We start from the raw sequence: 144,179 nt of genomic DNA, 5'->3' as shown, positions 1-144,179 counted from the left end.
GTTTGCAAAGGGTTGACATCAGTGTGGACAAAGTTATAAGGAAGCACACTATATATGAGAATTCAAGCTGATTTGGTATTACTAGAATTTAGAGTTAAAAGAGTGGGAAGTGAGGATAAGGCAGTGGACAGAGTCAAATAAAGGTCTTACATGACTGGCAAAAAAGGTTGTTTTGTGTTGTGACACACTTTTGTTTTCCTCTAAGCAATGTAAATTCATTGGAGAATAGGTGTCCTGACAACAAATTCCCTTAATTTTTGTTTGCCTGAGAAAACTTTTATTTCTCTTTCACTTACAAAGGATAGTTCCACTGAGTAAAGAATTATAGATTGGTGGGGTTTTCTTTCAACACATTATTTCACACTGTTCTCTTCCTTACATGGCTTTTGAAGATAAAGTGAAGTTGCTCAGCCATGTCTGACTCTTTGCGACCCCATGGACTGTAGCCTACCAGGCTCCTCTGTCCATGGGATTTTTCCAGGCAATAGTACTGGAGTGGATTGCCATTTCCTTCTCCAGGGGATCTTCCTGACCCAGGGATCAAACCCGGGTCTCCCACATTGTAGACAAATGCTTTACCATCTGAGCCACCAGGGAAGTCCAGTCTGATGTAATTCCCATCTTTGATTTTCTGTAGGTAAGGTGTTTAAACTCTGGTTTCTTTCAAGATTTTTCTCTTTGTCTTTGATTTTCTGCAATTTCAATATTATGTCCCTATGTGTAGGTTTTTTGCTTATTCTATCTTGCTTGGTATTTTATGAGCTTCCTGGACCTGTGGTGTCTATCACTAATTTTGGAAAATTCCCAGTCATTGTTGCTTCAAATATTTCTTCTGTTTTTATCCTCTTTATTTTCCTTCTAATATTCTCATTACATGTATGCTACACCTTTTGTAGTTGTCCCTAAGTTCTTGGGCATTCTGTTCAGTATCATTCTGTTCTTTTTGTTCTTTTTTTCTCTGCATCTCAGTTTGGAAGTTTCTACTGATATTTCTTCAAGTTCTATAATTCCTTCTTCAGTTGTGTCCAGTCTATTGAGGAGCCCATCAAAGCATCCTTCCTTCTTGTTACAGTGTTTTTGACTTTTGGCATTTCCTTTTGTTTCTTCAAACTGTATTTTTTGTCTTTTAGTATGTCTTATAACTTTGTATTGAGAGCTAGAAATGGTGTACTTGGTAAAAGGAACTGCCATGTGTGAAGTTTTATGTTTATCATACTAGGAGTTAAAATGTATTTACTGTTTGTTGTAGCTGTAGATGTCAGAGGCTAAAATTTTCCTATGGTAGTATTACAGTTGTCTTCCTTATTGTCTTTGGGTTTCTTTAGTGATATCATTTTTTTTTAAAGTCTACTGCTTCTCAGTAGAACTACAGAGAATATGCTGATACCTCCAAGAAGAAATGGCTGATTGGTGCTCAGAAGGATAGAAAGTACAAGAAATCTCACCAAGAAAGGGTTCCATGCCCCAAATATGTGTGGCAGCAGTAGGAATCTGTTGGTATTGAAATGTTCATGTGGGAAGTATACATTTCAATGGGTATGAGTATGGCAGAAAGATTAAAGAGGAGGCAAAAGACCTGTACTACAAAAAAACATGTTGATGAAAGAAATAAAAAATTATACAAACAGATGGAAAGATATACCACTTCCTCAGATCAGAAGAATCAATATTGTCAAAAGACTATACTACCTAAGGTAATCCACAGATTCAGTGTAATACCTATCAAATTACCAATGACATTTTTTCTTTTTACAGATCTAGGACAAAAAAAAAAGCTTAAAATTTTTATGGAAATACAAAAGACCCTGAGTAGCCAAAGCAATCTTGAGAAAGAAAAATGGAGCTGAAGGAATCAGGCTCCCTGGTTTCAGACTATACTATAAAGCTACAATAGTCAAAGCAATATGGTATTCAATGTTATGTGTCAGCCTGGATGGGAGGGGAGTTTGGGGGAGAATTGATACATGCATATGTATGGCTGAGTCCCTTCGCTGTTCACTTGAAACTATCACAGCATTGTTAATCAGATAAATCCCAATATAAAGCAAAAAGTTTAAAAAAAAAAACACAAAATCCCAAAACAGTATGGTACCGGTACAAAGACAGACTTACAGATCAATGAAACAGGATAGAAAGCCCAGAAATAAATCCATGTATCAATGACACAAAGAACATACAGTAGAGAAAAAGCAGTCTCTTCGATAGCTAGTGCTGGGAAAACTGGACAGCCACATGTAAAAGAATGAAATTAGAAAATTCTCTAACACCATACACAAAAATAAACTCAAAATGGATTAAAGATATAAATGTAAGACCAGATACTATAAAACTCTAAGAGGAAAACAGGTAGAACACACTTTGACATAAATCACAGCAGTATTTTTTTGGATCCACCTCCTAGAGTAATTAAAGCAAAAATAAATAAATGGGGCCTAATTCAACTTAAAATCTTTAAGGAAATTATAAGCAAAGTGAAAAGACAACACACAGAAGAGGAGAAAATATTTGTGAAAGAAGCAACCAACAAGGGCTTAATTTCTAAGATATACAAACAGCTCATGAAGCCCAATTTAAAAAAATAAAAACTAAAAAATGAGCAGAAGATCTAGACATTTCTCAAGAAGACATACATATGGCCAAAAAGCACATGAAATGATCCTCAACAACACTAATTATTAGAGAAATGAAAATGAAAGCTACCATGAGGTATCACCTCACATTAGTCAGATTGGCCACCATCAAAAATTCTATGGGCAACAAATGCTGGAGAGGGTGTAGAGAAAAAGAAATCCTTTTGCCCTGTTGGTGGGAATGTAAGTTGATACAGCTACTATGGAGAACAGTATGGGGGTGTTCCTTTAAAAACCAAAATTAGAGCTACCATATGATCTAGCAATCCTACTTCTGGGCATATATGCAGAGAAAATCATAATTTGAAAAGATACATGCACCCCAATGTTCATTACAGCACTATTTACAATAGCCAAGACATGGAAGCAACCTAAATGTCCATCCACAGATGCATGGATAAAGATGTGGTATACATGCACAATGAAATATTATTCAGCCATTAAAAAGAATGAAGTAATGCCATGTGCAATAAAATGGACAGACCTAGAGATTATCATACTAAGTGAAATAAGTCAGACAAAGATAAATATCACATGATATTTATATGCGGAATTTAAAAAGTGATACATATGAACTTATTTACAAAACAAAAACAAATTCACAGATTTAGAAAACAAACTTATGGTTATCAAAGGGGAAGGATGGCGTGGAGGGATAAACTAGGAGGTTGAAAGTAACAAATACATGCTGCTGCTGCTGCTGCAGCTAAGTCACTTCAGTCGTGTCCGACTCTGTGTGAACCCATAGATGACACCCCACCAGGCTCCCCTGTCCCTGGGATTCTCCAGGCAAGAACACTGGAGTGGGTTGCCATTTCCTTCTCCAATGCATGAAAGTGAAAAGTGAAAGTGAAGTTGCTCAGTTGTGTCCAACTCTTAGTGACCCCATGGACTGCATGAAGCCTACCAGGCTCCTCCGTTCATGAGATTTTCCAGGCAAGAATACTGGAGTGGGTTGCTATTGCCTTCTCAGCAAATACACACTACTGTACATAAAATAGATGATCAACAGGATCTACTTATTACAGGGGACTCTACTCAATATTAAAGTATTGGGAAAAGAACCTGAAAAATAATACATCTGTGTATGTATAATTGAGTCACTTTGCTATATACCAGAAAGTAACACAATGCAGTCAATCGCCTATACTCAAATATGAAATAAAAATTAAATTAAATAATTTTTTGAAATTTACAATAAGGAAAAGGAAGTTGCAAGATTTCTTTCCAGCCTGAATTTGTAGACATATTCACATTTTTATTAGATTCCCATGCTCTTCTTTAAATCAGTGGGTACACATCTACATTCAAATGATTTCAGAAAGTTGTTTCTTAATTCTCTTTTAATAAGATTCATCTTCTAGAAAATCAATAAATGTGAAACAGAAGTTTTGAGCAAACTAGAATTTATTGTTGCATAAACCACTTTGGATTAAACCCAACCTAAATAACTCAGTAAAAAAAACTACAGAAACTCAAAAGGAATAAGATAAAATAACAAAATGACAACAAATAAGAAACTCAAAGGGTCAAACATGCTAATACTGGACAGTACGATGAGCTCCTAGGCCAGCCAGATATGACTTAAATCAAATCCCCTATGAATATGCAGTGGAGGTAATGAATAGATTCAAGGGATTAGAACTTGTAAACAGTGCGCCTAAAGAATTATGGACAAGGTCCATAATATTGTACAGAAGGCAGCGAACAAAACCATCCCAAAGAAAAAGGAAAGCAAGAAGGCTAAATGGTTGTCTGAGGAGGCCTTATAAATAGCTAAAGAAAGAAGAGAAGGGAAAAGCAAGGGAGAAAGGGAAAGATATATCCAACTAAACACAGATTTCCAAAGAGCAGCATGGAGAGACAAGAAGGCTTTCTTCAGTGAACAATGTATAAAACTAGAAAAAAAACAGAAGGGAAAAGACTAGAGATCTCTTCAGGAAAATTGGTGATATCAAGGGAACACTTTGCCCAAGGATGGGCACAATAAAGGACAGAAATGGCAGAGACCTAGTAGACACTGATGAGATAAGAAGAGATGGAAACAATACACAGAAGAACGGTACAAAAAAGATCTAAATGAACTGGATTATTATGATCTGGTGTGATCAGCCACCCAGAGCCAGACATTCTGGAGAGCAAAGTCAAGTGAGCCTTAGAAACCACTGCTGTTAATAAAACTAGTGGTTGTGATGGAATTCGAGTAGAACAATTCAAAACCACAAAGGATGATGCCATCCAAGTGTCGCATTCAACATGTCAGCAAATCTGGAATACCCAGCAGTGGCCACAGGACTGGAAAAGGTCAGTCCTCATCCCAATTCCCAAGAAGAGTCATACTAAAGAATGTATTAACCTTAGGACAATTGCACTCATTTCCCATGCTAGTAAGGTCATGCCTAAAATCTTGCGTGCTAGGCTTCAGCATTATGAGAACCAAGAACATCCAGATGTCCAAGCTGGGTTTACAAAAGAAAGAGCAACCAGAGATCAAATAGCCAACATTCACTGGATCATAAAGAAAGCTAGGGAATTTCAGAAAAAACATCTACTGTTTCATCAACTATGCCAAAGCCTTCAACTGCATGGGTCATAATAAACCATGGAAAGCTCTGAAAGAGATGGGAATACCAGACCATCTTACCTGTCTCCTGAGAAACCAGTATGTGAGTCATGAAGCAACAGATAGAACCCCGTATGGAACAACTGACTGGTTCAAGATTGAGAAAGGAGTATGACAGGGTGCTGTCACCCTGTTTGTTTAATTTATGCGCTGAGCACATCATGAGAAATGCCAGATTGGATGAGTTACAAGCTGGAATCAACATAGGTGGGAGAAATATTAACAACCTCAGATATGCAGATGATACCACTCTAATGGCAGAAAGGTAAGAGGAATTAAAGAGTCTCTTGATGAGGGTGAAGGAGGAGAGTGAAAGAGCCAGCTTAAAACTAAACATTAAAAAAATTAAGATCATGGCATCTGGTCCCATTTTTGCATGGCAAATGCAGGGGGGAAAGTTGGCAGTAGTGACAGATTTCCTCTTCTTGGGCTCTAAAATCACTGCAGATGCTGACTGCAGCCATGAAATCAGAAGACATTTGCTTCTTGACAGAAAAGCTATGACAAACCTAGACAGTGTGTTGAGAAGCAGAGAGATATTACTCTGCCAACAAAGGTCCATATAGTCAAGGCTGTGGTCTTTCCAGTGGTCACGTACTTGTGAGAGCTGGATGATAAAGAAGGCAGGGTGCTGAAGAATTGATGCTTTCAAACTATGGTGCTGGAGAAGACTCCTGAAAATGCCTTGAGCAGCAAGATCAAACCAGTCAATCTTAAGGGGAATCAACCCTGAACATTTGTTGGAAGTTCTGACGCTGAAGCTCCAGTATTTTGGTCACCTGATGAAAACAACCAACTCGTTGGAAAAGACCCTGATGCTGGGAAAGATTGAAGGCAGGAGAAGAGGGTGTCAGAAGATGAGATGGCTGGATGGTACCACCAATGCAATGTACATGAACTTGGGCAAACTTTGGGAAATAGAGATAGAGAGGCCTGGTGTGGTACAGTCCATGAGGTCACAAAAAGTCAGACACGACTGGGAACTGAACAATAACAACATGAGCTCCTATTATTAATATTAATAGTGTCACAACTTAGCCCTGTTTTACATCATTGCTACTGTAGTTCTTTCCATCCAGTTTTCTACCCATTCAAATTCTCTTGTCTGAAACATTACAGCTGCTATAGGCATCGCATAGAAAGTTCCCGCAATCATTAGCTTTTCAGTTTAATAACTACCTAAGCATTTTTTGTTTAATCATTCTGAACTCTTCTTCTCTTAAATTTCCAGTCTCCCTTGCCTCTGGATCTTGGTTTGCTCATCTGTTGATGGCCTAACCTCAGACCATCCTGATTGTTATGAGTTGAATTGTATCTCTCCGCCCCACCCAAGTTATGCTGGAGTCCTATCTCCCAGTACCTGAGACTATGACCTTATTTGGAAATAGTCTTAATAGAGGTTCCCTTGTAGCTCAGCTTGTAAAGAATCCACCTGCAATGTGGGAGACCTGGGTTTGATCCCTGGGTTGGGAAGATCCCCTGGAGAAGGGAAAGGCTACCCACTCCAGTATTCTGGCCTAGAGAATTCCATGGACTGTATAGTCCATGGGATCAAAAAAGTCAGACATGACTGAGCGACTGTCACTTTCACTTTAATAGAGGTAATTAAGTCAAAATGACTGGTGTTCACTATGACTGGTAGCCCTATGAAAGGGGAAATCTGGACACAGACAGAAACATACAGAAAGACAATGATGTGAAGAGACACAGGGAGAAGATGGCCATCTATAAGCCAAAGAGAAAGGGCTGGTACAGATTGTTCCTCACAGTCCTTAGAAGGACTCAATCCTAATGACACCTTGATTTCAGAGTTCTAGCTTCTAGAACTGTGAGATGACAAATTTCTATGGTTTAAGCCACCCAGTTGGTGGTACTTTATTATGGCAGCCCAACAAACTGATACACTGATCCTTATCTGATAGCACCTTGTGTGTGTGCTTAGTCGCTCAGTTGTGTCCAGCTTTTTGTGAACGGTACAGCATGCCAGGCTCCTCTGTCCATGGGATTCTCCAGGCAAGAATACTGGAGTGGGTTGCCATGCCCTCCTCCAGGGGATCTTCCCTACCCAGGGATCAAACCCAGGTCTCTCGCACTGCAGGTGGATTCTTTACCGACTGAGCCACCGGGGAAGCCGAAGAATACTGAGTGGGTAGCCTATCCCTTCTCCAGGGGTCTACACCTTGGGATGCAGCTCTGATCACTGTTGCTCAGCTCCAGGCACAGAAACCAAATACAGGATATCCCATCCCACAAAACACAGCAGCAAAACAGTATTCCTTATGCTCTCTATCAGGAGAAGTAAACTGGATAGCCACACTTTGGGCTTCAAGAGCATTTTTGTTTTATGCCTCTGTATGAGTAATAATTATTAATCTCTTTCAAAACATGTAATTCACCATTGCATTTACTAGTCAATATTGTTAAAGGTATTGTTTACTGTATCACCCATAATCCTACATGGAATCATGTGTGAGAAACTTCTGAAATTCAGTGTTTCATAATTTGTCAATATCTGTGAAAATTAGAAATGTAATGTTAATCTATGCCCAATAATTCCACATTCCCCTTAAGGTGGATACAAGCTTGGAGTGTTTGAAGATCAAAAAAAATAGGCCAGTCTTAGTCTTTCACCTTAATGAACAATCAAGAGTGGAGTAGAGTAAGAAATATTCTCTAAAAAATAAACTATTTTCTATTTGATCTTTTTGGATTTTGGATCCTTGGAATCTGGGGCATTTAGACTAAGAGTTTCAGTTCAACATATATCTTGCCCATGCCATGTAGGTGTGACTCTTCACTTTGTGGATCCTCAGATATAAGAGTAAGACTACTTTCTGATACTGTTATGAAATGGGTCAGAGAGTCAAGAAACCCATCAGGTGTGTCTTATAAAGTAGCTCTATAGTGTAGCCCAGACAGCACTCAAACTGACATATAGCAAGAATAGGCTGCTTATAAATTATTAATATGAAAGCTCAGAAGCCTTATATACCCAGAAGAAACAAACACTTTGCACCTGCTTCTGTAATTCTTACATAAGTGAAGGAAGAGCTGAAATTTAGACTGTTTTGTGGTTTCTTTGGCTTCTATCTGCCCCAAAGAAAACAAATACACACACAGCTGTTATAGCACTTGCTTTCTGCTCCAGAAGAGGATAAATATGGAATAGAAATCTTGAGTGCCTGCAGACGTTGCCTAATAACTAAAAAGAGACAAACACAGCAGGTCTCTCCTGGCTCCAGTAAGGAGGCAGTAATTCACTAAAGAAGGGACTCTGCACCTGCTGTGATGGCTGCTTTATGCTCATTTGTGCACCAGAGGCTGTCTGTGCATAACCATATAAGTGTAAAGTGGAGGAAGTAACATCACTACTGTGGGTCTGGAGGTAGAGAGCTGTATAAGGATCCCAAACAAAAAAAGGTAAGTGACCAGTGCTATTGAGATGAAAGCAGTTTCTCAAGCTTGGTCCCATTAAGCCAAGGGTGCCAAAGCCAAGTGTGACTCCAATTGAGAGGTAGTGACGAGAGATTAAATCAGTGCAGTTTTTTAAAAATATATATTTTATTTTTTACATTTCATACACCAAAGATTTGTGAATTCCAGATCATGTTCAATTTAAACATTTTCAAAGGGTCATGCAGTTGCAATACAATAAGGTGGTTGGCTGGGGTTGGTGATGTTAATAAATTTAACACTTGTTTTTGACTGTTATTTCCTGTTGTAGCTATCGGTGGTATTGGCCAAAGATGTTATTATTATTTTTTTTAATGCCATTGATTACAGAGAGACAGAATAGCCTTCAAAGTTTCCTTTGGAAAGCCCTTGCTTTTTCTTCTACTATAAATAATCTGGCAGTGATTTTTAATAAGAATCATTTGGCAAAATATGAAGATATCAATCACAAGTGCTATGAAACATTTCAGAAAAACTCATCCATTCATTCATCCAACCAGCTTTGATTGATTGCTGAGGTGACCTTGAAACTGACACCTGAAGGATGAGTAAAGCTAATCTGAAGCAAGGTAGGTGTGATGACCATTATAGATAAGCAAATGGCATAGGTTCTGATATATGAAGGGGGCTTGGAGGTAAAGTTACTCCAGTTAATGAAAGGAAGTATGCTTCTAAACTCTGGTAGAATAGAGGACAAATAAGGAACAGTTCCTGGCCAGTGGGAGCTTACATTCCAGTAGGGGGAACTAGACACGTGAACTAATAAAAGTAATAGAATATGATCAATTTTGTGATAAGAAGGTGAACTATGATTTAAAAGGGCCCAAAGATAACTCTACCAGGCTTTCTATAATGTTTGAGCTGAGTCATGAAATATGATCACATACTCCCCAAATCCCCATTTGTCATTTCAGAGAACAACAAATGCTCCAGACAGAGGACACTGAAATATGAAGGCAGAAGTTAAAATAGCTTGATACATTCAGACTGCTGAAGCTCACTCCATTTAGAATAAGGGTTCATTCATATACTCATTTATTAAACAAATTTCTGAGAACAGTGAACAAGATGTGTTCAGTCTATGCATGCATGAAACCTACTTTATAGTGATGGAGGCAGATTTTTAAAGTAAAATAGATAGCCAGTGGGAGTTTGATGTATGATGCAGGGAATCCAAAGCCAGTGCTCTGTGACAACCTAGAGGAATGGGAAGGGGAGGGAGATGGGAAGGGGGTTCAAGAAGGAGGGGACATATGTATACCTAGTGTGGATTCAGGTTGATGTATGGCAAAAACCATCACAATATTGTAAAGTATTTATCCTCTAATTTAAAAAATAAAATATAAAAATGAAGGGGTATAAGGCATGGCCCCCCCAAAACAAATCACTGTGTAAGTAAATATAAAATTACAAATTTTAAGTGTTCATAAAGGAAAAAAGTGAGAGCTAAGGTAGATACAGAGAAAGGAACACAAGGAGGAACAGAAATATTCTTTAAAGTCTAGGAAGTGCTCTTGTAAGAGGTGACTTTTAAAGTGACACCTAAAGAATGAACAAAAACTAATCTTAAGCAAAGTAAATGTGATGACCATTGTAAGTAAGTAAATGGCATAGATTCTGACATGTGGAGAGAAGGGTGGGAGGTAAGGTTAATTTATTAGGTAAAGGAACGAAGTGCATGCCATCACTTTACTAAGGTATTTAATCTCAGTCTTGTAGGCAATACAGAACCACAGGGTAATGTTGAAAGAGACAAATATGATCATATTTGCATTCTTTCTTGGCAGGGTAGAGAGGTATTAGCCACAAAGTAACCAGTTAGGAAACTGATGCAGAGGTCCAGTCAATGGAGAAAGGAATGATCAAGTGATGTTAAGGAAGGAAAATTGTAGGTGTATAAAACAAGCCCACATTTACTCAAAAAGCTGTGTGATTCAGAAAATTTAGGGCAAAGGGAAGATCAAAAAATGAGAGGAAAACTCAGTGGATGTTATTTTTCATGGGACTTCTTTAGGGCCTCCTTTGTGACACTAACGATTCTTTTTCCTTGGTTTTGAGTTTGCCTACTTAACATGCCATGTTTACCAGAGGTCTACATAACTTTCTAAATATTTCAGAGTTATAGTTTTAGTTATGCCTAGGGTGATATATTTTTACAAATTTAAAATTTTAATTTTCTGTTAATTGTAATTTATTTTCATACTTTTCAAAAGGAAATTTTGAGCTTTATTATCTTATGGTCAGAAAGGACCTATTTTATTTCTCCTTTCTGTGATATTCTTTATGTCATAAACTGTAGTAATAAATGGCTCTTGATTGTAATAACCACAATCAGTTCAACTCTTATTTGTTTAATCAGTCACAGAAGCCAGTCTTTGATGATCTAAGATTTATATCTGACTTCTGTTAACAGAATCTTATATGCTCATTAAGAAGTTAGTTCACTGCTGCCTGAGATACAAAAGCAATTAAATTCAAAAGGTATAATATCAGGTAACATTGTGTTTGCCTTCAAAGTGTCTATAAATTTCAGCAGGTGTCTTTTGGGTACTCAAACTAGCTAGCTTTATCCCAGCATCAAAGAGAATTGAGAATTGTAACATGACTGTATTCACACAATGATGTTCTACCATTAAACTTTATTAATCAAACGTCTTTCAGCATGGTATAGCTGAGCTTCTGCTCACATGGGGAAAGGGGGAATAGGGTCAGCTGGTCATAGGGTGAGATGCACAGGGTATCAGTGACTTAATGGATCACCAAGTCCCACCAGAAATATCCTTCCTTAGGCCTGTGCATGTATTGTACACTTCCAAATATATTCTAAATTATTCAATGTTAGTAATACCTTTTGTGAAAGTTGCTGAATTGTGTCCAACTCTTTGTGACCCCGTGGACTATACAGCCCATGGAATGCTCCAGGCCAGAATACTGGAGTGGGTAGTCTTTCCCTTCTCCAGGGGATCTTCCCAACCCAAGAATTGAACCAAGGTCTCCTGCATTGTGGGCAGATTCTGTACCAGCTGAGCCACAAGGGAAGCCATTTGATTTGTATTGATTTTAAAGATGATAAAGCAACATTATCCTACAGCCTCTGAAGTCTCTTTTTTAATTAATAAACTGTATGATAGCTCCCCACCTGATTTTCCTTCAGTCTGGGTGGCTTATTGGAATAGACTCTACATTTTAGACATTGTCCTTGGAAAATTTATGATTTATCAGTGAAAATCCTAAGAAATAATAATAATGAGAAATTTGATTGTATCTCTTGCTTAAGTTTTCCAAAAGAAAGCCAATTATAGCAATTTAATTATCTTGTTCTTTGACCCTAATATCTATAAAGTTATGTGTTCCTTCTTGGTGTTTCCACTGTAGCTTATGCGTCTAAAAAGGGATAATGTATTTTAAAACACGGTGTACTTGCATGTTATAAAACTACAAATATATAATTTATTTTAAATGTCATCAGATAAATATACATAATATGTAATAAACATTAAAATATAAACCTTTCTTTTCTATTTCCATGTAACTTTCTGTTTATTAGGAAATATCCATCTGCTGGAAATGGCAAATAGAAATGGAAAAAAAGAGTAGTTGATATTCAACTACTGACTACCAAAATGGCATTTTTGAGTCATTTTTTATGACAAGATTCTTAGAAGCTAAGCACTGTGGAAAGAGAAAATAAATCTCTAATTTTTTTTCTACTCTTCTGAAATATCAAGAAGCAGGACAGGCTGACCTGAACATCAAGTTCCCATGGGTACAGAGAATCAGAAGACATACATCCTTTCCATATAGGAAAGTGAACAAATTTTACTTCTTTCAGCATAAAAGACTGTGGGAAGAAAAATTTAAAGAGACATGGAGGAAGTTCAGTTCCTTAGGCATTCTCCCCACAAAGCCCCACCTCCTCCATTTTCCCACCAACTCCAGGGGATTTTCCTCCTACTTCTTATTTGCAACTCTTGAAAGAGATGATCTCATAGGGTACTATCTTGTATCAAAACAAAAATAAAGAGCAAACTACATAAAACCAGAAAACAATGGAAAAGTTTGGCTTGTTTATAAGACTTGAGCTAGCCCTGCAAATGCTCCATCATCTCATTTAGTGTATGAAAAAGATTCAGAAATTTGTATGCAAGAGGAGGAGCCATAAGGAAAGCAATCAAGCCATTAGACTTGTATGGGATTGCTGCAACAGTGTTCAGAGCTCTTATCAAAAGGATCCTAATCTTAGGAAGCTGAGTACAGTGGGCTGAAACTGAGAGGGTTATGCAATGCTAGACAAGAGCCACATTAGAGCTTAGTGAGCCAGGGTGGAGCACTGGGGCCTAACCAGCTAAGAGAAACAAAAGCACAGTAAAACCTGTGAGACAGAGGGGCAATAAGTCCCAACCAGCTTTGTCATAGAGGACCTAGAAATCAATGCAGGATTTATTCATGGGCCCTGGATCTTATTTGTGGATCTTAGATTCTCTCTCTCCAGCCTTTGTGAGACTTGAAACCCCTCCCTAACATTCTCAGATGCTATCCTAAGGGAAAGCCAGGGGTATGGAAAGCAAGCTGAAAGAGTGAGCATTAGAATCCTCAAGGATAAGGAATTATCTCTGAGAAACTATTCAATCCCCAAGAGTCTGTGATACCATTACTTAATGAATTTAAGTTTATTTTGGCCCTCCTGGATGAAGGACTAGCGGAATAGATCCATTTTAGAAATTAAAGAAATTACTTTTTTTTAATTTGAAAAATAAAGTGTTCAATCATCAACTCTACTACACAAATCATTTTCTAAACATGTTTACCTTCCCTTTTAGATAGCGAGTATATTGTGTAAAGACCTGAGTTTTCTGTTTGTTTGCTTGTTTGTTTTGTTTTTTAAAAATCTTCAGTGCAGTGTTCAGAACACTTATCAAAAGGATCCTAATCCTAGGAAGCTGAGTACAGTGGGCTCAGCTTTCAAAAATGGCACCTTTCAAAAGTGGTAATGGGTGTGAATATAGAGAAAAAATAATCTAAGTATCCTTTGATTTATAGGATATATAAGCATACATTTTATAATCCTTTCTTTTCCATTTTTCTACCAAGAAATCAGATTGATTATATTCTTTGCATGTGTTAAGTGAGTGAATCAGTGAATGAATGAGTATCTAGTGAAGAAAGGCCTGGGGAATCATTTTAAAAGTACACATTTTGCTGGTTAGGATCTGAGGTAAACAGACATGAAAAGTGCAATGAAGACAGACATCCTGTTGAGAAGGAAAGCTCTGGGCGAAGAGATGAATACTTCGAACCTTCCAATATAGAAAATTAAGCCTCACAAGGATTACTGTGTTGAATTATATTTGACCTTTAATCTCAAATGCCATTAAAAGCAACATAAGCAAAAAAAGAATGTTGGACTCTTCACTTCATGTGCTGTCTGACAAACTATTTATACTTTTCATTTGAAGTTCAATAAAGCTCTCTTTGTTCTCTTACGTGAGTAATGGGTTCAAGGTTTTTATGAGTCTTCTTGCTGCAGCAGGGTGCAGTAGCTGAACTTCTTCAACCTGTATGAGTACAGAGGATGTTATCTCTAGAAGGAATATATTTCTCCAACACAATTCAAGAGCAGAGTCATGATAACAAGTCTTCCCAATGGTCTAAGAACAGGAATCTGGCTCCTGGCAGCTGAAGAACATGCTGATGCCAATATGACAAAGGCATCTTTCACTGCAAGTAAAAAATGGCACCTTTCAAAAATGGTAATGGGTGTGAATACAGAGAAAAACAATCTAAGTATCCTTGGATTTATAGGATATACAAGCATACACTTTATAATCCTTTCTTTTCCATTTTTCTACCAAAAAATCAGATTGATTATATTCTTTGCAGCCAAAGATGGATCTCTATACAGTCAGCAAAAACAAGACCAGGAGCTGACTGTGGCACAGACCATGAACTCCTTATTGCTAAATTCAGACTTAAATTGAAGAAAGTAGGGAAAACCACTAGACCATTGGGGTATGACCTAAATCAAATCCCTTATGATTGATTATACAGTGGAAGTGACAAATAGATTCAAGGGATTAGATTGGATAGAGTGCTTGAAGAACTATATATGGAAGTTCATGACATTGTACAGCAGGCAGGGATCAAGACCATCCCCAAGGAAAAGAAATGCAAAAAGGCAAAATAGTTGTCTGGGGAGAACTTACAAATACCTGTGAATAGAAGAGAAGTGAAAGGAAAGATATATCCATTCGAATGCAAAGTTCCAAAGAATAGCAAGGAGAAAAAAGAAAGCCTTCCTCAGCAATCAGTACAAAGAAATAGAGGAAAGCAATAGAATGGGAAAGTCTAGAGATCTCTTCAAGAAAATCAGAGATACCAAGATAACTTTCCATGCAAAGATGGGCACAATAAAGGACAGAAATGGTATGGACCTAACAGAAGCAGAAGATATTAAGAAGAGGTGGCAAGAATATACAGAAGAACTATACAAAAAAGATCTTAATGACCCAGATAATCACAATGGTATGATCACCAACCTAGAGCCAGACATCCTGGAATGGGAAGTCAAATGAGTATACTACCCAAAGCAATCTATAGATTCAATACAATCCCTATCAAGCTACCAACAGTATTCTTCACAGAGCTAGAACAAATAATTTCACAATTTGTATGGAAATACAAAAAACCTCGAATAGCCAAAGCTATCTTGAGAAAGAAGAATGGAACTGGAGGAATCAACCTACCTGACTTCAGGCTCTACTACAAAGCCACAGTTATCAAGACAGTATGGTACTGGCACAAAGACAGAAATATAGATCAATGGAACAAAATAGAAAGCCCAGAGATTAATCCACGCACATATGGACCCCTTATCTTTGACAAAGGAGGCAAGAATATACAATGGATTAAAGACAATCTCTTTAACAAGTGGTGCTGGGAAATCTGGTCAACCACTTGAAAAAGAATGAAACTAGAACACTTTCTAACACCATACACAAAAATAAACTCAAAATGGATTAAAGATCTCAACATAAGACCAGAAACTATAAAACTCCTAGAGGAGAACATAGGCAAAACACTCTCTGACATACATCACAGCAGGATCCTCTATGACCCACCTCCCAGAATATTGGAAATAAAAGCAAAAATAAACAAATGGGACCTAATTAACCTTAAAAGCTTCTGCACATCAAAGGAAACTATTAGCAAGATGAAAAGACACCTTCAGAATGGGAGAAGATAATAGCAAATGAAGCAACTGACAAACAACTAATCTCGAGAATATACAAGCAACTCCTACAGCTCAACTCCAGAAAAATAAATGACCCAATCAAAAAATGGGCCAAAGAACTAAATAGACATTTCTCCAAAGAAGACATACAGATGGCTAACAAACACATGAAAAGATGCTCAACATCACTCATTATCAGAGAAATGCAAATCAAAACCACTATGAGGTACCATTTCACACCAGTCAGAATGGCTGCGATCCAAAAGTCTACAAGCAATAAATGCTGGAGAGGGTGTGGAGAAAAGGGAACCCTCTTACACTGTTGGTGGGAATGCAAACTAGTACAGCCACTATGGAGAACAGTGTGGAGATTCCTTAAAAAACTGGAAATAGAACTGCCTTCTGATCCAGCAATCCCACTGCTGGGCATACACACTGAGGAAACCAGAAGGGAAAGAGACACGTGTACCCCAATGTTCATCGCAGCACTGTTTATAATAGCCAGGACATGGAAGCAACCTAGATGTCCATCGGCAGATGAATGGATAAGAAAGCTGTGGTACATATACACAATGGAGTATTACTCAGCCATTAAAAAGAATACATTTGAATCAGTTCTAATGAGGTGGATGAAACTGGAGCCTATTATACAGAGTGAAGTAAGCCAGAAAGAAAAACACCAGTACAGTATACTAACACATATATATGGAATTTAGAAAGATGGTAACAATAACCCTGTGTATGAGACAGCAAAAGAGACACTGATGTATAGAACAGTCTTATGGACTCTGAGACAGAGGGAGAGGGTGGGAAGATTTGGGAGAATGGCATTGAAACATGTAAAATATCATGTATGAAACGAGTTGCCAGTCCAGGTTCGATGCACGATACTGGATGCTTGGGGCTGGTGCACTGGGACGACCCAGAGGGATGGAATGGGGAGGGAGGAGGGATGAGGGTTCAGGATGGGGAACACATGTATACCTGTGGTGGATTCATTTTGATATTTGGCAAAACTAATACAATTATGTAAAGTTTAAAAAATAAAATAAAATTTAAAAAAAAAAAAGAAGCATCATTATGAACAAAGCTAGTGGAGGTGATGGAATTCCTGGTGAGCTATTCCAAATCCTAAAAGATGATGCTGTGAAAGTGCTGCATTCAATAAGCCAGCAAATTTGGAAAACTCAGCAGTGGCCACAAGACTGGAAAAGGTCAGTTTTCATTCCAATCCCAAAGAAAGGCTATGCCAAAGAATGCTCAAACTACTGCACAAAGGCACTCATCTCACACGCTAGTAAAGTAAAGCTCAAAATTCTCCAAGTCAGGCTTCAACAGCATGTGTGCCACGAACTTCCAGATGTTCAAGCTGGATTTAGAAAAGGCAGATGATCAAATTGCCAACATCCAATGGATCATTGAAAAAGCAAGAGAGTTCCAGAAAATAATATACTTCTGCTTTATTGACTATGCCAAAGCCTTTGACTGGGTAAACCACAACAAACTGTGGAAAATTCTTCAAAAGATGGGAATACCAGACCACCTGACCTGCCTCCTGAGAAATCTGCATGCAGGTCAGGAAGCAACAATTAGAAATGGACATGGAACAACAGACTGGTTCCAAATGGGGAAAGGAGTATGTCAAGGCACTATATTGTCAGCCTGCCTATTTAACTTATATGTAGAGTACATCATGAGAAATTCTGGGCTGGATGAAGCACAAACTGGAATCAAGATTCCCAGGAGAAATATCAATAACCTCAGATATGCAGATGACACCACCCTTACAGCAGAAAGTGAAGAGGAACTAAAAAGCCTCTTGATGAAAGTGAAAGAGGAGAGTGAAAAAGTTGGCTTAAAACTCAACATTCAGAAAACTAAGATCATGGCATCTGGTCTCATGGCATCCAGTCCCATCACTTCATGGCAAATAGATGGGGAAACAGTGGTAACAGTGACAGACTTTATTTTCGGGGGGCTCCAAAATCACTGCAGGTGGTGACTTCAGCCATGAAATTTAAAGACGCTTGCTCTTTGGAAGAAAAGTTATGATTAAGCTAGACAGCTTATTAAAAAGCAGAGACATTATTTTGCCAACAAAGGTCCGTCTAGTTAAAGCTATGGTTTTTCCAGTAGTCATATATGGATGTGAGAGTGGGACTATAAAGAAAACTGAGCACCAAAGAATTGATGCTTTTGAACTGTGGTGTTGGAGAAGACTCTTGAGAGTCCCTTGTACTGTAAGGAGATCCAACCAGTCCATCCTAAAGGGGATCAGTCCTGGGTGTTCATTGGAAGGACTGATGTTGAAGCTGAAACTCCAACACTTTGACCACCTGATGCAAAGAGCTGACTCATTTGGAGATGGTTGGATGGCATCACTGACTCAATGGACATGAGTTTGAGTAAACTCTGGGAGTTGGTGATGGACAGGGAGGCCTGGCATGCTGCAGTCCATGGGGTTGCAAAGAGTCGGACATGACTAAGTGACTGAACTTAATGAACCAGGAAAAATAGTATGCCTGAATACTATGATACAACTTCTCTCTTTACTCTATCTCCAGAAAAAGAAAGCAAAGACTGAGTCCCAAACAGTCAATTGTACCCTACTTGAGAATAGGAACCCTTTGGTGAGATGAACAAAATGATTAAAATTCTGTTCCTCCTCATGATATATCTAGATTTTTCAATTGCCACTGTAGAGTAAAGTGATTCAAGAGAGTCAAGTGAGGATAAACTGGGGGTTAAAGGTAGGGAAACAGGGAATTTTGAAGCTAAATTTATACCAAATCTTACATTTACAGTTTCAAACCATTGAATTGGCATTTCTTTACATCACTGATACACACCAGCACAACACACCATTTTGCAAGGTAGTTAAGATCACATGCCTGACTGTCAGAGAGAACCAAATACTAATATGGCTGGGTAACTCTCCTGGGAAAATTACCTAACGGTAGTTTCCTTATCTGTAACAGGGGATAGTAAAACCTCCCTCCCAGGGTTATTGCAAAGATTAAATGAGATAATGGTTATAAAACACTTAGCACAGTGTTTGGCATACAGTAAATACTCACAAAATAGTAGCAATTATTACTATTATTACAGCTCCAAAGTTATGAAGTTGAGATCACCATGAACACCTGTGTAGCTAGGAGAACACTGTCATGTCCTTATATATTTCAGACATCTGTTTTCAGTGCTATAAACCTGGTATATCATTTAATCGAACACATAAAAGCATAGTTAAGGTTCTGCTAAATATCAGAAGGCAGTTTGTGAAAATGATTAATGCTTCTTAAAACAAGTGGTATTTTAAGCATTTTTTCTCATGCTTCTACTTACTCTTACAGAAATTCTCTGTGGAAGACAAGTGGTAAATGAGTGGCAGTTTCTGCAAGAAACATAATATGAGATATCTTCAGCTTTTGAAGTGGAACATGGAGGGAATCAACTTTTAAAAAAATAAATGGAACAAACAATATATGCTCTTTATGTCTGGCATTTTTATATCAACATTATCTTTGTGAGGCCCATCCATACTGTTGCATGAAGCAGCAGATACTATTTAAGTATATAAATATGTGCTAAGTTGCTTCAGTAGTGTCTGACTCTTTTTGTGCTATGGACTGTAGCCTGCTAGGCTCCTCTGTCCATGAGATTCTTCAGGCAAGAATACTGGAGTGGGTTGCCATGCCTTCCTCTAGGGGATCTTCCTGACCCAGGGATTGAACCCGTGTCTCTTGTATCTCCTGCATTACAGTCAGATTCATTACCATTAGCATCACCTGGAAAGCCCAATAACATAATTTATTTATGCATGATATTGTTGAGTATTTGGGTTATTTTCTCTTTGAGTATGTCATAAATAGTACTGTTCTATATTTTTAAAATAATTTAAAAAACCCATTTATTTGGGTATACATTTCATATGTTGAACTATCCTTGCATTCCCGTAAAAAATCCCACTTGGTCCTCATGTACAATCATTTTGATATGCTACTGAATTTGATTTGTTAGCATTTATTGAGAATTTTTATTTATGTTCATAAAACATATTGGTCTGTTTTCTCTTCTTATACTATCTTTGTTAGACTTAATTTCCTATGATTTTGTCTTTGATCCTTTGTTTAAGAGTGCATTATTTAACTTCTACAAATGTGTGAATTTTCAAGTTTTACTTCTACTGTTGATTTCATTCTGTGACAGAATATAATTTGAATCATATCTGTCTTTTTAAATCTATTGAAACTAACCTGAAAAAGGCCCCAGGTACATTTAAGGAGAATGCATATGCTGTTATAGTTAAGTAGAGTGCTCTGTATATGTTTGTCGGACCTCACTGATTTATTGTGGTAAGTTCTCTATGTCCTTTCTTATGTTCTACCTATTATTGAGAGGGGAGTATTGAAGTTTCCTCCTGTTATTGTAGAGCTGTTTTCCCCCTCAATTCTGTCAGATTTTGCCTCGTAAATTTTGCGAGTCTGCAATTAAGTATGTAAATGTTTATAATTATAACGTATTCTTGATGTACTGAAGCTTTTATCAACACATACAGTTCTTCTTTGTTTCTTTCAACTTATTTTTGATTTAAAGTCTATTTTTTCTGATATTAGTATAGCCACTCTTGCTGTCTTTTGATTACTGTTTGCATGGACTATCTTTTTCCATTCTTTCACATTCAATATGTTTGTATTTTTGAGGAAAGTGAGTCTTTTAAAGATGGCATATAGTTTGGATCACATGGTTTTATCCTTTCTGTCAGTCTGTGTCTTCTTATTAGAGTATTTAATATATTTACATTTAAAGTAGTTGCTGATAAGTAGAGGCTTACTTCTTTGTCACTTTGCTATTTGTTTTCTGTATTCCTTACAGCTCTTTTGTTCTTCATTTCCTGCATTAGTGTCTTCTTTTATGGTTATTTGATTTTTTGTAGTGAAACATTTAAATTTCTTTCTCATTTCCTTTTGTATATTCTTTGGCTATTTTCTTTGTGGTGACCATGGTGATTGTGTTTAACATCCTAAGATGATAACACTTTAATTTGAATTTATCCAACTTAACTCTGATAACATACAAAAAATTGAATCCTCTAGAGAGGATTCAACCTATTTTAGAGGGAAAGAAAGAGGAAAATCAGCTCAATTTAATCTAGGACTAAACTCTTCACAGCTCTGTCACTATCTGTTCCAGTTGCTGACATCACAAATTTACTGTTCATATTGTGTGCTCTAAGACCTAAATTAATAATTCTTTCTAGAAAATGCATTAGTCTTTTAAATCATGGATATTACATGTAGATTTACAAACTAAAATTACAATAATACTAACTTTTAGACAATAATTAAAAATGTATTAGTCTCTTAAATCATGTGTAATAGAGAGTGGAGTTACAAATCATTGTATGATAATATTGCCTTTTATAGCTGCCATGTATTTAACTATTGAGATTTTTATTTCTTCAGATGGCTTCAATTTATTGTCTGATTTCCTTTCATTTTACCTTTCCTTTGCGCATTTAACAGGGAAGTTCCAATGATAACGATGTCTCTCAATTTTTATTTATCTAGAAATGTTTTAATTTCTCCCTCACTGTGAAGGACAGTTTTGCTGTACATAGGATTCTCAGTCGACAGCTCATTTTTCCCTTTGAGCACTTTGAAGATATTGGCTCCTGGCCCCCAAAGTTTCTTACGAGAAAAATCTGATGATCTTATTGAGTATCCCTTGTATGTGATGAACTGCTTCTTGCTGCTTTCAAGATCTTCCGTTAATCTTTGATTTTCAAAAATTTTATTATAATGTGTCTTGGTGTGGATCTCTTTGAGTTCATCTTACTTGGAATTTATTGAACTTCTTAGATATTTATATTCATGTCTTTCATCAAATTTGGAAAGTTTTCTGACATTATTTCTTCAAATATCCTCTCTGCCCACTTTCTTTCTCTTCTATTTCTGGGACTCTCCCACTGAATAAGTGGTCTGTTTGATGGTGTCACTTAGGCTATGCTCAATTTTTCTTTCATCTTTTTTCTTTCTATTCCTCACTTTTAGTAATTTCCATTGTTCTATATTCAAGTTTGATGGTGTTTCTGCCTGCTCAAGTATGCCTTTGAATTCTTCTAGTGAATTTTTCATTTCAGTTATTGTACTTTTCAGCTCTGGGATTTCTTTTTGGTTTCTTTTTATATTTTCTATCTCTTTACTGGTAATTTCAATTTGTTTACGTATCAGTTTCTTGAGCATCTTTATAGTAGTTTTTAATTTCTTCACCCTGTATTTCTTCCAACAGGTATTTTAAAGGAACAATGATTTAATAGGCAATACTTTTTTGCTGCTTTGTTTGTCTTACAACATTTTTTGTTGAAAACTTGATGTTTGAATCTAATAATGTGAAAACTCTGAAAATCAGATCCTCTCCTTTCCCCAGGGTTTGCTGTTTTTCTTTCTTTCTTTCTTGTTTTATGTTTATGTTTTCTTTCTCTCTGTTCCAAGGATCAGCCTGAGGTGTAAACTTAAAATCTTCTCAGGTTTTTTCTAAGTCTTTACCTTTCCCATGCATGGCCATTTTCTCATTTTCCTCTGTATGTGCAGTTGCTTTTGAATGCCTTCAGCTTTAGTGTCTGTCTCCCAAAAGGGGAAAAACAAAAGAGAAAAACAAAGGAAGGAGAGAGGGCTCTGGCCATTTAGGTCCCTTAGAAATCACTTCAGCTTGAGGGGAAGAGCTTGAAAATGGGGGGAATACAACCGTTGCCACCCTCCTTTTTGCGCCTCTATGATCACAATCAGTGATCAAAAATTACAGCACTATTTCCTGGTATTTGGAGAGTAGGGGCTTTTTGCCTACCCTTGTTTCCACAAGCTGTGTCTAGCTCCTGCAGCAATGTGTGTATAGTTGCCTGCCATGAAGCTGAGGCTAGGCTAGGAGATGGGTAGTTACTACTGTGCTAAGAGCTAAAATTGACTCGTTAACCTCAGTTTACTGTCCATGCTTTCCACTGAAAGTTGCAAGCCTTCAATATATTCCAGAGTTTTAAATTAATTACATAAGACAGATTCTGCCAGCAAAATTGTCACAGCAGAAAGACAGATTTCTGGTGCTTTCTACTCCTCCAACTCCCTAGAATTCTCTCTACTTCTCATTATTTCTTTTCTCCACACTTCAGACGGGTTATTTTCTTCTGATCTATTTTTCAGCTCACTAATTCTCTCAAACCGTGTTAAACATCTAATTAAACCCATCTAGTCCATGGGGTCACTAACGGTCGGACGTGACTAAGTGACTTCACTTTCACTTTTCACTTTCATGCATTGGAGAAGGAAATGGCAACCCACTCCAGTGTTCTTGCCTGGAGAATCCCAGGGACAACGGAGCCTGGTGGGCTGCCGTCTATGGGGTCTCACAGAGTCGGACACGACTGAAACGACTTAGCAGCAGCAATTGTTAAAGTTCACTTGTATTTTTTATTCTATAAATTCCATTTGATTCTTACAGTTTCAGGGGCAGAATTCCTAGCCTATTAAAATGTAATTACTTTGATTATATTAATTATTGCTATTTTAAATCTGTGTCTGCTACCTCCAGTATTTGAGGACATCTTGTTTCTGCTGTGTATTTTTTCTCTTGGTCTTATTTCCTAATATAGCTTTGTTTTCCAAATGCTGGCCATTTTGTATGAAAACAATAGTGACTCTGGATGTTATATTCCTCCAGAGAGTATTCAACCTATTTTAGAAGGCAAGAAAGAGGAAAAGCAGCTCAATTTAATCCAGGACTGAGCTCAATCTTTGTAAGTTTCAGTCTTCACCTAAGTTTCTTGCATTCTTAGGCTGTAGGTTTCTATATTTCCTAACAGAGAGCCTGAAGAGTTTCCTGAGGATTCTCCTCCTTGATATGCCATGAATTTCAATTTTGGTCTTCCTGACCCTTTTGGGTTGACAAAATTGCTAATCTGCTTTTTATTCTCATTATGTTATACTGAGCCTTTTGCCTTATGCAGATAGTTAGCAACATCTTGATGGGGAAATGGTATTAATGTTGGTTTTATTTGTCTCAACCTCACTTCTCTATGAAATCTCAACAACCCCAAACTCTAATTTGTCTTTCTTCATGCTCATACAATTGCATAAAGCTCTGCTGGATTATCTGCTTCTTAGCAGGTACTTTTTCTTTTCTCTTTTTTAAAAAGTCTGTTGTTCTATTCCAAAATGTGGCAGAAAGTGGCAGTCAACCCAACAATTAAGGAGGCTTGGAGAAAGTTTGGTTTACTTCAAAAAGTATTCTTCTCTGGAAGACGATTTTCAAGTGTTAGTTGCCTTGGAAGCTCTTAGATATTCAGGGTAAGGAAGATATAAGTATTTCAGATTTTCTAGTTGCTCTTGAAAAGAGCATTGTTGGTCTGCTTTTAGCTACTACATATTAGAAAAAGGGGGAAATTTTGAACTTTTGTTGAGTATTTACTATTGCCAGGCATATAGTAAGGATCTGCCAGGAATAGATCCTTACTATGTTACATTTTTTTCAGCAGTACCTTGAGATGCTGAGACTCAGATATTAGACTCAAAGGGGCTACATAACTTGCTCAAAGTTTTTAAGAGGCAGAATCAAGAAATACAGTTCCAATGTTTTAAAATCTTTTTTCATGATACTAAACTCAACATGGAACATAATAGACTATCTGGTAATGATTACAGGTTAATGTTAAAGTCCTACTTTATGCCATTTGGCTATATATAATTGGATATCTGAAGTCCCATATAATAATTTTAATAAGGAAACTGAGATAGCCAACAGTAATGAAAATTAAAGAGGTCACTAAATTTTACCCTTCAGATTCAGGTAAATAATTCAGACTTCTGGCTTGAAGAAGAATATGCTCAAAAGAAAAATTGCAGCAAGAGGAAAAAATAAAAAGATGAGTAGAAAAGGGGAGCTATTTAAAATCATGTATGTTGGAGAGAAGTGGTTCTTGTGTATTAAATGCAGAACTGGACATCATGTTTAAGAAAAGCAAAGGTATAATTTGCATAGAAGAGGTGAATAGTAACTTAAAGTGTTGAAGTAATAGGTTCATAATCAGCGAAGTGTTGAAATAATACATTGTTTTAGACTTAAAAAAAAACAGGTTTCTAAATTCCATTATGTAAATTCTTCCTTCTTATCTGTAGTGATGAAAAGCAAGAAAAGAATGGCAGGAAAATGTGACTGGAGGAAATAATCACTGCAACTGATATACATACGCATTACCTCACAGCACCCTTTTGAGGCAGGCAAGAAAAAAAATGTGAAATTTGTTACTACTATTTACTGTAGAGCAAAATCTAAAACAAGGCAGATATAGATGTGTTCAACATAATAGATAAAAACTTTTAAAGGAGGTAAAATATATACATACCTAACCAAACCAATAAAGGACGGAAACAGTATGGACTTAACGGAAGCAGAAGGTATTAAGAAGAGGTGGCAAGAATATACAGAAGAATATAAAAAAAGATCTTAATGACCTAGGTAACCATGATGGTATGATCATTCACCTAGAGCCAGACATCCTGGAGTGCAAAGTCAAGTGGGCCTTAGGAAGCATCACCATAAACAAAGTTAGTGGAGGTGATGGAATTCCAGCTGAGCTATTTCAAATCTTAAAAGATGATGCTGTGAAAGTGCTGCACTCAGTATGCCAGCAAATTTGGAAATCTCAGCAGTGGCCACAGGTCTGGAAAAAGTCAGTTTTCATTCCAATCCCAAAGAAGGGCAATGCCAAAGAATGTTCAGACTACTACACAATTGCACTCATCTCACACACTAGCAAAGTAATGCTCAAAATTCTCCAAGCCAGGCTTCAAAAGTACGTGAACCAAGAACTTCTAGATTTTCAAGCTGGATTTAGAAAAGGCAGAGATCAAATTGCCAACATCCATTGGATCATAGAAAAAGCAAGAGAATTCCAGAAAAACATCTATTTCTGCTTCATTGACTACGCTAAAGCCTTTGAATATGTGGATCACAACGAACTGTGGAAAATTCTTCAAAAGATGGGAATACCAGACCACCTGACCTGCCTCCTGAGAAATCTCCATGCAAGTCAAGAAGCAACAGTTAGAACCGGACATGGAACAACAGACTGGCTCCAAATTGAGAAAGGAGTACGTCAAGGCTGTATATTGTCACCCTGCTCATTTAACTTATATGCAGAATACATGATGCAAAATGCTGGGCTGGATGAAGCACAAGCTGAAATCAAAATTGCCAGGAGAAATATTAATAACCTCAGATATGCAGATGACACCACCCTTATGGCAGAAAGTGAAGAGAAACTAAAGAGCCTTTTGATGAAAGTGAAAGAGGAGAGTGAAAAAGCTGGCTTAAAACTCCAACTTTCAAAAAACTAAGATCATGGCATCCAGTCCCATCACTTCATGGCAAATAGATGGGGAAACAGTGGTAACAGTGACAGACTTTATTTTGGGGGGCTCCAAAAATCACTGCAGAAAGATGACTGCAGCCATGAAATTGCTCCTTGGAAGGCAAGCTATGACAAATCTAGACATATTGAATAGCAGAGACATTACCAACAAAGGTCCGTCTTGTCAAAACTGGTTTTTCCAGTAGTCATGTAAGGATGTGAGAGTTGAACCATAAAGAAAGCTGAGCACTGAAGAATTGATGCTTTTGCACTGTGGTGTTGAGAAGACTCTTGAGAGTCCTTTGGACTGCAAGGAGATCAAACCAGTCAATCCTAAAGGAAATCAATCTTGAATATTCATTGGAAGGACTGATGCTGAAGCTGAGGCTCCAATACTTTGGCTACCTGATGAGAAGAATTGACTCACTGGAAAAGACCCTGATGCTGGGGAAGACTGAAGGCAGGAGGAGAAGGGGATGACAGAGGACGAGATGATTGGATGGCATCACCAACTTGATGGCCATGAGGTTGAGCAAGCTCCGGGAGTTGGTGATGGACAGGGTAGCCTGGCATGTTGCAGTCCATGGGGTTGCAAAGAGTCAGACATGATGGAGCGACTGAACTGAACTGCTGCTGCTGCTGCTAAGTCACTTTAGTCGTGTCCAACTCTTCACAACCCCATGGACTGCAGCCTACCAGGCTCCTCTCTTCATGGGATTTTCCAGGCAAGAGTACTGGAGTGGATTGCCATTGCTATCCCTGCTTAACTGAACTGGAATGAACCAAATGAATGGAACAGACAACAGAAGGTGCTATCAGGATGGTTGTTGATCTATGAGCTAATACTATGGGAATAGTGGAGAAATTGGGGATGAGAAGTGAAGACCTGTTTAGAAAATTAGAGATTTATAGGATTCAGGAGAGGAAAGCAGGTGGAGAATGGGTTGTGCTTGGTTCCAGATTTATGAGAACGGCAAGCCCAAGAAGGTTATCCAAAGTGGTACACCCACTGGATATGCTATAAATAAGCACTAAAGTCAGCTGAAGAGCCTTATGTTTTAAATTGGCCGATTTTACCCAGGCCTGAGGCATTTTGTACCTGTCCTATAAGAGTCTACCCCACTTTTCCTTGGCTTAGAAACAGAGCTCTAAGGGCCAATGTTTGGGAGTCTGTAGAGGCAGCAAGCCAGCCTGGGCCCTCAGCTCAGATGTGTTATTTAGGGCCAAGAATCCAGTGAGCATGCAGGTTCTCTATCAGATTGTGGTTATGAAAAAAACAAATCCACCAGGCTTGAGCCCCTCTAAACAGGACTGAAGGGTCAGCGATGGTTTCCCTGGCAGTGCAGTGTGCTGCTGCTTGCCTAGAACATTCCCAGTTTTAAGCTTCCTAGTCACAAGCATGTCCCCAGGGTTTTTCTAAAGTAAGAAGATAGCAAGAATTTAGTGTCCTATTTTTTCTTAGAGTCCAAAGGAACCTTAGCCTGGCCATCTGAGAAAGGAAATTAACAAAGCAGAGGAAGGGAATTAACATTATTTAAATGATGACTATGATAAGGCGATTCTGCTTTTGTTTTCTTCTTGTCTAATCCTCCCTATGGCTATTTGTGGTTTATCTGAATCTGCCTGTTGATTAAGACTTGATTTCCTTAGGACAGAGAAGGTATGGCACCTGTACATTCATGTTTCCTCTGAGGGCATTTGGCACATCTTCCTGACTACTGATTGTTATTATGTTTATAAATATAATGTGAATATCCTAAATATTATAGCTACATACTCACATGCAATGTTGCCTATTCATTTGCTCCAGTGTTACTTAAACATCATTTGCAATTTGACAAGCACTTATTCAACTACTTAGTGGCTCAGACAGTAAAGCATCTGCCTGCAATGCAGGAGACCTGGGTTCAATCCCTGGGTTGGGAAGATCCCCTGGAGAAGGAAATGGCAATCCACTCCAGCACTCTTGCCTGGAAAATCCCATGGACGGAGGAGCCTGATAGGCTACAGTCCATGGGGTCGCAAAGAGTCCAACACGACTGAGTGAATTCACTCACTCACTCATTTATTCGACTACTTAGTGACAGGATTGACACTAGATAAAATAGGCAGAACTGAGCGGTTACTTGGATAAGCTGGAGGTGGTGTCAAAGCGAGAGGAATTTGAGGTAACTGCTAGGTTTCCTACTGGGGAAAGAGGAGGAGCATGGGAAGATAAGGCTGAATTCAGTTTTGGACTGAATTCAGTGAGTTTAAGGTTCCCTAATACAGTGCATGGGCTTCCCTGGTGGCTCCTTAATGAAGTGCATGGGCTTCTCTGGTAAAGAATCCACCTGTCAATTCAGGAGATGTGGGTTCCATCCCCTGATTGGGAAGATCCCCTGGAGAAGGAAATGGCAACCCACTCCAGTATTCTTGCCTAGGAAATCTCATGGACAGAGGAGTCTGGTGGGCTATAGTTCATGGGGTAGCAAAGAGTCAGACAGGACTTAGTGATGAAACAACAACAAAATGAAGTGCAAGTTCATCAAGAAAATAGCTATTCTTTTTTTCAGGGTTTACTATACAGTAAGTACTATGTCAAATAACTTGCATGCATTCTCATGAATATTCGTGGTTTGTCTCATTTGGAAAGATGAGTAAACTGACGTGCAGAGAGGTAAGTCGCGTGCCCAGTTTGCCCAAGGTGACAGTGAGTAGGTGGCAAAGCTTAAGAGTTAGATGTTAGGCTCACTGACAAACCAGTGGTAACTGACCCATGAAAGTATGAGATCTTCTACCCATTTATTGGAAATGACAGAGAGGATGAGAAACAGAACTCCAATAATATGAATATTTAAGGAGTAAGCTGAGGAAAAAGAACCCTCTATGAAAGCCAAGAAGAAGTGGTTAGAGAAACAGAGAACCAGGAGAAATCTCGAAAACAGAGTGCTCAATACTGTCAGTTACTGCAAAGGCATTTAGCAAGAGAAAGTCTGAGAGTGCATTTGCCAACATGCAGGTCCCCAGTGTCTTTAGTGGCACATGCGAAGTCAGCGTCCAGTTATCTGAAGAATATATGGCTCCACTGAAGCCACATTAGGTCCCATGTGAATATGTTGGGCTTCCCAAACTGTAACAAAATGAACCTATGACCAGCTCACTACTTGGAAATGTGTTTTTAGTCCTACTTTCTTTGATTATTGCAAAATTCCCAAATAGTCTAATAGGGCTATTGGATGGAGGTGGGATGGGTAAAAAGCATTTACCAATGCATAGGAAAAATGTGTCTAAAATGCCACTTATGATAAGAACCAGAAGTGGGAGGCCAAAGGAAAGTGTTTTCCAAGTCTGGCATAAAAAAATCACCTCAGAAACACTCAAGTATGGGAATGCTGCAGAGTCTATCTTGCATTTTACTCTTTCCCCCTGGTTTTTTTTTTTTGGTTGTTGTTGTTGTTAACGAATATATATACTAGAATGTCAACCACGAGGAGGAAAGCATTTCCACCCCTACAGCATGTTATTTGCGTGAGGGTGGTATTGTCTTGTTTACATGTCATGGAACCTGTGACCTGTCACACGTGATTATCATGTCAGCTTATGAAAATGTCAGAGACTGCAACTCCTGGCTTCCACCTCAGAGGGGAAACTGCTTAGGGTCGGGGTGGGGGGGCATTCTGCTAGCCAGATGAGGCAGAGTTCTGCCAACCCCCAGTGCCAGGGAACCCCTGGGCAATAATCAATACCAAACCTAACTATGAATAGGACCACCCAAGGGCACATGGCTGGAAACCAAACCTCCTTCCTACCTTGGTCTGATCTCTTGGCAAGTTTCCTTACTAGTCCCAGACTTCCTCCCACTTACTTGGGGAGGAATCTAGAAACAGGAGTTATTTTTAAAAGGTTAGGGCAGGAGGAAGGGTTGGAAAGCCACTCTCAGATACTGGAGCATTCATGAGGAAGAGAGTTCCGGTTAATTACACAATCCAGAGCTTCACATTTTAATAATCGCTGATGGATGGACAGAAGTCAAGACAAAAGCCAAGGAAAGATGTACACATGTTTGGAGACTTTGAATTAGAAATGCTCTATTCTAACTCTTCCCCAAAGGAAGTCACATGGGAAAAACAAAGTAGTGATTAGGGAACTATACAGGCCACAGCCTTCTCTGAGGCCTTCTAAGTTCCCAGGCAAAGCCTGCTGCCTACTTGGGAGATGAACATGTGCTCAGAGCCACAGCTTCTCCTCTTCTGACATCTTTCTGCCAGATGGTTGTTCTCGCATTCTAGAGGTGCTTGGCCCTCCTGGTTCCTGCAATCTGAGCCCAGAGAACTTTGATCCACCAATTTTCCCCTCCCTCTACCCCCCTGATGATCAGGACCTGGCTCCTAGAGGAAAGGAGAGGCCAGGTGCAGAGACCCTTGGTGCTCAAAAGGCGCTCCCTCGCCTGCCTCTGTGTGCTCGAGGTACCGTGTCCCCACTGACTCCAGGGCTGACGCTGAGGGTTCCGGGTCAGCCATCTCCCGCCTGGCCAGCTGGCAGCAGGAATGGACACCTTTTACCATTTACCGGGTGAATGAGCTCCTTGCTCATGAATTTCCCTGTAGAGTTATCCCGATGGCTTTTTATTACAATCCAGAATCTCAATACATTACAAATGTTTTGTGTAAACATAATAAGGGTGTGGATCCAACCCACTAGTAATTGTTAATAGAAAAAAAAAAAAAAGGCAAAAAACCCCACAAAGACCTAAACAAGCAAAGATCAGTTCTGCAGGATCTGTACCAGAAGGATTTGCTTTCTTGGGGACCTTCCTGGAGGGTCCTCCCAACTCACCCTGCTTCCCTAGATCCCTGCGGTGAGAACTCTGGGACTTGGTCTCTGCTGTTGAGGCCTATGGATACCCTGGAAGGAGCTGCCTTCTGGAGCAGTGAGGAGTCCTGTGGACCCTTCCCACAGGATTTCAAGAAAGCATGCCTGACTGCAAGAGGTGGGGGTGGGAGTGGGGTGCCGCCTGCCTTCAAACCTGGTCCCAACCTGGCATCTCCCTTCCCTTGGACACCCAGGGAGTCTGACCCTTAGTTCCAACTTATTCTGGGATTCAAGGACACTCTGTCTACCTTCTTCCCCTCAAGTAGCTCTCAAAGGCCAACCCATTCCTGGAGCAGGCCTCCCAGGCTTCGGGACTTAAGCGCAGAGCAGACAGCCCCGCTGCGGCAGCCGGACAATCCCGGCACAGTCTGCTGGTATTTGGGCTCTCGGTCCAGAAGACATTTTGGGGAAATATTGCGCATAAAAATGTACATATACATATGTATAAATTACATATTTGGTCGACAAATGTTAAGCAAATGTATCTGGTGTTTCGTTGAAATTGTTAGCATCTTGGTATTGGCAAGATCGGTTGATATTATCCCAAGTGGATGATATTAGAGAGCACCTGGTTTCCCTGGAAAACACGGCGGAACAGTACTGGAGACGCTCAGTTACGTTTCCAACTGTTCATCTCTTCCCAGTCGCTCGCTACCTCTCGGTCACCAAGCAGGCACACGGCACACCCTGGACAAGGCAATTTTCTCCGAAGCTCAATCTCCTCTCAAATGACGGAGATCAGTGCGTCTTCGGGGTAAGTGGCAAGTCCTGTGGAGTGTCAGAGGCCTCTGGTTCCTTATCCAGACCTTTGTCACAAAGCGCAATTCGGTCGGTATCAAGGCCGAGAAGAAATAATAAAATAGAACTGTGTAATGAGGGTGGGGGAGGAGGGAAAGGCTAGGGCCTGCTCCATTTCTGGGAAGATTCGAGGAGGCTGACTCGGCTCCGGGAAAAAACCCAGCGGCTCCTCGCAGTGCGTGGAAAGAAGGGAGAAACATCCCCTCGGCCCTTTCACCCAAGCGCGTGCAGCCGGACGCCGGGTGAAAAGCTCTCTATGCGATAAAGTCGCGTCCGTTCCAGCCGGTGGCACTGACACACGTGGCGCTCGGCTTCGGCGCGCGCAAGCAGCGGTTTTGGAAATCGCGCAAGGCACCCGGCTCCAACGCTCCCACTCCTGAGGGCCCACCCGGGAGCTCGTCCGTCTCCCACCAGGCTCCCGCTAGCCCTGCTGCGCAGCTCGCCCCGGCCCAGACGCGGACAGACGTTTAGACTTGGAGCCGCGACCACTGGGGAGACGGAGCGACGGGCTCGGCGCAGTGCGCGACGCTGGCGGGGCTCTGGGGCTCCCGGTCGGGGGTGCGAGCTGGCGGGTGCGGAGGAGGGGGCGGAGGGGGTAGGAGGGCGAAGGGATGGAAAGAGGAGGGGGGAGTGGGTGGACTAATGATGAAAAAGTCTTCTCCATCCCGGCTCCTTAATTAAATGCATGGAAAGAACCGAGGCAAGCACATCTGGTTTCAATCTGCAGCCCTTTGATGGCATCAAATGTTCTTTTCCTAGATCAGGGCTGGAAGTTCTGGGCTAACGATGGCCGTTTGGAGCCCAGAAACCATTTACACACACCCGGACCCTTCTTTCTCTCCAGCCCAGCCTCTGGGCTATAGCAGGAAAAGTTTACTTATCAAGCGAGTGGGGGAATGTGTGTGTGTGTGTGTGTTTAAAGAACATAAAACGCCACAAATAAGCACTTAATATTTTACTTACTCGTCATATAGTAACTCATTTCTAATGAGACTATTAAAGCTGTTACTAAATTCCAACAGGTCATGAAAAAATCGCTCAGCACCTCTCTGTCCTCTGTCAAGTTAGGGCTCAGCAGTCGGACGACAAAGCCTTATCCGTAGATTTAGAAGCGGGTTGGTCCACCCCTCTAAGTCCTTCCTCCCCTCCCCCACCCCGCGCCAGCCGGCCTGGACCCTGAGCCTCCGCCCGCAGCTGCTCTAGGAGTGCCCTGCTTCCTCCGCATCTGGGCAGCGCGACCCTTTCGGCTTAGCGTCCTGGCCTGGGGAAGCAACCTTGGCCGCACCAAAGAGGTTACGAAATTGGCCAGGGTTGGGGGAAGGGTAGCAATTATGACAAACTCCTGGAGTCCTTTCTTCCAGCTAAATAAGTATGTAAATTTCCTACTGCCTGGCCCTGGGATTCCTAGCTGCGCGGAGAGACTCGAATCGATTCAGCGCCTTCTAGATCTTCCCCAACCTGCCTTTAGTCCACGGAAGAAGCGTGGAAGAGCCTTCCATTATGATCGCTCTTGTCATTTTATCACATTATTTAATAGACTCTTTGCAGAACCGAATGTAGCCGTAATCTCCTTGCTCTCTCCCTTGCTCTTAGGCGCTCCTTCCACCCCCACCACCCCCAAATTGTTAGAACAGCAGGAAATGTTATTTAAAAAAAAAAAAAAAAGCAGAGAGAGAAGAAAATTTGATTGAGACAGTTGTGGATTTTTTCCAACAAATTTCCCCGCAGCTGTTATCAAAACATGCAAATGAGATTTTCCAACAGGATCTTAAATCTGGAGGAGTTAATGCCGAAGCAAAATAATCAGCCCGTTTGAAGTGAATGTGGGTTTCAGTTTGTCTTTTCTCCCCGTGATACTATTGCATGGGAATGATAATTAGACCTTTACTTAAAAAATCCAAAGGGGCTCTCTTCCTTTCTTTTCCCTCCCTCTTCTCCCCCTCCTCCCTCTCTCCCTCTCTCGCTCCCTCCCTCTCTCTTTCTCTCTTGCTCAGAAGTTGGCAAAGGGGGTTTTCTTAATCAGACTGTTTTCTGGTCCGGGGGAAAGGAGGAAGAAGGAGATTGTGATGGAGAAAGGGGGTCTGTAAACCGTCAGGCACCGCACAAAGGCTTTGCCACGTAATTACAGGCTCCTATTAAGTCGAGATCTGCCCTCCCAGGGGTCTCCAATTTTCTTGTATTCCCTACAAAGCCTCCTCTGCATGCCAGTTTGTGCCTTTTGAAGTGCCAGAGAGCTTCTTGATCCAACTGAGAAGGAAAAGGGAGCTCAGCGAGAAGAGGGGGAGAAAGCGAAGGGAACGGGGGAAGCCCACTACCACCCTCCTTCGGACTCTTGGAGCCCCCCGCTTTTTTTCCCCCTCCTTACGAAAAGTAAAGTGAGACTCCTGCTCTCCAATACATCTGCAAGACATCACCCTCTCCTCCTGAAACTTTAGTCACTCCTGAGAATCCACAGGAGTGCAGAGAGGGGGAACACGTTTTCTTGAAGATGTTTTAAAGCTGGAACAAGCCTTCTTCTGTTGGTGCTTGAACTCTTGCCTGGGAATAACTTTTTTAACCTAAAAAAAAAAAAAAAAAACCTACTTTGATTCTTCTCTCCCACCCCTTCTTCTCTCTTCTTCTGTTTGCCTAACTCCCCCGCCCTGCTGGCCTCTCCTTTCCTCTCCCCCTTATTATTATTTTTAGTGCGTGCGTGTGGACGCTTTTGGAGAGCTGGAAGGGATTTTTTTTTTTTCTCTCCTGACTTGAACATAGGGTGACTTTTCATTTTATTTTTTGGTGTGGATTATCTCTTTGGACCGCGCCGGACTTGGCCTCAGGAAAGCAACCGAGGCTGTCGAAAGCTGCTGGTGCAGAACTCTCTGCTCTTACAGAAGGGGGTCCCCCGCCCTCTTTCCACTTTTTTTTGTTGTTCTTCCCCTCCTTCTCTCTCTCTCTCCCTCTCTCTCTCTCCACTCCCCCCCTCTCTCTGCCCCACTAGGCTCCTCTCCCCCCTCGCGCCCACAGCGTTTGGTGTTGATTCGAGCGGGAAAGGGGGGTGGGTGGGATCGGAGGGGAAGACCATGACCTCCAGCTACGGGCACGTTCTGGAGCGGCAACCGGCGCTGGGCGGCCGCTTGGACAGCCCGAGCAACCTCGACACCCTGCAGGCTAAAAAGAACTTCTCCGTCAGTCACCTGCTAGACCTGGAGGAAGCGGGGGACATGGTGGCGGCGCAGGCGGACGAGAGCGTGGGCGAGGCGGGCCGGAGCCTACTGGAGTCGCCGGGACTCACCAGCGGCAGCGACACCCCGCAACAGGACAGTGAGTGAGGGGGCGCGTGCCCGCGGGGTGTGTGTGTGTTTGTGTATCCCGGATCGGGGGCGGGGGCGTCCGGGCTGGGTGGCTGGAGCTCGCCGGGCGCCGGAGGGAGAAAGTCCGGAAAGAGGAGAGGTTGGTGGCAGTGGCCAGAGGAAGGGCCGATCACAGACGGAGGGAAGAGGAGGGCTCCGCTGAGAAACGAGCCTGGGCGGACGCCTGAGGGAGGCTCCGAGGCCCCGGCTGGGGTCAGGGACACTGCCCGCCGCGGACTCTCGCAGAAGCCGGCTGCGCTGCCTCTCCGTCCCGGACGAGCGCGGCTGGCGGATCTTCTCTCCAGCCGGTCCAAAGGGCTGGGCAGGAAAAGGGTCCCAGATCGGTGCAAACTCTGGGAGCCCGCCCTGTTTGAGAAGGCATCGGGTTAAGGATGCTGAGTCGGGTTCGGTCTTCTCCTGGCTGGCGTAAGCGGGTTGGAGGGCAGAAGGGACCGAAGAGGCGGAGGGCACCGCGTAAAGCGAGCTAGACCCGCGCTGCTTCCGCGGCGCAGCGCGCGCGGGCTCCGAAGGCCGGAGGTGCCAGAGGGGCGGCCCTGGAGCGCCCAGCTCGAACGCCGTATCCGCTCTCTGTCTAGGAATGTAGCCGACACCTGCCTAAGGGTTTAAGACTCGGTAGAATGAAAGGCCTGAATGACACGGGAAAACTCAGACGAAGCAAAGGGAGGGTCTTTTAGGGGTGAAACCCGAGCCGCTGCCCCGCATGGTCCCACACAGGAGAGATGCGCGACGGAGGCCCGGGCTCCAATGCCAAGCCCGGTGTTACATTGGAAGAACTCTCCCTAATAGCTCTAAGATTTCCAGAAAAGTCCATGTAGAGTCTCCTTTTGGCACTCTTCTTGATTGCTATCGCGTCCCGAAGGAACTCTCGCCTTGTTACTAGCTGTGCCTTATAAAACGTGACTTCAGGTATATCCATACGTCCTGGAAGAGTCTGTAACAGACCTGTCACCTGGCTTATCCCAGGTGAAATGGGGTTGGATATTTCCTCCTCAAGGTTGCAAGAATCAGAACTTGGCTGAAAGTTTTTAAATGAGGCTGATCCCTTTCCATGCTATTATTTGCTGACTGCTCTTTTGTCTTGGAACTCAGAGGCTGTGGAACCAGGGAACCCACTGGCAATCTATGATTTTCAAATAACGGTGCCAAGGTCAGACTCTTGGAAAACACATAGCAAAGCAAACAGGATATAGAAACAGCTGGAAGCAAGTCCTGTGCAAAGTGGTGGGAGAGCAGCGCTGAAACAGGCCGCAGGGAGAGCCCATCCCTACCGCAGGCCGCCTGCTTGTCGCCCTGCATCCCTGGTCCAGGCCTGGGCTTCCCTCAAAGTATTTTAGCCAGAAGCAAACTAGGGCCCATCCACCCTACTGTGGGCATGGGCAGAGGGTGATGGGGTATCTGACCTGGCCAGGCTCTAGGGAAAAACTGAGGAATGAAGATCCGGTGTCCCCAAGTCCTGGATAATGGCTAGGTGCAGAGGTGTCCTTGTTGAGGTTATTGGCACCTTCTGGGGAGCTGCTCGCTGGTGGCACAGGCAGGGAGCAAGTTAATAGATGGTGTAGGCACTTGTAGCTCAAGAAAATGTACTGTGAAATAATATTTAAACACTTTACTAGGGAATATTTTACCAACTGAGCTATCGGGGAAGCAAAGAGTAGGGAGAACAGTATTCTGAATTTTCACGTGCCTATCACTCAGCTTCACAGCTAATTATTAATCACAGCATTTACCATTATTCAAAGAAGGCTGGAGCCACAACAGAAATCAAGGTTGTGAAGAAACTGCAGCACAGAAGGTCAGGGTGCATTGAGGGAGACCAGCCAGGGTTGCTTTGCCCCAAGAGCAAGCAGAGGGCTGTGTAAAGCAGGCTCAGGGTAGGTGGCCAGAACAAGCCCAGGGTCCACACAGGCCAGAGCTGGAGGGATGATGATCGTTCCTGTCTTTTGACTTTATGTGGATGCAAAGAGAGGGGAGTTTGGGTCCACGGTGGCCTCCTAGTAGGTACCCAGCAAGGCTGGGTTCAAGAGACCAGCTAGGAAGCACCCCTAATCTGAGGTGAGACTGCAGGCTGCCATGGGGAGGAGACTCAGGGATGGCTTCTTCTAGACCCAGGCCTGAGGCTGGGCTGAGCACGTGGCAACTGTGGGGCGCTAGTTCGCTAGGGGACAGGCAAAGGGCAGCAGGAGAAGTTGGGCACGGTCTGTCCTGAGGAAAAGGGATGAGACCTGTGGGAACCTGCCCACTTGATACTTGAGTACATCACAGAGTTTCTAGGAGTAAGGAATGACCCAGAAAAGGAAACTGAGATTCTGGGGGAAAGCATGCTTGAAGAAGAATGGTAGACAAACAGTTCCAGCAGGAGGCCACAGAATGCAGTACGAGGTGATGGGGATGAACTTTTGGACACCTGGGGCTGAGGAAGTAGCCAAAATCACACACACACCCAAACACCGCCATAGGCCTTGCTTTCTGGGGATGACCAGGGCCCATCCTTCTAACAAATGGGTAGTTGCTTTTAGAAGCAGTATTTCCTCAACCTCCTTCCCCATCTCTGGGGTGAGAATAAGAGGGTCTGGTAAGTTGAGTGGTAGCAAGTGTTCAGGAGGACCTTTGTCCTTAGTCTTGGGCCCCAATCAGGACATGCCAAGGAAGCTGTCACAGTTACCCAGAAGTCAGGACTGGTGGAGTGCTATTGGGCTTTCAGTTTGCCATGGACAGTGAGGCTCAGACTATGAATCAGAGAAGAGAAGAGTCTCCAGGCAGAGGACAAGAGCTAGGCTTGCCAGCTGCAAGGGACAGAGAATGGCACCAAGAGTCAGGGCTTTTTGCAGCGTGCTGGGTGTCTACTCAAGTGAGAAACCATAATCTCCTTTGGAGAGATGGGGAACATTTCAAAGACCCCTTTTCTTCTCAGAGCTATATAGAAACACGTCCTCCCTAAAGTTTCTATTCAACTCAAATAAGTAAAACAGACTGTATTTACACTTGCAATGTTAGATTATTAATTTTGCAGATTTTCCAATTACAAACTGGACCCATCTTAGCAAAGAGGAGCCAAGCACTGTCCAAAGTGAAGGCTTCCCACTGATCCCCTGCAGGCCACACCACAAGTCTGTTTCCCCCCTTTTTATTCACTCCACTTTCCTCTCTGTTGAAGTATTTCTTTCTCCTTTTACTGATATTCCCAACCTAGTAAATTTCTCAAACTTCTGGGTTCAAACACTTTCAGTGATTAAAGAAACGGTTCTTTAACATCGTTAGAAATCCAGTGGCTAATGGGGGAATGTGGCGTGTGAAGGGTGGGTTGGCGGTACAACAGAGGTAGTCAGGGAGAGGAAAGAGGAACAGGGCATAAAAATAGGCAGAACTACCCCTAGGAGGAAGGTGCATCCCTCTGTCATTTCTTAATCTGAACTTCTGCAAACTCTTAAAAAAACGCCTGCCTTCCACGTTCCCAACCTCTAAATTAGTGAAACCAGATTGTCCTAATAAGACCTTTTGTTGGAAACACATGTAGTCATAAAAAGGTAGACGGAAAGTCAATTAGACACGCGCGCGCACACGCACGCATTCACAAGGCGGTGCTAAGTGTGCACCCGGAGCAGCTGGGCCCCGGGCCGCTGTGCGAGGCAAATACAGAGCAGCGGCGCGGGGAAATCGATTTGTCACAAAGGGAGAGGTGTAAACGCGGCGCGAAGGAATCACCCGCCCAACCCGCCTGCCGCACTCCCGGGGGCCCATTTCTGCCGGCTCTTCAAGGCCAGGAAAGAGCCCTCGAGAGCACCGGGCGCTTCCCTGTTGGAATTCGCATCGGAACATCGGTCCCCTCCGGAGTCTCTGTATTTGCAACACCTATGGCACCAGAAATCTTCTGCGGCAACACCCCGGGAACCTGGAGCCGGTGCCGCCACTCTGAATTTGGGCCTCAGTGATCTCGATTCAAGGGGGAGTCAACGAAATAGACCGTTTTAAGCGTAGCCTGGAAATATTTTTTCTCTTTAGAGGAGGCAGTGAAATCCAGGATCAAGGGAGGTCACCGAGTCCCCAGCGTCGAATGTCAAGTCCAGAAAAGATGTGGTGAATCTTGTTTATCTCACATGCAGGAGCAAGGGGCTGAATGGCCTCAATATTTCGAAGAAACTCACAGTCTAGTGACTTCCTCCCGCTTTGGAGCGAAGGGCGCTTGGAATTTGAAGCTTCGGGGAGGTGAGCCTCTAAAATCCGAGGCCCCGGCTGCCAATATTCCCCGGGGCTCCAGATCCCCCAAATTTAGAAGTCAGTGAGTCACTGGCTCTATCGTACAAATCACCGAGGAGGCCCTGGCGAGACTCCGGAGCGCCTTTCTCTCACCTTAGGTGTCACGCAACCCTGCTTTTTTGCTTGGCGACCTTAACCTTCCCCCGGCAAGCTCAGTTTAGAACCAGGGGCGTCGGGCGGGCAGCAACAGGTCACACGGGTCCCTGCAGTTCCTTCGTCTTCCCAGGGGCGTCATTTTAGATTTTACGACACGGGTAAATAAATCATCTCCAAATCAACAAGAGTCACCCCCCTCCCGCCCCTTGCGAAAAAAAAAACCTCAGCAATTTCAGAGCCAAAATTATGTTCCTACTTCACCGGCTCAGATCCCCTCAGATACGAATTTTGAACGTTGCTCTGGCCAGTAGCCACCTCCAGGAACATTACATTTTTTCACTTTTAAATAACATCTATAGATTTTCAACGATGAGGATCTCTAGACCAATTTGATTTTTCCTTTAAAAGATGTTTCTTTTACAGTTCCTCTCCCCTATCTTGTTTACCTGTTCCCTCTCTTTAGCAGGGCAAACCGTCTAAACAGACCTGTAGCTCCCGGAAAACCCCAGTCCTTTGCCCGAGCAAGCGCCAGGGCCTCGGGTACAAGGAAGTTGCAAATGTGTGCGCGCCTGTGCGTGCGAACCTCGCGTGCCTCCCGTTCCTGGAGGTGCGCACTTTTAATGACTCTCAGAATATGTATTTATTTTTTACCCTTTAGTAGAGATGGGTCAGTAAAAGCCATAAGAAGTACACATTTTAGGAATGGGGGAGTGGATTTGTAGAAAAGGAGATAAGGCTTGCATTGTGCTCATATTTTTCTTTGCAGAGGGTGGAAAAGCTTTGGGGGGAGGGGGTGACAATCCTTCTGAGGAACAAAAACGGAGGTTCAGCATCCTCCATATAAGTGATTTGTAAGTTCAACCAACAGGATCCTCAGCTCATTCCTCCGAGCTAGGGATCCCGACATTTACAGGAAAAAATTCGGTAAAGGTCTAATTCCCAGTTGCCACTCGGTGTCCAAACATTTACAGAACTACCTGTGATTGCGCAAGATTGTAATCTGATTGGACGGGTTGTTTTTTTTCTTTCTTTCTTTCTAATTGGGGTTTTAATTTAAGGTGGGGCGAGAGCCAGTCCCATAGGTTTGGTACCCCCTAACTTTTAAAAAATTCAAAGAAGATGCACATGTCAGCAGCATTATTATTTATACACAAGATTTTGGATTCTTGTAAAATCAAATAGTTTGATGAGCAGGTTAAAAACACTCAGTTAAAAACCAACCATCTCAAACAGTAAATAATAGTATCAACAAACCACCACGACCTCCTTTTCTCTGAATGCTGTTTGTTATAAAATCAATAAATGCGGAGATACAAGGCCGAGATGTCTGAGGGACAGTAATCGGTGTTTAGTGGTCAGAGGGTTTGATTTTCACGTATGAAAATTTTTGAGCAAGGAGTCTCCACCGAGGTCTGAATATTAGATTCTTGGCGTCGTCATTTGTCCAATTTAGTGAGGCAGCCTGAAGGAAGCAGTCGTACAGAGAATTATGGGCTATCAATTTTAGGTTTAAGACCAAAAGAAAGAAAAAAACCCCACTACATTTCACTTGTCCTGGAACCACTTTTCTTGATGAAAAAATATTTGGGAAGCCGATTATAGGGGCAATAGCCACTTTAGGGGAGGGGAAGGGGAACAAAGACACAAGTGGTGGTGGGTTAGGGAAATTTTATGAAAGAAAATAAAGAAAACATGTCAGAACAAATCAATCACAAACACAAGTGGCTTCTCAGATGAGTCTGAGGAGGAGCAGAGTCAAGGACTCTGCTGTTCCCCCTGAAGCTCTCAAATGCAGGAATTTATGTAGGTCTGAGTTGGGACCAGAATGCTGTCTTTGGGTCCTTGGGGCACCGGATGGCCCAGTCGCTTTGCTGCACCACGGTAATGAGCGAGCCCTAATTCTTAAGAACTTTGGGGCTCCTTTTTACCATTATTGGTTTTCCCCAGACTCAGCTCCAAAGGAGAAATACGTTTGAAAAAATGTGTATTAACTTAAATCCCCAGGACCCGAGTTATGAGAAAAGACAGGGACAGCTTCTCTGGTTCCTATTTGGTCTACTTTCATGCAGTTATTTGCAAGCGATTAGAAATGTTCTTAACAAGCGGATGAGAGACTGTAGTGAAACTTTCATGCAGGAATGACGATCGCACTGGCCAGAACTGCAGACTCTGACTCTTTTTGCCGGGTGGGTTGCAGGCGATGTGGCGGAAGAAATAAAGAGTAAGGGAAAATTAATTTAGTAAATCAGCGAAGATAAATAGAACCATAGTATTTTAGATTTTAAAGTTCTCCATCTCTGCTGGCCTGGACAAAGATGCAATCCCACGCCCCGCCCCACCTCAACCCTTGTCCTTCCAATTCCAAGGGCGCTGGGGCGCAGCTCTCAGCTAGATAGGTCTCTCGAGCCTTCCTAGAAGCTCCTTTCCTTGCTTTCTCTCGCCGAAAGGGGGCGCATTCCTCCCAGGTCAGGGCTGGAACTTAACCCCCGCCTTCAAAAACTCTTGGTGCCAGCAGGAGAGAGAGAAGTACTGGAAGACCCCTCTACACAAGTAGCAAGAGATGGGAGATATCACTAGCGTGCAGTCACTCCAGGGACTGCTGAACTGTATGCTCCACATGCGTTATAATGGAAACAACTTCTTTGCAATGAAAATGGTGAGGATTCCAGGGTTAGCAGGAAGAGGCAGGAGGAGAGTGGGACTAGATGACCCTGGATAAGTGGGTGATTGGGCTGATGCCTGGGTCCCATGGAGAAGGAGAAGGTTTGTCCCTGTGGAGGTGGGTGAAACTTTTCTGTAGATGAACTCCAAGTATTTAAAGAAAGAGGGGCAGATTTGAGAGACAGGGAGCTAGCCGTATCAGTGAGACACTGCAAAATGGCCACAGAAGCCCTCATAGTACCTGGAGTCCTTAGATAGGGCAGAGCTTTGGCCACCTTAGAGTTCCTTTTCCCTTCAAGGAAGAACAGTAGCTACCCCCACTGTCTTGTGTGTGCGTGCAACTTTGGCATTTCCAACCCCTGAATCTGACTCCTGGCCTCCACTGATCCTTCCTTTTGGGGCAAGGGTTTCAAGAGACTTACGGGAAAGATGAGGATATACCTTTAGCAAGTCTTGGGATTTTTCTACTTCTCTCTTGGTTTATTTCTCGCTCTTTGACCTTGGAGGGTCAATAGGACAAGTCAAAGCTGGGAAAAACAAAGTGGCAGAATGAATATTTTGTCTTCTTAGCATCCATGGTGGTTAATACATACTTTCCAAGATAATCTTGAGCTTGGGTATTCACTAGAAACAGAAGCATGAGGCCAGAACTGGAAGGGAAATTGCTTTCCCACAAACGTTTGTCTGAGAGTAAGAACATTTACCTCATTCACTTAATTTCTCACCATCAGCCATGTCATTATGTTTTAAAGGACCTCACAGGGCTGGAAGGTCTGTGTAGTTTTACAAATAAGCATAAAAACAGATGAGTGCTCTTCCAGTGCTCTGAATACATATGGGGAGGTCAAATCTTTTCAAAGACAATTGAGATATAAAACTTAAAGGCCAAGGGGCCCAACTCAATAAAAATTTGAGCCAGAATATGCTAAGTTCAATCAGCTTGACTATGGGCAAAATGAAGGGCCTAGCCAGCACTTTGGATATATACAGAGAACCATGTTTTCTCAAGTTTGCATTGTATTTATCCACACAAAGTCATGCTAGTCTGCAAAGGGTTTAGTAGAATTGGCTTGGGCCTGGTGAGTCGTAGGGAGACAGTGTCCTGCCCTTCTGAGCTTATCCATCATCCTTTTCTTTGAATTCATTCCCTGTACCCCAACTGGCTATCCACAACCTATGTGCTGCAGAAAAAACTGGTGCCAGGAGGCCACATGCTAAGTCACTTCAGTTGTGTCCGACTCTTTGTGACTCCATGGACTGTAGCCCACCAGGCCTCTCTGTCCATGGAATTCTCCAGGCAAGAGTACTGGAGTGTTTTGCCATGCCCTTCTCCAGGGGATATTTCCAACCCAGGGATCCAGAAGCCTCTTAAATCTAGAATCCTTAGAAAAGGTGAGGACTTTTGATCAATAATGTACCAGACATTTTCTCATATTTGTCCTCTCTAACAATTCATTTTGTAATGGCCTAGTTAGAGACTTCATGGGGACTGAGGTTTGGGGAACTGGTTACTAGTCTGTTTCTTTTACAAGTAGCTCATAAATACGTGAAGTTGAGCATTCCAATGGAAATAGGCATTGAATCTAAATCTTTATAACTGGGCACTGACACACATCACCATTAATCCAGACTGGGAGGTAACACTAAATAATTATGTACATTGTGACTTTTCTTTCAATTTTCTACCTGTGCTGCTTCCCTAAATGCTGAATTATGACAGTCATATACCACTGGGACAGGTGGCAAACTCTCGCCTGTGCTCAGTAAATGTTTATTAAGTCATAGAATGAGCTCCCCAAGTTTAGTGGATCCCCTTGCCAACCTAATGTAAGAACTAGGTCCCCTCCCCTCCTCTTCACGCTCTAAACCCTTTAAAGGCTTTAGTGATCTCCTCCGTGTTGGGTGCTTAGTTGCTCAGTTGTGTCCGATTCTCTCCAACCCCATGGACTGTAGCCCGCCAGGCTCCTCTGGCATTTTCCAGACAAGAATATTGGAGTGGGTTGCCATTTCCTTTTCCAGAGATTTCCCCTAGGCTCACCATTTTAGTAACCGTCTATATACAAATGACTCCCAGGATATATCTTTAAGGCCCCCCTTGGAGCTGCAGATTTGTGTATGTAGCTACCTAGACATTTCCATTTGAACAACTCAAATGCTTCAACTTCAAAATAACCAAAACATGGCATCAGTGAACTCATTTTCCCAATCTTATCCTCTCATAGCTTTTCCTATTTTCCTGTATCAAAACATGTGGTTGCAATACTCAGAAACTTTGGACTCATCCTTGACTCCTTCCTTCAAGCCTCCGTTCAATCCTACTCTAAATGTCGACAAATTTCTCTTCTCAAGTCATTTGAATTCATCTCCTTTTAAAATCTCTAAAATATCTCACTTGCTCTCTAAGCCAGCTTCCTAACTTATTGGGTCTCCCTGCGTCCATTCTTGTCCTCCTCTATGTAGATGATGACAGAGAATGGATATAATAGATCTTCAAAGAGTACTGGCTGAATGAATGAGTGAATGTTAGTGCATTTTTTTACAAACATGTATATATTTTAAAAAATCATGGCTCTCCCCTTCTTTAGAATTCACAATTGCTTTTCATTCTTTTCTAACTCAAGACCACATTTTTGTCCTGTTCTTTTTTAAAAATCACTCTTTACAGTCTATATTTTTATCTCTGCCCCAGCAATCTGCTCCTTCACACATACACATGCAGATCTGAACCATTCCTCTACTTTTCCCTGGTGTGCTAGTTAGGCTAGTCCATGTGCTCTAGTCTCTTTTCTGATTCTCTGACTTCTGGTCTGAAATGTCCCTGCTCTGTGCCTCTTTTGTCCAAACCCCCCCATGCTACCTTTCAAGGTTCTGCTCCCATGATCTACTTGTAACACCTTTGACTGCCTCTTTCAGACCAAGCAAATCCCTTTTTTCAGTGCTTACTGTAGAAATAATCAGTTCCTGTACAAATAAATCTTAATTCTTTTCTAAATATTTTGTGATTGTTAATTTACTTTGAGAAGTTTCTTAAGATTACAGACTTTTTTTTAGGAGGGGAAAAGATTTATTCCACAGTTGCAGTATGCAAATAAATAGATAATTGGGGGGAGCAATAGATAATTGCTTCCACTCCATTGGAGGCATTGAGTGGCTCTTCTGTTTATGAAATCTTTGTTGCAAGTCATTTTTAAAATATGAATAATACCTAAGTGCGATACAGGCTCATTTTAGAAAATGTATTATTTTACATTAAAAAGTTTTAGCGGGAAAGTCAAGTCACTTATATTTCACCACCCTGAGGTAGACGCAGGTAACAGTTTAATATTAAAGTATTTCTTTTTATCTTTTGCACAAAGCTTGTATTAACATTCTTGATGGCCAATTAAAAAAAAATTTTCAAAGACTGTGTTTCGCCCAAATTAAGAAAACACACACACACTGAACTCACTTGCTGTCACCGAAAAGTTAAACAAACACACAAACAACAAACAAAAGCTCTCCAAAGACGATGAGAGCTGTGACATCACAGCTATTTCCCAGCGTTCTCAAGTTCCAGTGGGTACATTTCCAGCAGTAAAGACCTTCTGAGTAAACAGTTTCTTTTTCTTTTCTGCTTGTTCTAGCTGGGAACCTTCCCTAGACATGAGCACATGTCTCCTTTAGAAATTGGAAAAGCCTGCATAATACCTAAAGGACATTCCGAGACCACAGTTGGAGAGCTACTGCTCAAAAAAATTCGTTTTTACATGATTTAGCGAGGAAAAGTGCCACAAAGCAAATTACAGAGAAAATATCTTAAGGGACTGAAAATTTTCTATTATTGTAGATCCCTGGATCTTAACTTTCTTTTATTAAATGTTTTGAGACTCATACATGTTTTTGTAGAAAAAGGAGGAGGAAAACGATATTTTTCTGTACCCTGCAGAATGATGATCAAGCTGGATAATGACCTATCCCAGCACACGGTAGTGTGTTTTGACAGAGAAAGAAGCTTAGCAAAATCAAAGATAATGCATTTATCCAGATATGAAAGTCGGCAGTCCCCCAGCCCTTACTTAAAGTGATAATTGCAGAGAAAATATAAATTGTTATTATGAAGTCTGTGTAAAAATCATTCCCAGGCAAGTTTATGTTGAAATATTTGCCTGATGAGTGCAAATATTTTCTTTAGGGTAAGTATTAGCAAGTGATATAACATCATATGGAACAAAATTTTAAAATTATTATTCGATAGAGCTAAATAATTCACCTTCTTCCTTCTCATGAGAAAGGGGGAACAGGGAGAGTAATCATCATTTTTGAGGACTAAAAACCACACTTGCCCAATAAAAGTTTCTGCAGTTTCCCACATTGCCTAGTTCTAAAGGAGGGGAAAAGGAGAACCACCCAGAGCGCTTTGCCTACAACCAGATGTGCTGCTCAGCTGCTCTAATCCTCAAGTTCGAGGGAAGACCACAGGATGAATCCTCCACACATTTAAGAAATAAAACGTAATTTGGTTCATTAATCATGAAACTGAAATCTGCAGTCTTGCTGCACATATTTCAAAGGCTGAATCTCCTCTGACAACAGAAAGAGAAAATAATATCACTGCACGTTTGACTGTTAGGAGTCTGTTCTCAGCTTCCCTCAGGGAAGAAGAGATTTTTCTATGTGTGATCATTTTTTACTCAAAATATATGAAGTGTTATTTAAATTTATAACTTTTTCCCCTTTACCCTAACATTCTCCTTTCTCAGGGTGGTGAGAATATCTGTTGTCTGCACTGTTTTGGATTTTTTTTTTTTTTTTTTTGGTTTGAAGATTCAAGGCTACCTTGAACAGCCAGGAAATTCCAGCTGTGTTCGGGTAGGCCTTAAAAGTACAATAATTTAAACTGCAGTAATATACTCAGACTGCTGGTTTACTTAATTCTTTCCTTTTATTACTTGTATAAATCGATGACCTACTTTGTATTAAAGGATTAATAACATTACTAAGAAGGATAAAGTGAGATAAAATATGAAACTACTTCACAGATTCTAAGAACATATGCCAGCGCTATTATGTTTTATAAAGGCAATTCTAAGAAATGAGTTGGGATCACATAATTCTTTTTATTTTACAGATAAGGAAACTGTGGCTTGGAGAATTTTAGTGAACTACTGTTGAATGCCTTGAATCTTTCTCTCCTGATTCCATTTTATCTTTTTTTTTCATTGTGTCCCACCACCTTTGACGTCAACAGATTCTTTTAGATACATTACTGTCTAGGGAAACAGCACTGAGTTAGGAGGGTGACGCCAGCATGCCACTTCATGGTACACAGCTGTGCTGCACAAATCTCTTTTAATTCTCTGACTCTTATTCTTTGTTATAAACTGGGCATATAACTTCCACCGTAAACTGTGCCTATCTTCCTCGTGGGAATGTAGCAGGCCAAAAAGATATTGCATTTGTGAAACTATTTGAGAAATAAAGGGCTAAATTTATGTACATTAGTGTATGATAAGGAATACTAATAGAGGCTTTTCTAAATTAACATAACAAATAAAGATCAAAAGAATGCATTTTAATACATTTAAACTCTGTTCTCAGAAACAAGAATATATAATTTAGAATTAGGGACACTAGGAGATTCAGAGCATTTTACTTTGTTTCTAGATAAATCCATGTTAATTGATGGTTCCATTATTTAGTTACTGGTAGACTTTAGACAATTCTCTGGGTCTTGGTTTTCTCATCGAAAGAATTGGCACATTAATATCTATCACTCGGGTTTATTGTTTGGAATGATGAGATAATGTAAACATAGACCCCAATGCCTTACTCCCCTTCTCCCTGAATGCTTGCCCTTTCCCTGTTCTGCACTTCAATAGCATCTCTGAGAAGTTCAAGCTCAGTTATGTGTTCAGTGTGGTTTCCCAATCCATGCTGGAGGGCATTTAATGTCACTGAAATTAGGACTATTCCCATCCTCCAAAAGTCACAGTCTTACATCATATCCCTTACCGAATGACTAGGAAACATCTGTTTTGATCTACAGTTAGGAGCTTATGCCTTACAATTTTTAGTGACACTCATAAGACCACACCATAAGTTCCTGCAGCACCAGGAGTCTGGCTCAGACATTCCTGACTAAGGTTATTTCTTTCAGGTCAACCTCCCCTTCTTTAGCATGAAACAGTATTGCGCATCTTTTTAAAGTTCGAGATGGCATCAACCTCTCATATCTCCATGTACTTCATCTATCACTGTTTTATTGTGACTGAAGAAGACAAATACCCATCCCCAATGTAGATATTGAATTTAATTATGACATATGCTTAGGATACCAGGTGTCAAGACTTCTTATCCAGATCTGACACAGCAGTGAGTTTCTAGGAGGCCAATCATGTTACAGTTTCTCTGTGGTATAATATCTGTAACGTAGCTAACTGTCTTACCACTCCTCTGAGGTTTCTGTGGGGTTTACTTAATTTTTTTGTACATGAATAATATCATGTTAACTGTGATTATACATAAAGTTGCCATTCTTTTTGCCAACTTAGACTTCCTAACCAGTTGAGTAAGATAAACATTCTGTTCTCAGTTTGATATGTGACCTGCTTTCATATGTATGGCTTTGAAATCTGATAAACTTGGAAGACATACAGACTGCATTTCTATATCATGAAGCATCCAAGACTCTTTTTTTTTTTTTCCAAGCAGTTAACGATTAACTCCCCCTGGCATTCTTCCAGAACAGAACAGCATGGCTAATGCTTGTGGTACATGAAGAGAAAATGGGTCACTGTGGGTGAAGCACTTTGATGATGGTTTACTGCAAGACTTGTGTGCTAGATGTCTAGAGAAGCAGGGTGCCATATATCTTCTGCACACGATAGATGAGAGATCATCTCCTGAACATACTCAGTAGTTATCAGTCAGAGATTAGGAGCATAGCTCTGTCAGGATTATTGGTTCTGACATATGGAAAAGTGTTTGTGTGTTTGCTAAAAATACTTTGTGCACTTTACAGTATTATGTAGTCTCTAATTGGGGGTGTAGATAACTGGCTTACTGCTTTCATTTAGGGAGCATGTAGTCCTCATCTAGGAAAATTGTCCTTTGGTCCTTGTAGTCTTCCTTTCTTTCTCCTGTATATGTCTCTCCCACGAGCAGTTCATTTTTAATGATTTGGAGAAAAAGGATGAAGAGAAATAAACAGATAATCTGATTCTTTCCCTAATGTGTTTGCCATCTAACCCTGTATGTCTTTTTAAAAATTTTATTTAATTGATTAATTTATTTTTGGTTGTGCTGGATCTTCATTGCTATACTGCTTTTTCTATACTTGTGAGTGGGGGCTACTCTCTTAGTTGTGGTGTGTGGGCTTCTCATTGTGGTGGCTTCTCTTGTTGCGGATCATAGGCTCTAGGATGTGTGGGCTTCAGTAGTTGTGACACATGGGCTCAGCAATTGTGGCTCCCAGGCTCTAGAGCCCAGGCACAGTAGTTGTGATGTACGGGCTTAGTCGCTCCATGGCCTGTGGGATCTTCCCAGATCAGGGATCGAACCTGTGTCTCCTGCATTGGGAGGCAGATTCTTCACCACTGAGCCACCAAGGAAGCCCTAATCCTGTATATCTTATAGTATGTTGCCTAACTCACCCATGTGCATCCAAAGAGAAAGTCTTAAAATGCAGATTCCAAGACCCCATCCACACCCAGTGAATCAGAATCTCACAAACATCTGCATTTTAAATATCCTGGATGGTTTTTATACATCACAAAGTTTGAAAACACTGATGTACACCACTTTCGTTCATAGTAATTGGTATCAAATGATGTGTTTCTCTGTGGCATCCACTGTGTAATGTGTTTTCCATTGTTATTTAACTCTCCCTAAGTGTCAATCTTATCTTTTTAACCAGGTGTAATATAGTTTTGAATACAAGGGCAGAGAGGCAGATATTTTATAACTTCAGAGTACTTAGCACAGTGTTTTTCATGTTGTAGATGGCTTAATAAAAAGCAGTTATTTAAAAAAATAAATGTATGAACAAAGTGGGAGATAAAAAAAAAAAATACACAGAGCACTCACTAGGTGCCTGGCACTGTTTTAAATGCTTCACATAAAACAAAGAAAAACAGTTTGAGGCAATTATTTGGAGTTGTAAAAATCCCAACTGTGATGAATTTTCAGTGATTGTTATCTCAGCTCTTCTGGGAGAAAAGCATGTGTCATAGAAGAGGCAGTCTATCACGCAGATACTAATATTTGCGATTACACTTTAGTTTTAAGTAAGTTTTCAGATGAAAGTATTGCACATTTAGAAAGTTATAATTCTGTATTTAATATCTTATTGTCTTACAAAGTTCTTCCTTTCTGACGGTGGATAAAGCACAGTTTTTCTAATATTATGCAATTTTGTGTACTTCTGCATGGTCTGAGGAGGCTAAAGTTTAATTTACCCTTTTTTCAGACATTGTGGGAAGGTTGTATTTTGAAATTTCAACACTACTTTTCCAAGTTTGCCATGCTTAGAGACAAATTTATTCCATTAGTGGGCACATACATTAGCTTGGCACATACTAAAGTTACATCTCAAATGTCTCCTTTTAAGGTGTGCGCCAGGGTTTTTGCCCTAAATGGACTTTTCTGTTAAATGTCAGGCTTTGCTTTTTTTCTAATGAAGTATATGTAAGTCATAGATTGCTGTCCAAAGAGTGTGTGGGGAGATGTGGATAGCCTTTTAAATGACAGATCATTCTGTTAAAAAGGAGTTGCATTTGGAAAAGCAGGGTAAGTGTGATTTTTAGAAAGCTTAGAGGAAGAGAACAAGAAAGGAGGGCCTTTGCAGCCATCAGAGGGGCAAAAAGCAAGGGGAAAGCTTTCCTGGAGTCATAGCTGCAGCAGAGACTACTGCTGAGTTAGAGGCCTCGAAGCCCATCTGGGATCCTTTGGTGACATAAACTTTGCTCTAGCGGTTTATGACATCACTGGAACCCCCTGAGTGGAATTACAACTCCATAATTCACAGTTAGCTGTTGTTTATTTTATATTTAATCATTTGTGGAGCATACTTGCAGCATACTCAGGGGAACTATGTGGTTATGCTCCTGCAAATCTTGTTGTTGCATAATTAAGTACGTCAGAAGTAATTCACCAGTGTCATAACATCCCATATTTCAGGTCTTGCAGATGCTGGCCTTGCTTGTGATTGTCCTGAAAATTGTCTTTGTTGACTCACCTTATCAATGAGTTTTTCTCTGAGCTGAACAGTTATGAAAGGCAGCTGGGCTTTCTGGTTTAAATGATTTTCTGAGTAGCAAGCATAATGCTTCCATAGAAAAAAATAATCCCCTATGTGATATCAATTTCTATAGTGTATCTGTAAAATGTGCTTCCATTCCTATTAACCCCAAAGAACGTAAAATGTATCAATGAGATAACAAAGAAGGTTCTTGGATTAGTAAAGTGAATTTAGATTAGTCTCTCTATTTTCTTGTGTTTGGCCCTGCGGCTCAGAGATGATCCCACTTCAATGTCTTTGGATTTTTCAATGGAGGAAGGGAGATAAAGGAAAGAAATTTAGGATCATTGAGCAATCATCATGAGCAGGTACTGTGCTGGGTGATTTATACTACTTATGCTGTTTTATTTTTCACATAATATTAAGTTGTAGATATTATCATGCCCAATTTACAGCTAGGGTTTTGAGATTCAGAGGGCGCTGAAGAACTTGCCTGAAGCCTGACAAAACCAGAACCTGCCTTGACCCCTCTGGTATCCTGTATTCCATCACCCTATCATTTATCCTCCAGTGGCTGGAAAAGTGGAAGAAGATGGTTGAGGTGAATGTGACACAGAATGTGGCTCTTCTGTGACATTTAGCGGTATGTGGTACCCCGTAACTGTGGTACTGGACTGTGTATTGGCATTACAGTTAAAAAAAGAAAATAGTCCTTTAGAAAATTGCATTCTCACAAAGAAAACCTCTCATGACACTGGATACTTCAATGACAATTAAGCAGCAATGTCCTTAGTCACTCAGGCATGTCCGATTCTTGCAACCCCATGAGCTATGGGGCTCCTCTGTCCATGGGATTGCCCAGGAAAGAATACTGGAGTGGGTTGCCATTTCCTCCTCCAGGGGACCTTCCCAACCCAGAGACTGAACCCATGTCTCTTGCATCTCCTGCATTGGCAGGCAGATTCTTTACCACTAACTTCCCTGGTGGCTCAGATGGGAAAGAATTCGCCGGAGATCCCCTGGAGAAGGGAATGGCTACCCACTCTAGTATTCTTGCCTAGATAATCCCACAGACAGAGGAGTCTGATGGGCTACAGTCCACAGGGTCACAAAAAGTTGGACACGACTGAGTGACTGCTCACTCATAGTTTCCTGCTATGGAAATGATTTTTATTTTTTGTAGTGAAAAATAAGGTTTTATTTAAAAGAATCACTCTGATTTGGTTATTTGGAATTGGAAATTCATTTTTCCAGATGCAGTGTAATAAGTAGTGATTAGGGTCCCAGGACTAAGACCCCACTAGGGGCTTCTTATTGACTCAGTCAGTGAAGAATCTGCCTGCAATGCAGGAGACCTGGGTTCAATCTCTGGGTCAGGAAGATCCCCTGGAGAAGAAAATAGCAACCCACTCTAGTATTTTTGCCCTGGAAATCCCATGGACAGAGGAGCCTGGCAAGCGCCAGTCCATAGGGTTGCAAGAGTCAAACATGACTTAGCAACTAATCCCCACCAGGTCCCAGGAAGCCTCCCTCTGACGAGTAAATGTGTGATATAGTTGAAGAGCAATGACAACAGAGGAGTTCAGAGAGTTGTGTCCTGGATGAGTGTCCCAGTGGCTCAATCGTGAGGAGGACAGGGATGTCTTTCTCTTTTTACTAGTGTAAGTGCTAGGAAAATTTAGAACTGGATGAGTTTAATCTCTGGGCAGCCGTCTTCAACTCCTACCTCCAGAACAGCCGTGTCTGACTCCACCCTCCTCTCTAAGTGCTCTCATGTCATGTGTGGCGTGGTCACATTGCCCAGTTTCTTTAAGAATGCCAGTGAGATTTCAGTGCCTCAGTCATTCTGCTTACCCCTCTTCTCTCTTAGTTCCAGGAAGAATGAAAAACACACAGAACCAGTGGTTTAATGGGAAATAATATACTGAATTGCCATTATCTAGGCAAGTACTCAACAAACCCAGGGCTGCCCAAGGCTCCATCTTCTGAGATTTGCTAATGAAAAAAAATTTGGAGACCTAGGTGGACATCTGTCATGATTGTGGAAGACTCCTATTCCATCGTCTTTCTCTTTCTGTCACTCATTTCCTCGTGTTTGACAACTATGTACTGAGTACTTGCTTGTGTGCCGATCACTATTCTAGTTGTTAGAGATACAGCAGTCGAACTGTCACAGAGATGAATTGTTTCTTCTCAGAAACCTTACATTTTCTTGGGAAATAAAGGCAATAGACATGTAAATAATGAACAATTAGATAAACGATTCAACTACACATGATGCTAAGTCCTAGAAAGGAAATGAACAGGATTATATGAGCAAGAATATAAATGAAATAAATGAGCTTACCATGATGAGCATAAAGAGCCTCTCAGGCAGTGGGCATGAACAGCAAGTGCAAAGGCCCTGTGGCAGGGACAAACTTAATGGGTCTAAGGGACAGAAAGAAGGTCAATGTGACTGGAAGATAGCAAGTGATGGATGTTTCTCAGATGAGATCATAGACATAGGGAAGGGACTGGTGATAGTGACCTTGCAGGTCAGGGTGAGAAGATGATAGCCATGGGAAGCCAGTGGAGGGATTTAAGCTATGGAATTTTAAAATCTGATTGATGTTATTTAAAAGAACAATATGATTGCTATATGGAAAATAGATATTAGAGGAGAAAGGAGAAGCAATTAGGAGGTTATTGCAATGGGCCACGTTGCAGGGTGGGGATGGCGCTATGAACCAGTGTTATGAACCGACCATATGAATACAAAGCTGAACATAGGTATAGGTGGCCGGCACCAGACTGTGGCTACTCTAGGGGCTCCAGAGGCAGCTAGGAACCTGCTGGCTTAGTAGATAAGAGAGGCCTTAACTAAAGGAGGACTGACCCCAGGTGCTTACTTTTCCTAGCCTCATCTTTTCTGTATTTCCTTACCCAGGTTTTCTCTCAAACTTACAAGCCTTTTCTCAGCAGGCTTTCTGGAGTCAGTTGACAAAGAAGCAGGAGTGGTTGGGTGCAGCGGGGTGTGAAATGAGAGCAATTTTTTTCTTGAGTTTATGATTTGAACAGTTTGAGTCTGTAATTCAGGTACTGCCTATAATTTTCCCAGAAAGGAAGGGTTCTGTTTTAAGTTATACAAAAGTGTCCTCTTTATAATTTAGCAAAACATCAGAAAGCAGTTTTGCTAAGGATCACAGTGCAGATGCATGATAACTGAAATGTCTTGAGACATTAGTTGTATTTCCTAGGTTGGAGTACCCCCCTCCCCTCCGCTTTTAGTGCATGTGCGTGAATACGCCAAAGGTCAGAAGTCAGTGAGGTCTTTTCTCCAAATGTACGCAGAGTTCAGCTGAGCTGCAATCAGCACGTTTTACCTACCACCGATCATTCAGCTAACAAGTATTTGTTGTGTTTAGCACCATGTCAAGCACTTTGGAGGATTCTAAAGATACATATGACACGGGCTTTGGTCAAAAAAGTCACTCATCTAACTGGTGAGATGAATCTAATACTGGCCTTCACATAGCTCACTTTTGGTATGATTTTAATACATCCAATCTTGAGATCACCAATCCTCTATACCTGTTCCTCCTCTTCTCCCATCACACAAGGATACCGCAGGCTACCAGGTGGAACCAGCTCCAGCTTTCAACAGAAACTGCAACCCCTATTTGTCTTCTATTCTACATGCCTGTTTCTCAGCTCAGACATTTCATCTCACAGGGGCTTGATCAGATCTTTCCTTATAGTTCTTTACAGATGGAGTTTTCTATGACCTGAAAGTGGTTCTAAACTGGAGGAAAAATTTTAAACATGTGAGAAACTACTAGTTGGAAAGAAGAAACTTTGAATAGATACATCTTGCTTCTTAAAAAATATTTTAAGAACTTTTTTATCAGCATATAATTGATCTAGAATGTGGTGTTAGTTTCAGGTATACAGCAAAGTGAATCAGTTATACATGTATACATGTCCATTCTTTTAGAGTCTTTTCCCATATGGACCTTTACAGAGTATTGCATAGAGTTCCTGTCCTTATTAATTACCTGTTTATATATAGTGGGCTTCCCTTGTGGCTCAGCTGGTAAAGAATCCACCTGCAATGTGGGAGACCTGGGTTTGATCTCTGGGTTGGGAAGATCCTCTGGAGAAAGGAAAAGCTACCCACTCCAGTATTCTGGCCTGGAGAATTCCATGGACTATATAGTCCATAGGGTCACAAAGAGTCAGACACGACTGACTTTCACTTTTCACTTTTTAATATATAGTAAATGGCAACCCACTCCAGCACTCTTGTCTGGAAAATCCCATGGATGGAGGAGCCTGGTGGGCTGCAGTCCATGGGGTCGCAAAGAATCAGACATGACTGAGCGACTTCACTTTCACTTTTCACTTTCATGCGTTGGAGAAGGAAATGGCAACCCACTCCAGTGTTCTTGCCTGGAGAATCCTGGGGACAGTGGAGCCTGGTGGGCTGCCGTCTCTGGGATCGCACAGAGTCAGATACGATTGAAGCGACTTAGCAGCAGTAGCAGCAGCAGCAGTGTGTATATAACAGTCCCAGTCTTCCAATTTACTACCCGCCCTCCCCACTTACTCCCTGGTAACCATAAATTTGTTTTCTATATCTCATCTTGCTTTTGAAGATTTCAAATTACCAGTACTTTAAGCATTGTGCAGCTTGTAGTACCGTGAGAGTTAAGAAATGCCTCATTATCTCATCTTCCCCATCATTCTAAACCTTCTAACATTTCTCATTATATTTCAAGTTATTTGGCAAATGATAAGTTATAGTCAGCATAAACATACAAGTATGCAATCGATTAAGCAGACCACGCAGAAAATTTCAGTATTTGGAAAGAAAAGCTCGACCTCGTATAAACTGAATCTTGGAACAACATTTCAGACCCCTGACTTCAAGAGTAGAATTCAGAGAGTTTATTAATTTCTTAGCACAGGGAATTTAACAATATGTTTCCTGAGACTGAAATATTGACTTTGCAACAGGGCTTATTTGAAGTTTTATTAGGCTTCTCGCTTCTTCTGAGCTTCCACTAACGTCTTTATTAATGATCTGAAAAAAGGAGCAGAGGAAATTGGGTCGGAATAAATCGTTTTACACCAATGGTAGCTAGAACAACCAGCCGTGCACATCTCCTGATTCAGGGGGACTTAAAGGATAGTGTGAGGTGGGGAAGGCCTGTAGCCTGGGATGGCTGGTCACAGGGTGATTCAAGTCCTGACTAGTAGCTGACTAGGGACCAGCTCAGCAGTTTCCAGAAGGCTGACTCCAAGCCAGGGGATTTATAGAGACAATCTGCAAGACACATTTAGAGGAAAGATGATTTGGGAATTACAGTGCTTTCGTCCAGACTCAGAAGTTTAAAAAAAATTTTATTTCAGTAGATGAAAAATAGAAGAATTTGGATTTGGAATCAGATAATCTAGATTTTAATCCTGCCTTTATTTTTGCTTATGTGTGCTATTTTTGGCCTCTATTATACCCATCTATAAAATGGAATGGTAATGCCTGTTTGATTTGTCTTTTTTTTAAAAATCATGGAGTCTTGAAGGGGGCATAACTTAGAAGAAAAGATGTATATGGTTTGAGGTCTGATCAACACTAATATAAAAGCCTAGTATCACAGGAGGGTAACAAACTGCTAGGGAATCAGAGGGTAGATTTTTCAAATGAGCAGGAAGACACGAGGAAAGGCTTCCTAGAAGAGGCAGCATTTCAGCGGGACTTGGGTATTGTAGAATTTTTTTACAAGTCAGAATATGGTGAGTTAAGAATACTATAAACACTAGGCAAGCAAATTTCCATGGACATGTACCTGTTCAATCCCACAGAGACAATTCCAAGCCTAAGGGGGAGACCTGTGAATTTCCTTGGCAATAGCTGACATTGCTTCTCTCTGTTATAGTTAAAGATACAGATCCTCTGTCTCCAGGCTGCCAATCTGGGCACTTTTCAGCAGCATTAAGCTCACTTAAAAATGATTTGACACAGCCTTACATTTTTTTAAAAAGCCTGGTTAATTTTTCATCAAAAGTACAAAAAACAAGTTGCTGTTTGTGTTCCAGATATTTTTTGAAAAATATGGTCTGGTGAGTGGAGAGTGGCAGCTTGGAAAAAAAGCTGGCTTAGAGGACTGAAAACCTAAGAGGGCAGAAGCGGGCAGCTCTGCACTTTATAACCCAGCTCTGCACTTTATAACCCAGCTTTTCTTTAAAGGAGCTATTGGCAACCCTGGAAAGGGTGGGGGAAGCAAAGGGGAAGGAGAGAAGTGGGGAAGAGAATTTCTCCTTCAAACAATCCCATGGTTTTCAGCAAGGTCAAAAGTCTGAGAGTTCTGTGGTGCCTTGGGGAGTGGGACTAAGGAAAATGTGACTTGGCAAGGTCAGCAATTTCTGACACTCATTCAAATTCTAGCCTTAGGGGGGGAGCTATTTGATGAGAACAGAGGAAGAGGTGGCATGAATAGATGACATTTAACATCGGTAGGAGACAGGCGGCTGCAGCAGCTTGTGCACTCAATTCCAGGGGAGACATTTCCAGAACAAACAGAGTCACCTCTTAATTGCCTGCATATGGATTTCCCACTTGGTGGATTCTTTGAAGGTCTACGGGTTGCCGGTTGTCGACTTTAACTTGTACACTCCAGAGGTACTTCATTTCGTTATCCCAGAGACTACATGTTGAGAACCCCAAATCAGCTGGAATCTAAACCTAGGCTAAACTTGTTAGAAATGTATGCCTCCTAGGTAAACGAAAACAAAGAAACTGTATAATATTTTTCAAGTGTGAATATAGAAGGCTTCTTGGACTACCTTTCATTTTGGGGAGTAGAACTAACATTCATTGAATACCTTGTAAATGGTCAAGTTTTTCTTCTCGCCCTTAGTTAGAACAATCAAGAATTGATTGGACCTCCCTCCCATTCACCTCTTCAAGAGGGAGGAGATCTATGTATACGTATAGCTGATTCATACGTATTCATATGTATACATATAGCTGATTCAGTTCATTGTACAGCATACACATTGTACATAACACAACATTGTAAAGCAACTATATTCTAGTAAAAAAATGAAAACTAGACATACATGTGCGATGAATACCACACACAAAAAAGAATTAATTGAACACTTCCTCATCCCCATCTCAGATGTCATTTAAGCTTTTTTTGTTAATACTAGGCTCTTTCCAGAGTAACACAAAGTTAAACAAAAAGCATAGTTTTCTATGATATTAACAGCTTTTGAAAAAAGGTCACCTTGACCATTTAGGATTTTTCTTTTTTCTTACAGGTCAGAGTATATTGTGAGTGGAGAACAATATAAATACAAAACAGGCAAATTTCAACCTCCATATGTGAAAGCTGGTTTTTAAATAATGAGAAAATGTTGATGTCGTACATTTACAGTCTTTTGATGTTTTGTTTGGTGAACAAGTTCATGGGAGGTATTCAGGGAGGTTAAACAAAAACTCTTGGTCTATAAACCCTCTCTGGCCTCTAGACTTTGGATGTTCAGGGATGCTCCACAACTTGTGAATTCTTTCCTCTCTGTCCTGTGCTAAGCCAACGGGAGAACAGCTTTGTTCTGAGAGAGCACCAGGACCCACTGGCTAGGAATGTGGACTTAGCACAGCAGCCCGTTTCGTTTCGTTGCCTCACTTCACATTCTATGATTACTCTCGGAGCCTCACCTTCCTTTTCCCCCAAATGAGGAGTACAAACCCTCCCGTTTAGAGCTGTTGTGAGCATCCAGTGACATAACGTATTGAGAATGGTTAGCAATGTGCCTGGTGTGTAGCAAATTCTTACAGAATGGGAGTTATTTTATAATAAGCACTTGCTTGTTATTTTACAATGGAACAGACACTGTGGAGTCCTTTATCACTCAGCCATAAAAACTGTGTGAATATTTCCTTGAAATATTTGTAAACATCTGGAAACAATTTAGTATGAGGACAGTTTAGGTAACTAAAGGGACTCATTCTTAAAATGAATATATAGTCTCTGGAGACTCCGGGGTCAGAGAGCAAGTGACCAAATACTTCTACTCAATCCAGAAAGCTTTGTGGGGATAGAGAGGGAAACTGAAGGAGGAAGAAAGAGAATGGGTTGGAGAGAAATAGATTTTGCTTAAAGCTAAGCTTCAAGCATATTTTGTTTGAGAAACAACATGTTGCTTACTCTGTGATTTCCAAGTCAAAGCATCTAGGTTATTTATCTATTTATTTGCTGAGTGACTTCTAAGTCCAGTGCAGTACCTCTCAAAACATTATTATTGTTATTATTAGTATTAAATCTATTAACCTAGAGCTCTCGGGAGATAAAGCCTAGAACTACCTACTGAATTTGGACCCAGTAAGCAGTATAAAATCACTGAAGGGAAACATTAGCACTTTGAGTACAATGTGGATCAAAAAATGTAATGTTTCATAGTGTTAAGAGATAGCTGTGAAATTAGGATACATGTGCAAAAATGAAAGCATTGGATTTTTTCTATTTTTCTTAGACATTGCCTTTATTTAAGCAATTCATTTGCAAAAGCAATTGGATTTTTAAATTTTGCTCTTGAAGATAATATAAGGTCAGGTATGTTTTAAGGGGTTCCAACTTTTAGCCCTTTAAAATTAACTTCAGATTCATGCTTGGGATAATGTAGACTTTAGAAATGTATTTACTTGTAAAATTTTATTTAAAAAAATTCTGGGTGCCCTTACTTATTTAGCCAAATAAGGACATTTATATAAAACTCATATTCTTTCCTGACTATATTGTTTCATAAAGTAAAGGATACTATAGCACTAAAATAATAAAATGAAAAAACACAGGGGCTTCCCCGATGGTTCAGCAGTAAAAAATTTGCCTGCAATGCAAGAGAGGCAGGAGATGCAGGTTCAATCCCTGGGTCAGGAAAATCCCCTGGAGGAGGAAAGGGCAACTCACTCCAGTATTCTTGCCTGAAAATCCCATGGACAGAGCAGCCTGGTGGGCTACAGTCCAAAGGGTCGCAAAGAGTCAGATACGACTGAACAACTGAGCATGCACTCACACAGAATAAAACATATGGGTGTATTTAACTTATTAAGAAACTCACTGTTTTATACTTATTTCCTTTCCAATTTATGTTGGAATCTTGAAAGCTTTGTCTTCATTCTGAGGACTCTTTTTTGGAAGTCTCTGACCGAGGTATTTTTTGCTTCCTATATATTCACTGCATAATTACTGATTTCATTATTGAAACTCAATGATTTCATGATGACCCAAGTTCAAGTAAAATTCATATTATTCTTTAGCTATGCATTTTCAGCTCTTAGTTCTGTGTCCAAAAGAAACATTATCATCAATATTCATTAACAACCAATTATATATTTAAAACCAGATGGGAGATAATCTGAGTTAAAAGTAGACATACATTTGCACCTCTTTTTTCAGGAATTATTGATTTTGTTGTTATTGTTCAGTCACTAAGTTGTGTCTGATTCTTTGCAATCCCATGAACTACGGCATGCCAGGCTTCCCTGTCCTTCACTATCTCCTGGTTGTATTAAATCCATCAGGATATACTTTTATCTTATCCACTAGTACCCAATCTTAGATTCCCCAACTTCTTATGAGCAATGATAGAAAACTTCTAATTTTCAGTTATTTCACAATGCCTAATGAAAATACATGTTTACTCTCTAAAGACAAAGAAAAATCTTGATTTATTGATTGGATTGATATTAATTTACTGTAATTCCATGGAGCCTTCTCTAGCTCTTAAAATACAGTATGTGCCTGTGTTAAGTTGCTTTAGTTGTGTCCAGCTCTTTGTAACTCTATGGACTGTTGCCCACCAGGCTCCTCTGTCCATGAAATTTTCCAAATAAGAATACTTGAGTGGGTTGCCATGCCCTCCTTCAGGGGATCTTCCTGACCTAGGGATCAAACCTGCATCTCTTATGTCTCTTGCATTGGCAGGTGGGTTCTTGACCACCACTGCCAGAATATAGCAAGGGGCTCATTAAAAAGCTGATTGAATGCATTATAAATGATGATATTCCTGGCTGTCACAGGCTAAATGACACCATAGACTGACAATTTTGAGTTTACTTAATGCACCATAACAAATTATAGCTTATTTTCTGGTAAAGTTTTTGCAACATGGAATCTGTGAGGGTGGGGAGGTAGTCCATGGAGATGAAAAGATGGACAGCATTCTTTTTTGTGTGTGATGATGTGAGTGGAAACAAGGTTGTGCTTTGAGGGAGTTTTGTGTATTTAATTTTAATGTTTGTGACCAGAAGTCGTGCCAAGAAGCATGTGATTTTTTTTTTTTTTCACTTTCAGTTTGATTCTAAGGTCCTGATATTCATCAGCTTAAAAAAAAAAATCTTTTTTCATTTCTTAGATATTTTTCTTGCATTTGGACACCAGGTGGCGATATGAGGTGAGATGTGGGGAGCTTGGGGCTCTGAGGTTGGATCCTGTCATAGAGTGCAAGGAAGCAGGTAATGATCTGGAGAACAAACTGATCAGATATAGTGGTGTGTGTGTTTAGAAGACAGAAAAGTTAAAAAGGAAGACGTTGTAATGATTTGGCTGTATTTTGGCTAAGAAAGACTAAGTTGGCATTCATCATCTGTATGAAAACCACTGTTCTCACCAGATTCCAGACAGTTATTTCCCATGGAAAATTCAGGAGTTACCAGAAGGTGTGTGTCTCCTGCGAGCCATTTTGATTAGTATTTCATAATATACAAGACCTACCTTCCTCCCTTCTCTCTCTACATGGAATATACAAACCTTGGGCTGAATAATGAAAGATCAGTTCAGTTCAGTTCAGTCGCTCAGTCGTGTCCAACTCTTTGCGACCCCATGAATTGCAGCACGCCAGGCCTCCCTGTGCATCACCAACTCCCGGAGTTCACCCAAACTCATGTCCATCGAGTCGCTAATCACTTAGAACAGATTGGGGGAGGGAAGTTATTATACATGATAGCACATTTTGCCACCACAAACAGTTCAAGTCTGTGTGGCTGTGTACAAGAAAAATTGGTTGAGTCTTAGCATTTAGCCATAGTCATACCCAAAAGCAAATCAGTAATTATCATTACTAGATTGGTTTTGAATTTGAAAATATGAGAGAATTCATGTTTGGCAAAACCTCCCCACCTCCTGCTATATATGAGGATTTGTGTTATAAAAGTAATTATAATATTAATTGGACTTTAAACATTCAAATGTTTTTACAGGTCAGGATGGATTAAATATGGGCCATCTAGATTTTGTGTCAGAAAGATCAGGAAGTATGATTCTGGGAAGAGTTTGAATAAAATATAGTTTAGAAGCTAATCAGAGAGATGGGAATTTCAGAAGAGTAAGAGCCAGGAGAGAGAACAGTTAAGCTGGCTTGATGCATGCACTGCCTTTGGGGTCAGAACCAGAGACTACAAGGACCGATCAGAGATAGTCCATTAGAAAAGGCTTGATGGCAGGGAGAAGGGACTAATGGTTTTGTCCTGAAAAACAAAAAGTATTTAAAGATAATGTGATTTTTTAAAAAATGGTGCTTCTTTGACAAAATTTGGGTTTTAGATTGCTGTGGAGAGACTAGAGTAATTCTTCCAAGTGAGAGACATGTTTTGTTCACCAGTACAGTGGCTCAGTGGTAAAGAATCTGCCTACTAAGGCAGGAGACATGGGTTAGATCCCTGGGTTGGGAAGATCCCCCGGAGAAGGAAATGGCAATCCACCAGTTTTCATGCCTGGGAAATCCCATAGACAGAAGACCCTGTTGGGACATGAGTTGGACTAGAATTGGACATAAGTTAACGACTAGATAACAACAGCAAACAACAATTTTTCTAGTGCCCATCACAGACCTGGAAAATTGTTCCTCAAAAAGCATTTGTTGAATAAAGGAAATAAAGCATATGGGTTGGGTGCCGGCAAGCAAACTCCAATTGGGTTAAAAAATGTTTTTTAGCCAACCTAGGTGTGAAGTATAAAGTGATGTCTTAGACACTGCTGATGGATTTAAGCAGGTCAGTCTTAATCCAAGTAGTGAGAACCAACTTGTTTTTTTAGAGTGCCACTCAAATGAATGCTGACTTCAAGAAGATATTACATTCATTTCTTCCTTCCTTCTTCCTCCCTCCCTCCCTCCCTCTTTCTTGCCCTCTTTCCTTCCTTCCTTCTTTTTTTTCTCATGTTTTTGTTATTATTTCAAGTACACTGAATTACATTGTTCCCATTTTTCCCTCCTCGCTGTCCTTCTTTTCCCCTTCCTTTTGTTTTTCTCCCCCTATTTTTTTGCATTCCCTTCCCCACCCTTCCTTTTCTCCTCACCCCTTCTTTCTTCCTCCTTCTGCTTCTTCTCCCTCTTCTTGTATGAGTGACAAATATGGAATTGAAAATAAAAAAGCTAAAGGAGCACAGTCCCAAGGGTTTAATGTAACCTTGTACTCTGGTGGCTGACAGAGATCTAACAGCAGGTTTCAGGAGACCCGATTACCTTCTATTGCGATGAGGAGAGCAATGCCTTATTACAACACTTAAACCTGCCTTTTTGCAACATTAAGAAATATTTAATGCATAATCATGTGTACATGATTCTGTGTTAACCATTCTGAGAACACAAAGTTCCTTGTCTCTCAAGAAACTTGAGTTGATAGATAGACCTAGAATCTAGATTCTAGATTAAATAAACACAAAATAATTATAATATTAAAAAGAAAGTGGCATTATAAGAGAAGAACAAATTATTTGCTATGGAAGTTATTTTTATCTTGGAAGCCCAAAACTGAAGTAGGATTTATATTTCTGGGAAAGAATATGCATTTATTTTAACAATTTTCCAGAATCAGGAAGTTCCTAAAACTGACATCCTTATGGGTTAAAAATCTAATTATTTTTCATTAGTTTTAACATTTTTGATTAAATTTTTAATTTGAAGGGCTTAACTCAAGAGAAGAACCTTGAAAATCCCAATAAATGGGTTCAGTAAGACAGTTGAAATATTCTTCCTTGTTTCACTATTGAATTATATATTAGAATGTAGATCATTTTCTAGAATGTAGTTAAAGGATAACCTTACATTGTTATAACCCTATATTATAATGAGCATTATAACCTTATTACTAAGTTCTGTATTACATTCATTTGATGAAAAATCAAAGCAGTTTTTATTTCAGGTTACTAGTATTCTCTTATTATTTTAGAATTAGATTTGTCCTAGTGTGGAATTTTTTTAAGATAAAAAATGATTGTTTATGACAAGTATTGGGAATTTACATGGGTCCCATTGAGAATCTTCATGGAAGTAAGTTAAAGAAATCTTTTACTAATTAATGTCCCATCTCTCTCTCTCTTTCTCTCTCTCTCTCACACACACACACACACACATATACACACAGCCCTGCCTCTCTTACACTTCTCTGCATCTGGGGCTTTTGGAATTTTTATATCATCAAAAGGGCTTACATTCTGCAGAAAGCCCTTGACCTTAAGGTACCTTGGGAAACTTTAGGAGCTGGCCTAATCCTATATATATTCCAGGCAAAATTTGACAGCCTTATTGCTTTTCATCATTAAGTGATCCTGGAACTTTTCCTAGATACTTGGGCATATTAACACCGGCATCTTGATTCATTTCCAACCCAACCTTCAATTTATTCCACTTAGGCTAGTCATAGCATTCTGCCCTGCTCCTTCTGTGACCTAAGCCATTCTGGGAGAATGCTATATATGCTGTTAGTATTTGTAGAGGTCTCAGGCGACAGAAGCCATAGAAAAGCCAAATAGCATGGTTTTGTTATTATTACTAATCACAGGGCTCTACCTCAAAGGAATGAGGGTGAGAAAAGATCATTTAGCTTTGATAAATGACTTGCAAAATAGAATATGCTGTAGAAAGATTCTAAATATTACTATACATAAAGAGTGGAGACAGCATGCAAATGTGATTAAGGAGGTGGGGTCAGAGGGCAAAACTGGAATATGGGTGCACTTGGGGTCAATGTGGCTGAATTGTGCTATGATGTAATTTCCTGCACATACCAATCTCAGAGTTAGGGTTTCAGGAAACAGGATATTTGATATGGCAGCACTGCCTTACTTGTGAAGGGGACCAGGAAAGAACAACAGTTGACTTTCTTGCTGGGCTGTGATCCCCCACTTCCCCTACCCCAAAGCCCAATAAACTCAACAATCACTACCATAAATAATTTGAAAATTGGTATTACTAGATAAAACTTGCTCAGCCAGACTCTAAAAAGGAGAACTTCTAGGAATGAAATGTTTGATAGCATGGTTGGTATGATGAATGCATAATGAGCCATTCATTACTTGAAATTTCTTAGAGATTGAGTTAAAAATATAAGAAGATCAGACCTTGAATTGGACTAAAGTTTGAGATGAGACAAGGGATCAGGAAAGATCTATTCTCTCAGAAATCTGACTGATTGGAGGAAAGTGAGACATCATAGGAAAGCAATCAATCTACATAGTATACATTGCAGGCAAGTTTTTGCTTATAAAACAAAATGGTTGGGGGGCAGTAATTCCATTTTATTTCAGACACTTGGTTCCTAATTTCCAGGTTCTCTGTCTGCGAGAAGTAGAAATGATATTGTTCATCATACATAGATACCACGGAGTTTTAGTTTTTGATAGTACTTCACAGTTTTTTTGGAGGAAAGTTGCTGCCACAAAGGATTTTATAACCACATTCTTTGGTTTCTAGGTGTAAGTGTGTCCAAAATCCTAGGTGCAAATGGATCCAAATTTCAGCAACACAAGGTTTTAGTTTCTCATTTGTGTTTGTTATAGTCCCTGCCAACACATAACACAGTAGAAAGGTTGGATCAATTTTTAAAGCGAATTTAGGAGAAAACAGTAACTTACAGAATCTCTGAACTCAAGGTTGAAAGAGAACTTATAAATGATTGAATCAGATCTATTCTGGGATCTGGAATTCCTTCCCTGGTATTCCTGGCAGACAGAATCCAAAGCTTGCTTAAGGATTTTCACAGCTAGGGAGTACACTCTCTAATAGAACAGATGTTTTCTTGGTAGAATGGAAAGTGTCTTTACAAAATGTATGTGAAAACTTTGTGCATGTATCTGCTTGTGTGCATGTATAATACATATGCCCATTTAGAAGAGGCATATTCCCTATATAACTTCATTTTCTTATTGGAAAGCTAGTCATATGGGCTAAGAAGTGTGAGCATGCTTATGGGGAAAATAAGAGAATTGAAATAGTGTTTAAAATCTGGGAAATGTGCCCACGGTATTTACCAGTCTTTTAAGAAAACATATTTAGGCTTTTAGTACCGAGCACATCTTTTTATTGACTCAGGACCTTCTACTATTTCACAATGAAAGCAGACTGTAAATAAAACGTTACTGATTTTCTTTTTTTCCTTTTTCCTGTAGTAACCAAATGCTTTCAGCCACTGGAGTCTAATGAGAAACAGCTGTGCCCGAAGTGTTGTTTCTATAGATGAAAAAATTTAAGTACGATAACATCTAAGGCGTTTTTTGTTGTTAGAATAACAATAGATGCAGGAACTAAGAGGTGGCTAAAGGCATCAGTTCTTTTAATTTGTCATTCAGCTTCTTCATGAAATAAATTTGGAAGTGGCAGTCTAACAATCTGGTGCACTGGGAGAGAGGCTGAGGTTCTCTGACATAGCACGCAGTTGCAAGAACTTGCAATGGGAGAGCCTAGTACACCCACTGAGATGCCTTTGGAGGCCTGATTTATAAGATATCTGATATTAGAATGGCTAAAGGCAATAACTCTACCCCCATAGACTAAGGGGCTGGAGAAGGGGTCCTTCCAAACCTCTTATTTGCAAATTCCTATTATATGAGGAATTTGAAGTAATTTGTATAAGATCAGCTCACTGATTGCAGCCAGAGCGCCTGTTAAATGCTTATTATTTTCCACCAATGGCTTTTCCAAAGCTGCCTTCTGGTTGTAACCACTCAAAATAAGATGCTAAACAAATACTGCACACCTAAACATTTAATCATTCCCCCATCCCCCCTTAGCAAAACCTTTCTGGAATGTATTTGATGCTGGTGTCGTCTCTGTGTTCATAACACTTGGTGAAGGAGTGTGTCTGTTTGGGTGGAAAGGTCATTCTTTCATGCTGCGAATACATACACGCATGAAATTCTCAGTCACAGTTAGATAGAGAAGAATATTTTCTTCTTCAGAGTCAGGATCCAAAGCCTTTATACTGCCAGCTGTGCTTGAGTTCTTTTCACTCTGGACACATCAAACCCCAGTCAATTATATTTCCTATTAGTTCTTTTCACTTGGACATATCAACTCCCAGTCAGTTGTATTTTCTACTACTTCAAATCACTTCCTATAATAATACTGTAAATTAACTATAAATTCAATTAAAAGATAAATAAAGATTAAAAACTCAAAAAGGAAAATAGAGACTATCACCACCAGCATTTTTGGATTTGAATGCTGGCAAACATCAAAGAAATTTTGCTGCAAAGCTTTTAAATTCAGTGGGCACTGGACTGTGCTAAAATAAGTGAGGAATTGAAGTGGTGCTGTTCATTATTTTGAAATATTAAATCTGCAACATGTAAGCAATGATTTGACTAATAATTGATAGTGACTAACTATGGATGTGCTTTTTTCACTCATTTCAGTGAGGAATCATTTTTAAAGTCTTTATTCATGAACCTGCAGTCTCATATTGGAATTAGATAGTTTAAGATATTCTAAAAATCAGTCATTCTAAGTTACTGATATTTCTTTTTTAATAAAAAGAAAATATAAAACTATATGTATTTGAAATCCTGAAACAATTTTATTTATTTGATCTTTATTCTTTAAAATAAAATGTGTACAGATTTAAGATAAAAAACATCACTACCTATTAGTTTCTATTATAAAGTCATGTCTCCAGTCAACAATTAATTTATAAGAGGTATGAAATCACATCTCCCCACCCCCCCTCCCAGCTATCCTAATTACATCTTCTCTTTTCACTTCTTTTCCTGGGTATACCCCTTTTTTGCTGTATTTTCTGGGACCTTTGCTGGAACTCCAGCTGAGGTAGTGTAGCACAGGATTAGAACAATTTGGGATGATTTTTCTGGGACCTTCTAGATGTTTAGTGCAGAGAGATAAAATATAGACATGCTTTCCTCTAGACTTCAGTGTAGAAGGCTTGGGCTTTTAGTTTCCCCTCCCTGTAATGGTGTGTGTGTTCAAACTCCAGTACAAGAGAGAGACAGAGAGACCCACTCTTCACACCTGTGCTGGTTACTCATGCAAGGTGCCAAGTAGTCAGGAGCAAAGGAGGGAGTGATACGTGAAAAGTCCCAGGGTCACATGACAGTAAGACAGAGCCCAGCGTGCTTGTCTAGAGCTATTTAGAAACTCAGTGGGTGTTACTCCCTAGGGTACTAAATTGTGTCATTAGTCACAACCAACAGTGACATGTCTGTATTAGAGAAAAAGAGGCAGTCTTGAATCCCAATATCATATTTTTTTGTCTTATGTTGCTTGTTCCCTAGTGTACAGTTCTCAGAGAGGAATGTGCCCCAGTATTCCAATAGTTATGAAAAGATAACAGAAATACAGCTGCTGGTCCAGAAGGGATGTGGCTAAGATTTGTTAAACCTCTTGAAGTCCCTTACAAGTAAAAATACCTCACTGATTGATTCTGATGTTTCAGTTTTCCAGTTAAAAAATAAATGGGCAAAGAACACATTTTGCCATTTGTGTTTGAGATTTGTATCTCTATTTACATGCAAATTACTTTAAAAGCTAGGAAAACCTATAAAATCGTAAATATTCCACACTGGGGACTCAAACTAAGAGTATTTGTCAAATAAAATGAATTCTTCAAGATCTGCTTTGAGCTACTTTCTTTGCATCTAAGCACAGCCTCTCTTAGAGGAAGGAAATAGTAAAGTTCTCACAGAGAGAGAGAAAACGTTTACCACTCAGTAAAAATCCAGGGCCTTGCCTTATGAAAGCTTTAATTTAGCTCGGCTCACTCTTCCGTGAGTTAATTTAGAGCACGAATAAAAGGAGATTATTTTTGGGCAGAGAATCTGCCTGGCACATTCTCTGAACCTAATAGAGCTAAATAAAGCTATCCAAATGCCTGTGATTTTTGGAGGAGGTCACCCACAAGTGATAGCCCTGTGATAGTTTTTAAGAACACAGTGGACCAAGTGAGAAGGAACTTGCCCTAATCTGAAGAGGTCAGTAGCCTCAATATATGAATGCTACTGCTGCTAAGTCGCTTCAGTCGTGTCCTACTCTGTGCGACCCCATGGACAAGCAGCCCACCAGGTTCCTGTGTCCAAGGGATTCTCCAGGCAAGAATATTGGAGTGGGTTGCCATTTTCTTCTCCACAATATATGAATAGACCCACTTAAACGCACATTAACAGGAAAAGAAATGAACATGAACATGCAAGTGTGCCTGAGTGTACACAAACACACACACACACACAGACACACCTCAGTGCAGGAGGCAGCAAGAAGAGAAAGTACATGCGCTTAGAAGCAGAGTAAGATGTGTGTCAGTTTTAGCTGTGGTACCTACCTGGTTTCCATTGGGAAAGAGATAAACTTAATCTCTTTAAGTCTCAGTTTATAGGAAAAATGGGACAACTTGGAGGGTTATCATATTGGATCTGAAAAGTATAAGCATTCACAATCACCTTACAAGCCTAATATTTTAGTTTTGATTTTCTTCCTTGCCTTTACCTTTTCTGTTTTTTCCCCCCTTATAATAAATGTAAGACAAACTCATCATTGAAACTTAGAGAAGAGTATAGAAAAGACAAAATTTTTCTATTGTCTATTATTATAACAATATATCTATTATTGCATCACTTAGAGGTGAATACTCAACATTTTGATTTATTTCCTTCTAGTCTTATTTTGTTGAATATTGTTTCACATAGTTAAGAATAAACCATATGTCTAACTTGCATGTATACATATGGACATAAATGTTCACAAGTGTTCTTTCATAACATTAAAAAGCCTTTATAAAAACATATTTTAATACTGCATATTCCTTCTCCTCATTTTTATCAACATTATTGCCAACATCACCATTATCATCATTTATGGATCACTATGTATAGTGATATATATATGCTGCTGCTGCTAAGTCGCTTCAGTCGTGTCCGACTCTGTGCGACCCCATAGACAGCAGCCCACCAGGCTCCACCATCCCTGGGATTCTCCAGGCAAGAACACTGGAGTGGGTTGCCATTTCCTTCTCCTATATATATATATACCACTATAAACAAAAATAAGTGGTTTATATATATTCTTTTATTTTATTTCATTCTTATAAAATACTGATGTTTGTATGCTGAGACAAATATAGTCAATAAAAACAAAATATTGAAGGGAATAGTTATGTTAATATGTAAGTCTCTGAGAGAAACACCAGGACCATTTAAGTTAAGTGGCAACAAGGTGATAGTAATGTTGACAATGACCTCATACTTCTCTGGAGAGTTAAATCTAATGAAGATATACACATATGTTTCTTGAGAAAGATGCTGTATCATTTATATATACACTTGAGAATAATCTTTAAAAAAATTTAAAATCTGGAAAACAAAGCATCTTTTTGTTTTTCTGTTCCTAGGAAAGAAATCATTTAAAGATGGCTTAATGCCTTAGTGAAATGCAAAAAGACTTCTTCCAAGAATACATAGGCACCATTCAGGATTTGGGAAAGTGTTTTAAAATCACAGTAGAGGCCTTTTGCATATTAAAATTCCCTATTTTTCTGACCAGTTAGCCTCTAAATGAAGCAGCTGAGAGGAATAAAACCATATTATTTCTTTAGTTTTCAGAAACCAATCATGTCATTTCCATTTTTATCAACAGAGCTCATTCAGAGCAGAATTGGAGCAAAGTTGCTGCTCACTTGATTTGGCCAGAGATTCTTAAACAAGGCCTTAAACAACCATTGCATCTTTCTGCTGGCTTGCTGGTCTACCAGCCTCTGTTAGATGAGGTGAAGGGAGAGAGAGTGCAAGAGATGGGGGAGTCAGTCTTCAAACGGGAAAAGAGTGGGCGAGGAAGGGTCCAGGTGGCTCTCTGGGGAAGGAGCTGTTGGTGTTTAATGTACTAGTCCTCCCTTCAGAGTGGCCCGCTGGCCGCCAAGGCTGGTGTTATCCTGTGTGCAATGTTGATGGTCTGTAATCCTTTGTCAGGGTAATTGACGGTGAAGTCTGCACTTTTGCAGCTAATGATAAATAGGGCTTTTAAAGGCTGTAATTTCTTGTTTAACTGATGCCAGTTGCAAATACTTTGTGCTGAGGAATAATTCCTCTCTGCCAAATAAAATACAGTGGAAGTCTGGGGCGTGTTTTTCAGCTTATTGTTAATCACAGCTTGCCTGACAGAGCACTTTCTATGTAAGAGATAAATGCTTGGGCCGTCTGGCTGCCAATTTCACTACAGAAAGGACTTTTCTTGTGGAAAAAGCTTTTCTGTTTCTCCAGCAAACATTAATAAGCCTGGTTTATTTATTTTTTTTAAATTTTTATTCTTGTATAAAACTCTTTCAGAGAGGCAAATGTTTGGTTCCTTGAAAAGAGGGATTCTTTGAGTTTCTGAATGTGTCTCACTTCTTCCTCTGTTCCATCCTGGGGCCGTGGTTTGGACATAGCTCCTCCAGATAAAGGGCAAGAAGGCAACTTTCTCAATTCACAGAAAATTGAATTATGAGCAGTGGGGTTGAGGATGAGGATCCTGAGGGTTCTGCCCATTTCAAGACTAAAGGGAAAGTTATAGTGACAAGGGCTGGAAAATGGCAAAGAGGAGAGAAATAAGGGTTCCTGGTGAGCTCAGAAAGAGACAGGCTTGCTTGGATTTGAATTGGACAAGGCAACACAAAAACATAATGAGAAATACCAGTTTGCCTTAGAGTACAAATGCATGCATTTCTGGCAGTTTCATATATATATAATTACATTTTAAATGTACAGTAGAGTTAACAATTTAAAAATATCCTGTGGTCAGTATTTTGTCATATCTGATACTATGTTTATGGAAATTTTCATTTTTTAGAATAAATAAGTTGCTTAAAGTGAGACTCCTCAGGAGCTCAGGAAGCTCACTAGTTCTCAGGTGGAGTGGTGGAGGGTGGAGGCAATTCCTGGTAGTAGAGAGCCTTTGATAGTGTTACTGCAGGTTCCTTATGGAGGGGTGCATGGTCTTTTTGGATATATATTTGGACCATTTGAACAGTCCTTCAAAGCTCTCCCATATATTAAAAAATGGTGCTTCTTCATGTCCTGAATTTGAACTTTGCATCTTCAGTAATTCAGACACACATATACTTAATAGATTGAAAGAAATATGAGCAGGAGAGTTAAACATAGGTTCACACAGGAGAGTCAGTGAGAGATAATGGACAGGGATATTAAGAATCAGGGATGCCTAAAGCATCCTAAGCATTCAGAGTAGCAGGATGGACCACATTACTAGTACCAACCTTTGGAATCTATGTAACATCGATATTTGCCACATGCCCATCCAAAACTGTCCTTTATGCAGTTACCAGGATGTTATCTGAAAGGCAAAACTGCTCCTGTCACCCACTCCCCTGCTGATTCCTGTGCACTAAAGGATGGAGTCCAAATGCATGTTTTTAAGAGGCCCTCCACTATCTGGTCTTACTTTTCCTACAGCTTCGTCTTTTTCCTCTTAGATCTCCCAGTGCTCAGCTTCAGCAACTTTTAAGAAAGTCAAGATCATGTCACTTAGCAGCTCTGCATTTTTGAGATACCTACTTTCCAGAACTTCTAAAATTAGGACAATGCATGCTCCTTCATGGGGCTGGAATGAGAAATAAGTGAAGTGAAAATCCTCTATAAGGAATGAGTAATATTGCTTGCTATCACTGCCTTTCCATTACCAGTAGTCTTTCCCCCCAGGTCAAAATATGTATTTTTCCCTTCAAAATCCAGTGCAATTAGTTTCTCCTTTTCTGTGACTCTTTTTCATCAATTTAGACACACTTGATCCTTGATTTGTTCCACAATTTTATAGTGTATGCCTCCATTACTTAGCTCATTTTTTTGAAGTTACTTGTTTATATATCTGTTTTTCTCAGTAAACTGTGAGCTCCTTGTGGGGGTGGGGGCCACTGACCTTTCATATCCATCAGCCAGTAGGTGTTCAATAAAAATATGTTACACTGAATAGAAAGAAAACACAAATAGAAAACCTGAGTTGATTCATCATTGCAATTTATTTTTAATTCCATGGTTTAAGGGCTCATATAAACTTTGGGAATGAACTCAGTTTAACTTGTTGGCTACTCATCATTCCATCTCTACTCAAGCCAAATGCTTTGCTTGCTTTGTTCAAGAACTGCACATTTGTCAGATTCCCCCCTGTGGAGTTGGCATGTGTGTGAGGTGCATGTGAGGGGAAAGCAGGCACACATTTCTGCTCACAAATGTAATTCCCATCACAAAAAACTAAAAAGAGAACTACCCAACTTAATTTCTTAGTGGGGCTAACCAGATCCTTTGATTGAGGTTCTGATGTCTATGTTCATATGTCAAATTTTGATTTTTTTCTCATGTTTTCCATTGTTCTATCACACCCTTTCTAGGATAAACACTTAATTTTTAAATTGTATTTTGATAGCACTCAAGACAAAGACAGTATAATATGGTTCTTCCATAAATGGCAATAGCAGAGTATTTCAAACAACTGGGGATTCCAGAAAGCTGAGGTTGTGGCAGTTCAGTGATTGATGATGCTGAGTGTAATGGATGGGTACTAGATCTATGCAATTATCTTGTTCCCATTGGCCTTGTACATAATTGGATTTATCCTCCCATAATTCTGGGAAGAATTTGTAACTAGTTGATCAGGAGAAGAATAGAAATATCTTGTAGGCTATAACTTCAGCATTTAATATTTTGCCAAATCAAATGCTCAGAAATATTTCTCTGAATGAAACACCTCTTATACAAATCATAGGATTGCAACCCAATCATATATATGAAGAAGTCGGTATGTTTATCTATTTCAAATTCTCAGTTAAAATTATACCCAATACATGCCCACAAATTTCTGTGCACTTCTTAAAAGGTTCTTCTGTCTTTTGATAGCTTTAGGAAGGAAGTTTCATAATCTCTGCATTCTTTGAGGAAAGAATGCCAGTTCTTTGAAAGACAAGCAGAGTAAAGCATTTTAAAACTTAGGCTCTTACCGTCTTTCTAAATTCCATATATACGCGTTAGAATACTGTATTGGTGTTTTTCTTTCTGGCTTACTTCACTCTGTATAATAGGCTCCAGTTTCATCCACCTCATTAGAAGACAGTAACAATAACCCTGTATACGAGACACCAAAAGAGACACTGATGTATAGAACAGTCTTCTGGACTCTGTGGGAGAGGGAGAGGGTGGGATGATTTGGGAGAATGGCATTGAAATACGTATAATATCATATATGGAATGAGTCGCCAGTCCAGGTTCGATGCACGATACTGGATGCTTGGGGCTGGTGCACTGGGATGACCCAGAGGGATGGTATGGGGAGGGAGGAGGGAGGAGGGTTCAGGATGGGGAACACATGTATACCTGTGGCGGATTCATTTAGATATTTTGCAAAACCAATATAATAGTGTAAAGTATATAAATAAAATAAAATTTAAAAATAAATAAATAAATAAAATTTAAAAAAAAACAAACCAACTTAGGCTCTGTAGCCAAACTGCCAAGGGTCAAGTGTCAGCTCTGTGCCCCTGGTCAAGCTGCTCAATCCCTCTCAGCCTAGGTTTCTTCATCTGCAACATGAGGATAATAATAATATGACCTCTTAATGAAATATAAAATAGTCCATATAAAGTTCTGAAGAATGATTCTTGGAAAATAGTAAGTACTCAGTAACTTTGTAATTAAGAAATTAGTTAAGTACTTGGGAAATCATCTTAATGCAACATCACAGCAGATCCTGGAAAATAGATAAGAAAGGTGCAAAACATTGTCTCTGCCTTCACAGAGTTTAAATAATAGTTGTCTTATTTATATGCATAGTATTTTAAAGATGAAAACCATCTTCTTTGAATCTCACAACAATCCATTAAGATTTTTTCATTTGTTAGTAAAGAAACTGGAGCATAGGAAGGATGTGAATTTGTTGAATGATAGTGAGGGGCAGGCAGGATGGGCACTCCAGGCTCTATCTTCCAGTTAGTGTCATTTCCAATACACGCCACTCTCTCCCTTTGAGTAACTATTGAAACAATGGTACGCTGTGTAACAATGTGTTAAATTGTGTGAACCAAGCACTTAAAGCAATTAGAGTTAAGAAAAGAGAACAATTAATGTGATCAAGAAGAGTTGGGACAAGTAAAATAAAATTTTTCATTAAAGATAAAAATCATGAATTTATCCACTGTCCATTTAAAATTCTGAATGCCAACAAACATTGGTTTCCCTTGTATATTAAATTAATGTTACTTAGTTTTGCTGAACTGTATTAAATTATTAATATATATTTTTCCTTAAAATTGTATTAAGTACTCTTCTCCTTTCTTATACCATAAAGACATTTGGAATATAAATGAAATAACATATGTGAGGTGCTTTATGATCTTTGGAAGAAAGACACCATATAAATGCAGCCTCTCAACCCTCAGAAGTTATGAACACAATTACATTGTCTCTCTCTAATGGAATTCTGTGCTCTCCAACTGCACTGAGAATAAAGTGGGAGACACAGATTTCTAGTTCTTTTCCTGAGGTTTAAAAATCTCTAGGCTGTGGTTAACTTCTGGCTTGAGACCACAAAAAACACACTCCAAATATTCATCATATCCAAAGGTTAAGTAGGGTACAAAGATGGAATTGATTTATTGGTCAATGGTCACTGCAGTCATTGTATAGGACTCTTTGCAAACTTGCCTTCTCAGCTGTTCTGTATGCTTAGAGGAACCTTGCAAAGCAAACTAGACTTGGGAGAACCAGTGACATACATCTTCCTGTCTCCTGTCATGAGCCCCCACAAGGGATGATCCTGGAGAAACTCGCCATCGTGATAGTCTTTGTTGAAACAAATAAAATGGTAGACAGATTTGCCCCAACAGATCTGCACCTTGTGTGTGACAGACTACACACCAAACTCTTCTTAATCCTAAATGTCAGAGTTATTCTCTTAGCCTGGGAAATAAATTGTTTTTTTTTGATTCTCTCCTTTTGGAAGAGGTATCAACTTGCAATGCAACTAACAGGCCTAAATTCTGTTGTTACTGGATCCATTGTAACATTATTTTTCCAGCCCTGACAAGAAACTGCTTTTCTAGAGGGACCCATAAAACCTACCTAGCTGCTTTGGTCTGGACTTTGAAACATATACTGCAAATGGTTCTAAAGGTTTGCATGTTACTTGGGTCCTGGTGGGATGGTGTCAATATATAAACTCTCCAAGTTTAATTAAAAGCCTCCTTAGTGATTCATCTTTAAACCACTCCTACTCCTTTTATGTCACTTTCCTTCCTCTGTGTCTACGTTATGCAACAATTTAAGACTATCAGATGGTAAAGAATCTGCCTGCAATGCAGGAGACCTTGGTTCAATCCCTGGGTCAGAAAGATCCTCTGGAGAAGGGAATGGCAACCCACTCCAGTATTCTCGCCTGGAGAATTCCATGGCAGATGTGGGCTACAGTCCACGGGGTTGCAAAGAGTCGGACATAACTGAGTGACTAAGCACATTGATACAGCACTTAGTTGTACCGACCAGCACAACTTGGCAATTGACTTACTTGGAGCTTTATACACTCTATCTTGGTCTATTTAAATTTTAAACATCTGAAATATCTATTTAAGATTTTGTTGTTGTTGTTTACAGCTGAGTCCAGCTGGCACTGATATTACACGAGCCATTGTCTGGGAGCTCCTACCTAGAAACTAATATGTCAAAGTGAGTTACCAGATATAGCTGGCATGAGATTAAGTAATAATGATAGGTCTTTGCAGTTTCAGTGGGCTATGTGGAAAGCCCAAACAAGTAACATCTTTCACAATGCCAAGAACTGGTCCTTTCCACTGTGGGCAATTGGATCTGCTTCTGGTTCTCATGTATATAGCACTGTTGCAGTTCAACGCAGGATTCTCTAAGTCATACACACACTTATACAGACACACGCAGGCCCACACACAGGCATATACACACAGACGTTTTATAAAATATGTCCCCCACCTCTAAATATCAGATTATTTTAAAATTTCGGAACTTTATAAAATGTTTTTTCATCTTTACTTTCTTTTCAATTGTTTGTGTATGTGTGTGTGTGTTAGTCATTCAGTCACGTCTGAATCTGAATACCTGCTAAATCTGAACATTTTCTTTAAAGTTTATCTAAAAGAAAATGAGCATCTATGCAATGTTGAAATAAAAACATCCACAAAGATCATCAGTAATGTTATTTAAAGCATCGAGAATACTACAGATTTGACCACAAAAATGTGTATCCATGGAATTATATAATTATAGATTCCCAAATTTGAGATAATTAGGAAACAAATATATTATTCTTTACTATATACCTCTCTGAGGGCACAGATTTTTTCACTGGTCAACTATTTGAAGAAGCATTTATAATTTAAAATCAGGAAAAGATATTTAAAAGTCTAATGACATGCCCTATTTGATAGCAGTAGAGATGGAAACCAAACTTGGCAAAGGTACATCCTTAAGATCACATGACTATGAAAAAAAAAATCACATGAATTTTTAGAACCAGACAGGTCAGGAACCCAGGTTATCTGACTTTTACCCACTGGCATACCTCCCCACCCCACCCCTGCCAATTATATAAAATTGTCTATATAATTAAATTCTATTAAAAGACATGAGCATTGGATTGCTAGGAAAGGGTATAAAATCACTATTGTGAAAATCTGATCTGGTGCTATGACTAATTAGAGATAAACTTTGATATACAAATAGACTCTCTCTAGTCAAAAAGTTAACTCTACTGATGCCACTTGGTGACCCCCTAGGCTTAGTGGCCAACAAAGTTAGTGCCCGTTCAGCTTTTGGGAAGTTCTGAGGCTGGTGCTAAAACTGGACATCTTCAGGAGAGAAAATCATGATAATCCTCCAGCCAAGCAGCTTTACTCCCAGATTGACAGGTCATTAGTTAAGAAAGAAATTTAATGATGTTTTCAAGGGAAGTATGACCACTAATTCTGGAAAATCTTAGTATGAAAACAACCAAATAGAATAAAGTGAAGAAGACTACCAGCGGGTCTGCAAAGCACAACTGAATAGCCAGAAAGGGACCTGATTTCCTTATAGGTAACTCCCTCTTTGGCTAGATTTCAAAAATGTCAAGCTGCAGTTTAGGACGGTCTCACCTGCAGTCCATATGCATACTTTCTTTAACCAATTTATAGCAAACATAACTTTTTTTCCCCCAAATCTCTTCTCCCACCTACATACCTAATCCATATTATGGTTTGGTTTTTGTGTGTGTGTGTATGTGTGTGAGTCACCTGAGTTCATAAAATCTTCCATTTTATTTCAGAGATACTTTGTTTTAAAAGTTCTACCTTTTGGTAAGCTAACCACATTGTCAAATCCTACACCATTTTACTTAGAATTGCAGAAGAATAGAGGGGAAAGAAGAAAGTCAGCAAATGAAAGTTCTATCAGTGACTAAAGAATGGTTTTGTAGTAGAATTCAACTCTAGTTTGTCCTGGTTTGTCTTTCTTCTTGGTTCAGCATATTGCTATGAAGTCCTTTCTTGAAAGTAACTTAAAAGCTGGGGGAAAAAAAAAAAACCTCAAGGTAGAGAAATCTTTAAAAAAAACTCAAGGATGTGGAAGGAAGAATGGCTGTATTGCATTAAAGGCACACTGGAAACAGCTGTCAAGGAAGAGAGTGATTTAGGTGGTGACTAAAAAGCCACTGTTCTTACCCTTGGTCATCCTCCATTTCTAGCTATCTTCTTTTTAATCAATAAAACTTGTTATTAGGTCTTTCCTCTCTCCTGGCTTCTTCCTGTTATTAGTTAAGCAGTATAAAGTCTTCTTGCCAACCCTCACATGATGGGGAGTTGGAAGTAGTGGCTATGACATGAGTCACAGTGACATAGAGATTACTCATAGATTTCCACTCCAGGCAGACAGAATCACCTATTAACAAGGAGTTCTTTAGGGCTGTTCAACAGCAGGGGACATGATTCAGTGGAATAAGATTATCCCTCATGGATTTTTGAGTGCTTTGCCCAAAATCTTTTTTTCTCTCAGATGACCTTAGTGCATCAGCTTCCTTACTAGTTAAAAGTCACAAATCCCTAGAGAGGAAATCACCATATAATTAAGGTTTAGGTGTGGCTGACAGACAGTAATGTTCTTGTATGTTGGAGAATGTATTAGTCATGCTTTTTCCCAAGCTCCTTTACCAGTGAAAGGGAACAGAAACACAGTGACTAGAAATGACTAACTAGAAGAGAATCCAACCTAAAGCCAAACATGTATTTTTAGAACAGATATAACTAGATCAGGTCAGAACTAAAATGTTCAATAATTCTATATGTGTCATCATCACCAAGGTCAAACATTTAATGAGTGCTATTGAGATGTATAGAGCTCTGTTCTACATACTTACCTGCCTCAAGGCTTTCTTCTAACTAAAGAGATAATTACTGATGGGGAGTCATATACAAAGAAAGTGCATGAAAGCCCCAGATAACACATGCCTCTGGAATTTACATGCCTTGTAGAGAATGCACTAACCCTTCATAACAGGAAAGTTGGTGTGCCAAGACTTTATAGAAGCTCATCCCTGAAAGGGCTGTCAGGTTTGATGGCTGAGTATGAATCAACAAGGTGTATGGAGTAGGCATTTTCACCAAGCACAGTTAACATATATTCATTCAGTCATTCAAAGAAAAGAGCCTAAAGTATATCAGGCACTAATGCTAGAGGGTGGGATACTACAGTTAAAAGTCAGAAAAGGTTCCTGCTCCCTTAAAGCTCATATTCTAGTGTGTGAGCCAACCAACAACAATAATTACAAATTGTCACATGTTACAAAGCAGATGGTTCATTCAGATGTTGGAAGGGCAATAGTTACACCAAGATTGCTTCTGCTTGATGATCAGAGAAGGTCTCTATGAAGAGCTGACAGGTTAATGGAGACATGGAGGAGAAGAAGGAGACATCAGTATAAAGAGTCAGTGGATATAGGGAAAGGCCTAGGATGTGTGGTTAGGCAAAGACATAGAAGATCAAAGAAGAACATGAATGAAAAATGAGGAAGGTGTGATTTGTCACATCAGTTGCATAGTTGGAATGGGGTGAATGGAGGGACATGTCATAATGCAGCTGAGGAAGTGTTGCTGAACTCACACATGACAGAGGGAGGCTCGTGCCAACTGTGTCTTCTCACCATCCACTTCTGTGTCTCCGTTCTCCTTCACTCGTTAATGGCTCTGATGGCCACCACATCTACTGGAATATCTTTTCTCTGTTATTACTTTATATTTCAAGTGCCTGTGGCCTCATTTCCAAAGTAAATTATAAAGTTCCTTGAAGGTGGACTATGTATAATATCACTCTATTTCTCAGAGCATCTGCTTACCTGGTGTGTAGTAGATACTTAATATTTGTTTGAATGAATGAAGATGTTGATAGTGAGAGGATGTGTAGGTCAAGAATAGGTGTGATTGTTCTCAGCGGCACCAATTTGGGGATCAGTCTGAAGTGGTTGACATAGACAGTGTTTCAGTAAGTCTGCTGTCATGCAACCCATGGTTAGGTGGTCAAAACTAGGAGAAGTAACAATAGAAATGGCGTTATTCTCATTTCTGTTTTTTTTCCCCCCTTTGCTTCAGTTGTATCTGACTCTTTGCAAACCTATACAGATGGACTGTAGCCCACCTGGCTCCTCTGTCAATGGGATTCTCCAAGTAAGAGTACTGGAGTGAGTTGCCATGGCCAGGGGATCTTCCAGACCCAGAGATTGAACCCGCATCTCTCACATCTGCTGCATTGGCAAGTGGATTCTTTACCACTAGCACCACCTGATGTTAAAATAACTGCTTCTTAGTGAAAGTCACTCAGTTGTGTCCAACTCTTTGCAACCCCAAGGAATTTTCCAGGCCAGAATATTGGAGTGGGTAGCCTTTCCCTTCTCCAGGGAATCTTTCCAACCCAGGGATCGAACCTAGGTCTCCCACATTGCAGGCAGATTCTTTACCAGCTGAGCCACAAGGGAAGCCCAGGAATACTGGAGTGGTAGCCTATCCCTTCTCCAGGGGATCTTCCTGACCCAGGAATCAAACCGGGGTCTCCTGCATTGCAGGCAGATTCAACCCATTCCCGTATTCTTGCCTGGAGAATCCCATGGACAAAGGAGCCTGGGAGGCTACTGTACATGGGGTCACAAGAGTCAGACATGACTGAGTGACTTTCACTTCTTTACCAACTGAGCTATTAGAAACCTCTTAAATTTTCTCTTTCCCTAGACTATACTTAATGGGTGAACTAATTTTTTTTTAAATAAAGATTCACGTTAATTTCAACTTGAAGACCTATCTCTGCAGAGTACTCTGAGCATGGAGGAACAGGTCAATCACCTCAGCTTCCTCTAGGAATGAGTAATTACAGAACAGTCTTCATCCAGTGCACCGTCTAGTGAAAGATTTTCCAAAACAAAGACAAGAAGAAAACCAAACCAAAAGCATAACAAAAAAAAAAGAAGACGATTCAGTCATTGCCTGAAACAGACAATTATTAAAAATTTTCTATTGGGCTAGATGCTGATAATTTGAAAGCAATTCTAAAAACCCACAATTCTGGATTTGAAAGAGATCTTTGTTACCGAGTCCAACCTATAATTTTTCCAGTAAGGACACTGAAGCCTAACATCAGAGATTTGGTCAGTAATCCTATTGAGTTAGGATCTGAGCCTCCTGATTGCTAACCTAAAGCCCCAACTGTCAATTTCCACAATTGCTTCATAACAGAATTTAAAGCAAAATAGGAGGAAATGTGTACACCTAGTTGTTATAATTTAAAAAAATGTATTGCTTATATCTTAAAGCAACTCATTTTACAGACAAAAATGTTGAAACCTAGAGATGTTATAGTGTGATAGAGTTCTCAAAAAATGTCCAACTTTAAATCACTGGTTACACTTTGGCTTTTTTAATTCTTTAGAGAGAATTTTAAATTCCCTTCTCTTAAACATTGTTTAAAAATATCAATCTTATCATGTTGACCATTTTGGCAAATTTTAGTCTTTATTCAATTTAGTTCTATTTAGTTCAATAGAGGACAGAATTGGTAGAGACCTAACAGAAGCAGAAGATATTAAGAAGAGGTGGCAAGAATACACAGAAGAACTGTACAGAAATGATCTTCATGACCCAAATAATCATGATGGTGTGATCACTCACCTAGAGCCAGACATCCTGGAATGTGAAGTCAAGTGGGCCTTAGGAAGCATCACTACAAATAAAGCTAGTGGAGGTGATGGAATTCCAGTTGAGCTATTTAAAATCCTGAAAGATGATGCTGTGAAAGTGCTGCACTCAATATGCCAGCAAATTTGGAAAACTCAGCAATGGCCACAGGACTGGAAAAGGTCAGTGTTCATTCCAATCCCAAAGAAAGGCAATGCCAAAGAATGCTCAAACTACCGCACAATTGCACTCATCTCACACGCTGGCAAAGTAATGCTCAAGATTCTTCAAGCCAGACTTCAGCAATACATGAACTGTGAACTTCCAGATGTTCAAACTGGTTTTAGAAAAGGCAGAGGAATCAGAAATCAAATTGCCAACATCCAGTGGATCATCAAAAAGCAAGAGAGTTCCAGAAAGACATCTATTTCTGCTTTATTGACTATGCCAAAGCCTTTGACTGTGTGGATCACAATAAACTGTGGACAATCCTGAAAGAGATGGGAATACCAGACCACCTGACCTGCCTCTTGAGAAACCTGTATGCAGGTCAGGAAGCAACAGTTAGAACTGGACATGGAACAACAGACTGGTTCCAAATAGGAAAAGGAGTACAGTCAAAGCTGTATATTGTCACCCTGCTTATTTAACTTATACGCAGAGTACATCGTGAGAAACGCTGGGCTGGAGGAAGCACAAGCTGGAATCAAGATTGCTGGGAGAAATATTAATAACCTCAGATATGCAGATGACACCACCCTTATGGCAGAAAGTGAAGAAGAACTAAAGAGTCTCTTGATGAAAGTGAAAGTGGAGAGTGAAAAAGTTGGCTTAAAGCCCAACATTCAGAAAACTAAGATCATGGCATCTGGTCCCATCACTTCATGGGAAATAGATGGGGAAACAGTGGAAACAGTATCAGACTTTATTTTTCTGGGCTCCAAGATCACTGCAGATGGTGACTGCAGCCATGAAATTAAAAGATGCTTACTCCTTGGAAGGTAAGTTATGACCAAGACTGATATGACTAGGTAGCATATTCAAAAGCAGAGACATTACTTTGCCAACAAAGGTCCATCTAGTCAAGGCTATGGTTTTTCCAGTGGTCACGTATGGATCTGAGAGTTGGACTATAAAGAAAGCTCAGCGCCGAAGAATTGATGCTTTTGAACTGTGGTGTTGGAGAAGACTCTTGAGAGTCCCTTGGACTGCAAGGAGATCCAACCAGCCCATCCTAAAGGAGATTAGTCCTGGGTGTTCATTGGAAGGACTGATGTTGAAGCTGAAACTCCAATACTTTGGCCACCTGATGCAAAGAGGTGACTCCTTTGAAAAGACCCTGATGCTGGGAAAGATTGAGGGCAGGAGGAGAAGGGAACGACAGAGGATGAGAAGGTTGGATGGCATCACCGACTCAATGGACATGGGTTGGGTGGACTCCGGGAGTTGGTGATGGACAGGGAGGCCTGGCGTGCTGTGGTTCATGGGGTTGCAAAGAGTAGGACACGACTGAGCGACTGAACTGAACTGAACTGAACTGAACTGAATTAGTTTGATTTCAGAGACCAGAGTAATACCTGAGAAGGGCTTTAATTTCCTCTTTAGTCGGCTTCACTTACTGTAGACAGTGTTACGGAATTATCCTTGGCTCCATCTTTATTGTGAGGAAAAACTAATTCTCTGTTCTCAGTGGCTTTCTCTGCTCTAGGCATCTGTCCTTTTAACTTGAGATGAAAAACATAAGGAAATAGAAGTCATGCTTCTATTCTTAAGTGTTCAAATGCCTCATAATTGTCTTTTGTTTTATCCAAATAAAAGAGTCTTGTTCTACCAGTACTGTCCTTTCAAGAGCTGAGCTGACTTCCTAATTATGTATATCTCCTTCATTGCTACCTGCCTCTAGCTTTATATATTTTTAAAGAAACCTATTTTTTTTTACCATATTTTCCTTCAGTACATTAAAAATTTTTACCCCCCAAAAATGAATCATTAAAAAAAAAAAATGACTCATGGCAGTTGCCTCCCATGAAGACACCAGTTTCTACAGCTAATGTCAAGATTGATGTTGTGTCTTATACAAAATGACAACAAGCCTTACTACAAAGGAAAAATGCTACCCAAAGAAGGCAGTGGCTTATGACTCCTCTGGAGCTTTGTTTGTAATACTACTCAAATGCCCCATGCTTCCAAGGGGACCACACACCTGGAATATAGCAATTTTAGAAAGCTTTTAAAATCTCAGTCAGAACTCACTCCTTTCCCAGAACTTTGCTTTCCTTGGTTTCTTTGTATCCCTTTGGAATTCATCAAGGCCCTCAGACATTCAGAAAAAAAAAAGTCACTGAATAAATATTGAGTAATATGACCCAACTTTTGTGTTTTTAGACATGTGGCAACCAAATTAGTCAACCCAAGGCAAACAGCCTGAGGAATCATTGAATTTTCATAGCCTGGGTTTAGCTCTTGGCTGTCTTCCTTTTTCCTGTCTGTTTCTCTCTTTTTTTTTTTTTTACTCATTTTCAGTGAGATGGCTTGTTAAACGAGTAGGTTGCTTACCTGTCTTTGAGTGTTGGAATCTGCCTGCTTTCTGAATGTTTCTTTTCAAAATTTGTATTGAGAAAGGAAAATTGCCTTGTTAGAGAGCCAGGAAATTGATTAGCAGTAAGCAAAGAGATCCAAATGGGGCTTTCGGGACAAACTTCAATGCATGATTTCCTTGTACAATTTTGAGTCGATGGTCATGTTTCAGTTCTTTTTAATTTACGAAGTTTTTACTCATTTTTCAGGCTCCCTAGATCTCAACAATGCTCCCCCATCAAACCTAACTAAGCCATAGCAACATATTTGAATGTTTTTCTCACCATCTCCCCCATTAGGCTGTGATAGAGCTCTTACTGAGCGCTTAGATACCAGCAAGCAGTGAATATAAGAAAAAAACAGGAGAAAAAAGAAAGAACAGCAGTGATTTTGACTAGTCCCTCTCCAAGGAAAAATCACAGCAGCCGTGGTTGCTGTAAAATCCACCACTTACAAATTGACTGCTATGTGTCAGTCTGTCTGCCTGCTCTGTGTTTGTTGAATTTTCAAATGACCCTAGGAAGTACATAGTCCTTCTTCCATTTTATTGTTTTGAAAATTGAGGCTCAGAGAAGTAAAGTGTCTTACCCAAGTCCACACAGCTGATAAAGTAGCAGGGCCTATTGGAGAACACAAGTCATTCTGATTGCCAAGCCAGTGACCTCGCTTCTCTACTCCGCTGTACTCTCCCGATTATAGTGTAGTTGCTTCTCATTAAAACACTCTCATTTCCCACTTTTCTTGACATCCAGAAGTGAATTGAGAAGTGATTCATCCATAGAGAAATTGGGAGTAGTTTACATATCTGAAGCCAGAATTTTATGTCTTTATCAAAGAGAAGGTACTGAGTTAGCCAAAAAGTTCATGCTTTCTCTAACATCAGCTGGGAAAATCTGAACGAACTTTTTGGCCAAGCCAATATTATTGTGTACTCCTAAGATAATAGTTCTAATATATGAATAATTTATATCTGATTACTACTTTGTATTCACTGAGTCCATTCTAAAGGAGATCAGTCCTGGGTGTTCTTTGGAAGGAATGGTGCTAAAGCTGAAACTCCAGTACTTTGGCCACCTGATGCGAAGAGTTGACTCATTGGAAAAGTCTCTGATGTTGGGAGGGATTGGGAGCAGAAGGAAAAGGGGACGACAGAGGATGAGATGGCTGGATGGCATCACCGACTCGATGGACATAGGTTTGGGTGAACTCCGGGAGTTGGTGATGGACAGGGAGGCCTGGCATGCTGCAATTCATGGGGTCGTAGCTGAGCAACTGAACTGAGCAACTGAACTGAACTGAACTGAACATTGGAAAGAGCTTCAATTAAATACATAAACTTTGTACTCTGAAATTACAGTCTAAAATAGACCCAGAGTAACATGGAAAATGACAGCATGGGGGAAATTATCAACATAGTCCCAGTGGGGCCACATGGGAAGGCTTGCTTTTTACCAGATATCCTCAAGATTCTGGTCAGGAGTCCTTTCAGAAAAATGTCTTAAGACAGTTAAAGTAGATAAGGTTGTGGATTGTGTTGGCATTTTTGACTCTATGGAAATGGATTTCCTACAGAGGTAAAAGCAAATATATAAGATGAAGTGAAGAGCAGTACACACTATTATGATGCCTCATATTTGCCAGTGTTTTCTATTTCAGATGAGACTTGGCTATACTCAGCTTTCAACTTTTACCTGAATCTGCATGAAATCACTATAGCTTTACACAGAGTCACTGATCCATATTTTGGGTGAAACCCGTTCAAAATAATGTTGTTTCACACATTTCTAAAACATTTTCTTTTGCAAAGAACATATACTATCCAAATATTCAAGGTGTTTTAATCCTACAATCTAAGGTTTATGACTCATACTTGACTAAAAGTAAACCACTTGTATACCAAGTTGACCATAAAGGAAAAAATATACTCGTCAACGATCATCAAACAAAGTTCAGGTTCTGGCAGCCGAGATGTGATAATTCACCATAAGATGAATCACAGCTGTACAGTTGAACATTTGTGTTGCCTGAAACCTGGTCACTCTCTTTTTTAAAAAACTTTTTATCTTGTATTGGGGTTTTGTTGTTGTTCAGTAGCCAAGTCGTGCCCGACTCTTCGTGATCCCATGGACCGCACCATGTCAGGCCTCCCTGTCCCCCACCATCTCCTGGAGTTTGCCCAAGTTAATTCCATTGCATTGGTGATGCCATCCAACCATCTCCTCCTCTGTCTCTCTCTTCTCTTTTTGTCTTCAGTGGGGCTTCCCTGGTAGCTCAGACGGCATTGAGTTAGAGCTGACTAATAACATCGTGATAGTTTCAGGTGAACAGCAAAGGGACTTGGCCATACATATACATGTATCTATTCTTCCCCAAACTCGTGTCCCATCCAGGCTGCCACCTACCATTTGCAGTGTTGTTTCATTCCACTCCATTGGAGTGGAGTTCCTCGTGCTAAAAATCCTGGTCCCTGTTGAAAGTTGCTGGCATTGAGTGGTGGAGGATCCTGCATATGCTGCTGAGATCTGGATGTGCTACTGAGATCTGGATGTGCTTCTGAACTTGGCTTTGGTCACTGGGATGTGCTAAACTCAGTCTACAGTCATCCCAGTGAAGGACCTATGTGCCGTTTATCGGAGCACTTATTAAAAGGATGCTGTCCTAATTAGAATTGGAGCTTAGTGTAACCAAAGAAACGCAAATGAATGCCACAACTGTATCTCACTGCTTTTCATAAGCCTTGCAATAAAAGCTAAACAGTTTTTAGTGGCTTTTACAATTATACTTCCCTTCAATTTTCCAAAGGTTACAGGGCCTGAACCACACAAATCCCATTAAAGTAAGTAGTTGTTGTGCAATATGAGTTCCTTTGAAAACATTCTTCAATGCCCATAAAATGATCAGCGGGCTCCTCTGTAGATCTGCTTGCTTGCCATGTTTTCAACCAAAAGACAGATGACAGGCTTTGATGTGGTGGTTGGTTTCTGCTACTGAAGCTGGCATTTTATCTTCTTGCATCAGATTTCTTCTCAAATGGATGTGACTCAGGCATACGAAACACATTTTTTTTCTTCAGATTTTATCCCTAAAATATGTTTTTGCTGTACCTTTAAATTACATTTGGCTGACCGATTTGGAATCTCAACTCTCCCACAAGATACAGAGTGGGAGAGGGTCAGGGTCTTTGGGAGTTAACTGGAGCCCAAGTGGGGAGTACAAAGCCTTAGTGAGGAGGGATCACTGTCTGCTGTCCGGTCCTCAGGCTTGAGGCTGGCACTCCTCCCTGTCTTCTCCACCCTCCCTTCAGTGTAACTTCAGCAGTCCCAAGTCAAGTTCAGAGTGGATTTCAAGCTAGAGTCAAGAACAGAGCTATTGTTCTCTTTAACTTCTCTGTGAAAGCCTGAGGTGTCTCCTCCCTAGAATTTAGAGCTTTCTTTTCTAAAAAGGAGCTTGATAAGTATTCTAACATCCTATTCCATTGGAAACTCCATTCTCTTTAAGACTCTTCCTCCTGTTTGTTTCAATTATTCATTATCTTAGATCTGCTTATCTTGTAGGAAATAAAAATGAAGGACTAGCTCCTTCATTTAGGGAAGAGTCAGAAGCTCTCTCCCCTCTCTAAATCTGATGATGAAGCTATTTAAAAAAGAAACATGGTAAAAGAATGTTTTCTTCCTCCACAGGTAAATAATTTTACCAGGGACAAAAAGATAATGTTAACCTAATTATTTGCTATATGCTATGAAAAAGAATTCAAACATGATTCATCCTCTTAAACTTTAGGTAAATCACCAGGGTGGGTCCTGGTGGCTCCGATAGTAAAGAATCTGCCTGCAATGCAGGAGACCCAGGTTTGATCCCTGGGTTGGGAAGATCCCCTGGAGAAGGGAATGGCAGCCCACTCCAGTATTCTTGTCTGGAGAATTCCATGGACAGAGGAACCTGGCAGACTACATAGGGTCCATGGGGTCACAAAGAGTCAGACATGACTGAGTGACAAACACACCCACAAATCACCAAGGTTCTAATTTTCTGAAATTACTTCTGTACCACAACACTCTTTCAAATTTTATTGTCACTTAATTTATCAAAAGACCTTATGTCTTTTTTATAGAAATACCTGAGTGCATTGAGGTGATAAAACATTTGCATAGAAAGAAATGAATCATACTTTTTAAAAAATATTTGATTATACACTAAAATACGTATAGGAATTTAGATATGAAGGAATCAATATGGATTGGAGGTATCAGCAAATTTTATAGAGAAAGTAGAATTAAAGTGTGTCATAGGAAACAGATTTTGCACTGTGTCCTAAAAGGAAAGAAAGAGAAATGCTAATATGAATGTGGGGAGAAGATAGAAGATGAGGGTTTACTACTGCGTGAAAGTAACCCTGCACATGCTTAACCGGTGAAGCAAGGACTTACAGAGGCCTTTGAAATGGAAATCCAAGAACATCTCGATCAAAGTAGCTGTCCTACATGAGAATTGTTGCATTTTTTTTAATGGCTTTTCTGGCAGAAGTAACATGTAGAACACATGGACCCCCTTCCTGAGACCCTCTTTATATAACTAGTATGGATAAACCTTTTTACTCATACAGAGTTTTCCCGGGGTAGTGTTTTTTTACTTATATCTCTGACTTAATTGTCTCACTCCTGCGTGGGGCATCTATTGTCATTTGCACTTAAAAAGTAAGGTGGAAATAGAAGTCCTGGCTTCCACACTACTATATATAGAATGGATAACCTACAAGGACCCACTGCACAGCACAGAAAATGATACTCATATTTCATAATAACCTATAAGGGAAAAGAATCTGAACAATTATGTATATATTCTTTTGTACATATTGTACATATACTATATATATTGCATATATAAGATACTATGTAATATATAAAATAGTATATATCACACATATACAATATTGTATATTATATATAGAAAATATTATATAAAATACATACTATATATAAAATAATATATATATAGAAAATTCATATATATATGGCTATATATGGATGTATATATGGATATATATATCTGAATCACTTTGTGGTATACCTGAAAATAACACAACATTGTAAATCAACTATACTTAAATAAAAAAAAAAAAAAGAAGAAGAAGTCCTGGCTTCTAGCTCTGGCCCAGTTTCAGCTTGTATTGTGATTTGAGGCAAATCACTTCATTCTTCTAGGCCTCATTGACCTCATCTATAAAATAAGAGGGTTGAATTACATAATTTCTCTGGTTTTATGTGGTGCCAATATTTTATGACTCATGAATCAAGTGAAAATTCACCTGTTAATAAGACAAACAGGTGATCTTATTTATTTATTTTTTTTTGGCTTGTTTTTGTTGGAAAGCATGAGAATAACTACGTTCTTGAAATTTACATAATCATAACATAATCTTCCATAAAATCTGTAAATACCTTGGATTTGAAACATAATTTTGATAAATATGTATCCATGTACCCTGGTGGCCCAGTGGTAAAGAATCTGTCAATGCAGAAGACACAAGTTTGATCCCAGGGTCAGGAAGATCCCCTGGGAAAGGAAATGGTAACCCATTCCAGCATTCTTGCCTGTGAAAACCTATGGACAGAGGAGCCTCATGGGCTATAGTCTGTGGGGTCATGACAGAGTCAGACGCCACTGAGCGACTCAACAACCACCACCACCCTGTGGTTATTCTGCACTTTGGTGAATCCTACCTGTTCCAGAATTCCAAGTGTGTGAAGTCTCTCAGTCATGTCTGATTCATGGACTGTAGCTTGCCAAGTTCCTCTGTCCATGGGATTTTCCAGGCAAGATTACTGGAGTGGGTTACCATTTCCTTCTCCAGGGGATCTTCCCAATCCAGGGATCGAACCGTAGTCTCCCACACTGCAGGCAGACTCTTTACCATATGAGCCACCAGGGAAGCCCCTTCCAGAATTCCAAAGAATTAGCCATTTCCTGATGTCCAGTTGGCTGTCAGTATCCTTGAACAGCATCCTTCTAAACTGACCTTTTATAGTAGCTGTTTTTACCAGAAATATAATATTCCAGCAATAATAAAAATACACTAGTTTCTCTCCCCTATATTCAACCAGAGTTTATATTCTAAGTCTTTATCGCAGGTGTTTCAAATGTCTCACATTTGTAAATGTGCTCTATTTTGTCCACATTTCCTTTCATGCTGCTGATGAGACTGCACGGGATCCTGTTCTGTATTCCTGGGGGAAAACAGGGAGCTCGTAGTTCGTGATTAGTGAGCAAAGACAGACAAGCCCAGGGCTGCCGCTTGAGTGGTGTCTGCTGGCCCCTCACTGTCTCTTCCTATTATATTACACTTGTGCTCTGAAGGATGTTTACCAGAGCCACACTCCGTGAACCCCTGTCATTCGTGTGTCTTTTCTCACCTTCAACATGATCTGGACTGGTGTTTTCATTTGTTAAAAACAACAAGGACATTCACTGGGAAACTTCTGCTGGAATCTTTTCAGGTCATCATAGCTATTTATTCTCTGTCATAAACTATAATTCTCCATTTCCCTTACCCCCACGTCAGGGGAGTTGGTGGTTTATGGTGGACAGTCAGTGGAATTTGAATGAACAGTGGAAGATTTCAAAGAACTACTGAGAGATTCTGTAGCAGGTTGTAGCACTAAGAACAAAACATAAAACCTTCTTGTTCTCCATTGCAGTTTGGCAGTACAAGAAGAAATGGGCTTCCCAAACAGCATAAAGGATTTAGAATTTGTGGTTATACCTGTGAAAACAGTTCCTCTGAGGAAAGAAAGCAAATCATGGGATTGGATTAATAAGGAATTTCCTTTACATGATTAAAATGGCCCAGGGTCTGACTCATTGGTCTCAGTCTGGGGTTGGTATGGAAGTTAGAGATTTTTTCGGACTTCTGTTTAACAGGAACATGAAACGCAGGTGTGGTGCTGTCAAAAAGGCATGAATGACTGAGAGAGAGAGAAACCTGAAGCACAAGACATGTAGAACTGTAAACAAAAAGATTTGGAAAGAGAATGGGAGCAACAGGAATGCCTCCATATATTCAAACATGAAGGAGAATACAAATGCAAGGCAACAACTGAAAGATGTATGATCCTAGGTGTTTGAATTGTAGTGTTGACATTGTTGTAAAGTAATTTTTCTAATAGCTAAATGGTGGTAAAATCAAGGGTGTTGTTGAAATATTCCAGGCTTTGATTGTTGTTGCTTTTGTTGTTCAGTCACTCCCAGAAATCATGATAATCAAATTGGCTTCATTCTCAAGATGCCACTGATCTGACCTTCTTTCTTATTGAGAGTGTCACAGAAGTGCCTTCAAAGCAGGGCTCCTGGTTGAGGCACCACAATGGAAAGAACCAGAGAGGTGGTCAATTCTGAAGACAACCATAAAGATGAAAGAATGAATGTCAGCAGCTTCTTAGACACTGAATGGGGGAACGGGGTTGAGATCATATGGTTTTTTTCCTACAGAAACAGTTTCCTCTAGACAGGGAAAGTTTCACATTTTCCCTGGACACGAATTCAGCAAGTACTTACTGTATACGGGTGCTTTACCTCTCAGGAGGGAACGCGGTCTCTGTTCTGAGCTCCAAGGGCATCACTGGTGAAGCAGCACTCGTGGAGAAGGTGGTCTCTCAGCAGAAGTCTTGGAGGCCTCAGGTAGGCACTGAGAGATCTGGGCTGGGAGCTCCTAGATTTAAGCTGTACTCTGAATCCCCACCCAACTCTGGAACATGCCCCCAGTCTACAGTAATAATACTATAGCTCAGGTGTGGATCATTCCTCCTGGAACATCAGGATTCACGCTAGTATTTTTCTTGAGTGTTTTGTGTTTTCATAGTTACAGAGGGTCAGGAGACTTCTGTTGTTGTTCAGTGGCTCAGTCATGTCTGAGTCTTTGTGACCCTGTGGATTCTAGCCCTCCAGGCTCCTCTGTCCATGGAATTTTCCAGGCAGGAATACTGGAGTGGGTTGCCATTTCCTTCTCCAGGAGGTCTTCCCAACCCAGGGATCTAACCCATGCAGATGGGTTCTTTATCACTGTGCCACCTGGGAAGCCCTAAGGAGAATTTACATGTTGAAAAAAAGTGACTTGAGAGCTACTTCCATTGAATGTGGAACAAGTGGCCATGCTCTCTTCCCCTCCATCCTCACTTTCACTCCTTGTATTTTCCTTCGAGATGAGTGGGAAAAGTGATTGGAAGTGTGAGTTTGGTTTATCAGGCCGAGCATATGACTTGGGCCTGAGCAACTCGAGCTGTAAATCTCTGAGTTACTGCAGGGGCTCTGTGGTGCCTTGGGTATGAGGGTGAGGGCTAAGATAGTGATGTTAGCACAGCTGGTATCCTGCTCAGCTCCACAAGTCCATCGCTCCTGCTGGACCGAGGGAGGGCAGCAGGACAGGAGCACACTACTCTCTCACAGCCCTGGGCTGGCTGGACCAATTGGCCATGGTGCCTTTGAGGGAACTCTGAGAAAATCAAGGAGGAATCTTGATGGCTAAAAACTTGAGGACATGATTCTCCAAAGGTTCCTAAGACTTCAAAGCCCTAGAACTCAAATTTGGGGTGAAACTGGTTCAGAGGTCTTTCAGGACTATTCTTGAGTTCTTAGTGAGTTTGAGGTCAGCGTCAGCTGGGGTGGGTAGGTGTTGTAGCACTAGCCCTGATCTAAGCTGATGCCCTTGACACCTAACTCAGCAACAGCATGGAGCCTTGAACAAACACAGTGAGGGATTATTTGCTTTTCCCAGGAAGATGCATGGGAAAAACAGAAATCCTTCTTATCTGCTTGAATATGGCTTTTCCTTTATAACTGCATTTGTGTTGATGTGGGTTTGTTGAGGTGACATAACCAGGGAATTATTCGGCTCCTCGTTATGAAACTGTGTGAATGAACATAGCATTACCTAAGACAAATGAAGTCCAAAGCAATCTCTTCTTTCCCCATCTCTAGAGATGTACAGAGAATATAGAGAGGAGTGAAATATTTCTTTAGCCCTCTTTGACAAAACAGGCTTCAAGGAGCATATGAAAAGATCTCTCTAACAGCTCAGGTCTGGTTGAAGATTTAGAAGCAACAAACAAACATCATAACTGCTGTGGGTTCTTGGCGTATGAACTTGAAGGCACCAAAACCTGTATTTGCACCCAGAAAGTGGCATTTGGCCCTAGCACTTTGATGAGCATGGGAGCCAAGGAAAGAGTTTCACTGTGGATATACAGTGAAGAGGTATAAACCAGACCTCTGACATGACTTTAGCTCCTTTATCATCAATTTCTTGTATTCCAGATGATCAACTGAACTCAGAGGAAAAGAAGAAGAGAAAGCAGCGGAGGAACAGGACAACCTTCAACAGCAGTCAGCTGCAGGCTTTGGAGCGTGTCTTTGAGCGGACACACTACCCAGATGCGTTTGTGCGAGAAGACCTCGCCCGCCGGGTGAACCTCACTGAGGCCAGAGTGCAGGTAACCAGAGTACTCCCAGCCTCAAGGGCACATCTCTGAAGACTGTTGAAAAACACCACTTGTAGATTTCAGACCAGAGCTGATAATAAGAAGGATTATAAATGGGCGGCACGAGGACAGAATCAGTTTCTGATTGTGTTTCTTTTGGCAGAAGCATATTTTAAAAAATCAAAGTGAAGGCTTTTCAGTAGGGCAGAATATGCCTTGCTAGCGGTCTCACTCCTCTCATTGTTTCCCACCCTTCCACATTCATGTTATAAACGTTGTCCATCAGCGCATTTAACTCTGCACCTTCCCCACCACCTTGCCCCAGCTTTCAACTTGAGCAGTCAGGTGGTCAAAGGGATGAATTCTCTGTCCCCCACCTCAGTTTTCCTCCCTAAACTTTGGGAATGTCCAAATCTCCAAGAAACATATTTATAGTGATGGACATGGATGGCAGTGGGGAATGAACACATCAAAGATCTTGAATTTAGAAACTGCATTAAGAGCACATTTAAGTAGGTGATTTTGTGTTTCTGTGAAGTGAAGATGGGTAAGTGTATGTAAAACAAGGTGAAGAGAGAATAGTAATTCTTTTAAATATTAATGCCATGACTCATCAACTACAAGCCAGGCATCTAGAAATAATACAATCTGTGATTAGGAATAATAACGATGATAATAATAACTAATACGAGTTGAGCCCTTATATGCCAAACAGTGTCCTTAGTTACATAACTAATCTGTCTAATCCTCACCCCAATTCAGTGAGGTGGATAATATTATTCATCTGACATACAGAAACTGAGACTCAGAAGTTAAAGGCTTGTGTATAACGTGACACAGCTAGGAAGGGGCTGAACTAGAATTTGAAGACACATATGCAGATCTAGAGTTCATGTTTTTAAGCATTACAGTAGGTTTTAAATAAATATATAAATACAACTCCTCTGGCTACATGCTTTTTCAAGCAGTGTTTTGCTATCTCTGCTCAGAGTCCAGATTTGATTATCTTCCATATTGCTAGAGGTAGGCTTGTCTTCCCTAATAAATTATTGTTCGTAAATCTGTGTTCAGTCTGAGATTGAAGAATTTCTTCTTGAAAAATACTTTTTTTAAAATGTATTTACTTTTGGTTCTGCTGCATCTTCATTGCTGTGTGGGCTTTTCTCTAGTTGCAGAGAGCGGGGGCCTACTCTTCATAGCAGTGCATGGGTTTTTCATTGTGGTGGCTTTTCTTGTTGGGGACCATGGGCTCTAGAGCACAGACTCAATAGTTGTGGTGCACAGGCTTAGTTGCTCTGTAGCATGTAGGATCTTCCTGGACCACAGATCAAACCCCCTGTCTCCTACTTTGGTAGGTGGAATCTTCATCCCTGAACCACTGGGGTAGGCCCTGGGCTTGAAGGATTTCTTTCTGCAAATGATAACTCTCTTGATGGGGGACTTGGGCTAGGGTGTGGACGGGTGTGGAGGCTAGGAACTGTATGCAGAACCCTATACTGTGAGAGATATTTGTTGAGTTGAGGGAGAGGGTCTGAGAGGTTGCCTCAGCCTGAAGACAGTGTGCAGGCATTGTCCTTGTGAAATGGGGATTTCACCTAGAAGTCCTCCCCAGGAGAAAAAAAAATGTCTTTGACAAAAGGAGTAAGTTGCCTGGGCACTGTGGTACCCACAAGGATAGGTTAGGAGGAGGCAGATGTGAGGATGCTGATGTTACTATGTGGGAGTCTCTCGGGGCTCAGATGAGAGTGGTCCACAGGCACAAACTCAGTTCTGCTCTCTCCATCCTGCTGTCCAAAGCACAATTCTGAGGCCTGCCTTCCCACATCCTCTTCCCCCATGCTGCTCACCACAGATCTCCAAACATGCTCCCTGTTTCTACTTTTAAATCCTTTCTTCTTTCCTTCAAAACCCATATTTTTTTATGCCCCAGGCTTGGCCTACAGTGGCATAATAAATAATTTTAGGTCAATAACTCACAATGCCTGAAAGTACCACTTTTGCCATGGCGATTTGAATTTTAAATAAGGGAACCTGAACAGGGCAATGCTGGGAATTAACAAAAAAAGGTGTAAGATAAAATAAAATTAAAAAAAAAAAACAAAAAAGGTGTAAGACCAGTTTTGGATTAGGGAGCTAAATTGGTCCCATCACAATAAGCAAATGACTTTCTTATATGTTGAAACTGTTTTATCTTCTTCCTTTTCCATCCTACTATGTTCTAAAGTCTTTTAGAATTGTGAACATTTCCCATGTAAGCAGGACAGAATTCTCCCTTTGTGACTTTATTCTTCCTCCATGAAGACTTACCCTTTGCCAGTCTGAACCACTGCCTCTGAATCTGGTCTTCTTTATATTTATGGCCTTTATCACAATGTGACATGTATTATATTGAGTTGTACACAGGCCAACTTCCCCAGCTAGACTGTGAAGTTCTCTTGGATGGAAGCCATATCTTATCATCTTTGCAATCTCATTTTTTCCCTGTCTTTTTTTCCTCTCAAATATTTATCAAGCATCTGTTATTCTCTTGGAACTAGTTTGGGTTTGCTGGGGATAAATAATACACTGGCTCTTTCCTCAAAGATGTTCCAGACTGGGAGCAGAGAAGACAAATGTGCAGATCATACTGTTATCAGAGCATAAGATGATTCCTACACTAAAGGAATGTTCAAGAACTAGTGATAGATCAGAGGAAGGAATGGTTAAATCTGCCTGGGGAAAAAGAGAATATATGAATGTTGAGTAGTCATTCTATGCCAAGTCTCACAGCAACCTGTGAGTTGGTATTATCATCTTTACTTGATTGTGAGACAAAGGATCAGAGACATATATAACTATCCAAGCACAAATCTTTAAGTCATGGAGCCAGTATTTTTCTTTAACTCTGGTAGATTTTAAAGTCACGTTCCTTCCACTCTAACATTTCACAAAGATGATGTTCAAGTTAAATCTTAAAAAAAAAAAAAAAAAATGTGTCTTTGGCACCTGGATAAAAGGGGAGAATACTGCAGACAGAGAGAACATTCGGTGTGAATACATATAGGTGGGAAATGCATTTGGGAGTCTTAACCCAGAGTAAGATCTGAAATGATGAAGCACCAGTGCATGAGGGCCCAGTGATACAGAATGTGGCTGAATCAATGGACAATGAGCTAATTCTTGAACAGTCTTTGTTTTAGAATAAAGATAAGATATTATCTTTGCTATGTTTGATAAAACATTTTGATTTTATTCTGTGGGTGACAGAGAGTCAGTGGATGATAGAAAGCTAAAGAGAAGCACTAATATAATTATATTTTCATTTAAAATGATAACTCTAATAGGAATGTGAAGGACACCTTAGAAACAAAAGAGCTGAAACCAGAAAAGATTCTTCCTCTACTGATTTGCGCCTGGCCTTCCATGGGACACCAATCATGTGGTACTCTATGTGAATGTTGCCAGCTAGCGCTGTGAAATTGTCCTACTCTGCACCATAGGATTTCTTTCTCCCACACCTTGTCATGCCTTTCCAGAACTGTACCTGAAATTCTTGCATTGCTGTCTTTCAAATTTACATGTCTATCTTCTTTTAGTAGACTGTGAGCTGCTTATGAGCAGAGAGTAAGTCTCGTCTCTCCATCCCAGTATTTAGGCCAGGAACCAGAATGCAGTCTCCACAAAGACTTTGTGAACGAGTAAATGAAGAAATAAAATTCCACAGCAGTACAGAAGAGTTGTAAGATCATGAGTCAGATGTCCTTGAGCTCAAAAACTCAGCCATTTTTTACTTCTGTGAACTTCAACAGAGTCCATCTCATTGAGATGGTTTTCCCAACTCTGAAATAGAAATAATAACACCTAATTGTGGAATTGTCATAACTATGAAAAATGTAGGTAACATGTTTGTATAAATTCTTAGCCCTAGTAGCACTTCGGAGAAGGCAATGGCACCCCACTCCAGTACTCTTGCCTGGAAAATCCCATGGATGGAGGAGCCTGGTGGGCTGCAGTCCATGGGGTCGCTAAGAGTCTGGCACGACAGAGCGACTTCTCTCTCACTTTTCACTTTCATGCATTGGAGAAGGAAATGGCAACCCACTCCAGTGTTCTTGCCTGGAGAATCCCAGGGACGGGGGAGCCTGGTGGGCTGCCGTCTATGAGGTCGCACAGAGTCAGACATGACTGAAGCGACTTAGCAGCAGCAGCAGCAGTAGCACTTAATAAATGGTAGAGTTTTTATTAGCTGTCCTCAATGATATCAGTGCTGCCCATTTCCTTGGAAGCCTGCAATTAAATATACTCCAACCAGCTTCCAACTTTCAGTATCTGAATTTCTGTTTCACAAGTTTCTTTCTAGAACTTCAGGAGACATGCCAGAAGTGTTGGAACATTAATAACCAGTGACTGACGGGAGCCAATGTATGACTCCACAACTCTTTCACCCTTCCAGTGGGAGGTGTGTGCCCTGTGTTACCCTTAGGGTCCCTCAAGGACTAAGCTCCCACGGACAGAGCTGGTTCAGTAGCACACCAGTTAGAGGCTGCTTTTCCTCTGTTACTTCCTCTCTCTTCTGTGGTTATTCCTTGCACCTCCCAGATAAACAATTTGCTTCTGAAATCCTTAACGCAGGGTCTACTTCTGGGAAGATGGGAGATTTTCTTTAAATATCCAACAAGTGTCATAAAAGCAGATGATGTTTCTGCCCTTTGAAGAACTTTGAAGAAACTTTAAAAACATCATTATACCTGTGGCAGAAGTCTGGATGAGATTTTTCTTTTTTATTATAATTCCAAAAGGAATTATAATCCACAATTTGCTGTCAAATTGGCTCGTCATGGGTTCAAATGGGTTTCCATATCTGGTGGTTTGATAATTGGAAGCACCTTTTAGTCTTTGTTCTTAATAGCCCTGGAACATGGTCCACTGGGGAAGGATTATGGCATGTTTTCAGTTGTTCTCGGAAGAATTCCATGCTTAGCCTATATCTTCCTTGGGAAGGTATTATATGGTAAAAATCAACCAGGAGTTTATTCATGGAACCTCTCCTTTGTTTTTCCTCTCCCTCCTCATGCCCTTCTCTCCTTCTGACAATCTTCCAGGTGTGGTTTCAGAACCGAAGAGCCAAATTCCGCAGGAATGAGAGAGCCATGCTGGCCAATAAAAATGCTTCCCTCCTCAAATCCTACTCAGGAGACGTGACTGCTGTGGAGCAGCCCATCGTACCTCGTCCTGCTCCAAGACCCACTGATTATCTCTCCTGGGGGACGGCCTCTCCGTACAGGTGAATGACTGGCTCACTCTCCCTTGCTTCACCTCCACACATTTCTCAGCGGTTGGTCACATTCAAAGCTGCTTGTGCAGCTGGCTGACATTTCTTACTGGGTTAACCTCTTCAGAGACATTCAACTTGCTGACATCCCCAGATTTTCACAGGAGATCACTAGTTGCCCCAGGAGCAGGGTCTGGGGCAGAAGAGAGAGGGGCAGGCCAACAGCAGTCTCCTCTTGGACTCAGGAACTCTTGCAAAGGTTTCAAAGATGGGGAAGAATCTAAAAGAAAAAATCATTAAGCTATGCCCAGAGTCCCTCTTGCAATCATTCTGGAACAAAACTTTATTCCATTTCCAAATTGGATAGATCGGTTGGATTATGCTCAAGTAGGAATTTAACACATAAGGCTCTAAGTGTAGGACCAAAGGCAAACTTCACAATAAAACTGATGTGGAATGAAAAGAAGTAAGGAAGGGGAAACAGAAGGAGAGAGACAGAGAGAGAAGGGAAAAAACCCAAGATCATTCAGATCACTCTAATGGCCATAGTTCTTTATTAATAGGTGGGAATGTCTTATGATCCAAGATGCTTTCCTATTCTATTGCTAGTTCTTGTCAACTTATTTGAAGTTCTTTTGGGGTTAGTTTGTGTGGGTTTAAAAAATACATATATGAAAGCAGTGTATAATTTTCACTAAATTTGTATATTTAAAAGGTGAAAAATATGAAGGAAGCAAATAACATAATGTTGTTTCAATTGCTTGGAAAGCTTTTAACTTTCATTGATTATGCTGTTCAGAAAAAAACAGACAAATGCCAGAGGGAAGCTGAAACATATGTGCCTAATGCATTGTCATCAGCCTAAAGTGTCTATTTGAACCTAAGCCTGAGTGCTCTTAGAAACCAGGTCAAGGCTCTGTGTTCTCTGGCCAATTGCAGCAGAGGAAGAAGTATTTACAAACCACTTACTATGCTCCTGTTTACCTTTTTATTGTTAAAGTTAATCAAGAGTTTAAAGAGAGGTTTTAAACTAAGTATAAGAGATTATCTCCCAGTTGATGCTGAGTTCCTGATGTGAAATGCAACATTAGTGAAATGCTGATAGTTTCAAATTTGATCTCTCTAATTAAAGCAAAAACCTTACCTAAATATTCTTTCTGTTTGAAATCAATTCCTTGAAAGAAATGCCATAAATGCATTTGGAAATTTCTTTTCAATTCCCCATTTTGAAATTAGCCTGAATTGCTTTGGTCTATGCTTAGGAAATTGGAAATTACTATTGCTCTTAGACATAGTATGCTTCGCTAATTTCAAAAGATTAGTCCTATTTGTGTGTCCTTTTTAAAATTTAGACTCCTCTCCAAAAGGATTTACTGAAAAATATATTTTGCAGACCATTATAAATTCACATATTCTTTAATTTCTTAAATAAGTGAAAGATTGCTTTGGTGGTTTTTTTTTTTTTAATAAATATTGATAACTCATAGACTCATTAAATGGTTTGGGAAATGGATGTGGATCAGAGCTTGAAGTCTCTGGTTTGAATTTGGTCACAACCAGGAAGTTTAGCTCCTTTTTATTTATTCCTGGATCCTAGTAAGGAACTTTTTTTTACCAGCTGTAATAACCCAGATGGCTGTCATGTGGTCCTTACCAGTGAGAGATGGAGGGCAGTATACTGCATAGTGGGGATGAAAACCTTCATATTGGGCTAGATTACTTGGACCTCAGCAGAAGTTCAAATCCCATGCCTGCATTGTACATACTTTGTATATGGGCATCTAACTGAAATTATTAGCATGCAATTTATGTATGCCTTTTGGGGAAGTGTTATATTTTAATTTGAAAGATTGTGTAGAAATACTAGATACACTTTTAAAAAAACACTCATAATTCCACCATCTTGAGATAACTAGTGTTTATTTTTGCAATTAGAGTTCAGTATTTTATATAGTATAGACATAGTGTAAATACTATTTTGTATTCTGCTCCTTTCACTTAAAATCATATAACCTAGTTACTTCTTATTCAATTCATGGTATACTTTTATATCTTTTCTCTCTTAGACACAGAGTTTGTTAAAAAATAATTAAAAATTTCACAGAATCTGACTGTTCATATTCTGTATGAAGAATAAATTAATCTCCAGATTTAAGTAGAAAAATGATGGTTTAAACAGTAATTTAATCAACAATTATGTTTTTGACCCAGTGTTGACTGAAGTGTTTATATTTTGATTAATTTCAAAAAGTGGCAAAAAATTATCTTGTTCCTTAAAGATATTTCTGCTGTGTTTAGAGCCAAAATACTCATTATGATCTCACATTTTGAAGCTTGGTAGGAAATATAAGTGTTTTTAAGGAAATATAAAAGAAAACCAAGTGATGAAAAGCAAAGGAAATGATAAATCTTTTGTGTTATGGAAAATTAACTCACTATTTCTGTTGGTACTATTATGTCAAATTAGTTATCTCACATGTGACATTCATTAAAAAGCATTTCTCTTGGTTAATCCTTGGATACTCCTGTGTGGCAGCTTTGTCCTTGATCTGGTTCCAAAGAAGAGATTGAACACTTGCCCAAATTTAAGCCTTTGGCACGCAGAGTTAGAGCCAGGGCTCATGAATCCTGTTTCTGTCTAATGTATTAGGCCATATAACCCTACTTTCATTCACATTAAATCTTACTCTATTGAAAATAGTAAAAAGAATAAGACTGGAAAACTACGTAATCATGCCTGTTTGATTCAGGATTTGTCTCAGATGTGGGAAGCATGCCTGCCACTGAGGTCCATGTTCTGGAGTGTGTGGGCATTCCCTGGCATGAGTGAGACATGCAACCCAGGGACTGTGAGGAGACAATTTTGCCAGAGAGGACAGTTTGCTGACTTCCACAGCTCTCCCCTGGAAGAAGAGAGGAGGAAACCAAGTCTCAAAGCAGATAGCTTGCGTATGGTCAGAATTATAATATGGGAAACAGCCAACGCTTTTTTTTTTTCTGGGTGTCTTTTATATCCAGAGTGGTGGTTGTATAATTAATCATCCAAACTAGGACGCTTGTGAGAGTAAAAGGGGGTGCTATTAATAATGACACAAGGACAACAGGCTTCAGCTGGGATTGTCCCTGGCAAACTGAGACATATGGTTCACTCTATTTATAGCATGTCCTGACCTCCTTCATTACCTCGAGGATATTAGAGGTGATGATGTCAGGCAGGCAACTGAGTCGCCCAGAGTAGCAAAGTAGTCCCTAACTGGACACTACTGTCCTGGCAGGTGTCTTCTTTATCTACCCAAAGCCAGTTGAACGAAGCTTGTCTTCAGTGCGCATACTCACTGCTTTGCTCAGAACTGTTTCCTTAGGCAACTGAAAGCACACACAAGCACCAGAGTTATTAAGACTCCTTGACTTGTACAGTTTTGCCTCTTGGGCAGCAGTGATTTACAAAGTCCTGGACTTTTGACTGTTGTTTGGAATGAAGTAGTCAAGAAGCCTCTCCTCAGGGACATCCTTTTCTGTGAAAGATAGATAAAGAATGGTCTGGCTCTGCAGTACTGGTCTGGAGTGCCATTTCCAGAGGGAGGGCTGGGCTTCAAAGGAAACTAGTGACAAGTGAAAGAGAGGCCAGTGATCCTTATCCACGATTTCCCTCCCCCAACCTTTTCCTCCTCCTCCCCTCATTTGATCGTGGTCACAGTGCTGCCTGACATCTGCTGAACGCATTTGGCTCATTTCTCCCTTTCACACTTTCAAAAATAGATCCTCCTCCCTCCCAAGATGTTGTTTACACGAGGGGCTTCATAACGGATTCTAACGGAAGACACTGAAAAGGTAACTTGTCAGAGGGGGAAGAGGGTGGCTGCTGTGGGTAGGGTGTAAGTGGGAATTAAGTATGTTCAAGAAAGCGGGGCTTACAGTCCTAGAAATGAAAGTGGTGAGGTCTTCCAGTGGGAAATACTATTGGAAACCAGAACTGCAAGAAAAATATGTCCATAGAGTTCAGGGTAGCCTGATAGCCTAGAGAAGGGCTCTTCAAGGATTACTGGGCATATGAATCACCTGGGATCATGTTACAGCACAGACTCAGATTCAGTAAGTCTAGGGCAAGACCTGGGAATTGTACATCTAACATGCTCCCATGTGATGCCCAGGCTGTGGACACTTGGTACATGCTTTGAATAGTGAGGCTTTAGAGGATATAGGACAGAGGTCAGAAGAACTATGTTCTTGTCCTGGCTCTTGTTGCTCTTCAAGGCTAGTTGAGTCATGGATCTCTTATGTGCCTTGTATCTAAGATTGAGCTAGTAAGAATTTCCCTATTATATATCACACAGGGGCATTTGGAACCTATGGTTAAGCAACGTGCATTTCAAAAAGAAAAACAAAAATCACTGAGACAGCAGAAAGATGCAAGACTTCATATATAAAACAGTTTTAGAGGAAAAATGTTTACAATGGCAGATGAATCACTGAACATGCAGTGCAAACTGAAGTCTTAGTAATGAAATATGGTCCAAATGTGTCTACTTTAAGAGCTAAATGCACATTTAAAGAGATCAACTTCTGAGTTTTAAAAACAGAAGTTGGAAATGATTGCTTAAATTACAAAAGATCACTTCCCAAAGGATTTATTGGGTCTCTCTTTAAAAGTTTAAATTCCCCTAGGAAAACTCATATTGAATTTTATGAGATGGAAGCACGTAAACCTCTGTTGTTCTTGCACTGACAACAGAACAAACCCAAGAGATGATCTCCAACCTTTACACATCACAAACAGACTCACAAAAACCTCAAGCTCTATAGCCTTTGGAAAAATCTGAGAACCCTCAGGATCCCAGAAAGACACACAGACTTCTTGGGCTGACAGATCTGTCTTTGGGGTGAATTTTTCCATAGTTTGTTATCATTAGTCCAGAAGGATCAAATAGAAAACAGAGTTGAAAACTGAGTCAGGTATGATCCAGCCCCACCCTCAGCTCTCCTTAATTGTTTTGTGATTGGTGGGATCTGCATTCTGGGTGACTGGAAAACAGAAGGGGAGATGTTCGTAAGTTTCCAGGCTTCCATACCATGCATAGTACTTTCCATACTTCCTTTGGTGTTTGACAGGCATTTTAACAGATTATTCCTCAGGACAACCTCTCAAGGTAGGTTGAAATTATCAAAAATGATTTGTCCCCCAGTGAAAACAGAACTGTAACCCTGCTGGTGGTTAGCATTCTGCTGTCTATGGCTGAGCTCCATCTGTTAGGAATCTCCAAATAAGGAGATGGAAAAATTTCAAGCTTACTTAAATGTGTCAGCTCTGTGCAAGTTCCAGAGCAGATTCGCTGAATCAACAGATGGGATACAAGTATTTCTTTTTCATCTCTGATTCCTCAATGCCTTTTATTCATCAGTATGATTTCTTGGTCACGGACACAAAGAACTTTGCATTCTTAAAAACCAAATAGAAATGTTGCTTTGGCCAAATGCTATAAGCCCAGTCTTAGTACTTATCTCATGTCTCCATCCTGTTAGGGGAATAGGCAGAAGATCAACGGGCAAGATCTCTAGGTGTCAGTAAGCAAGCTCTTTGTGTTATCATGTACTTAATTAATTAATTAGTTTTAACCTCATCTTTTTAGCCCAGGAAGCTTAATCCTGTTTAGGAAGGCCATGATCTGAATGATCCCCAAAATTTGGTTGAAAACAGCTTATTAACCTCATTGGTTTCTGTCTTGTGAGAAAACATTTCAGAGTTCTCTTTATTTTCCTAACACAGAGCTTCAAAAGTTTTGATGACATGGAAAACAGGTGTTCATGAACAATCTTTCAGATTGGCAGCCACTCAAGGCTTTCTTGCATCTGTTGTTACTTTTGGAAGTGGGTCCTCCCCATCATATTTCTAAGGCCTTTTAAAAGCATGACTAAGCTGCTTTTAGATTAATTTTGTCTTTTCTGACAGTAACATGTCTGGATTGGCACTGGTATGTCAAGGGACTGGTCCCTACTTGCCTAAATGGCACTTTTAATTTAGGTTGAGAGACTAGACTCATGTCAAACTACTGGAGGAAAAACAGACTCATTTTCTTTAGTATATGCACAAAATATTGCTGAGGTCTTTGCCTATAGAGTTGTGTATTCTAAGCATTTATTTAGAGGCTGTGAATTAAGACAGTCTCTGTTTCTTCATCTTCTTATGGCTATGCAATGCTGAAATGTTAGACCAATTTTTGAAAGTTTATAACTTTTCTAAACATTTATCAAGTGAAAATCTTATCACTTATCAAGCATCTAGGATATTGCAAAACTCATTCATTAATAGCAACTTCTTTCTTTTTTATTCTGATAACCTTCTAACTTGAGAAATACCTATAAGGCATTACCATGGTCTCAAAACACAGTGGTGTCTTTATAAAAGAACCACAGTACAAGTAGACAAGAGTGCTGTTCTCAACTCTGCAAACACAGCCTGTTTAAGGAAAGGTGTCTCAGTGAAAATCTAGTCTCCCAGGTAAAATACAACTCTAATTTCACTAATTTGGGTTTGAGATGGGAAGTGAATCAGCATTCATCTCATTTGGAATATTAACATTTGGTCTGCATTAGAGACAGAGTCTCAATATTTCCAAGAAATGTGTTACCATACTAAGTCTTCAGACTAGAAAACCAGATGACACTAGTAAATTATGAAGTGTACAGCAAAATGGTTGTATAATAGACAAAATTGAAATCACAAGTAAAATACACATTTCTAGAAAACAGTAACAGCATCTTCAGCAAACTAATCCCCCACAGTTCTAATTCCCTTTGTCAACTAAGGAAAATGGACCACACCCTTGATTATCAAAAGAAAAAGAGAATCTCTATTAAATGAAACTTTCCTTGTCCAGAATCTCAAAGAATGTCTCTAGAAACTGAGTCAAATACTTAAAAGCACAGTATTCCATGTTTGCCATATTTCCAGTTTGCCATCAGAGAACTTTTTCTCTTTTTGCTCTCTCATGAAATTTTACTTCCTGTTTTCAGAAGCCATTCAATTTTATTCTCAGTATTTAACAAAAAAATAGATAACTCAAAATCCCAACTTATCTCCTATACATTTAAACTGGTAACATATATCATCTTTAGGACTTAATTCTCTCACAGAAATCTGGCTAAGAAAGGCTGATTTGGTTGATTTCATAATATACAACTTAGGTTAATTTCCTAAATCCAGTTGTCTCTTTTCTTAGATACATAGATTTTTTTGTTTCTTTGAAATCTTAGATTTCAGTATATCCTAGAAATTTCTCAAGTATGTGATTTATGGATTTGCATTTCTTTCTGATAGGGTCTTGAATGGAAGCATGTAATTCACATAGAATTTGAATGATAATATGTAAATGAATTTTGAAGATAAGTGAAACTTCTTGGTATACTGTAACAAAAGAAAAAAAACTTGTCCCATTTTAACAGGTTGTTCTGATTATTTTTTTTTTTCACTCCTAATTAAAACCTACTGAATTGAGACTGTTTTTCAGCTGTTGTCTTTTGGTAGATAGTGGTTGGAGTAATAGTCTATTCTGTAAATCTAACCTGCACCAATATTTATTCATTTTTTGGTTACCGTTAAAAGCTATTTGTGGTGGATTAAGAATATGCAGTCATCAGCCCCTGCTTTTGTTATGTCCCTTCTGATTTTTCTCATTCTAGTAAGATGCCAAAATTAATGGGAAGGACTGGTTCCTTAAAATCAAAGTCTGTTGGTAAAATACTTTTAGAAATCATTACTCACAGCAGGGTGACCGAGATCACTGATACTGAGCAGTAATCAGTTTAATCATACAGTACCTAGATATTTCTCAGTTACTTATCTATTCACTAAATACTTTCTTGAATGCCAAATATGTGCTAGATATGGTGTGAGCTCTACCTGGAGGCACAGTGGTGAACAAGGCAGATGTGGTGTCTCATCTATGGAGCTTATTGTTGAGGAATTAAAATTAAGTGCTGAAAGGAAAAGTACAGGGTGCTATAGATGAACCTAACTTTGTCTAGACAGTTAAGATCAGGTACCCAGAAAGGAGTAACAGTTTTCATTTTCAAAAATGTAAGAGTGTAGTATTATTTTGGAACCCTTCCGAGTCTTCCTCCTGCAGTAGGACACCCATATAAATACTCACATACATACCAGTGTTATAAGGGTCTTAAATTAAGGATGTATATTTCTAGTAAGACATATTATAATTTTTAACCCAATTTTCCTGGGTTAATTGCTAGTAACTGAGCTGGAACAAGCTATTGTGAGTTTTGACTATAATTCTTGACTCGAAGTCTTGACTGCATGGTGTCCCAAATAAGTATTAATGATATGTAATCTTCCTATTTGTAGAGTAGCTTTAGTTTTTTTCTCTTTCTGGTCCAACACTTGATCCCCAGAACCTCAAACTCCTGTGTGGCTGACAAAATTGCACAGGAATGCAGGCATCAGCAGAGCACATGTCATTCCATTTATAAGTCTATCTCATTCCAGCCCTCAGTTAAAAGGTATTTTGCTAATCTTAGAAACAACTAGAAATATGTTCATTTAATTAAAATGAATTGTTCCTTTATATATATTTAGTATCAAGTAATAGATACCTTGCATCCTAGTCTAAGAAATCTTTACTTTTCCTTTTAAAGAAATTCTTAGATGCAATTAACAGAAAGCCACTAATTACAAATTTCTGTCCAGTGGTATTCCTAGGTCTTAATTACAGTCTCTGACTTTGGGCTTTTCTCCACAATAAGAACAGTCAGAAACAATTACCTCTGAGGTCAGGAATACTGAAACTGGATCATTTGCTAGTTTATATAGGATATTTAAACATTTCCAAAATAATGGACACGGCATGCTCCGTGTAAGCTGCTCAAGTACTTTTGAGTAAAAGTTATAAAATCAAGGCCAATAGGGACAGAAACTTCTTGATTCTGCAATACTTGGTACCATCAACCAGTGGATCAGGAAAGCCAGAGAAGTCATCTTAGGTTGTTTGGTTCTTCAAGGAAACTATTTAATATGGCATTCAGTGATTATCTAAAATGTGTTAAAATGTGTTAGAATTCAAGTCAGCTACCCAGAGTGAGGAAGGCAAAATGCCCTTTAGTTTCTTTTTCCAAATGCCTCCTTCTCTTCCTCCTTGCTCCCAGAAACTAGTGATGTCGGCAGGACATGATTAAATACTGTTTTAATTGGTCAGCTGATGAAGCACCTGCTATCCACCATAAGCAGCTTTCTTCTCTCACCCCAGAAATAAATCATTACTCACTGTATCCAACACAGAAAATACTTTCCCCCTCACCTTGTTCCACTCTCCACTGCTTTCCCCTGCCCTTCAAAGCACTTGCCACTAAGGACCTTCAACACACTAAGGGCCTTAGACTAATGAAAACCTGGGGCTGTGAGGGACCTCAGAGGTCATGTAGTCCAACCTGCCTGCCCCCATCCTGAGAGTTGTACCCAGCTGGGGCACAGACTTGCGACTTCATGAAACTAATGCCTCTTATTCTCCCTGCTCTCTCCTTTGTCCCTACAGCGCCATGGCTACTTATTCTGCCACATGTGCCAACAATAACCCTGCACAGGGCATCAACATGGCCAACAGCATTGCCAACCTGAGACTGAAGGCCAAGGAATATAGTTTACAGAGGAACCAGGTGCCAACAGTCAACTGAGGAAAAAAAATAATTAAACAGGCCTAAGAAGAAATCAAAAACCATAAGACACCTATCCTGCTCTGTCATTTCTACATCTGCTGGAAAAAAAAATAAAAATAAAAACAAACAAACAAAAAAACCAGAACTAAACTATTGGGACCATGGCAGAGAAAAGCAGGAGAGGAGCAAAATGAAAATTAGTTAACAAATGTTCCTCCTCCCTCTGGGATACCACCACCACTTGCTTCTGTGTGTGTTAATTTTGTTTTTCCTTCTATTCATATGCTTTGCTTAATATACTCTGAGCTTCTTCAGTTAAGTTCAGCCCACCCACCCCCATGATTGTATGGGTTTTTAAAGAATCGACAGCAGCCAAAGAAACCATATATGTATGTATATATATTCAGAATACTTGCCTATAGTCTCCTCAGTGAACCTCAGTGCCTTACCCCACCCTTCTTCCCAGTTCTCTGAACAGAAGCTCTAGGAACTTCTGAAAAGCCAAAGTCTTTCTGAAGAATTTGTGCCAGACATAATTCCCTTGCTCATTGTCTCCATCTCTGTTGGTCATGGTAAGGTTATTCTATCAGCTACTATGGGAGTGGGGGGGAAACAAAGCAATTGTATACAACATCTGGTCACTGGCCTGTCTAATCCAATGTGATTGGCTACGTCTGGCTGATTCTAAGCTCTAAGCAATAAAGGATAATATCACCCCACTACTACCCCTCACCCCTATCCAAGCAAACAGCCATCTTAAGTTAAAGATATTTGTTGTTTCTTGAGTAATTTGCTAACATAGGCTTATTTGATAGAAGACATATTTTTCACTTGAGAGAGGAAGAGACATTTCTCTAGGAAAACAAACACTAAGTTGTGAAAGGCATGGCCTACATCTCTTTGGTGCCTTAAGGGTAGTCAAATGCACACTTATATATATACTGTATATATTTATATATTATATATATATATATAAAATATTCTTGCAAGCTTGAGTTTGCAGTTTCTCAAACATTACCAAGAGCAAATTTCACACCATCATCAGTGTCCTTATTTTTAATGTGGTAAGACTTTTTATTAGGGATCTTGTTTCCTTTCTTTCTCTACACAAAATTCTCACTATGGCCACAGAGCAATTGATAAGCAGCTGTTTAAGAACAGTTATAATTTTCACATTAGCATTTTAAATACATTAGAAACAATTGAGGCTATGAAAATGTCCTTGAGTTTGGCACCTGAACTCTGGTGAAAGGCTGATACATACTAAACTAGAGTGAGAATTAGACTTAGCAGAGGAAAAGCCATTTAGTTATCTGTCCTTTTCCCACTCAACAGGAATACGAAAGATACATGATTCAGTGAAATACTTAAAGGTTTAGCTAAATTCTAAGAATCTGAAAGGCAATTGTTGGCTATTTGTATCTTCTAATCTATTGACATAAAGTTTAGTATCTAGGGCTGGGAGCCAGGACTGACTGATCTTTTGTTTCTTTCTCTTTGTTTCCACCCATGCTTTTGTAATTTGTCAGGTAGACATGACCAAACCACATTATCATGCAGTGCCTTGGTTTACCTTTTTTTTGTAAAATGGGTTTAACAAAGTTACCTACCTCACAGGGGTGTTGTGAGGCTCTAATCATTTGCTTCTTTATTCTTTCCTGTATTCTCTGTATGTCCAGCACTTTGTAGCCATGGGAGGGAAGGGATTATGAAAGTAAACGATGTTAATAGAGGGCTATGGTACCCAGAAGCCTTGTTTTTTAGCAAGGAGAAGCTACCTTGCTGTAAGTACTTATAACCTTGCATTTGGAAATGAGAAATAGGCTTATATTTGCAGACCTCTCAAAAAATCACTTCATTTAACCAAAAAATAACTTGAGACACACAGAACAGACATCTCTTTGACTTATATTTTCATCTTGACCAACTTGGATTTATAATAATTTTTTAAATTAGTTGAAAAGCTTTAGATTGATTTTGGCCAAATATGCCAACTGTGAGTAACAGGCAAGGATTTGGGATTTAAGGTGCACTTTCAGTACACATTCGTGATTTTCCCTGGCATATCAGATTGAACTAATGGTGGTATTTTCAGTCAAACAGTCATCAATCTGGAAATGTATTTCCAATGTTGATTCTAAACTTATTTTAATAAGAAGCCCATCTTATATGCATTTTGCTTTCATCAACTGATTTCCTCTTCTTTTAACATACTATTGAGTCATTTCTTACTGAATGGTTTATGTAGGCTGGCTGAACAACACACATTACTGCTTCCTAAAGTATTCTTCAACTAATTCTCTTGTCCCACTAGCTGCCGCGGATTATCAAGTTTTTATCCTAATAGATCAAAACATTCTTTGTGAAAAGAGTGCAGTCCAAGAAACTAGTGAACCTTTGGAGTTTGGGGAGAACAACTAAGAGAAGGTTTGGGGTGTATAGTGCAGGGAATAGACATCATAGGTGAAAAGATTTTGCTAAAAATTGGGGGAATCTTAGAAGAGGGAGTAAAGAGGTAGAGGATCATGTAAAACAAGGCCATTTGAAACTTCCATCCTGACATTCATTTCGAGTGGTGAAGAGAAAAGCCTGAACCCCCATAACCCCCGTGCTGGATGAAATTAGGCAGTGCCTGGGCAAGTGCTTGCTGTCCAGGAATATCATAGAAGAATCAATGCTGTCAGCCATAGGAGCTTTTATTGCTAGTCAGTCAATACCACAAACATTGACTATGTAAGGATCTGATGGAGAAATGTACACAGGGTACCAGCACGCAATTTTGTTCATTCATTATTGATTTGAAAAAATATAAGTTTCATATGTGATTTGAAAGAACAGCATTCTGGCTCCTAAACCAGGTGTGAGAGGGCCTCAGGTCCATGAGGTTCAAAGGCATATCCCTGTTCTTCATCATCTATACCCAGATAACAGATGAATACATGCCAACCGTCTGTGTTCCCAGTCCCTCCCCAAACAAGACACTGATTTGTAGAGTACTTGGAAGGTTAAATCAAGCTGGAAGAGGTGACTGAATAAAAAAGTGAATGACATTTAGGGTATAAAGATCTCATAAGAAATGTAATATGTAAATTATATCTTGCTTTATGATGTAAAATATACATTGTTTGCGCTAGAATAGAAGTGATTCCTTTTCAATAAAAAGAAAGAAGGATACGACTATGTCTGCTGAGTCTGATGGTTCTTTTCCCTTTGAAATTTAAAAATAGATCTGCTAAGATCTAAGACTGCATTCAGAAAAAAAGTGAAGGTAAGAGGAATTTCTGAACAAGAGAACTTCTTAGAGCATAATAATATTTTCTACATATTTTGTTTGTTTCTCACAGACAAAGACAACAGTGGGAGACGGTGGGGGCATTTTTTAGTAGAATGGGTAAGTGTAGAGTGAACCTTTAAGGAGACTTTTGCTATTTTTCACCCACCCCTTTAGTATCCACAATAATGTATATCATTAGACAAAACAGATTCAGTTCAGTTCAGTTCAGTCCGACTCTTTGCGACCCCATGAATTGCAGCACGCCAGGCCTCCCTGTCCATCACCAACTCCTGGAGTTCACCCAGACTAATGACAGCCTTTTCTTTTAGAAAAAAGAGGTAACAAAGTAAAATTTCTTAAGCACCTATTGTTACAGTATTGTGTAGTAAGTGGGGGAGGGGGTGGTAGAAAAGTGAAATAGGAAAATAGTTCTTTTTCATACAAATTAAAGTAAATCTGATTTAAATGGCAACTATAGCATGAACAAATTTATGCAATAGAAAGTGAAGTCGCATCCGACTCTTCGCAACCCCATGGACTGTAGCCTACCAGGCTTCTCTGTCTATAGGATTTTCCAGGCAAGAGTGCCAGAGTAGGTTGCCATTTCCTTCTCTAGGGGATCTTCCCAACCCAGAGATTGAACCCAGGTCTCCAGCATTGCAGGCAGACGCTTTACCCTCTGAGCCACGAGGGAAGCCTATAGTTCAAGACAGTAAATGTGTCCAAGAAATAAAACAGATGGGAGTTCAGAAAAGGAAGCAAGAAAACACTGAGCTGGAATGGGAGAGAGTTTCACTGAGGAACTGGGACTTGAGTTTCATCAGCAGGGATCTGGGCAGGAGAAGGGGAGGCGATGGATTTCAGGTGGGAGGAGTCGTACAGAAGAAAGGATGAAGGGAGGGATACAAGAATGAGGAATTTGTGTTCCAGGACCATGGCAAGATGGGCCTAGAAGGGATGGAGAGCTTATTTTGAAGCAGAGTAGAAGAAAACACTGAAGACTGAAGTTGATTCTTCATCTTGCAATGTATTATGTGTCAAAGGAGTACGGATTTTTCCTCAGGCCATCGAGATTCATTGAAAGTTAGCAGGATTGTTGTGGTAAAAGGATGGAGATGAACTGGAGCAGAACAGAAACTGGAAGCAGAACAGATAGAAGAGGAACAGAAAACAAAGGATGCATAGGAAACATCTTGCAAGGAAAAAATCAGCAGAACTTTATGATGGGAGAAAGAGACTGGAGTCAAAGTAACCCTGATTTGAAACCTGGGCACAGCGGGGAGGATGAATCACTGACAAAAATCAACAAAAACAGGAGAGGGCCAATAACAGGAGAAAGATATATTGCACTCTAAGGACTTCCCTGCTAGTCCAGTGGTTAAGGCTCGATGCTTTCACTGTGGGGGGCATGAGTTTGGTCCTTAGTCAGGGATCTAAGATGCCACATGCAGCATGGCATGGCCAAAAAAAGAAAAACCCGAAATGTAAGTGTTCAGTAAGTGAAGAAGTAGGGCTTAGAACTGAGGTCAAGGGTGGAGACAGAAATTTGGGATTCATCTTTAAGGAAGTGACACCTTGAGGTATAAGTATGAATAATTCTTTGAGAAGAAAGAGTATCATTGTGACTCAAATAATTATTTCAGTAAGTGCCTTTTGGAAGTAATTAGCCCAGGGAGAAAGACAGGACTTTGAAAAACACTTTCAATTAGGAAGAGAGCTACTGAAAGCAATTTACAAGGAGCTTTTTAAGAAATAGGGGAGAGCTCAGCTTCTTTGTTATCTCAGATTTAAGAAAAGAGAAGTTTTTAAAAAGAAGGGAATTACATTTCTCTAATAATTAACAATGTTGAACATCTTTTCATGTGCCTCTTGGCCGTCCATATGTCTTCTTTGGAGAAATGCCTTCTGCCTATTTTTTGACTGGGTTGTTTGTTTTGGTGCTGTTAAGCACCATGAGCTGTTTGTAAATTTTGAAGATATCACCTCACACCAGTCAGAACAGCTATCATCATAAAAAAAAAAAAAAATCCACAAACAATAAATGCTGGAGAGAGTGTAGAGAGAAAGGAACTCTCCTACACTGTTGGTGGGAATGTAAATTGGAGAACAGGATTGAGGTTCCTTAAAAAATTAAAAATGGAGCTACCTTCAGTTCAGTTCAGTCACTCAGTCATCTCTGACTCTTTGCGACCCCATAAATTGCAGCATGCCAGGCCTCCCTGTCCATCACCAACTCCCGGAGTTCACTCAGACTCACGTCCATCGAGTCAGTGATGCCATCCAGCCATCTCATCCTCTGTCGTCCCCTTCTCCTCCTGCCCCCAATCCATCCCAGCATCAGAGTCTTTTCCAATGAGTCAACTCTTCGCATGAGGTGGCCAAAGGACTGGAGTTTCAGCTTTAGCATCATTCCCTCCAAAGAAATCCCAGGGCTGATCTCCTTCAAAATGGACTGGTTGGATCTCCTTGCAGTCCAAGGGACTCTCAAGGGTCTTCTCCAACACCACAGTTCAAAAGCATCAATTCTTTGGCGCTCAGCCTTCTTCACAGACTTCTTCACAACTCTCACATCCATACATGACCACAGGAAAAACCATAGCCTAGACGGACCTTTGTTGGCAAAGTAATGTCTCTGCTTTTGAATATGCTATCTAGGTTGGTCATAACTTTCCTTCCAAGGAGTAAGCGTCTTTTAATTTCATGGCTGCAATCACCATCTGCAGTGATTTTGGAGCCCCCCAAAATAAAGTCTGACACTGTTTCCACTGTTTCCTCATCTATTTCCCATGAAGTGATAGGACCGGATGCCATGATCTTCGTTTTCTTTTTTTTTTTTTTAATTTTATTTTTTCTTTAAATTTTACATAATTGTATTAGTTTTGCCAAATATCAAAATGAATCCGCCACAGGTATACATGTGTTCCCCATCCTGAACCCTCCTGCCTCCTCTCTCCCCACACCATCCCTCTGGGTCGTCCCAGTGTACCAGCCCCAAGCATCCAGTATCGTGCATCGAACCTGGACTGGCAACTCATTTCATACATGATATTTTACATATTTCAATGCCATTGTCCCAAATCTTCCCACCCTCTCCCTCTCCTACAGAGTCCATAAGACTGTTCTATACATCAGTGTCTCTTTTGCTGTCTCGTACACAGGGTTATTGTTACCATCTTTCTAAATTCCATATATATGCGTTAGTATATTGTATTGGTGTTTTTGTTTCTGGCTTACTTCACTCTGTATAATAGGCTCCAGTTTCATCCACCTCATTAGAACTGATTCAAATGTATTCTTTTTAATGGCTGAGTAATACTCCATTGTGTATATGTACCACACCTTTCTTATCCATTCATCTGCTGATGGACATCTAGGTTGCTTCCATGTCCTGGCTATTATAAACAGTGCTGTGATGAACATTGGGGTACACGTGTCTCTTTCCCTTCTGGTTTCCACAGTGTGTATGCCCAGCAGTGGGATTGCTGGATCATAAGGCAATTCTATGTTGAGCTTAAAGCCAACTTTTTCCCTCTCCACTTTCACTTTCATCAAGAGGTTTTTTAGTTCCTCTTCACTTTCTGCAATAACTCTGTAATCCCACACCTGGGCATATATCCAGAGACAAACATAATCTGAAGGGATACATGCACCCAAATGTTCACATGCACCCAAATTGCAGCACTGATCACAGTGGCTAAGACATGGAAGCAACCTATGTGTCCATTGGTAGAGGAATGGATAAAGAAGATGTGGTACATACATCTAATATTAGCCATTAAAAAGAATGAAATAACGCCATTTGCAGCAACATGGATGGACCTAGAGATTGTCATACTAAGTGAAGTTAAGCCAGAGAGAGAAGGAGAAATATTGTACGACATCCCTTGTATGTGGAACCTAAAAAGAAATGATACAAATGAACTTACTTACAAAGCAGAAAGAAACTCACAGACTTAGAGAACAAATTTATGGTCACCACGGGGGGAAATAGGGGGAAGGAATAGTTAGAAAATTGGGATGGATGTGTACACACTGCTGTATTTAAAATGGATAACCAGCAAGGACCTACTATATAGCATATGAAACTCTGCTCAATACTATGTAGCAGCCTGGATGGGAGGGGAGTTTGGGGGAGAATGGATACATGCATATGTATGGCTGAGTCCCTTCACTGTTCACCTGAAACTATTACAACATTATTAATTGGCTATATCCCAACACAAAATAAAAAGTTTTAAAAAATAAATAAAAAGAAGGGAATTCTCAATATACTCAAATGCTGTAGAGCAGACCAGCTAATTGGAGATAGAGAAAAGGCCCTTGGATTAGTGATTTTCTAGAGTACAGAGTACTTGAGTGCTGGAAGAAGGTACATTGTGGCAAGTTATGGTAAGAATAAGTGATTGATAAAAATGGAAGCAGTGGTTATATACCAGAGGCCCCCAAGCCCCAGGCCTTGGACTGGTATAGGTCCATGACCTGTTAGGAACAAGATGTCATGGCAGGAGGTGAGCGGCAGGCAAGCAAGTGAAGCTTCATCTGTATTTACAGCTGCTCCCCATTGCTTGCATTACTGCCTGAGCTCTGTCTCCCATCAGATCAATGATGGCATTAGATTCTCATGGGAGCGGAACTCTACTGTGAACTGTGTACATGAGGGATCTAGGTTGCATGCTCCTTATGAGAATCTAATGTCTGATAGTCTGATTCCACACTGTGGTGAGCTGTATAAGTATTTCATGTAATAATAATAAAGTACACAATGAATATAATGCACTTGAACCATCCCCACCCTGCCCTGGTCTGTGAAAAAAATTGTCTTCCACAAAACTGGTCCCTGATGCCAAAAAGGTTGGAGACCACTGCTATAGATCACTTGCTTGAGATTTTTGGCATTGAAAGTGTGTTAATAAGAATCCTTTCAGTGGCAGGTGGCAGAAGCCTATCGAACCAGTTCAAATTACTCAGAGCTTTACTTAAAGGACACTAGGGTTGCCTACTGAACCCAGAGAAATACTGCTGGGGCCAGAGTAGCTCTTGAGATCCCAAACACTGGAATGAGGCCCATACCCTTAGGCCTAGCAAGATCCATACACCTTGCTCTGGGTCTCAGCAGCACTCCTCTGACTGTGCAAAGAATCTATGGGGCCAGATGAATGTGCCCACCTGGATTCTGTATCTCTCATTGGAGACCATCCTTCATGCACTTGGGGTTTAGAAGTTCCTTTCCAAATGATCGGGAATCCACTTTCAGGGTTTCCATTAGCTTCTTTTCCTGGGATGACTATTTGTGGGGGTTGGGGTAGATAAGTGGTCCTCGGATATGCATGCTGCAGCTATTCCCAGGTGGCTCAGTGGTGAAGAATCCACCTGCCAATGCAGGAGATTCAAGAGACACAGGTTCGATCCCTGGTTTGGAAAGATTCCCTGGAGTAGGAAAAGACAAGCTGCTCCAGTATTCTTGCCTGGAAAATTTCTTGGACAGAAGAGCCTGGCAGGTTACAGTCCATGGGGTCACAGAAGAGTTGGACACAACTTAGTGACTAAAGAACAACAATGCATGTCTACTTTTGGTGCAGGATGGGGCTGGGTGAGAAGAGAAGTCGGTAGGCTATAGGCTGCAGTCTAAGGCCTGGCCAGAGGCTCTCTACACTCCCATGTTCTGGAAAGGAACTACAAAGCAAACAGTCTGAGAATTCAGAATGAGAACCTGGCTTTTCCTGTCACTATAAATGGGTTCATTAATGGAGGAGAGTGGAATGTAATTTGTTTAACAGTTTGTTAGCTTAATTTATAATGTTAGTGTCTGGATGTGAATATGCAGGCCTTTATTTGTTCTCTAGCTTGAGTATGGCTCTAGCATCCCCATAGATGAGCTACCAGGCTTGGCTGCCTTTTGATTTAATTTCTGGAGATTACATTAACTAGAAATCAGTGCCAGAAAGCTTTCTGAGTCATAAATCTTCAATATGAACCCATTCTGGCCCCACATTTCTTTTCTCTCTTAGAAATTGGACTCAGACCTCTGTGCATCTGTAGGACCTCAGCTTGAAGGCTTCTTTCAAATCTTCCTTGGAACAGGGTGACAGCAGAGTTTTGAACAGAGTTTATCTGTCCCGTGGTGGCTCAGATGGTAAAGAGTCTGCCTGCAATGTGGAAGACCTGAGTTCAGTCTCTGGGTTGGGAAGATCCCCTGGAGAAGGAAATGGCAATCCACTCCAGTAAATTTGCCAGGAAAATCCCATGGACGGAGGAGCCTGGCAGGCTACAGCCCATAGGGTCTCAAAGAGTCAGACACAACTGAGCAATTTCATTTTCACTTTATCTGTCCCCTATCAGTTAGCATACCAATTTATTGTGGTTTACCTGGGTTGTGGTTTACATTATGCTTGTGGGGAGACAGAACAGCAGAAAGGTTTGAGAAGGGGCCGAGAAGGAAGATTTCAGTTGTTGCTTTAGTTCCTCTTAAGCCCCAGTACTTTCCATTGTGTCTCCTTGTGTTTCAAACTTCTTTACTTGACAAGGGGGGATTTCTGTTGCAATTCAGAGTTTTCTATGGTCTGACCCTTGGAGTCTTGCAGACCTGGCAATGGGTTGAAATCCTCCCTGTTGCACAGAATACCTCAGGTCATTTAGTTTTAGACTTGAAGGCCTGTAATACTCATTTCTATATTGTCAGGTGCACTTTAGTTGCAAGTGGCAGAAACCCAAGTGAAATTAGGTTGAGGTGGTTTAAGTAGGGTGTTTATTAGCTGGATTTGGAGGTAGAGCAGAGGAAGAAAGAAGGAGTCAAGGAAATCAAGGTAGCTCTGAGAAGCTCAGTCACTGGAACTGAGACTTGACATCACCAGAACCCTCTGTCTGTGTCTCATCTCTGCAGGCAAGTTTTCTCCATGGAGTAAGGAAAGTGGCTGCTGGCAGAGGAGACTTGCATCCTTTCAGCTTAGAAAAAAGATCTGAGAAACCATCTCCTGTTATAAATATCCTGGGAGATAACTTTAATGTCCTGGCTTGGTTTATGCACACTCATGATCCAATCACTGAACCCTAGGGGTGGAGATGTACTAAGTGTCTAGACCAGTGGTGTGTGCCTTTTTCAGGCACCACTTGAGCACCAGTGCAATGCCTCTTGGCCTCACTTCTACATCTAGTCAGTACTGAAACATTCAATCCTCAGTATATTTCCAGAGTCTTGTAGATAGCACATCAACTAAACCAATGTATAAATGCTCTCTACTTTCATTTTCAGACATACCAACTTTGGACATCAGTCCTGAGTGATGGTGGCCACCTTGATAATGGACCCTTGCATTGGTTTTCCATTTTCATCCTTTTATTCCCTCAGCTCCTCAATCCTGCTCCCTATGACCATTTTCCAAATAAACCATCTGCATGTCAGCCATTACCTCCATCTGTGCTTTTCTGGGGAGAGGGTGGGGGAAGGTCTCTGACTAACATGGAGCTTTATCTCTTTTGCCAGGGGGCATCCTCTCCAAAACTTGGATTGAGTACTGGGAACCTGTTGTTACCAGAAGAAAGAAAGAATGAAATGAAATGTAGGCAGATAAAAATAACATAGGTTCTCCAGATTGAGGAAGGAGAAAAGAACACTTTTGACTGTCAATTGTTTTCCATCTCAATTGGTATTAACTTGCTTCTTGCTGACGTTGACAAATGCTTGCTGCAAATACATCAATTAAAACTGTACCAATTCCTTTCTTCATTCTTGTTGAAGAGACAACTAGCATTTCAACCAAGTCCGTTTACTCTTCTTTCTGGGCACATGGATAGGTTTCATTCCCTAGCATCCTTTGCAGGTAGGTGTGGTCTTGTGACACCTTCCAGACAATGGAATGTGAGCAGCAGTGGTATTTGACAGTTTTGATCCTGGCTCATAATTCCGAACTGCGTTTTCCCTTGCTCTTTCTTCCCTGTGGCTAAGTACTAAGACAGCATCCAATCAACTTTGGGAGCCACATTTTAAGGACGGTAAAGCAACAGTCAACCTGGGACTGGAAATGTGACTTCAGGAAGAAAAGTTGCAACTCTTGCAACCTGGAAACAGTCTGGAGTATTATACGGTGGAGAAAATAAAGTTCTATTCTGTCAATCTATGTCATGACAAAGTCTATTTGTTAACTGCAACTCAGCCCAACCTAAAACCTCCATTTCCTTTCTTCTCCCTTCTTCCTTCAATATTGTGTGCATTTCAAGATCCTTGTAACTCATAGACGTATGAGTTACACATAAGCACACATTCTTCCATATTGGAAGAATGTGTTTGAATATTATAGTATATGGTTTTGTAGCATCTTGTGCCCTTTGTATAATACATAATTAACTGAATGTTGTAGCAAATAAATACACTAAATAACACTTTCAATAAATTAGTGCCTGACACTGTAGAGTTCCTGGAAAATATGTCAAAATGTTATTCTAGTTTTTAAAAAGGCAGCATTCCTGAAAGTAAGAATGCCAGGTCATCTACAAACTGAAGACATCTGAAAACTATTTCTCAAAGTCACATATTTATCTGCTTAGTGACACTCAGTTACTCAGAGGTAAAATAAGGCTAGAAATCCTGGACAGCTAGAGAAACTCACATATGTGCACAGGAAGGCATGAATAGAAATGTTCATCATAGCACAGCTTGCAATAATAAAATATTGGAAACAAACGAGATGTCTGTCAAAGACAGAATAAACAAACTGTGATATATTCATACAATGGTATACTATTCAGAAATAAAAAATGGATAAATGAGAAATGGCTACATACCTCTAGTTGGAGACCTCTCAGAAACATCACTTTGAGAAGAAAAAAATAAATTGTAGGGATATATGACACTATTTATATAGTTTAAAAATAGATAATAAAATTATATATTGTTTATAAACAAATGTGTATGTGGTGAAACACGCATACATATAAATAAAAAATGAAAAATAACTTCAAAATACTAATTCTGAAAAAAGCAATTTCTGAGTAAGGAGGTAGGGGGCAGAATCTGAAGAAGCACACTAGGTGCTTCAAATAAATCTGAACTGTTTCATTTCCTTTAAAAATATGAGATGAAAATAAAACAAATACCAAAGTTTGACAAAAGCTGGGTGGCAAGCACTGCTGCTGCTAAGTTGCTTCAGTCGTGTCCGACTCTGTGCGACCCCATAGACGGCAGCCCACCAGGCTCCCCCGTCCCTGGGATTCTCCAGGCAAGAACACTGGAGTGGGTTGCCATTTCCTTCTCCAATGCATGAGAGTGAAAAGTGAAAGAGAAGTCGCTCAGTCGTGTCCGACTCTTAGTGACCCCATGGACTGAGCCCACCAGTCTCCTCCGTTCATGGGATTTTCCAGGCAAGAGTACTGGAGTGCGGTGCCATTATGTTCAAAATACTGATCTCTGTACTTGTGTATGCTTATGATATTTCACAGTGTGTTAAATGTGGGAAAAAAGAATGGGGATGTATATCTTACAACCTCAGCAGAGGGTCATGCAAGACTGTTGGTGGCTGTGTTTGTGTGATCTTAGACTTTGCTCTAGGGCATCCCTGGCAGCTCACTGGTAAAGAATCTACCTGCCAGTGCAGGAGACTTGGGTTTGATCCCTGGGTCGGGAAGATCCCCTGGAGAAGGAAATGGCAAGCTGCTTCAGTATTCTTGCCCAGAAAATTCCATGAACAGAAAAGTCTGGGGGGCTACTGTCCATGGTGGGCTACAGTCCAGTCAGACACAAATTAGTGACTAAACAACAACAAGAAGAAGACTTTGCTATAGCCAAGCGGGGAGCAAAGATGTTATAATACATTTTAAGAGGACTTAAAAAAAGTTCTACATATAACTTAACTCACTCAATCAAGCTTCTAGACATGGAAGAAGCAATGCCCTTTAAAGATTTATACCAAGAATATTTTCCTTGGCTTACTACTGTAAACCTAAATTTCTGCCTTCACAGGAAGGGTTTCTAGGAGTCTCCCATTATCTGGGCTGTATAGGTATCCTGTATATAGGCTGGAAATATATATATATATATATCTCCAATTTATATTATATATAAATAAATATATTTCATATACATGGAATATATATATGGATGGTATATTCAAGATATAACTTCTATATCTTGAAGTTATTATTAGCCATTATCACTCCTGCATGGTCTTAAAGGCATAGGACATAGTTTTGATGTGTGTGATGGAAGCAGAGGAGAAGTATGTGTGTGGGGCATGGGAATCCTGTGGCAGAATACCAAACATGGATGGAAAAATCTACAGAGGGGAATATTAGGGAATAATATGATATAATGGAAAAAGTGTGAACCTTGTTTCTAGTTTCTGCTTTCATATTTGTAGTGTAATCTTGGCAGGTTGTTTATTCTCCATGAGCCTTTTTTCTTCTTTTCTAAAGTCATACCTACATTGTGGGCTTCCCTGGTGGCTCAGTGGATTTTTTACTACTGAGCCTGCCAAACAGGAGACATGGGTTGGATCCTGGGTCAGGAAGATCCCCTGGAGGAGGAAATGGCAGCCCACTCCAGTATTCTTGCCTGGAAAATCCCATGGACAAAGGAACCTGGCAGACTATAGTCCAGGGGGACTTGGCAGACTGTAGTCCAACAAAGAGTTGGACATGACTGAGCACCTGAGCATGAGCACAGTTACCTACAGCACAGAATGATGGAGGGATGAAACAAGGCATCATACGGGAAGGATTAATATCCTACTTAAATCACATCATAGATTTCCTTTTCTATTCATACTTACAAGCGACATCTCAGATACAGTAGATATAGTCTTGGTTTGTAGGTTAGAAGGCCCAGATTCTGTGAGGTGACATAGCTGAAGGAATTCAAAGATGAGAGATATGTAGCAACCAATGAGAGGAGGAGGAAAAACATGGAAAGGAAAAGAGGGAGTACATAGAATGTGTGTGACTGCCCTCTTCTTCCAGGAATTATATGCAAGATGTTTCTCCTGTTGCCTGTGGTGTGCTTAGTCGCTCAGTCATGTCTGACTCTTTGTGACCTCATGGACTGGAGCCCGCCAGGCTCCTCTGTCCTCCAGGCAAGAATACAGGAGTGAGTTGCCATGCCCTCCTCCAGGGGATCATCCCAACCCAGGGATCGAACCCAGGTCTCCCTCATTGCAGGTGGATTTTTTATAATCTGAGCCACCAGGGAAGCTCAAGAATACTGGAGTGGGTAGCTTGTCCCTTCTCCAGGGGAACTTCCTGACCTAGGAACTGAATTAGGGTCTCCTGCATTGCAGACAGATTCCTTGCCATCTGAGCTACCAGGGAAGCCCCTCCTGTTGCCTCAGTTCAGTTCAGTTCATTTCAGTCACTCAATTGTGTCCGACTCTTTGCAACCCCATGAATCACAGCACACCAGGCTTCCCTGTCCATCACCAACTCCCGGAGTTTACTCAAACTCATGTCCATCGAGTCAGTGATGCCATCCGGCCATCTCATCCTCTGACATCCCCTTCTTCTCCTTCCCCCAATCCCTCCCAGCATCAGGATCTTTTCCAATGAGTCAACTCTTAGCATGAGGTGGCCAAACTATTGGAGTTTCAGCCTCAGCATCAGTCTTTCCAATGAACACCCAGGACTGGTCTCCTTTAGGATAGACCGGTTGGATCTCCTTGCAGTCCAAGGGACTCTCAAGAGTCTTCTCCAACACCACAGTTCAAAAGCATCAGTTCTTCAGCGCTCAGCTTTTTTCACAGTCCAACTCTCACATCCATACATGACTACTGGAAAAACCATACCCTTGCCTAGACAGACCTTTGTTGGCAAAGTAATATCTCTGCTTTTCAATATGCTATCTAGGTTGGTCATAACTTTCCTTCCAAGGAGTAAGCGTCTTTTAATTTCATGTTGCCTGCTGCTGCTGCTGCTGCTGCTAAGTCGCTTCAGCTGTGTCTAACTCTGTGCGACCCCACAGATGGCAGCCCACCAGGCTCCCCCATCCCTGGGATTCTCCAGGCAAAAACACTGGAGTGGGTTGCCATTTCCTTCTCCAAAGCATGAAAGTGAAAAGTGAAAGTGAAGTCGTGTCTGACTCTTCAGGACCCCATGGACTGCAGCCTAGCAGGCTCCTCCATCCATGGGATTTTCCAGGCAAGAGTACTGGAGTGGGGTGCCATTGCCTTCTCTGTTGCCTGCTGCTGCTGCTGCTAAGTCGCTTCAGTCCTGTCCGACTCTGTCCCACCTAGCTACTCTTAAAATTGAAGCTGTTTTCCCTCCTTGTCCTTTGGATACAAAAATGAAACAAAGTTTACAAGCCTCGTTTCCCCACCCCCTTGCAAATTCTACAGAGTAGTGAGTGAGAAGAGTTTTGATGAATTTTTTTCTCTTTCGTTTTAAAACAGTCTAGCCCTGCAGAGCTGATTCTTGAGTGAAGACAAAGCCCCCAGGTTATTTCACTCCAACCCCCCTTTCCCTACTGTTTCTTGCTGTGCAACACCCCTGATACTCAAGGATGGAGTGTTTGGTGTCAGTTAGCCAAGGAGAATTTCCCTCAGCCTGGACAGCACTCCCTATTCCTCCTGACCCCTTACCTTCCCTTTTTGGTCTTCAGGTGAGTTTTCAGTTTTCTTAAAGTTAACTATTTTTGTGTAGTGAGAAGAAAATCGGCTTCCATAGATACCTAAGAGAGATTACAAAATGTCCCTTCCTCAAGCTTTAAAAAAACTGAAGTAGGGGACTGTGTCCCACCTGCCCCTGCTGCCTCTGTCACCAGGTACCTAACTCAGCCCCTGTCCTCCCAGGTAGAGAATGAACCTCCTTCTCCACCTTACCCCAACACCAAATGAATTGCTGATGGTCAGGTGGGATTAAAATATCCTGCAAATATGCTGTAGACAAGAGATGCACAAAACACAGGGGTAGAATTTTGAAGAAAATGTAAATCAGTTGAATACTGGGCCAAAGAAACTGGTCTCTAGGCAGACAATATAGACTGCTCCCCAGGTGGCTCAGTGGTATAAAGAATCCACCTGCCATCACTTGCAAGTGATACAGGATTGATCCCTGTGTTGGGAAGATCTCTTGGAGAGGAAATGGCAACTCACTCCAGTAGTCTTGCTTGGGAAGTTCCATGAATAGAGGAGCCTGGAGGACTACATTCCATGTGGTCACAAAAGAGTCGGACATGACTTAGCAACTAAACAACAATATTACAGACTTTAAAGTCAAGAGTACTCTTAGGATAGAATAGATCATTCCATAAGGGTGAAAAAGAAAAATTCAACATGAAACCATACAAATTTTAAATAATACTTAACAATATTTAATGCCAGTCTTAAAATTTGTAATCCATACACTGACAGAATTACAAAATAAAATTTAGAAATTCACAATTCAAATTGGAAATTTTAACATACTTCTCTCAGTAAATGATAAACACTAAAAATTAGAAAGCTTATAGAAGAGTTGAACAAGACAATTCATAAGCTTTTTCTTTATACATATTGATTATATAAAATAAATTTTAAATATCAAAGAACTCATATGAGTGAAAGAAAGTGAAAGTGTTCATTGCTCAGTTGTATCTGACTCTTTGCAGATCCCATGGGCTATAGCCCACCAGGTTCTTCTGTCCATGAAATTCTCCAGGCAAGAATACTGGAGTGGGTTGCCATTTCCTCCTCCAGGGGATCTTTCCAATCCAGGGATCAAAGCCGGGTCTCTTGCATTGCAAGCAGATTCTTTACCATCTGAGCCATCAGGGAAGCCCCATGTAGGCAGCATACTATAAAAGACATAGTATGTCTTTTATCATAAATTAATTAAATGCAATATCATTAGCAAAAGACCTATGATGGGGGAAACACTATGGGCCATGTTCGAAGTTCATAGACAGCGTTCAGTATTCCAGAAGAGTAGATTCAGGAAGGCACTTCAATGTTTTAGGGAAAGGAGATAATAGGCATTATACCTATATGGGTATAGGGGATAAGCCCTACAACCAGTCAAAGGTCCTAATAGTCTGGCTCCTGGAAACTTCAGAGCAATTAACTCTTGTCCCTACTGTGCTGTACTGGGCTCAGGTACATACCAGGACTAGACTTATGTTGGCCTATAGGAGTTGAGGGAGGTGATTGAATGCACTATATTGAATTGGTCCCAGCAATAATATATTATATAGCAGTAAGTTTGATGATCTCAGGCTTATATTCTGAAAAGCCTATGCTCAGGCCTCCTCTGGTCTGTATAAGACTGAGAATGCTGGGTTTCCTGAAAAGTGATATTACTCTCATTCTTTTAGACATTATAAGCCATAACTGCAGAATGTTAGGGTATGGAAATTTTCCCTTCCATTTGTGCTAGAAAATGTGCTGTATATCCTGACATCACTAACTTTATTAAGGATCCTTTAGAAAAATGATCCCAGATTGATTTTCTAAAGCAATATCTGTTTGAACATTCATAAGTTTAAGCCCCCTAATGAAATGTATTAAGTGTTGTTTGACTTTACTTCCCAGGAAACTATAAAGTGTCTGCTTTTTGAGAAAAAAAAAAAAAAAGAAACAAGAGAGTATGGCCACAGACAAGAGGATAGGATTTAGTCAGGTACTTTATGCTAAATTGGCAGGATTTGTAGACAGGTATATTGGGATTTTCATTCCTGGGAGACTTTTAAAAATTAGGAAACTTATTACAGCAGTCTTTACATACTTTTTTACCTGATGACTTTATCCTCAGACTGGTAGCTAGAAAGTTGAAAATGTCCAAGAAAATTTTTGAATAAGTTTCTCATTTTTCAACAGAAAAAATAAGGAATTTTGAGATAGATAATGATATAGTACAGTTCAATGTAATTTTTGACTGACTAAATAGGATTTTTTCATTAGTATGTATTTTGAATCTATTACATGACACTCTAGAAAAGATAAATCTAACCTACAGGAATAGGAGTTCAGTGGGTTGCCTAGGGCTGGGGTTGGGAGGACTGACTACAAAGGCTACAAGAGATCTTCCTGAGGGATGGAACAGTTCTCTACCCTGACCTGGGTGATGGCTCCATGATGGCACACATTTGGTAAAGTTCATCAAGCCACACTCATAAACTATGTCAGTTCAATTCAGTTCAGTCACTCAGTTGTGTCCGACTCTTTGCGACCCCATGAATCGCAGCACGCCAGGCCTCCCTGTCCATCACCAACTCCCGGAGTTCACCCAGACTCACGTCCATCAAGTCAGTGATGCCATCCAGCCATCTCATTCTCTGGCGTCCCCTTCTCCTCTTGCCCCCAATCCCTCCCAGCATCAGAGTCTTTTCCAATGAGTCAACTCTTCGCATGAGGTGGCCAAAGGACTGGAGTTTCAGCTTTAGCATCATTCCTTCCAAAGAAATCCCAGGGCTGATCTCCTTCAGAATGGATTGGTTGGATCTCCTTGCAGTCCAAGGGACTCTCAAGAGTCTTCTCCAACACCACAGTTCAAAAGCATCAATTCTTCAGTGCTCAGCCTATATATTTGTATGTAAATTATGCTTCAATAAAGATTAAAAATAGTATGATTGTAGAAATCTAAGAAAATGTTAGCAATATCAATATATCATCTATAATAGTAGTAGAAACAGAAGTGCCTTGAATGACACTTTGAAGAAAGGTTTAAATTGTAGGAAGGGGGAATCTAAGAACAGTTATTAATTAATGACTTGAGCTGCAAAGCAATGAACAAACGTTTGGTACATGCTGGTTAATTCAATTAACTGGGCATTCATACCAAAAAAATTCCCATTGTAATTTCAGAGAACATTATTTATTCAGAATTGTTTTGAAGGCCTTAAGGATTAGGGTCTGCAAACAAGCAATTACAACTGTTATCATGATCCTAATTATTTTTAATTACATTTTCACTTCCCTTGGTGAATAATATATCTTATGTTCACATGGAAGTTTCCTGAAATTTAAACACAATCTATCATTGGAAGATAATAACGTTGGTACCAAACACAAACAGAATCTGATTTTCCAATATGAGATAATGTGCTTCCATTTCACATGAATGGAAATCACAGAAGAATAATGGAGAAAACCTAGGGTGTTACTTTTAAAAACTAAAATTTAAAGATGGATGTCAATCTATGAATATGAGAGCTTGATGATAATTTAGGTAAAACCACAGACTGATCCTAGATGCTAAAATTTTCTCTGCTGAGACACAGTCAGGTTGGTCCTAGAAGCAAGCCTAACTCAAGGAGAGTTATACATTGTACTCTCTCCAGATGGAGGCTCACCAATTCTAGTGAAGGAAAAGTGACTTTTACATTTTATTCGAATTTTGAATTAGGTACCTATGAGGACAATTTTAAAATACCCTTTTCAGAGTATCCTGATATATTTTCAATGCTTGAATGGCTAGGCACCAATATGAGTAAAATGCCAGCAAGATGCCAGCTTCTGGTTAACTAGCCGTTCTTTGGGTTCACTGTAGAATATTCTAACTCTCAAGTTCGTTGAGTTTCCAAACCTCTTGTGGCAAAGTTAAACTCAAAAAAGAGAAGAAACAACCCTTTGACATATTTGCTTGCTGGGCAGTCCTATCACATAGACTTCAGAATTAAATCATTAGTGTTGATGAATTTTCCTAATTATGCTTGGGAGCCTGGCACACAGTTTTGAGAGTTGCTTAATGTTGTCCTGCCCAGCTTGAACTCTAAAAATTGTTCAATTGCTAAACCAAACATGCCCTAGGTTTGCCAAGGAAAATAATCTATTTTCCTATTTCCTGTGCTCCATCAGGGTACAAAACACAGAATAAGCCAAAATTCCTCCACAGTGGGCTTGCAGTCTTGAGGAGACCATTATTTTTGATGCAGAAAGTCAAATATTTTTTCCAGACCCAATTTTCTTGCTGACCACACCGAGCATTGAGAAATCAGCAAGCGCCTTCTTGGGAAAAATTGAATTGAAGAAGGAATTTGGCTTTAGAAAACAGGAAGTGGTTTTCTAATACTGTATAAGGCCAAGAGAGAAAGACATCTAAACCACATTGTCAAAGGTGTGTGAATAATCTCTAGAGGCAGGAACTATTCCTTCTGAAGCTTATCTAAACCAAAGCCATCTTTATCCATTATTCCTCATATAATGACACAGTTAGGATAACACCAATGGACTTTTCTCTCTGTTCAAGGAAGAGGAGATCGAGTTGGGAAAGACCAGTTCAACACTTTTAAGAAGTCTTTAGTACAAACATATTTCATCCATTAGGGTAATGTTTTCCTCAGGCTTGTCCAGGAATAAATCCCAATCTTCTCCCCTTAACATCCCAAAGACACAGTTGATTTGTTTTTAGTTGGGGCAATGAAATGTTTAAATGGGAAACACATGTCCATTTGGTCTGGAGAGGACATGCTAGGAGCTTCTTGTTTACGAGGCCCCCACTCAGCAATAATCTGACAGCCACAGAAAGACTAAACAAGCAACTGACAATTAACTTCTAAATAATAGTTCTTCCTGGGAAGATAGTGGATTTTAAATCCACGTAGAACACTCAGTACCTAATATAAGATTTAAAAGGCTCTTTACTTCAAAAAGAAGGAAGTGCTGTTAAAAACCTTACTTAGTTGTTGTCCTTCTCTTTCTTGGAACACAAACAATTTGATCTAACTGTTCCACTCAAATGCTCACGATGCTGCCTGTTCTAGGTGGTATTTGCACCTAGATATTTCTTCCCAGCATTTCTTTGACCTTTATATTCTTTTATAAATTCTAAAACCCAAAGCACAATCTGGGAAATTGGGAAGAAAAATATTATCTCCTAAGACAATTACCAGAGAAGGCAATGGCACCCCACTCCAGTACTCTTGCCTGGAAAATCCCATGGATGGAGGAGCCTGGTAGGCTGCAGTCCATGGAGTCGCTAAGAGTTGGACATGACTGAAGCGACTTAGCAGCAGCAGCAGCAGCAAGACAATTACACTGAATAAACAACATAGAGAAGTTGCTGAATCAAAAGAATCTCAGGAGATGGTGACATGTGGAGTGGAAGTTTAAGGTCAGCATTTTTGGTACCAGGACAAGAGCACATAGGGGGATCACAGTTTAATCAGTCTTGCTTGTAGCTGTTACCATGGCATAAGTGTTTGCTCATGGCCCTGTGGGCTGTTAAAAGTGAGTCTGTCTTGTAAATAAAATAAATATAGTAAGTTAAACACATGGAATATTTTATACAACTGCTATGAGTGGTGTTTCTGGAAATAACAGGTTTTAGAGACAAAATAAGTTCTTAAACTGATAATGTTGACACATGATTTCGTATACTACTCTTAACCTTGTTAGAAGATCTAAATGTTACATTATTTAAATCCCACCCAATAATGTTTTCTCGTATTTTCCAGTGTTTGTGTATTTTCTATCAGACTATAGTTCTTTTTTTAGTACTCGATGGACATGAGTCTCGGTGAACTCCGGGAGTTGGTGATGGACAGGGAGGCCTGGCGTGCTGCGATTCATGGGGTCGCTAAGAGTCAGACACGACTGAGTGACTGATCTGATCTGATCTGATAGTTCTTTTTTTAGTACTATTAAACTTAATATATATCATTTGTAATAATGAACATTAATACAGTAATAATAATAAATGTATTTATAAAGAAGGATTTCCCAGGTTTCTCAGTGGTAAGAATCCACCTGCTAATGCAGGAGACATGAGTTCAATCTCTGGGTCCAGGAGATCCTCTGGAGAAGGAAATGGCAATCGCTCTAGTATTTTTGCTTGGGAAATTCATGGACAGAGGAGCCTGGGAGGCTAAAGAGTTTGACACAACTTAGTGACTGAGCGTGCGCGCTTGCACATATTTATAACCAAACATGTTTTGGATATTCATAATAAAAAGTAAAGAGCATACAGAATGTTGAAAATATTTGAAGACTAATTTATGACTTTGGGAATTCTAATTTTTTGTTTCTAAATCCCAAGGTTAATACTTGGGAATTTGAGGCACTAGTCCTTGGTGAACTTGGGAAGAAACATCATTCATGAACAGAACACCAAGTTTCAGTATTCAGTGCCTTAGCAAAGAGTGGTGGTCAAAATGTTTTGAACTTAGAAATTGGAAGAGCTAGATTAAAAACCTTCTTACAGAGACATACCCTCTAGACAGCCTTCGGCAACCAACTGGCAATATGAAAATACTAACGCTTTACTGGATTGTTGATGAGCTCAAAGAAGATTAAGAATTTCACTTTGTACCCTTTTGTGTACTTTCAGGCAATTATCTCAAATAATCTTGCCAAATTTTGCGTGCCCACTGTAAAGTTGGAAGGAGCCAAAACTGAGGTGGAAGGCTGACTGGGACATTGGTAGAAGGAGCTTTGTGGGTAGTTCCAAGTATTCTGCCCATAATAAAGAGACCTCTCCATCTGCAAAATGGAATCAGGAAGGAGCATGGTGAATGGCTCATGGCTTTTGAGATTCTGGAGGTTTCTACTGACTGCCTCCTACAAGTTTCCAGATTCAGTGGCCTTTCTTTTTCAATAGTAGAAAATCTTTTACCAGCCTAATGAGAAAACAACCAGAAAAGAATCAACCAGAACAAAAATCAAAAATCAAATGTGACCCAAGAGACTGACATGTACACACTGTTGTATTTAAAATAGATAAGCAGCAAGGACCTATAGTACAGCCAGGGAACTCTGTTCAGTATTCTGCAATATCAGCTAAAAATAAAGAAAAAATGTGACCCAAGCATACTATCCAGATATTTAAGGTCATTAAGATACCTTAACTATCCAGCTTTTCTACTGTTTCCAATTTCAACCATTCAAGTACTATATTAAACTTTCTACAACATCTGTATAACATCCGTACTCCTTTCTTTAATATTGCTCTTTAATTTCGTCCATTTCCATTTCTAGTCTTGTCCAAAACAATAATAAACATGAAATTATTGATTCATGTGCAAATTTTATTTCCCTAAAACATATTTGTACAACTATTACACATATCATAACACATTGGCACATAACTATTACAGTAAACAAATGGCCATCTGTCTACCATTTCAGATTATCTTGTCTACCACTGGACTGCACTTTGATAAAGAGTTCTAAAGACTACTTTCACTGAGTTTACTAACAAAGCATAAGGAAAGGCATTTTGTCCTAAGTGAGTAAATGAAGGCAGACCTGTGAAGTCACACAGGACCCCATGCCCAGAAAGGGCCCATGTTTGGTGTAATACTCTGTTGTCACCTTCCTAAAATTCTTAATAATTTTTGAACAGGAAGCCCCACATTTTCATTTTGCATAATGTGCTGCAAATTATATAGTCAGTCCCAAAAGGATGCTAATGCTAATGCTAAGTCGCTTCAGTCGTGTCCGACTCTGTGCGACCCCATAGACGGCAGCCCACCAGGCTCCGCCATCCTTGGGATTCTCCAGGCAAGAACACTGGAGTGGGTTGCCATTTCCTTCTCCAATGCATGAAAGAGAAAAGTGAAAGTGAAGTCGCTCAGTCGTGTCCGACTCTTAGCGACCCCATGGACTGCAGCCTACCAGGCTCCTCCGTCCATGGATTTTCCAGGCAAGAGTATTGGAGTGGGGTGCCATTGCCTTCTCCGCCCAAAGGGATAGAGGACTATAAAAAGACTGAAAGCCCAGATCTAAATCAACACACCTAAGGACAACTTATCTTTGACAAAGGAGGCAAAAATATACAATGGAGAAAAGACAATCTCTTTAACAAGTGGTGTTGGGAAAACTGGTCAACCACCTGAAAAAGAATGAAACTAGAACACTTTCTAACACCACACACAAAAATAAACTCAAAATGGATTAAAGATCTAAATGTAAGACCAGAAAATATAAAACTCCTAGAGGAAAACATAGGCAGAACACTCTCTGACATAAATCACAGCAGGGTCCTCTATGACCCACCTCCCAGAGTAATGGAAATAAAAGCAAAAATAAACAAATGGGACCTAATTAAACTTAAAAGGTTTTGCACAATGAAAGAAACTATAAGCAAGGTGGAAAGAGAGCCTTCAGAATGGGAGAAAATAATAGCAAACTAAGCAACTGACAAAGAATTAATGTCAAAAATATACAAGCAGCACATGCAGCTCAATACAAGAAAAATAAACGACCCAATCAAAAAATGGGCCAAAGAACTAAACAGACATTTCTCCAAAGAAGATATACAGATGGCTAACAAACACATGAAAAGATGCTCAACATCATTCATTATAAAAGAAATGCAAATCAAAACCACAATGAGGTACCATTTCATGCTGGTAAGAATGGCTGCTATCAAAAGTCTACAAACAATAAATACTGGACAGGGTGTAGAGAAAAGGGAAGCCTCTTACATTGTTGGTGGGAATGCAAACTAGTACAGCCACTATGGAGAACGGTGTGGAGACTCCTTAAAAATCTGGAAATAGAACTGCCATATGACCCAGCAATCCCACTGCTGGGCATACACACCAAGGAAACTAGAATTGAAAGAAATACATGCACCCCAATGTTCATCACAGCACTGTTTACAAGAGCTAGGACATGGAAGCAGCCTAGATGTCCATCAGCAGATGAACGGATAAGAAAGTTGTGGTACATATACACAATGGAATATTACTCAGCTATTAAAAAGAATGCATTTGAGTCAGTTCTAATGAGGTGGATGAAACTGGAGCCTATTATACAAAGTGAAGTAAATCAGAAAGAAAAATACTAATATAGTATGTTAACACATACATATGGAATTTAGAAAGAGGGTAACAATGACCCTATATATGAGACAGCAAAAGAGACACATATAAAAAGAGCAGACTTTTGGACTCTGTGGGAGAAGGTAAGGGTGGAATAATTTGAGAGAACAGCACTGAAACATGTATATTACCATATGTGAAATAGATGATCAGTCCAAGTTTGATACATGAAACAGGGCACTCAAAGCCAGTGGGACAAACCAGAGGGATGGGATGGGGAGGGAGGTGGGAGGGGGGTTCAGGCCTGGGGGACACACATATACTCGTAGCTAATTCGTGTCAGTGCATGGCAAAAACCACTACAATATTATAAAGAAATTAGCCTCCAATTAAAATAAATTAATTAATTTTAAAAAATGATTGGCATTAGAACATAGTTCAAATGTGACACTGAAATTTGTTTTTTATCAATAATTCTTTCCAATGAATCATTAAGTAGTTATTAGAAAAAACTATCACCCTAAAATTATGCAAGACATACATGGAAGATTTAAAAAAAAAAAAGTAAGATATTTACTACTTTATAGTAGAGCTTGTAGTCGGGTTGGGGAGTTAAGGTGATATTCATTAATCAATTAGCTACTCTATAATTAAGAGCTGAAGTATATAAAGTGGATAATAACTATAACAGTAGTTTAGAAAAGAAAGGCATCTCAGAGCAAGAACAGTTGGAAAAGATGTGAAAGGGAAAGATTTGAGCTACTTACCATCTCAGATATTTATTTTTAGAAATGTCTATGCTAAACTGTCATGTAAAGTCCTCCACAGTCTAGTCCCAACCTCTCTTTCCAACTTCTCTAACCAGTTTCCCCAAGTACAGATCTGTCCCTAAAACTTGAAAAACCAAGGTCAAAAGTATCAGTGGAGGCTCACATACCATGTATTTAGATGTTTAAAGTTATAAAGCAAGGTGAAAGTGGAAAGTGAAACGGTTAGTCGCTCAGTTGTGTCCAACTCTTTGTGACTCATAGACTGCAGCCCAACAGGCTCCTCTGTCCATGGGATTCTCCAGACAAGAATACTGGAGTGGATTGCCATGCCCTTCTCCAGGGGATCTTCCTGACCCAGGGATTGAACTCAGGTCTCATCAAAGGTAGATTTTTTTACCGTCTGAGCTACCAGGGAAGCCCATAAAGCAAGGTATTAAACTTAGATAACACCTGTCAGAGTATCCTGCCTGCACTGATTATCCTATCTTTATAACAATCTGGAAGGCTAAGTTCAAATTTAGATTTCCTGGACTCTTAAGAATGGTGGGGTGGGAATAGCTGGCTCCCAGCCTCAGGCTTACAGCCTGCTCCCCTTCTGTTACTGTATCCTGCTCTAGCCCACAATGTGAGGAGCCTCATACATACCATGTGGACTCCTAGCTCACACATCCAAGTTCATCCATACCCGCTGGCCCCAAATATCTGCCTATTGTCCTCACTTGAGTACAGATGAATTCACATCAGCAGCATTATGTGCCTTGGGAAGATGAATTTGGGGGAAAGATCTGTGCAGGTCATCAAGCAGGATTACGGACATTTGGGTAAGGAAAGTCTGGATCCCAGGAAACCAGATTGGGGTCTGCAAAGGGCAGAGGTGGGAAGGACAGTTATAAGGGGTGGACATGTGCTATTGGTAGGCATATCTTTTTGCTCATGGACTTGTTCCATGGAAGGTATATCATTGAGGAGGACTGAAGCCTGCTCCTGCAATACACAGAGCCACAGGAAGGTACAGCCAACATACCCTACGTGCTCTGTTGTGCTTAGTCTCTCAGTTGTGTCCGACTCTGCGACCCCATGGACTGTAGCCCACCAGGCTCCTCTGTCCATGGAATTCTCCAGGCAAGTGGGTTGCCATGCCCTCCTCCAGGAGATCTTCCCAACCCAGGGATCAAATCCAGGTCTCCCACATTGCAGGTAGATTCTTTACCATCTGAGCCACCAGGGAAGCCCAAAAATACTGGAATGGGTAGCCTATTCCTTTTCCAGGGGATCTTCCTGACTCAGGAATTCAGCCAGGGTCTCTTGCATTGCTGGCAGGTTCTTTACTAGCTGAGCTACCAGGGAAGCCCACCTTATGTGCTACCCACTTCCTAAACTGAAAGTGTTAGTCGGTCAGTTGTATTCGACTCTTTGCAACTCCATGTACTGTAGCCTCGGAGAATGCAATGGCAACCCACTCCGGTACTCTTGCCTGGAAAAATCCCATGGACGGAGGAGCCTGGTCGGCTGCAGTCCATGAGGTCGCTAAGAGTTGGACACGACTGAGTGACTTCACTTTCACTTTTCACTTTCATGCATTGGAGAAGGAAATGGCAACCCACTCCAGTATTCTTGCCTGGAGAATCCCAGGGACGGGGGAGCCTGGTGGGCTGCCATCTATGGGGTCGCACAGAGTCGGACACGACTGAAGTGACTTAGCAGCAGCAGCAGCAGTACTGTAGCCTACCAGCTCCTTTGTACATGGAATTCTCTAGGCAAGAATACTGGAGTGGGTTGCCATGCCCTCCTCCAGGGGGATCTTCCCGACCCTGGGATCAAACCCAGGTCTCCTGCATTGGAAGCAGATTCTTTGAGCCACCAGGAAAGCCCACTTCCTAATTTCTCCTTTTCACTAAAAAAGTGTTTTTAAGTATCCCCTTGTCTTTATACATACCACTCTGTCTCTTATTCATCTAGAATAACCATGCATACTCGTTGAGTATGATAAGAACTTGTTCGTATGCCAGTCGATCTTTAAAGATCTGCAAACTCTGTTAGATACAGTTCATTTCTGCTTTGTGGTCCCTTGACATTTCATTTGTGCCTATATGATGGCCTTTATTACCGTGTATTGTAACCACTGTCTTCTCTACTGGATTATAGATGCTTTGTGCATGCTTGGTTTCTTGTACCAAAAGAGGGATTGGTGATACACAGTACTTTGTCTTAGAAATAGATTTACTAAGAGAATAAATGAATGAAATATACTCTCGTGGCCCCAGATGCACCATGCTATGTAAAAGTTTATTTATCTTGGAGCATTACCAGTCTCTAGGAGTAGACTTAAGCATCTACATGGCACCATCCTGATGGAAACTGGAAACATTTAGTCATCCAGATGTTAGGTGTCATGGAGATAAATCCCCAGATGACTGACTGAATTTTTCAGTTTTCATCAGAATGATTGGCATTGTGTATATAGGGCTTTATGTTAAGAACCCTTGTACACACACTGCAGTAGGTTAAAAAAGTTACTATTAGAGACACAAATGCTCAGCAAGCTATTAATGGGATGCAGCATTCTTCATGTGCTACTCACGTGAAAGCTGACAAGTTTGGTGCCAAAGGTGATTTCAGTTCATCAGTTCTCATTGTCATTAGCAACTAGCATTTATTAGGCAGTCACATGTGCAAAGCACATTTTGAAATGAAAGACATCATGCCAAACACTAGCTGATGAGAGGTTTTTGTTTTTTAAAGCCATGGAATCAACTTTCCTTCTGCCTACCAAGCTATTTTATAAGAATTCTGCTAAAGAATTCAGAGCATGTACTATACTTTGATTATTAAAATTGCACCCATTTTATGGAAGTCCTCTATTTCACCAGTTCCCTGCTCTTTGTTATATTCTTGTTCTGTCTTTTATCCCTAACTTTAATAATTGAGCATGCATTTGTTTGTTATGGGCTTCCCTGGTGGCTCAGATGATAAAGAATTGGTCTGCAATACAGGAGACCTGGATTAGATTCCTGAGTTAGGAAGATCCTCTGGAAAATGGAATGGTTAACCACTCCAGTATTATTGCCTGGAGACTTTCAAGGACAGAAGAGCCTGATGGACTACAGTCCATGGGATCGCAAAGAATCAGAATGACTGAGGAACTAACACTTTTACTTACATTTGTTTGTTATATTCTGCCACTTAGCTTGGGTAGCTGAGGTACAGTGGAAATGCAAGTGGAAATACTAAGAATCAGAAGCCTGAGTTCTACTTTACTTCTGTCATTTGGGGATTTGAGGAAAATCCCTGAACCTCTCAGAAGTGAAGTTTCCTGATTTGTAGTTAGCAATACCTGCCTTATGGAGTTGCTGTGAAGATGAATGAGATACTGTATGAGAAAGCACTTTGAAAATTTCAAAGTAATGTTGCCCATAAGTATTCAGGGTTATCATTAATTGCGTTTAGAATTAAACACAATTAACTGCGTACAGAATCTGCCTGCAACGCAGGGGCCACAGGTTTGATCCCTAGATCAGAAAGATCACCTGGAGGTGGAAATGGCCACCTCTTGCAGTATTCTTGCCTGGAGAATCCCACGGTCAGAGGAGCCCGGTGGGCTGTAATTCATGGGGTTGCAAAGAGTCGGATATGACTAACGGCGACTTAGCATGCACACCTTTCTATTTGAGTTGAGATTTTGTCCCTTTTCAAAAATGAACTGGTGATGTCTGAGTAATGGTTCTTTTGGGTGCCCAGATATAACAGCAAAAGAAGTCAAATAAAGCATAATATTAATAAACAGTAATGATGATGACTGAGATGTGTAGGAAGAATAATCTTTAAAGCACAGATGGGAAAGTCAACACCCGGAATTTTCCAGAGATTTCCAAAGAGATCCCATGACTTCTGATGCCAATTCCAAAGCTCAGTGTGCTCCTTCTATTGCACTATCCTCCCCTTTGCAATAGTTTCCCTTAGGGAGTTATAAAGTGAGACCTAAATTTTCATGTGCTTTTATAAGGCTCTCATGATGGAAGAGCTGGAGAGCATCAGAAACCAGCTCTGGCCAGTGTGTCCAAGTGGTGCACAGAGCACAGGCCATGGGGTATCTCATGCCGGGAGCCTGCCACCCAAGCACTACTATTCCATGTGGTGCTGTGAGAAAAGATGGCAGCCAACAAATATAGAATTGTCCCCCTTCCTTGGAGCAGTGACACAGGTAAACGTGTCTGGCAGCTTTTTCTGAACAAACACGCTTGGCTGGACATTCCCCTCAGCTTCTAGAGGAATTGGAGAACACAGATATTTTAAACATCCAACATTAGGGGGAGAATATAAGTGCATATTACAGAATTGACAGATAGGATTCAGGAAAGATCTGCTTAAGATTAGCACTAGTCCAGGGAAAGGCCCAATGGCTAAAAGCAGTAGTTGTTTTAATTGCACAACGATACCACATGGCGGCTCTGGAAAGAACTGCACCGAGAAGACAAAATGTCTAAAAGCTGTTTTCCCTGCAGCAACCTCTTTCTTCCAGGCATGGTGAGAATTTCACAGAACAGGTGCAATTAAAAATAGGAAATCCACTGAATATTAGAAATTGCTTCCTAAATATTTCAAAGAAGTATTTTATTTTTATTTATTTATTTTAAAAATATGATTTATTTATTTATTTGGCTGTTACCTGTGGCACATGGGGTCTTCAAACTTCTTTTGGCATGAGGAATTTTTAGTTGTGGCATGAGAATTCTTAGTTGTAGCATATTAACTCTCAGCTGTGGCATGTGGGATCCAATTCCCTGAACAGGGATCAAACCCAGGCTCCCTGCATTGAGAATGCCGAGTCCCAGCCACTGGACCACCAAAGAAGTATTTTTAACTATTTTCTCTTATGAAACCTTTTCTAATAGTCCCTGGATGGGTAGGAACCTCACAGGACTGGATGTGGTAATCACCCACTTCGCCCCGGTCTTTCTCACCCAGGAGGGGTAAATCCCTTAAGGACAGGGCAGTGTCTTTCATCTCTGAATGGCAGAGTGGTGTAGTGGAGACCTCATCTATGAGACATCAGCCTGTTTCCAGGGTTAACTGTATGACCTTCAGAATATTATACACTTACTAGACTTAGTTTCCTACTTGAAAAAGTGAAGATCAAAATAACAACTTCAAAGAGTCATTGCCAGGAAGATAAGTTCATGGGTGAACACTGCCCAGTGTATAGCAGATACTTGATCAACATTTGTTGAATGAATATAAGATGCATTTGTAAAACATCTGCTATTGTATTTTCTATTTTGAAATCTATATCCTCAGCATTTTATTCAGAAATACAATTTAAAAAGAAGTATTAAAATAAAACTTTCTCTTTGTGTATGCTTCCTGTTCTTTCTTTTGATCTTCTCTCATATCACTTCTTCTGGAAAATACTCCTTGAATTGTGCTTGTCTAATTTTTTTCAGCCTGTCTCTTTAATCTCTCTTCTTACTACACATATCAATATGTTAATGGATTTATGACTTGAAAATACTCACTTGACTTGCCACTCCATCAACCTAATCTTTTATCTTTCTCCATTTTACTATCAAAATTGTTAAGTGAGCTTTCTCCTTCTAATGCTTTTCTTTGAAGACATACTACAAACTCTCAAAACTGGTTTATTACCCACTATGCTACAGAAAGCAAATATATTCTTTAATATCTCCAATGACTTTGTAATCACTAAATTTATGGACTTTAAATATTATATCTTCAGTTCAGTTCAGTTCAGTCGCTCAGTTGTGTCCGACTCTTTGCGACCCCATGAATCACAGCACGCCAGGCCTCCCTGTCCATCACCAACTCCCGGAGTTCTCTCAGACTCACGTCCATCGACTCAGTGATGCCATCCAGCCATCTCATCCTCTGGCGTCCCCTTCTCCTCCTGCCCCCAATTCCTCCCAGCATCAGAGTCTTTTCCAATGAGTCAACTCTTTGCATGAGGTGGTCAAAGGACTGGAGTTTCAGCTTTAGCATCATTCCTTCCAAAGAAATCCCAGGGCTGATCTTCAGAATGGACTGGTTGGATCTCCTTGCAGTCCAAGGGACTCTCAAGAGTCTTCTCCAACACCAACAGTTCAAAAGCATCAATTCTTCAGTGCTCAGCCTTCTTCATAGTCCAACTCTCACATCCATACATGACCACATGAAAAACCATAGCCTTGACTAGACAGACCTTTGTTGGCAAAGTAACGTCTCTGCTTTTCAATATGCTATCTAGGTTGGTCATAACTTTCCTTCCCAGGAGTAAGTGTCTTTTAATTTCATGGCTGCAGTCACCATCTGCAGTGATTTTGGAACCTCAAAAAATAAAGTCTGACACTGTTTCCACTGTTTCCCCATCTATTTCCCATGAAGTGATGGGACCAGATGCCATGATCTTCATTTTCTGAATGTTGAGCTTTAAGCCAACTTTTTCACTCTCCACTTTCACTTTCATCAAGAGGCTTTTTAGTTCCTCTTCACTTTCTGCCATAAGGGTGGTGTCATCTGCATATCTGAGGTTATTGATGTTTCTCCTGGCAATCTTGATTCCAGCTTAATTTTTAATAAATTCCTCTAAGAATAAAAATTTTATGTTCTAGGTGCAAAGCCACAATTTCTTAGTTTTATACTATCAAATGAGTCTCCTTAAACCCTTTGGACTTAAATATATATACTTTCAGTTCAGTTCAGTCACTCAGTTGTGTGCGACTCTTTGCGACCCCATGAATCGCAGCACGCCAGGCCTCCCTGTTCATCACCAACTCCTGGAGTTCACTCAAACTCACGTCGGTGATGCCATCCAGCCATCTCATCCTCTGTCGTCCCCTTTTCCTCCTTTCCCAATCCCTCCCAGCATCAGAGTCTTTTCCAATAAGTCAACTCTTTGCATGAGGTGGCCAAAGTACTGGAGTTTCAGCTTTAGCATCAATCCTTCCAAAGAAATCCCAGGGCTGATCTCCTTCAGAATGGACTGGTTAGATCTCCTTGCAGTCCAAGGGACTCTCAAGAGTCTTCTCCAACACCACAGTTCAAAAGCATCAATTCTTCGGTGCTCAGCCTTCTTCACAGTCCAACTCTCACATCCATACATGACCACAGGAAAAACCATAGCCTTGACTAGACGGACCTTTACCACTATATAATTCCAAGTTAGCCTGAAGACATTCATATGGTACATAAGTGACCAGATGTCCAAATCCAAGGAAGCAAATATTCTGATTGATTTACTTTTGGGGTCATAAAACATTCCTTATAGCTCTAGCATAAGTGTAACTTTTTATGGTATATTAGCATTTATATTTAAGCAGAAGAAAGCAGTCTTTGATTTATTATATAGAAAATTAATTGAAGAAAGACTAATATTTATTAGTTTGTTATAGTTTAACCCAGTAGACTTGACTCCAGTGGAAGGCCCTGTGGAATCCAGTTCTTAACTCCCTTACTTCTGTTTGAAGCTGTCATGGCTGTCATTGAGTCAGAATGGAATCCCTAAGGCTAGAGAATCTGGTGCTCTAGATTAAGCTGCTTCATGCTGAGCCTTGGGAACCTGCCCATCTTCTACACAGGTCTGATAGCTATAATTATATATGGGGACGACAATGCCATCATCTGGGAAATGAGTATAGATTCCTGTCATGCTCAGAAACAAGGGATAATAGTAGCAGTGTTAGTCGCTCTGTGTGTGTATGTGGTGTGTGCATATGTGTGTGTACTCTGTCGTGTCTGACTCTTTGCAAACTCAAGGACTGTAACCTGCCAGGCTCCTCTGTCCTTGGGATTTCCCAGGTAAGAATACTGGAGCGGGTTGCCATTTCCTTCTCCAGGGGATCTTCCTAACCCAGGGATCGAACCCATGTCTCTTGCTTAGTCATGTCCAACTCTTTGCAACCCCACAGAATGTAGACCGCCAGGCTCCTCTGTTTGTGGGATTCTCCAGGCAAGAGCACTGGAGTGGTTTGTCATTTCCTCCTCCAGAGGATCTTCCTGACCCAGGGACTGAACCTGGGTCTCCTGCATTGCAGGTAGATTCTTTAATGTCTGAGCTACATACATATATAATACATGTACATACTTAAATAAATGCCTATCTGCTAGATTAGAGGGGTGGATCATAGCCTGTGCACATGTATTGAAATTCAAGAGAGAAAACAGTTTTTAGTTACTTTAGAACGAATGATTATTTATTAAAAGTTTGTTATTTATGTAATTGTATATTAGCAAGGCACATTAACAATAGAATGCTAATTAAAATACATCACCAAAGCATCACTATTTTATAACACTTTTTAGACTTGATTTTTATCATCTGAATTATAAAACAATCTATTAGAAAAGTTTATTATTTTGCGTAGTCACTTCCTTCACTCTTGAGTTAAATCAAATTGTTCAAATTTTTACTATGTCTTATATCACAATGCATAAAATAATTTTATTTTTTGAAGAGCAGCTCTATTTTCTACAGAAAGACGAGAGAGAATTTTTTTAA

At 40.2% G+C, this 144,179-nt stretch overlaps 1 protein-coding gene and 1 long non-coding RNA gene across 5 annotated transcripts; both read left to right on the top strand.

Annotated features, from left to right (window-relative positions):
• The first annotated feature begins 8,408 nt into the window (after positions 1–8,408).
• Positions 8,409–14,189, top strand: LOC123333702. Of its 3 annotated transcripts, none has more exons than XR_006551169.2 (3): positions 8,409–8,673; positions 9,037–9,275; positions 12,254–14,189. It is a non-coding gene; the product is annotated as an uncharacterized LOC123333702 (long non-coding RNA). The 3 variants fall into 3 exon arrangements; XR_006551170.2 differs by having other exon boundaries at positions 8,410–8,673; positions 9,207–9,275; XR_006551168.2 differs by lacking the exon at positions 12,254–14,189 and adding an exon at positions 9,621–9,911 and having other exon boundaries at positions 8,410–8,673; positions 9,207–9,275.
• A 19,796-nt stretch (positions 14,190–33,985) lies between these two features.
• Positions 33,986–113,169, top strand: PRRX1 (paired related homeobox 1). Of its 2 annotated transcripts, XM_006060371.3 has the most exons (5): positions 33,990–35,294; positions 94,918–95,093; positions 100,163–100,344; positions 104,092–104,163; positions 109,872–110,011. In XM_006060371.3, exons 1-4 carry the CDS (start codon positions 35,054–35,056, stop codon positions 104,144–104,146), a joined length of 654 nt encoding a protein of 217 aa, XP_006060433.1. In that variant the 5' UTR covers positions 33,990–35,053; the 3' UTR covers positions 104,147–104,163; positions 109,872–110,011. The 2 variants fall into 2 exon arrangements, with proteins under 2 accessions (XP_006060432.1, XP_006060433.1); XM_006060370.4 differs by lacking the exon at positions 104,092–104,163 and having other exon boundaries at positions 33,986–35,294; positions 109,872–113,169.
• The last annotated feature ends 31,010 nt before the right edge of the window (positions 113,170–144,179 follow it).

This window comes from Bubalus bubalis, chromosome 5 (assembly GCF_019923935.1).
Source record: "Bubalus bubalis isolate 160015118507 breed Murrah chromosome 5, NDDB_SH_1, whole genome shotgun sequence".
In the NCBI taxonomy this organism is placed as follows: domain Eukaryota; kingdom Metazoa; phylum Chordata; class Mammalia; order Artiodactyla; family Bovidae; genus Bubalus; species Bubalus bubalis.
Note: the sequence above shows the minus strand (reverse complement) of the source record. Positions and strands in the feature narration are given on the sequence as shown.

Coding starts and splice junctions, on each gene's coding strand:
- PRRX1 (XM_006060370.4), top strand. CDS start 35,054: ATGACCTCCAGCTACGGGCACGTTCTGGAGCGGCAACCGGCGCTGGGC. Junction 35,295..94,917: donor CGACACCCCGCAACAGGACA/GTGAGTGAGGGG, acceptor CTTGTATTCCAG/ATGATCAACTGAACTCAGAG. Junction 100,345..109,871: donor GGGACGGCCTCTCCGTACAG/GTGAATGACTGG, acceptor TTGTCCCTACAG/CGCCATGGCTACTTATTCTG.